Raw genomic sequence first — 121896 nt, forward strand, 5'->3', positions numbered from 1 at the left:
ATCAGTTCTTCCTGCGCAAATACCAGCTAAACTTCCAGTGGCTGAGCTCACCACACCCACCAGAGATCCAGACCAGCATGCACCAAAACTGTAAATGAAACTGCTGTCCCTGCAGGAGAATTCCCAGTGATGCATCCCCAGAGGCTCCTGCAGCCGCAATAAACTCCCTGGATCTGGGATTTTGCAGTTCAACCCAGTGAAGGAGTAGCGGAAACAGAGATTACCACACCCTCCAGAAATCAAGACCGTCGCTCAATAACACCATAAGAGAAGTCATGGTTCCACAGGAAATCACTCAGCCCAGCACCCCCAGGGATTGCTGCCATCCCGATAAACTCCCTGGGTCTGAGACTTTGTGTTAAAACCTAGGGAGGTGGGAGTAGAGTCTGCTGTTGGACATAACAGAGGCTTAGACAGTCTCGGGCTCTGATCAGTGATCAGTGAAAATGTGGGGGGAGACCTACGCTTAGCACTAGACCCAACTAGTCCCCAGGATCACTACAGACCTCCCAATCATGGTGAATAAGGAGAAGTCAGACCAGGCCAGCCCTAGTTGTGGAGAATAGGGACTCCTCTGCTTACCTGCTGAGTAAATTCCTGCTACTAAGATTGGATCATACATAATATCCACAAAATACAGGATGCCAAGACATTAGAAAAACAAGCCTGAGAACACTGAAAATGTGAGAACTAGGAAGAGTGAAGAAATAATGTAAATCACAAATCCTGACCTACAAGAAATTCAAGAAGGAGAATTCAGAATGCTGATCTTCAGTGTGATGAAAGGCCTCAAAGCAAGTGTACAGGAAATAAAAGAAGAAATGTAGACACTAAGAAAGAAATAGAAAGAGGTCTGGAATGAAATGAAAGAGTCAATAAATGAAACAAAGACAGTAATAGAAAGAAATTCTGGAAGATTAGATGAAATGCAAAATGGAATATCACTGTTAGAAGATAGTTCATTCAAAACAAAAAGCACAGTCAACAGCATACAGAAGTCATTACAGCAACAAAACCTAAACATCCAACAACTATGGGACAACACAAAATATCCTAACTTATGGATAAAAGGGACTGAAGAAGGGATAGAGGTCCAGACCAAGAGTATTCATAATATCTTCAGAGAAATAATTTCAGAGAATTTTCCAAACATGGAAAGAGACTTGGGCTTACATGTTCAGAAGACATACAAAACACTGTTAAGACAAGATCAAAGAAGGACCTCCTCATGCCATGTAATAATCAAAATGACCAACATAGAGGTCAAGGAAAGAATCTTGAAAGCAGTGAGAACAAAAGAATGGGTGAGGGCCTGCAAGGTCAGTGCCAGGGCCTGCGAGGCTGGTGCTGGGGCATGCTGCACAGCAAAGGGCCAGCAGGTTGCTGTAATTGTGAGGTCAGGAAGCACCTGAAGCTGCTGCTGCCTCACCCCATCTCTCAGCAGATTCCCAGATCCAAGTGACCTCTATTGAAAAATTGTGTATGAGTGGATCATCTCATCAAAGTCACTCACCTTCTGGTGGTAAGGATTTCAGCAAATGGGAATCAGTGTGGAAAATAAAAGAAGGACTTCCAAGGAAGAGAAAAACTGTAAGTTATCAGATGTGGAGAAGTGGACACTCTAATGCATTATTAAGGGGATTTCAAATTAATGCAACCACTTTGAAAACAGTATGGAAGATCCTCAGAACAATGAAAATGAACTTACCATATGACCCAGCAATACCACTGATGGGTATCTACCCAAAAGAATGAAAACCAAACTACCAAACCAATACACGAGTATCTATGTTCATAGCTGCACAGTTCATCATTCCCAAACTATGGAACTGGCTAAGATGTCCATCAACAGATGAGTGGATTACAAAACTATGGGATATGTACACAATGGAATTTTACGCAGTCATAAAGGAGAACAACATTATGGCATCTACAGGGAAATGTCACAAAAAATAAGAAATCAGATGCTTTCCTAATATGTGAAAACAAGGGAAAAATAGGTAATAGGGGAAACTCTAGATGAAGAAGAGACCCCATAGAGGTGCAATTAAGGTGACCTATCTGAGGAGATGGGAGAAGGGAAGATGGAAACTCTTCAAGGCACATGATGTACTTAAACAAATATATCAAAGTTAATCACTAAATCAAGCCTGGGAAGGAGGAAGGGGGAGGGAACAGAATGGGGACTGGATAAGGGCTAACTGGGTGATGTGTGCATGTATATCTCCACAAGTTTCTTTTTTATCCCATTAAGATGTATGACTACAATGCACCAATAAAAATATATTAAAAAATAACAGGTGACAATATAAAGGCAAAACAATAAAAATCACCCCGGACTATACAACCCAAGTCATGAATGCCAGGAGAGAACGGTATGTGATCCAGACACTGGAAGAAAATGACTTACAACCAAAACTGCTATATCCAGCAAAGTTATTATTCAAAACTGATGGAGAAACAAAAGTGTTTCAAGATAAGTAAAATCTCAAAAAATTCATGAATTCAAAGCCAACACTAGAGAAAATACTTAAACAAATAAACCATAAAGAAGAAAAAAGAAGTAGACTCCACAATCAGAGAAGAGATGAAGTTGATAAGCAGGGCATCTAAGTAAGAAGAAATAGCTGGGTGTGATGGCGCATGCTTGTAATACCAGCATTCTGGAGGTTGAGACCAGAGGGTCGTGGTTCATGGACAGCCTCAGCTACTTAGTGAGACCCTCTGCAACCCAGTGAGAGGCTGTTTCAAAATATATAAAATAGGGCTGGGGGTGTAACTTGGAGGTTGATTGCCCATGGGTTCCATTCCCAGACCTGCAGAAGAAGAAGAAGAAGAAGAAGAAGAAGAAGAAGAAGAAGAAGGAGGAGGAGGAGGAGGAGGAGGAGGAGGAGGAGGAGGAGGAGGAGGAGGAGGAGGAGGAGGAGGAAGAGGAGGGGGAGGGGGAGGGGGAGAGGGAGAGGGAGAGGGAGAGGGAGAAGGAGGAGAAGGAGAAGAGGAGGAAGAGGAAGAGAAAGAGGAAGAAGAAGAAATAACATTATACCAAACAAAAGATGGAACACAAAATGACAGAAAACAAAAATCATATTTCAATAATAACTCTAAATGTCAAAGGACTTCAACAAACCTCTCATGCCACTAGATCGATCTTCAGGGCAAAAGATGAGTAAAGAGTCTTCAGAACTAAAGAAAACTATAAACCAAATGAACCTAATAGACATATACAGAATATTTCAACCAGTCACAAAAGCTCTATGTTTCTGACTACATGACATTTCAAAAACTGTAGTGAATGGAAAACATACCTTTCTTTTTTTTGGAGTTGAAAGGGTAGAGAATGTGACTGCAAAGATGTAAGCTGGGTCTACCTCTTTGTAGGAATATCCATTTTGGGGGGAGAAGGGGTGTTATAAAACAGTCCTGTATCCATAAGGAAGCCTCCATTTTGAACTGCTGGCATTAAAGAACAAGTATTTTTTTTCTTTCAAAGTGAATGTTAAATGCTATATTTAAAAAAATATTTTAATCACCAGCTCTCAGAGTAGTTAATGGCATATATAAGAAAAATCAGGTCAAGTTGATGAAGCTAGTTCATCAAACAAAGTGTGATGGCTGATACCCATTTCACAACCTTGATGCTGGGGGGCTTCATTAAAGGTCCGATCATCAGGTCTGGCTTTCTTCTGAAGGAGCAGTGGGGTTTGTCCCAGTCCACCGTCAGATCTCTGGCACAAGGAGGCAACTGTTGTAGGAGGCAGGTGCAGAGGGGTACATCTACAATCCCCAGTTTTACCTTTTTTGTAACAGATTGTGGGCCCTTCCCTGATATCTAATGGCAACTTTTTGGCTTTGTATGGAAAATAGAGTGACATTTCATTTTATTTTTGGAGACAGAAGAACAAGTAAGCAAGAGCTCTAAACAAAAACATCTTGAGCATGAGGTCAGCAGATGTAGGTTTATTTGCTCTGTATAGATGTCCAGCATTGCTTTCCAGAAGAGATGGGAGACTTCTAGCCCCTTGCTTAAGAACAAAAGATGGCTGTCTCAGTTGTAGTGTTGCATTTGTTTTCTCTGAGAAGGGAGACTACAGGGCCGCCCACCCCCCAAATTGTCAGGCTGTGCTGTGGGCACCCCCTGGTGGTCATTTACATTGGCTGCCTCTCTCTTCTGGTATAGGAACTTCCTGGTTGGCCGAAACATTGTGTATAAAATAAACACAAACATTCTTCAGCATTTCTGTGGAGTGGCAATAAAGAAATGGCTGACCACAAAGAGGAGAAAGCAAAAAGTGAGCAAAGTATTTCTGATCAAGCGGTGTTAAAATGTGATCATCAGAGCTGGGAGTCCTTGCAGTGTTTTTCTTCAGCTGCATCAGCAAATCTGTCTGCCTCTCTGTGCTTTTTCTCATCTGGAAGATAAAGATAAAGACCTTAAACTAGATTATTTCTAAGGGTGCTTCTACTTTAAACTTATATAATAATATGCTTAGCTGTGTGTGTGTGTGTGTGTGTGTGTGTGTGTGTGTGTGTGTGTTGGCACTGGATGTTGTTTATACCATCAGACTCAAGTCAGGTGTCAACACCAAGTCTTGAGAAGGTTATGCATACATTTTCTGTTGCTATAACAAAATAGCTGAGGCTGGATAATGTATGAAGAAAATAAGTTAGCTTACAGTTCTGGAAGTTCAAGAGCATAGCACTGGAATCTGCTTGGCTCCGGTGAGGGCCTCTGTGACCACATCATGACATGCAGGATGGCACCACGGCTGGAGCAAGTGGAGAGATCACATGGAAAGAGAGGGGGAAGCCAGAGAGTGAGTAGGATGGGGCCAGACTTACTTGTTTTTGAACAATCCACTATCTGAGCAATTGACTTTGTTCTCACAATATTTTCATTAACTCCTGCTGTAGTTTGGATCTGGAACATTCCCCAAAAGCCCATGTGTAAAAGGCTCTGTCTCCAGCCAGTGGAGCATTGAGAAGTGGTGGAATCCCTAAGGGCTGGGACCTAGCACAAGGCCTTAGGTCAGTGTCTGCAGGCCCTTGAAGGGGATTGTGGGATCCTGGTGCTTCCTTTCTCTCTTCAATTTCCAGCTTTCATAAGATAAATGCACTTCCTCCTCCATGTGCCGCTACAAGGTCAAAGTAAAGATGCAAATCTGAACAAACCTTTCCTCTTTTAAAGTTGATTATCTCCGTGTTTTGTTATACTAATGGAAGCGGATTAGCACAATCCCTTCCAAAATCGAAGCCCACAATGACCTATCTACCTCACATTAGGACCCCCTTGTGAGGGATCCTCCAGCTCTACACCACCACGTGGGTGGCCTCCAGCACTGAGCCTGGGAGGGGCAAGCCACACCCACAGCATAGCCTGGAGAGGCTGGGCCTGGGAGGTGGAGAAAATGTGGACATCTTGTGGGCACCTCCTTGCCCTTTCTACCCTTACCAGTGTGAGTTTACTTAATATTTGAAATAAATAATCAGAGTTAGTGCACAGTTAAAGCCAAATGAAACTTAGTTTCTTCCAAAAGTGCATATTCAATCACATTAAAGACTTGCTAGTTTTCCATGAGACACGAGGACGTCAATTTAAACCTACCTTCCTGCACCTCAGGGCCCCGCCCATATTTTAAAATCCCCTAAATTTCCAGGTACAGTGGTGTACACGTATAATCCCAATACTTGGGAGGCTGACACAGGAGTATCAGGTTTGAGGCCAGCCTCAGCAACTTAGCAAGGCCCTCAGTAATTTGGGAAGACTCTGTTTCCAAGTAAATAAAATAGGACTGGGGACATAGTTTAGAGGTAGGATGTCCCTGAGATCAACCTGCAATACCATAAATAAATAAATAAATAAATAAATAAGCAAATAAATAAATAAAATAAAAATATTTCTAAGTCTCGGAGTGCTTCCCAACCATGTTCTCATTGAACTCTCATCCCCGCTCTCTTCGGACAGACCCCAGGCTTGTCCTTTGCTCAGCACGCTCTCTTGCTTTACTGAGCACCATGCCAGCCTGCCGGCCGGCTCACCCTAGTCAGAGTGTTTGCAGGTTGCTGTGGTGCTCTGGTCTCTGTTCTCTCAGAGGTGTTGGGCACTCTGGGGCTAAGACAGCGCCTATGGTGGCCTGGGATGTCCACAGAGAAACGCAAAGGGGGCCTTCCTCCCGAGCCTGCACACAGTCGCCCTGGAGAGGCAGAAGGACTGTGGCCCTTCTGTGTCCCTCTGCCCAGAGCTGTCTCTTCCTAAGGTGATCCTGGGACTCTTCATTCCAGGGCTTTATTCCAAGTGGAATGTTAAGAGGGTTCAGATGCTAAGAGAGACGGGCCAGGGCGGTGGCTGGGGAGAGCTCTGAGCTTGTCCAGATCTGTGGCTTTGCCGGACGGTTTTTAAGTTGACACAGCGCTAAATAAAAAGCCCCTTGCTTTGATCTCTGGGACTTCCCGGGTAGACTGTCTGATTAGATAAAGATCACATATCCCCCACCCCCATCCTTTAGCAAGTAATGTAAGCTTCACAGGCAGCCCCTGTCTCCTTAAAGACGGCTACCACTCTGTCTCCTAGGTCCCTTCCTAGGTCTTGGGTTTCCCTTTCTTTTTCAGCAGGGCAATCGAGCCTGAGAAAATAGGGCCCGTCTCCCCTTTGGATTTGGCTTCTTCTTGAGTTGTTTAGAAACAAAGCAAAAGCTTTGTCTGAGCGCCTCATATGGACCTCGCTCCTGGGCATCAAACGGATTTGATCTCTGCTGGCGGCATGGCCAGCGCCGGGCCGCGGGCGAGCGAGCTGGCAGGTGGAGGCTTTGGAGAAACACAGGCAGCGCCAGCACCGGTTCCTTGTCCAAGAAACACAGGGTGGGGGGGGGGGTTCCCTTTAAGAAGAACTCCTTAAGCTGGGTCCAGCACCCAAGAGATACACCCCATGCTGTCCTCACTCTCGTGAGTGGGGCAATTTTAAGAAATGCTGGAACCTAAGGAGTTGCCAAGTTGAAAACCATTCAAGTTAGGTTGCAACTTACAGCTCTGTTTAGGAGGAACATGGACTCATGACAATATGAAATGACTTTGCAAAACGATACTTAGACTTCCTTTCTCTTTGAGACAGGGTGTTGCTCTGCTGCCCCGTCTGGTCTTGAGCTCCTGGGCTCTAGTGACTTCCTGCTTCAGCTTCCCAGGAAGCTGGGTATCCAGGAACGTGCCACATTGCCTGCTGGTACTTGAACTATTTTCTGGTGCTGGGGATTGAATCCAGGGGCATTCTGCCTCTGAGCTGTCGCTCTAGTACCTTTCATTATTTATTTTGAAATAGGGTCTCACTGAGTTGCTAAGAGTCTCACTAAGTTGCCAAGGCTGGCCTCAAACTATAATCCTCCTGTTTCAATCTCTTGAGTACTAGGATTATGGTTATTCATTGCCACGCCCAGTTACTTGTACTTTTAATATTTCACGTAACACTTTGCCAATCACTGTACACATTCACATTAACATTTTGTAAATGTTAATACATTGACTCTTCAAGATAATCCTATGAGCAACAGTACCACTTAACTAACCCTATTTTACAAATGAGGGTACTAGGGTACGGAGAAGTTAAGTACCTTACTCAACGTCACACAGCCAGAGAATCTGACTTGCTTCTTTTCCCTCTCTCTCTACACACACACACACTTAGAAATTCACTAGGCAAACACACATGGAAAGAAAAGACGTGAATGTAATATTTTTAGAAAATATTTACATATATAAGAAAAATAGTCATGTAGTTATGTGTGAGGCAGCTGAATGGACTGACTCATTCGTCTGTTTCACAAACATCTCTTTTAGAGCCTGACCGTGTGTGCTGGCCCTGGGCAGGAGCTGGGGTTGGAAGGCACAGAAAACAGACTCAGTCCCTGTGCTCGGGTTGGGAGGCAGGCTCAGCCACGCTCAGACCTAGTGAAGGCTGTGGACGCTGTGGCCAGGGTTCTGGGACTTCCATTTTTCTCCAGGATTTTAGCAGCGACTGGCACCTCCCCAGAGAGCCAACGCCTGCGGACACAGGGATGAGCCAGGTGCTGGCCCGGCCACACCGGACACAAGGATTTCTACTCTGCACGTCACTCGGGATGCATATGTTTTAGGTCCCTATTGAAGAAACTGCTAATTTTTGCTCTCACATTTGCTTACTTATTTTTTACCCGGGACACATGACTACCCCATAACAATCCGCTGTCATCTCTTGCAACTAGTTCTGGCCATATGACTGTGTTCTGGTGAATGGGCTATGTATAAGGAGAAATGGTGTTAATTTTTGAGACATCTTTTCTACTCCCTCATCCTTTTGTTGGCTCAAATACAATAAGATGGCTGGAACTTGGGCAGCCATTTTAGGCCATGAAATATAAACTGCTTGAAGAAAAATGTGGATTAATGAGATGAAAGGAACGTGGATTTTTCTTCTTACCCTGGACTATCAATCTTTAGACTTATTTTCCATGAGACAGCAATAAAGGTCCATCTTATTTAAGCCACACTTACCTGATCTCTCCATCACTTAGTAAAGCCAAACCTGATCCTAACTGGTATGGCATCCCTCTTTTATATTTGTCCTGGCTTTATTAATCTGGGGCTTTCTAAAACTGTCTACTGACTGTCCGGGCACTTCCCTTCTCTCTAAAGTAGCAAGAGCTAAGTTCTCTTGTTTACAGCTTTGAGCCTTGCTGGTACTGTTCACCTCTAAGTTCTGTTCTTGGGTTTCAAATCACAGGATGAGGCTTTTGGTGGCAACAGAAACTCCTCAAGCACCTGGCTAGCACTGATACACCCTGAACTCAAAGAAGGAAATCTGAACTCTCGTGGGAATTTCGGACCTGTTTTTGTGTAACACATGTTCTCTCTTCATCCTATGTGTGCAAGTCTTCATCCCAGGAAAACAGACCCTGCGTTGCTCCAGGGTCCCTGGGTCCCAAGCCCCTCAGCTCTGTCCTAGAGGAGTGGGAGCGAGACTCTGTCATCCTGGTGGCCCACAGGTGGTGATGGCTAGTGGGCCAATGCCAGGGGCACTTCCCATAGGATGAGATCCTGGGACCCTGTCTCTGACTTTGGGGACTGGAGACACCTCCTGCAAGTATGCTTGGCAGACTCTTGCCCCCAACACAGTGAGGTTTTCAGAACCATCTTTCTTTGCTACACGTGGTGTCCCCAGGGCTGGGCGCCTCCCTGCTCAAGGAAGAGCCCACAGTGTCTGTGGACTCTTGCAGTTCAGAGAGCCGCCTTCCTTTAAAGGGATTCTAGCCAGGTCCCCTGCTGCTAAGGAGAAGGCCTCTGTGTCCTGGGTCTTTTACCCTGTAGAGCGTGTGTCAGGTTGTAGCATTGCACTGCAGTAACCTCTGAGTAGACCTTACACTTTCCCTTGTATCCAGCACTTAACCCCATGCATATCTTTAGGCATCACAGAAAACTTACAGTTCTGGAACTTAATCATATTTGTTTCCCTGACAAATGAATGACATAAAATGTGGGATAGATCTTTTTTTTTAAAATTTGCACTGAGAATTGAACCCACAGGCATCATACCTCTGAGCTATACCCTAGTCTCACTTTTTAAATTCTTTTTTTTGCAGTACTGGGGATGGAACCAGGGAACCAGAGGCATTCTACCTCTGAGCTACACTTCAGCCCTACTTCTTAGTTTTTTATTTTGAAACAGGGTTTCATTGAGTTGCAAAGGCCTCACTAAATAGCCGAGGCTGGCCAAGAACCACGATACTTCTGTCTCAGCCTCCCAAATGCTGGGATTACAAGCGTGCGCCACCACATATGACTCCCTTTTTAAAATTTTGCAACAGGGGCTTGCTAAGTTGCTGAGGGGCTCGCTATGTTGGTGAGGCTGGCTTTGAACCTGTCACCCTCGAAGGGCCTCGCTAAGTAGCTGAGGCTGTCTGCGAGCTGTGAATCTCCTGTCTCAGCCTCCCGAATGCTGGAATTATAAGCATGCGCCACCACACCCGGTGGGAAATATCTTTTTAAGCCACCATTTTGCCTCCTTTTTACCCTTTCTGTCTGTTTTCTCTAATATGTAACTTATCTGGCTCTCTTCTCTTGCTCTTTAGTGACTGTTCCTTGTTAAGATTAAACCAGGATCATTCCTTGACCCTTGGCCTCTGTGAAACTCGGGCATGATGTGGACCTGCAGCCCCCAGCCTGAGCTCTGTCTTCTGTAACTTCCAATTTCTGACAAGTAGAAACACCTGGGATGCCAGGCCCTGCAGCCAGAGGATGTGTGTCGAGTTCATCTAGTGGAGGCCTCCAGTGTTCAGAGCCCAGTTCTTCTTACCCTTTCAGGATTTCCATGATGGGCGGTGGGGGGGGGTCCCCTTCCCCCATGTATTATCCACTTTTAAAGAAATAGGCTTTTTTTTTTAAAAATCACAGTTAGCTTCACAATAAAACTGAGCAGAAGGTCTTAGGTATAAGTCTTTCATCCATTTTGAGTTGATTTCTGTATGTGGTGTGAGATAAGGGGTCAATTTCAATCTTCAGCAGATACCCACTTTTTCAACATCATTTATTGAAAAGATTGTTTTTCACCATTGTGTGTTCTGGGCAGCTTTGTCAAAGAGCAGTTAACTAAGAATGTCTAGATTCGTTTTAGCTTTCACATATGAGAGAAAACATACAACTTTTCACTTTCTGAGATTGACTAATCTCACTTAGCATAATATATTCTAGTTCTACTAATTGTCATGCAAATAATAAAATTCTGTTCTTTTTATGGCTGAATAAAATCTTATTGTGTGTATATATATCATATTTTCCAACTGAATAGATACTTCTCAAAAGAAGAAATACAAATGGCCAATAAATATATGAAAAAATGTTCAATCAAGGAGAATGTATGTCAAAGCTACACTAAAATTCCATCTAATGTCAGTTAGAATGTCAATCATCAGGAGTACAAGTAATAATAATAATAATAATAATAATAATAGTGAGAATGTGAGGAAATAGGAACTATTACACTATTGGTGGGATTGCAATTAGTATAGCCACTATAGAGATCAGTGTGGAGGTTCCTGGGAATCTGGGAATGGAGCTACACATGTGACTCCACTATTGCACTCCTGGGTATCTGATCAACGGAACTAAAGCCAGTGATATATACATCGTATATATACATATGTGATATATAGTGATATATGTGTATTATAGTGGTATATGTGTATCCATGTTCAGAGCAGCACAATTCAAATAGCCAAATTATGGAACCAACCCAGGTGTCCATCAGCAAACAAAGGGCTTTTGTCCTTTATTCTGTTAATTTATCTTTCTCTCTATCTTTATTATTCCTTCCTTTGCTCTCTCCTTCTTTTCTTTTTTCTTTTTAAATTTCTGAGTACAGTCGCACATACCTGTAGTCCCAGCATCAGGAGGCTGGGGTGGAAGTACTGCTTGAATCCACTAGTTCAAGACCAGACCATACAACATGGTGAGACTCTGAGTCAATGAAAGAAGAAAGAGTAGAAAGAAGAGGAGGTAGAAGAAGGAAAGAAAGAGGAGGAGGAGGAGGAAGAGGTGGAGGAGGAGGAGAATTAATAGAAAGAGAAAAATAAATAAATAATAAAATATTACTTTTAGAATCTTTCCTTTTATACTCACTGTCATCCATTCCCAGAGGTACTATCTAAGGTTGGTAGTTATCTTTCTCCTACCCAGTATTTTGCTATATGCATCAGAGATCAGATGTAACATAGTCTTATGAATTTTTAAATTATTGAGATTGTATGATACTTTATTCACTGTGGCTCATAAACACAGAAACTTATTTCTTACAGTCCTGGAAACTGCAAATCCCAGTATGGTGGGGCTCTGGTGAGGGCTTTGTTCTTGGTTGCAGATGGCTATTTTCTTATTTTGTCTCTATGACAGAAAGAGAGCAAGAGAGCTTTCCGGAATCACTTTTATAAGGTCCTATCCATGGGAGCCGGGCCCTCATGACCTAACTATCTTCCAAAGGCTGCACCTCCTAATAGCACAATCTTGGAGGTTCAGATTTTAGGATATCAATTCAGGGAGGACATAAACATTCAGTCTCTAACACATACTCATTTGCAATTTGCTTTTTTTACACATTATATTTTTAAGATACCTCTGTGAGAAAATGCATAACTCTAGAACATTTATTTCTAGAAGGCTGGAAATAGTCTATCTTAATAATACAATACGGTTTATTTGATCACTCCTCTGATTATGGACAATTTGTTTCCACTTTTAGATAATGCAAAAATAAAACAGATACCCCTCATACCCCTCAGGAGTAACGATGGTGACACTTTCTGCAGAGCAGTTCAACTTCACTACCTATAGTAAAATTATTCTCCAATTGTATCACCACAAGTAGCAGTGAGTTTCTGTGTCCTCACATCACAGCCTTGCAAAGACTTGGTTTTATCAGACTTCTTTCCTGATAATGTGTCAACTCTAGCTTATTAATTACAAAGTCACACTGTCATTTGGTCCCATAGCACCTGTCAACATGGTATTATAGGCATATGTCTCAGTCAACATTCTCACTGCTATAATCCCAAACCACTGACCACACAACTCAGAGGAAGGAAGATTTATTTACTCATAGTTTCTTGAAAATTCCAGAATTTCAGTCCATGTTAGGCCAGGTCAAGGCATGGCGGCAGGAAGCAGAGACAGAGGGAGAGCACAAGCTCTGCTATCACATCATGGAGGCCAGAAACAAGAGGGCAAACAAACAAGGGGGCTCAAAGACAAAGCACAGTCCCTAAGGCCACACCCCAGAGATCCACATTCTCCATTCACATCCCACCTGCCTCAGTTACCACTCAGTAAATCCACCACAATGGATTTACACACTGATGTAATCTCAACCCTTATGATTTAATTACATCAACTCTGAACATTAATACATGAATTCTTCAGGGGACATTCTATATAGAACCATAACAGCATCTAAGTTACATCTCATTACAGTCATCCCACTAGACTATTTATTGATGAAAATTTGCTGTTATTTTTTGTGTTCCCAGCAACCAGAGTGGATGGTGACAGACACACGGTCAGTGCTCCATACACAAGTGTTGGCTTAATGTCACAAAGAGAGCAGAGAACAGAGTGGTCAGAGGAGACTTCGTAAAGATTGGCCAAAGAACTGGTTTAGACAGAGCATCTACCAGTATAAGCACTTTGGAAAATTATGGTACACTATCTACTAAAGGTGTACCTGGGACCTACTAATTCTACTCACAATGGAAATATGTACCCCAGGACAGACCCCAGAGTCTTCACAGCAGCACTATTTATAGAAGCTCCAAACTGAAAACAACCTATGATAAAATTATTAAGTAAAAATCTGGTATACTAGACAGTGATGAAAACAAAGTGATTTCTTTTTGTGGTACTGGGGATTGAACTCAGAGGAATTTTGCCTTTAAGCCACAACCCCAGCCTGAATTTTTATTTCTTATTTGGAAACCAGTCTCAATAGGTCGATGAGTCCTACTACTTGCTGAGGCTATCCTTGAATCTGCAATCCTCCTGTCTCAGCCTCCCAAGTACTGGGATCACAAGCATGCGCCACTGCATCTGGCTAACCAAAGTGATTTATAACTGCAAACAGCAGTGTGAAAGTGGGGACTACATTATTTTTGTATTATGAAAAAGTAGAGCTGGGCATGTTGACACACGCCTGTAATTCCAGTACCTGAGAGTCTGAGACAAGAGTATTACAGGTTTGAGGACATCCCCAGCAAGTGATGTGACTCACATCAACCTAGTGAGACCCTGTTTCAAAATAAAAATAAAAAATAGGGATGGGCCTGTTGCACAAGGCCTAGAATCAACCCCTAGAATCCCACCTCAAACAGGAAATAATCTCACAATATCATGTTGAGTGAAAGATGTCAGGCCTCAAGAAGCATAAACTGTATGGTCACATTACCTGAAGTTCAAAATCAGGCAAAGCTAACCACATGGGTGGTCATGATGCTAGAAGGGGAATGAGTATGTTAGCAGTCTTATTTATTCACTTATTTCGTATTGAGGTAAAGTTTATACATGAAGAAATTCCACTCTTTTAAGTGTAGAGTTCAATGAGCTTTGACAGCTGAGCTCTACAAGGTTATAGCAGTTCTTTGCCTCAGGAGTTCTCCCATAAGCCTTATGTTCTGTTTTCTGGTTTTGGATATTGGTTACATGAGTTTGTGCTGAAAATTCATTGAGCCTTACTTTTACGTGTGCTTCTCTGAATGTAAGTCAAACTTCATTAAATTGTTGGGAGAGTATTTTGAAAATGATTGGCCCAAAGAATGGCCAGTCGGCTACAAGAAGGGCAATTGTGTAGCAGAGGGGCAGAAGGAGAGCTGTAGGGAAGGCAAGTGGAATGGTGTGCTGTGGAAAAGCAGACCAGAGTGGAACAGAAAGTGGGTAATAAAGTTTTATGTCAAGCTTTACCTTTCTATGTTTGCCACTGATCAGTGATGTAAGCCAGCCTCATCTTCCCCACACTCAGACCCTACTCTTTTCCTTCCTTCCTTTTTCCTTCCTTCCTTCCTTCCTTCCTTCCTTCCTTCCTTCCTTCCTCTTCTTTCTCTTTCTTCCTTTCTTTCTTCTTTTTCTTTCATTTTACAATAAAATAATAGCAGGAGGGGTATCAAGAGGAGCTCAATAGTGGGCTTTTTCCTGAGACCTGAGGCAAGTGAACTGGCCCCCATTTACCATGAGGCCTGGATGAGGACCTTGAAGTGACCTCCAGAGAAAGGCAGGCCCTCCAAACACCCAGGACAGAAACATGCTCTATTTGGAGTGCAGGAATCCCAGTTACGTGGCTCTGAGACTTCAAGCCTTTAGAAAACCTTTCCTGGTCTTCACTGCAGGACCTGGCCAATGCCACGAGGTTTTGGAGCCTCGGGGGAAGGTGAGTCAGCGCTGTGGCTTTCTCCTGTTTTCCCTTTCAAAGACGGTACTGTGCTTCTGTTGCCAACCGGGTTGGTGAGTCACTTCAGGGCTCCAAGGAGAATTCCATCCTGGAAGACCTTGGCTTTTTTCTTTGGTTAGCTGTCCCCTCTTTCTCCACCATTGGCTGAGTTCTTCAAAGATGGGAGGAAAAGAAGGAAAGAAAGGAAGAAGAAAAAGATCCAACAAAACACCAGAAAATCCGGGTGTAGAGGGACATAAAGGAGGGTACAAGTAGACACAGTGGAGCTGCATGTCTAGTGGTATAAAAATGTAAAGTGGTGCTTGTTAAGATCCACTAACATTCTCTTTGCTAAGGAATAAAAAGTGTACTTCGTTTATTTGGTTCTCTTCCATGACAAATGAACGTAAGATTTAGCCATGACCTTTCTGAAAAATAAACTTAATTGCATAGAAAAAATTATTATTTTTATATCCTTTGAGTCATATTCTTGAAGCATGTGGCTGATTAAGAAATGCTACTTTCCCAATTCAAACATGACATTTTGAAAACCATCCATGAATTACCAGCCTCCAGAATGAAAGACTTTTCTGTACCATGTAAGAGGTGTTGTTGCTTTTTTTCATTTTGAGGGCAATCATGAATATATAAGGGCACATTTATTACTCCCAAAACAGATAGAAAATTAGCAAAGTCATAAAATTCATACGCAGCTTTGCTATTGCAGCTGTGCCTTAGTCCAGGCCCTCGCCAAGTCCCCTGCCACCAAATGGTTAAGGATGATGTTATTTTTGCCATTACAGGCAAGGCACTGGTCCTTGTATGTTGACTTTCCAGATCTCTACAGAGATATCCAAAAACATTATCTGTAGCTAAGCTTTGTTCTTCTGATGGGCTTCAATGAAGAGTTGCTAGTGCCATAAATCTGTTCCAGGGAATCTTACCTTCTGATCCCAGAAAATGTCCCCCTCTTTCTAATGCCATATGCCAAAACAACTCTAAACCTCAGAAAAGCAGCTGCCTATAAACTTTCTGCCTTAATTTACACCACTGTATGCAGGGCCTGTACACATGGGTGTATGTTTCTGTATGTACCCACCCAGCAATTACTGAGGCAAGTCTCTAATTTGTCTGAAATTGTGCAGACATAATGGTGATGACCCACACATTTTTCCATTGGAAATGGTACATGGATGACTGGATCACAGAGTCAACTGCTCCCTAATCTTTTTCTCCTTTTTTATTGGTATCAGGGGTGGAACTTGGGGGCATTCTACCTCCAGCTACACCCCTGCTCTTTTTATTTTTTATTTATTTATTTTTTGGTGGTACTGGGGTTCCAGTACCCTTCTACCTCTGGGCTACACTCGCAGACCCATTTTTACATTTTTATTTGGAAACGGTCTCCTAAGCCAGCACGCGTGCCTGGCTTCGAACCTGTGCGATCCTCCTGTCTCTGCCTCCCAAGCGCGGGGATTACAAGCGTGCGCCACCACGCCCGGCAATCTTTTTATTTTTTAAAATTTGAAACAGGGGGCTGGGCGTGGTGGCACACCCTTGTCATCCCAGCATTAGGGAGTTGGAGACAGGAGGATCGCGGTTCGCGGACAGCCTTAGCTACTTAGCGAGGCCCTTCACAACTCAGTGAGACACTGTTTCAAAAATAAAAAGACTAAAAAATAGGGCTGGGTGTGTAGTTTGGAAGTAGAATGTCCCTGGGTTCCATCCCCAGTACTGCAAAAAAAAAAAAAAAAATATATATATATATATATATATATATATATATATATTCTATCATCTATCTATCTATCTATCTAATGAAATAGGGTCCAACTAAGTTGCCGAGGATCTCTAAGTTACTGAGTACCGAGGCTGGCCTTGAACCTGAACTCCTCCTGTCTCTGCCTCCCAAGTACTGGAATTACAGGTGCATGCCACCATGCCTGGCTTGGGAGGTTTTATTCATGACTCACATGTCAGGACAGAGGTGATGTTCCTGGGGGTTTGGTCGTGTCATCAGCTGACTTGAGCAGTGCTACCCAAGTTGAGTTCCTTGGAAGAATACCGGTCTATGTATAGTCAGTGAGAAACTGTTTAAAAGCTTTTAGAGGTATTTGTCAGAGGATTATCTAGCTTTTGATAGAAAAAAATGAGTTAATTTAAAAAAAAATTGTAAAAAGTGGTAATATTGCCGGGCATGGTGGCGCACGCTTGTAATCCCTGCGCTTGGGAGGCGGAGACAGGAAGATCACGCAGGTTCCAAGCCAGCCGCGCTGGCTTAAGAGACCCTGTTTCCAAATAAAAATATAAAATAGGCCCGGAAGTAGAAGGGTTCCCAGGAACCCCAGTACCACCAAAAAAAAAAAAAAAAAAAAAAAGTGGTAATATTGAAATCAAGTAGAGTTCCTATCTCTGGCCATAAAGGTTTGATTTTTCTCCTTTGGCACATCTGTTGCCCGAAGGAAAAGCTTATTTTCAGATGTGCGTGATGACCATGGTAATAAGCTTCTGTTTGGATTGCACTCAGTAATATTAAACCATGAAATGATGTCTTGGTTTGGGTTCCCTGAGAGAAGGATTTGAGCAGGTTGCTGACTGGGGAGATTATTCCAGCAAGTATCAGCGGGGGAGTGGGAAAGAGGCGGGGCAGGAAGCTACAAACCACATGTGGCTGAGCGGGTCATCACCACAGCGGCGGGTACTCAGTCCCACTGGGAGCTCCCTGGAACCCTAGGAAACACGCGGCACAATTATGCTTTTTCAGGTATGAGCAAGCCAGGTGCTCGCTCACTGTGCCTGCTCCGTGCTCCTGGTGCTCCCACTCCGCTTTTCTGCAAGCCAGGTGGGCTCCCATGGCTGGCGGGAGCTGCCAGGCAGACTTGCTGGGGCTCCCACTGAAAGCTGACGTGGCTGAATAGAGAAGAGAGCTGCTGAGTGGCATCAGATGCACCTGCCACATGTAGGTAGGACAGGTGATCTTGGCATCCCAACCTGCAGATCAGGAAGCTGAGGCCCAGCTGGGCACGGAAGGCCGCAGTACAGTGAAGGGCCTCTGACACCCTGCTTTGGGTCCACCCAGGCAACTGCTGCCTTCTTCCTGTCTTGTGTTATCAGGTGACTGGTTGGTACACAGACTGGCTGTCTGCTGTTTCCTGTACCCCAAAATGGACTCTGTTTCCTATTCCCTTGCAGAGGGGCAGGGCATGTTGAGAGCTGTGGTGCACAAGTAGTGGCTGCCTGACTCACTAAATCCTGCCCACATACTCTCCCGGCCCACTGTCCACCAGGCTGGCTGGAGAGAGAGGACCTCAGGGCCTCCGGGAGAGTCATGCCTTAAAGACGCAGAGCCACAGATATAGGGAGCTGGGGTCCCTGGGCCACTGGTTAGTGGAGGGCCACATAACCAGAAACATGCTCTTTACTCTTTATTTTTGGTTCTGGAGATTGAACCCAGGGCTGTTCTACTTCTGAGTTACATTCTTCAGGCCCTGTCTCAAAAGAAAAAAAAAAGTTCATAATGACCGCTTCTGGTCTGTTGCTTCCAACTTTTTTGTTTAACTGCTTAGTGTTATTTTCATTAATTCACTTAAAGTGTAAGTCTAAGATCTTTTCTAAAGTCTCATCTTACTTTATCTCTGTGACACATCTGACAAACACCTTTAAAATATATTGCTGGTCTCTCTGAAAATTAGATGTCAATTGCTTTTTTTACAGTCTTGAACTGGGCTTCTCATTCGTCGACTTCTCCCACATCCACTCATTCAGGTATTGAACACCTACTATATGCTAAAAATAAATTGTAACTCTCTTTGAGGCATTCGCCAATTTTATTATATTATTATTATTCTGGAGATTGAACCCAGGGGAATCCTACCTCTAAGCTATGCCCTCAGCCCTTTTTGTTTTTTATTTTGAAATATGATCTTATTAAGTTGCTGAGGCTCAAATCTGTGATCCTCCTGTCTGAGCCTCCCAAGTATTGGAATTACAGGCAAGCCCCACCATGCCAGGCTTAGAAACATATTCTGAGGATTACACATTACAACAACCAGCACTACCCCAGCATCATCCTGTGCAATCAAATGTTTATCTTTATATCACTTACTATTACCTCAGATTATGAGTTTTTATCAGCTGTCTAGCCTCTAACAGGAAGGACTTTAATTAGGGCACTGTTATCTCTGACACCTGGAAAAATGCTCAGGACCAAATAGACCAGATAAACATTTATCAAAAGAACAAACTGGAGAAATAGAGACATAAAGAAGATAGTAGTTGAAATAATGTTATGTATATATATTAAGTTAACAATGCCAATCTCGGATGGTGACGGAAAAAAGCGGGGCTTACAAGCCCTGCTAACAACCAATCTCTATTACCACAAAATCAGCGCCTTTCATAGGCAGAAAACACCATCAGCAGAGAAACAAAAAATGTAATTACAAGGGACAGAGAAAAAGAGGGCTGGAAAAACAAGACACCAGAAAGAAACCAGACCGCAGTGCTACGGCTGGAGCCGCGGCGCAGAACGGTGGGTGCATTCTTCCCTTGCAGCACCAGGCCCCAGAGAGGAGAGGGACTCAGAACGGAACTCAGAGCCAGAGAGGAGATTCGCCGGCCTCACGCCCGAGGATGCGGCAGCAGTGCTTTACTGCCAGCGGCAGCGGCGACTTTACTGATGGCACCAGACCAATGCACTCAACAGCCCACCAGGCTCCAGAGAGGAGTGGCAGACAGCGAGCCGAGGTGAGCCGCTGTGGATCAGCTGGGCGGAATTTGGCAGATTTTTCAGCGCAGGGAGCATCTAAAGCTCCTAGGGGCTGGGCTCAGCAGACCCTGCAGGGACTCAGAGTGGAGCTCAAAACCAGAGAAGAAATACGCCAGCCTCATGGCCAAGGGTGGGGCAGCAGCACCATATTGCCACCGGTGGCAGCAGCAGGGAATTCACCGAGTCCACTACAGCTCCATCACCGCACTCAACAACAGTGAGTCAAACTGCGGCTCCTAGAGGAGAAATCCCAGTACTGCTTTCCCAGGGACTTGACCCAGTGGGGGAGTGGCGGTGGCAGAGATATCACACCATAGGAGAATGCCTAACCTGGCACCCCCCATGGTCTAAAGCAGCCTCGATTGACTCCCTGGGTCTGAGACTCTGCGATACAACCCAGGAAAGGAGTAGTGGGGACTGAGACACCACAGACTCGAGATCTAGAGCACCTTAAGTGAAGTCGTAGTGACCCAAAAGAACCCAGAGAAGGCACAAACTTCCTAAATCATGGGAAAGAGGAATAACAATGGAGCAATGAATGCCCACAACCCCACAACATCAGAACCCGATAAAACAGAAATGCAGAGATTTCTAGAAGAACAAATAAGGAAAATAACTGTAGAAATAATAGAGGTGTTTTGAAAAGAATTCAGAAGCTAAAAAGAGATAAAGGATGCAATTAATGAAGTAAAGGCCTCAATTCAAAGCACGAACAACCGATTAGACCACATGGAGAATAAAATCTCGCTCTTAGAAGATGAGCACTCCAAAAATGAATGCATAGTTTCTAAACTAGAAAAAAAATCCGACAGCAGGAATCTGACATTGGAGAAATATGGGCCCATTTTAAGAGAGCTAACCTAAGAATCATTGGAATAGAGAAGGGAAAAGAAGGTGAAACCAAAGAGATCAACAATCTCTTCAAGGAAGTAATAGCAGAAAATTTTCCAAACATAGAGCAAGAGGTTGATACACAGGTCCAGGAAACTTATAGAACTCCCTTTAGACAGGATTAGAGAAGAGGATCCCCACACCACATAATTGTCAAAATGACCAATGTGGAAGCCAAGCAGAGAATCTTAAAGGCAACAAAAACAAAGGGCCAAGCGACATTCAGAGGCAAACCAATTAGAATCACTCCAGACTTCCCAAAGCAAGTCATGAGAGCCAGAAGGGCTTGGAGTAACATATTCCAAACTCTGAAAGAAAACAACTTCCAGCCAAAATTTCCTACCCAGCAAAACTTTCTATCAAATTAGATGGGGAAATAAGAAGCTTCCACGACAAACAGAAACTGAAGAAATTTATGTCTTCAAAACCAGCGCTAGAGAAAATACTCCAAGAGATTAACTACAAAGAAGAAATAGGTAACACACACCAGAACCAGAGAAACAAGAGTTTCCATCCAACAGACAACTAAGATTGGATATCTGTGGAGATTCATTATTTATGTTAGTCTTTTACCTATCTCTATATTGTATTGTTTGCTTTTATTGTTGCTAATTTTTAGGATTTCTAGTTGGACTATTAATATACCTTCAGATATAGCATTTGGAAATATTTTACCCCATTCTATCATTACCTTTTAACTCTGTTTACATTGTCTTTGGATATACAATATTTTTTTTATTTTTTAGGGAGTTTGTATATTCTTCTGTTGCCTGTGCCATTGAAATCATATCCAAGAAATCACTGCCAATTTCAATGTTGTGAGGTTTTATGACCCAGATTTTCTTCTAAAAGTTTATAGTCTTAAGATTTATATTTAGGTCTTTTATCTATTTTGAGTTAATATTTGCATATGGGGTTAGGTAAGGGTCCAATTTTATTTTTCATGTAATTATTATTTTTCAACAATATTTAGTTAAAAGATTATTATTTCCTCCACCAAATGTTCGTGGAAACCTTGTCAAAAATAACTTGACAATATATGGAAGAATTTATCTCTAGGCTTTTATTTAACTCCAATGGTTTATATATCTGCCTTTATAACAGTACTACACTGTTTCAATTATTGTAGCTTTATATGGTTTGAAATCAGAAAATATACATCTTCTAGCTTTGTTCTTTTTCGAGATCGTTTTGGGTATCTAGAGTCCATATTTCATATTAGGATAGATTTTTTTCTGAAAAATAAATAAATATATATATGATAGTTTCACTTAAAAAGAAAGAAAAAATATTCTCTGGTAAAAAAGAAAGCAAAAAGAAATATTGAAATGTTATCTTTAAGTCATCAAAAGCTTGGTATCAGACAAATGAAACTGTTATGTGAGATTATCATTTTTAATTTTGGATAAATTTCTATAATACTAGATGTCAACCACTAAGCCAAGCATGGGAAGGAGGGATGGGGAGGGAATGGGGTGGGGATTGTGTGGGGGCTGACTTGGCGATGTGTGCATGTATGTCTACAAAAGTTTTTTTTTTTAATCTCACTATGATGTATGAATACAGTGCACCAATAAAAATAAATAAATAAAAGAGGCTTCACTGGCAAAACAAAACAAAACAAAACAAAAAAAAACAATGCCAATCTCAAAGGCCTGCACAGAGAAGTGGAGGGAGAGGGTGGGACCTGGAGGGAAATGAACCAAGTTATGTGCACGTATGTTCCTATCACTGTATGCCTCAGTATGATGTACAATCACAATGCACCAATAAAAGTATATATATATATATATATATATATATATATATATATATATATATATAAAATTGAATGTGGTACATGTGGTTCACAACAAGTCCTATGCTTAGAACTTTAGGGACTTTGTCTCATTTAATTATAATAACAACCATAACAGGAAACCTAGACTTCGAAAGGCTGGTTTCCAGCAGGCAAGTTAGGAAGCCAGTATTGGAATCCAGGCAGACTGACTCAAGCCTCAGGCTCTTAAGCTCTCTGCACATTGCCTGTGTGCAGGTGCAGGACAGCCCAAGACACAGCACCTGCCCTGGAATTCTACCTTTCAAGTAACAGCACCAGGCTTGTGTGCAAAGGGAAAACAGACCAGTCTCTGTGAGAAGCAGGCTATCTTCTAGAAAGGCTGAGCTCTGCTTCTTACCTACCTGGAAGCACTTTTCTACATGATCAGCAAACCCTCTTATGGAATATAAGAAGAGAGTACAACACAGCGATAAAGCCAGGCCCTCTCTGACCTACTCCACTGAAGGCAGAGTGAGTCACAAAGAGCCAGTCCTGTAACTGTTAGGAAGAGTTAGGGGGAGTTAGGAGGAGAGCAGAGCACAGGGGCTAAGTTTAAGGGGGTGTGCTTGGTGATCAGACAGAACTGGCTTCCACTAACCCTGCCATTTACTAAGTGGTGCGCCATGGGCAAGTTAGCTCACGTTGGTGGACTTACTTCCTTATCTGAAAACTGAATATACTCATGCCTGTAAAGGGATTAGCAAATTCTGTGCCCTGAAAATGGTGGTTGATATAGCATCCTAAGATACCTGGTCTTAGGACAGGGAACTCCACCCCCTGGGTGGAAATGTAAAGACAGAAACACTCAGGAGAATACAATCATGGCAGACATGAGAATTGGGCTGCAGAGGAAGCTGTGTGCTCCCCCAGCCTCTCCTTTCCCATGTGCAGTCACTAGAGGGCGCTGGGCATCTCTACCACAGTTGGCGGTTGCAGTGGTCAGGATGCCCAGTGGATGGCTAAAAGGAGGGTTTTCCTTCCAGGGAGAGGCAAAGGAGTAAAATACTTGAAAGGAGACATGAGCCTCTGCCAAGGGGTCATATTTACAGTGCTGCTGGTGGGACTGTGAATACCTTCCTTTGCTGTTGGCAAAGTGGGCCTTTGATCCTAGGAACCACCACCTTCAAGAGAATTACCTAGGGTTGCCTGGGGGCCAGCTGAGGTCCCATGATGAGCAAGATGAGGGTCTTCTTGTCTTATTGGGTTTCTTGGGGATTTCTGAGAATTGCTTATTGGCCCTCTGGAGCTTTGGGCCTGGAAACTAGCTTATCTCCACATAGGCAGACTACAGTTTAGCAAATTTCCAGAAGTGTGGGATTGTCTGGTGATATATGGGAGACTAGAGTGTTCTCAGTAGGCTAAGAGCATAGGGGGTCTCTCCTGTTTCTCATTCACCCCACCTTCCCATGGTCAGCTTGTTAGGTCAGCAGGCCTGACATTAAAAGGCAAGTAGCTCATGGAAATCATTGCTGCTATCCAGTTGTTCTCATCGTAATATTAAAGTTCTCTACTCTCAGGTCCACGTTAAATCCTTAGACACTCATTAGGTATGGCTCCAGCTCAAACTACTCTCATCTCTGCTCATCACTCAAGCCATCCAAAGTCTCATAAAACACCAATACTTTCCTGGGTCCTTTTCTTACTATTAAAGGATCACATTCCCTTCCTTTTTGCTGTTTTATGAAAATACTACTTTTCCATTGGCCCCGACAGTCACTTCCATGATTCCTAGGGCTGTTTTCCCATAGTACTGTACGCTTGCTTTAAATAGAACATTTATCGGAGGGTCTTGCTGCACATTTTTGTCTGTCCTTATTACTCACCTGAGCTTCACATGTTTTTTTTTTTTTTTTTTATCACCAGCCTCTTATTGAATGTATGTCCTGACATGGAAATCATTACCTTAAAAGCAACGTGTTCCACTGCCTACAGATGCTCTTTGCAAAGCTTGGTCCGGTAGTATTAGAAACCAAAGCTACTTCCTGAAGCTTTCTTATGTGAATAATACCTTCTCATTCGATAATTAGATAATAGATTTTAAATGTAAGTATTCCAGTGAGCGATACATTCTAAAGCGTAAACATTTCATTCTAGAATGATAAGGCAGTACCTTAAGAACATGAATTAAACAGGAGAACTTAGGGGTGGGGTGGGGTGAAGATTACCAAAGACTCAGCCGGGCATGGTGGTGCACGCTTGTAATCCCAGTGTTTGGGAGGCTGAGAAAGGAGGATCACGATTCGAAGACAGCCTCAGCTAATACTTAGTAAGGCCCTTTGCAACTCAATGAGACCCTGTTTCAAAATAAAGAATAAAAAATAGGGCCGGAGGTGTAGCTTGGAGGTAGAATGTCCCTGGGTTCCATCCCCAGTACCGCAAAAAAAAAAAAAAAAAAAAAAAAAAAAAAAGATGACCACAGACATCAAGGACATAAGGACATAAAAAATGTGATCCAGTAGAAGGAGAACTGGGCTAGGAAATGGAAGTTATGTCTAATATAGTTTATGTTTTCTCTTCTGGGAAAAGAATAATTTTTATGATGAATAGTTCTATCTATTACTACAATTGTATAATTTAGTGTGGAAGTGGCCTCCCTCATCTGAGCTAAGACGTTGCTCTGGCTGGGCATTCTTAACTCTGGGTGGATCAAAAAGTCACATGTGTGTCAATGGGCTTCAGCCACTTGGGGGCTGGATAGCCCCTCGAGGTGGTGAAGATGTTGTGACTTATACCAGCTACCACTGTGGCAATCAGTGAGCCTTCTATTCCCACCTGGGTAGAGCTTTTCTCTCCTCTGCCTTAAAGCCTGTTTCATGAGGGCTATGAATTGTATTTGTATTATAAATCAGGAATGCAGATGACACATTTTATTATGATTTTATTATATATTCTCTTTTCCTGGAGTTTTGCAAGTAAAAGACTGCATAAGAACCAACTCTGTCCCAAGTTCTATCCTACAGAACTGGGTCATCTTACAATTGCTTGATGCACAAAATCCAATGACTCAATAAATACTTTACAAAAATAATGCAGTTTTTTTTCCTTCCTAAGACATAAAAAAATTAGGATTTCCCAGACTTCATTCCCTCCTTCCCCATTTTATATTTATTTACTGGAAAAACACTAGTGGAGAAAAAAATCATTGAGATAATATTAAAATAAGATAGGTGAAATGAGGTCCATATTCTTCCTCATTTATTTTGCTTGCTTGCTTTTTTTCTTTCTTTCTTCTTTTTTTGAAAAGTGCTATCCTTGTTTTTACATCTGAATTTCCTATAGTTTTCTGAACCTACAAGGATAAAAGCTGAAATTCGACTGTTTTGGGGCCTTTCAATAGAATCATAGCATTGTGCCAACACTGGTCTTTTATTTTAAAGCCTATTTAAAACTAGGCCACAGATTTGCTTCTTGGACTATCCATTTTCCTCCCCACCCCCTACCCAGTCTGAGGCATGAGAATTTTGGAATCTGAGACTCCAGCAAGGTACCTTATGACTTATTAAATACATTTGGCTTAAGATGGGCGTCCTCTCGTTTTGATACTTTTTTTTTACTGTGTTACTTATTTTTAAGAAACTCATTGCAAAATTCCTTATCTTTTCCACTTCTCTAAGCCCCTTTCTTTCTGAACTGTCTTAGAAGTTTTTAAGTCATTTCCCAACCACAACTCCAGAGAAAAGGTGACGCTTAACTCACATTCATATTAAATAAGTTATATATAAAAACTGCTTATAATGTTTACAACTTCAGTCTTCTTTCTTCCTTTGCATCTCTGGGGACTGGGGTGTGGGTGTGAGCTGAATCACACCCTGGCTTACGGGTTCCTCCTCTGGCCTTGCTGTTGCCTCCACCCTCCTGCCCACACGGCCCTTTAAAAGGACTTCCAAGAAGTCCTTGGAAGCTGGCAGGGGTGGCTTCATGGGGCAGTCACCCTGGCCAGGTGCATACCCCTAGTGTAATTTATAAAAAATACTCATATGGTATATACAAATATACACGTATGTGGATTAAAAGAATGGGTGCCAGTCGGCAGGTCAGTGCAGTGTGTCTGTGTCCCCACAGCAGAGGTGGCATCACTCCACCTCCTCCCGGGCTCTTCAGTACTCCCTGGCCTCCTGGAACTGTTTGCTGTAGTCCTCATCCGAAGGGCTTTCGGTGCACTTCTGTCCATTGTTGGGAGGCCGGGCCTCGTTGTACCTGCTCCAGTCCCCCTTGCAAATAATCCAGGGCAGCACGTCCACTTTGTAGTGGAGCTCGGCAGAGAACTCAGTGCTGATGAGGTTGGGCGTCCCTGCCCCTTTGCCCCTGGTGATGAGCTGCATGTTGTCGCCATAGCAACAGTGCTGGGCTGCCAGGGTGGTGCTCTCCAGAGACAGCATGGAGCGGATGCAGTACCTGGCCGTGGGCTTGTAGATCTCCAGCTTCTCCTTGGGCCCGCTGGCATCCTTCCAGCGGAAGTCCTTGCGCTTGATGTGGTCGAAGATGTCGGCTGTGCTGTAGGCCACCTCGGTGGGGTAGGAGCAGGGGCAGCTGGGCAGGTCATTGATCACCTTGTGCATGTACTTCTTTAGGAACTCACTTTTGCAGCTCATCCATCTCTCGCAGCTGTCTGTGTCTGGAAAAAGTTAGAGAGAAGCTCTCACCACGTACAAATCCAGCTGGCGTGATGACACCGAGGCCAACAACTCCCCTCTTAAGATTTCTGGAGCACCTGGAACCACCAAGCCATGGCAGGCCGCCCTCATCCCCCTTCAACCTGGGAGCATCTTTGTTTATAGGACCTCTTTCCAACCCCTTTTTACATTATGAAAACTTTTCAGACACACAGAAGAGTAAAGGGAATGGATTTGCCTGATGACTACCAACATGCTATCACCTATATTTGCTATATTCTATCATTATATTTGCTATTATATTATTATTATATTATATCATTATATTTGCTATTCTATCATTATATTTGCTCTACCTTTTAAAAATTTTGTAAAATGATATATCTTACTCTTGCATTTTAGTATACATCTATAAAATAGGCAAAAAACAAAAGCAAAAGAATACAAGAAAACAAAATAATAGGGTATTTTCCTACGTAGCCATAGCCGCCTTCTTCTTCTTCTTCTCCTTCTTCTTCTTCTTCTTCTTCTTCTTCTTCTTCTTCTTCTTCTTATTATTATTATTATTATTATTATTATTATTATTAATTCTTTGCAGTACCAGGGGTTAAGCCCAGAGGCATTCTATCACCAAGCAACACCCCTACTCCTATTTTTTATTCTTTATTTTGAAACAGGATCTCACTAAGTTGTGGAGTGCCTCACTAAGTAGCTGATGCTGGCTGTAAATCTGCGATCCTCCAGTCTCAGCCTCCCAGGTATTGGGATTATAAGTGTGAGCTGCCGTGCCTGGCGCCATAACCCCATTATTAATCTCAACAAAATTAACAATAACCCAGAGGGCTGTATTGAAATTCATCTCTAAATAAGTAGTGATGTCATAGAAAAGGCCCCAAGGGAACATTTGTAGGACTGAATTTTATTTCTACCATTCACTGACTGGTTTCCAGTAGAGCTAGTCTCTTGGCCTCTTAACCTGAGCCATGTAATTGTCATTGTATGCAGATTCTTCTAAGATGCCTCCAGGAAGGAAAGAAGCCGAATATATTCATATAAACTGAACACATACGCCAGAGGCCAGTGACCTGTAGGGTCAAGTCAGAACCTGCCTCCAGAGGTGTCATTTTTGGTTTTTACAGTACTAACAAAATATTGATTAGTTGCAAACATTTAAGAATTAGGTGATTTCAATTAAGACTGTAGATTCCTGGCTTCATTTGAAAAACTAAAAGCTGTATCTAAACTGGTCCTGCATCGCCCATGGGAACAACTGTCCCCAGGAACAGGGTGCTCTCTGGTCCCTTAGTCAGGAGTCTGGAATCTCTGGTTTAGTGAGTGTCTTCGTTTGGGGACTCCCAGACTCCGAGGCAAAGATTCCTGGGAAAATGGTTCTTTGGGGGATGATTCTGGGAGCTACCAGAAGGGAAGCCAGAAGTGAGACAGGAAAGGGAGGATGGCCCACAGGTGGCACAGCTCAAACTGGAGCAAGGAACGGGTGCTGAATCCCATCCTGAAGATTTCCCCTTTCAATGTCAAACTTTATCCACGTACTTTATCCTGGAAAACAGTTGTGGTTAAAACAGCCCCCCCCCCACCCGACCCTTTCATGTTCTAGACAAGCGCTTAACTCTCAAGAACCCATTTTCCCCATAGGACTTAGATGAAACGCACAGATACGCCCATCCCCCAGTGTTTACCTGGGCTTGGACACAGGCCCTCTAAATTCCCTTCTTTGCTTTATAAATGGTTAGCTGAACTGTTTGTCTCTATTGATCACTGCAAAATGCGTATTAACCACATTTTGACTGAGTCCCTCTCCTTTCTTCAAGCCCTGGACTTGGGCCTACTCTCAGCCTGAGGCAGCTTCTCCTTGGGGCCCCTCCTGGAATCCAGGCTGCCTCTGGGTAAAATGCTCTGATTTTCAAATGCCCACAGAGGCCCATGTGTCAAAGGCTTGGTGGCCAGGCTGCGGTCCCTTGGGAAGTGATGGGACCTTCGGGAGTTGGGTTCGAGAGGGAGGAAGTTAGGTCATTGGGGCGTGCCCTTGAAGGAGCGCTGGGATTCCATCCATGCCCTGCTTTCATGCAGTCGCTGCTCCTCAGAAAATCCAAACTGACACAGACGGCAACGGCAGAGGTGGAGGGAGGCAATGGTGGCACTGACTGGGATGGGACCTTCAGGAGTTGGGTTCGAGAGGGAGGAAGTTAGGTCATTGGGGTGTGCCCTTGAAGGAGCGCTGGGATTCCAGCCCCTGTGTCTCTTTTGTTTTTGCTTCCTGCTCACCGTGAAGTCAGCGGCCCCACCGGCAACGTGCTCCTGGGCCTGTTCTGCTTCTCCAAAGGCCCAAAGGCAACCATCCAACCGACCGTGGACTGAAACCTCTGAACCGTGAGCCAAGATAAATCTTTCCTCCTTTTAAATTGATTTTCTGAAGCATCTGCCAGTGCCGAAAAGCCAACTAACACATGCACCCTGGCTTCTTTCTCGCCTTATTTACTCCTTTTGCCCAACTCCTGCTGTTCTTGCAGACCTGACGGTGACAGTGTTCTTCCTACGGCGAGAATCAGGAGATAATATCTGCCCTCACGCCCTAGTAATGATCCTGTGAACAAAGTATCTCCTTGTTAGTTCTGGATTTTCTTTATTTAATGGGGATCTGGGTATGTGTCTATCAGTTCATATCCATCACTGGTGGGGGGGGCTACTTCTGACTTCTAGCTTGCCCTGTAGTCATGGGCAGGGGTTTTGGGGGAAAAATGAGAAAGTCCTTGATCAAATGAAACACAGGGCTGCCCTATGACCAGGCTGAGGACGTGGTGTGGCTGGTCACTGACTCAGGGGCCACAGTGGGTAAGATGAGGCACATCTAAGAAAGCCAACTGTGATGGAGTGTGTGTGTGTGTGTGTGTGTGTGTGAGGCAGAGGTAGAAAGCCAGTACTGAAAAATGCAATCTCATTTTGGTGAGAGAAAGAGACCTGGCGCTGCCTGAGGCTCCCTCCCACCCCTCTCCATCCTTCCCTGCTCCTTCCCAGGACTTGACCCTTCCTTCATCTCATCTTGAGAGCCCTGGTTGCCTAGCGCTGCTGCCTCCCACTTTACCCTTCCTGAGTGTCCCCCAATAAACCTCATCGTGTCTCATCTCATCTGCTATCTGTTTTTTTTTTCTTTCTGATATTGGGGAATTGAACTCAGCGATATTCTACCTTGGAGCTACACCCCCAAACCTTCTACATTTTTTTTTTTTTTTTTTTTTTTTGCAGTACTGGAAAATAGAATCTAGGGGCATTCTACTTCTGAGCTACACTCCCAGCCCTGTTTTTTATTCTTTATTTTTGAAACAGGATCTCACTGAGTTGCAGAGAGTATAAGAAGTTGAGGCTGGCCTCAAACCTGTGATCCTCTTATCTCAGCCTCCCAAGTACTGGGATTACAAGCATGCACCACCACCATGCCCTGCTTTCATGCAGTCGCTGCTCCTCAGAAAATCCAAACTGACACAGACGGCAACGGCAGAGGTGGAGGGAGGCAATGGTGGCACTCCAGGAAGTTAACTGTGCCAACAAAGGTGGAACAGGAGAAGTCTGGTGAAGAGCCTGGGGCTGGGGACACTTCCTTCCCACGGGGCTGGGGACACTTCCTTCCCATGGGGCTGGGGACACTTCCTTCCCACGGGGCTGGAGACACTTCCTTCCCACGGGGCTGGGGACACTTCCTTCCCACGGGGCTGGGGACACTTCCTTCCCATGGGGCTGGGGACACCTCCTTCCCACAGGGCTGGGGACACCTCCTTCCCAAGGGGCTGGGGACACTTCCTTTCCATGGGGCTGAGGGCACTTCCTTCCCACGGGGCTGGGGACACTTCCTTTCCCTGAGGCAGAAGGTACAGGGAATAAGATTGCTGTTATGAGATCTTGGAAATCTCTTTTTTCAGAGGGGACTAGGGAGCTACTGTAGGTCGTGAGTGATAGTATACCAGTATTGGGAAGAGGTTTCAAAATGTATTAATGTACCAGTATTGGGAAAGAGTTCCAATTTTAAAAATATATCTTTTGTAGTGAAGAAAGCCACAGGCTGTTGAAAGAAGGCCAGCAGATTTCTCCATGGATAATTAGCAAAAGAATAGAAGGAGCCTACGGTCTTTTTACATTTCTGAAGAGAGGCGGAGTTCCTCAAGGATGGGAGGAAATCCCAGATCAGGGATATGCAACTTAACACATCTTGGGAGTGTAACAAAAGGTGTGGAGGTCTGTGCTGGAAGACAGGGCTGCCCCCCTGCCTGAAGGGGGTAGATCTGGCTGGGATGGAGACAGAGCAGATACCTGGGCTAGGGCAGCATATCTGCATATCAAAGAACCTGCTGCAGATTTGGTCAGGATAAGAACACTCAGCATGCAGGGACTTTTGGTGAATTCCCTCGAATCACTCCCCCTGTGCCATTTCTGAATGGCAGGGGGCTTTAACTGTCTTCTGTATTTCTATCTTTTTAATAAACTTCTTTAAATCTTCAGCAAGAGTCCGGGCTGATGTGTATTTATCCTTAGCTCAGGACAAGAACCTGTGCTTTTTATCTTTATGTGGTTTTGTTGGGGGAATTATTTCTCCCCGCACACACACCCCAACATATTTTGCCGTAACAACAGTGAGCCATTATCAATTGATCTGTGCAGTGAGAAAAGAACACAGTGCTGAGATCAGTGGTCAGGGCTCAGGTGAGACTCTGAGAGGGAGGAGCAGAGTGAGGCAGAGTGAGAGCTGCCAGGCTTCGCTGATGCCGGGCTGGGGTGACAAGAGGAAGCCATGCGAAGTGGCCCAGCGCCAGCCCCGGAGCCTGGGAGGCTGCTGGTTTTCTGAGTGGGAACCCACTAGAAAGGACCAGTGGCAGCCTGGAGGGGCTCAGGGCCTCTCTCAGGAGCGGGTGGAAGGCCCGGAACTCCGACTCAGCTGCCAAGTGGCTCTGTGACCCGGAGCAAGGCACTTTACCTCACTGTGCTTCACTTTTCTCATTTTTAAACTGGGCAGAAAAACAGCATTTCTCTCCTAAAGCAGGGTGGGGGAGTGCAGAGCGCACAGAGCAGAGTCCAGACTCCTTTCAGCTCGTGGCCCCTGCCTGTGACCTCGCTGAGCAACTTCTGAGAGGAGCCCAGCGTGTCCACAAGGCCTGTACCATCTTCTTGGGAGGGCACAGGCTTCAGAAACGGCCCTCATGATGCCCAGAAAGCGCATTTGCATTTTCCCTCCAGGGTGCAGTGCTGTGCTAATTCATGCACCTACAGGGTGCATCAAACCCATGTAGGACATGCAGTGTGCTGCACACGTTCTAAGTGCTTTACCAATATTACCTCATTGAATTCTACAATAACTCTGGGAGCTGGGTGCTGTGACCTCAGGTTATTTTACTGAAAACTTGAGACAGTGCCAGGCAGGTGAGTTGACTGGGGACAAGCTTTTACCATCTTTGCATTCCTCACCTTTGGTTTGCCCTTCTGTAGACTCCTTTCACGCCACTCCTGGCTCTGGTGAGCTCATCTATGTGGACCTATCTACTGACCCTAAACTGCTGGCTTATTTTTAGTTGGGTTGAACAGATGGGAGGACCAGCAAGTGGCCAGTCAGAGCGAGCTGAGTGTTTATTTCTTTGGCCTCTATCTTTCCTTCCTTCCTCCCTTCCTTCCTTCTTTCCTTCCTTCCTTCCTTTCTTCCTTCCTTCCTTCCTTTCTTCCTTCCTCCCTCCTTCTCTCCCTCCCTTCCTCCCTCCTTTCCTTTCTTCCTTTCTTCTATACTGGGGATGGAACCCAGGGATATTCTACCTCTGAGCTACACCCTCAGCCCTAGTTTTTATTCTTTACTTTGAAACAGGGTCTCACTGAGTTGCAAGGGCCTCACTAAGTAGCTGAGGCTGTCCAAGAACTGTGATGCTCCTGTCTTGGCCTCCTGAATGCTGGGATCCTAAGCGTGTGCCACCACGCCTGGCTTTCTTTTTCTTTTTAATATACTTTTCGTGGTGCACTGCAGTTACATATCATGTTGAGGTTAGGTGTGACGGGAGCAGGCATGCACACGGCGCGGGGTGGGCTTTCCTCCAGCTCCGGCCCCGCGCCCTCCCACCCATGCTCATACTATTGAAATGTTATTGTTCACTTAACATATTCCTCCCCAAGCCCCCTTCCACAGATCCCTGCTCTCTCTCCTGGTTTATCTGAAGCCCCTTTTGTTTATTTTCTCTCTTGCTTCCACATATGAGAGAAGACATATGACCCTTGACTTTCTGAGACTGACTGATCTCACTTAGCAGAATACTTTCTACTTCATGCATTTTCTTACAAATGACATAATTCTGTTCTTCATGGCTGAGTAAAATGACGTTGTGTGTATACCACTGTTTCATAAGCCATTCAGCTGTTGATGTGCAGGTTGTCTGCGTGCTTCTGAGAGCCAGGACTGCTGTCAGTGGCCTTCTCTGTGAGCCCTTCCTGGTCCCCAAAGAAGGGTTCTGTGCAATCCCTTCTTGGTTTCCAATCACCCTGCTCAGACCTCTGCAAATAACCCCTCACCAAATGCTCCCAGTTTCTGGTGTGAGCTGTGCATTCTTTCCTGCTTGGACCCTGACTGAATCCCCAGGTCTACTCAGCCCTTGTGTGGCCTGTGACTCTGGGGCTCACCCTTGGCCCAAAGGAAAAAGGGTGCCTACCTGTGGAGTGTGATATTACGAGACATTTCTAAAAAAAATCAAATGCATTGCATTTGCAGAAGGCTCTCATTCAATGCAGCATGACTATGTGTACGTGAAGGGGAGGGGGTGAGGCCAAGGCACCAGGAATGGAGGATTTCCACTCTGTCTCTCTTCTGGCTCACAGATATATTTGATGAATTTGTTTTTAAAGTCAATTATTATCAAGCCTTGTAAAAAATCAGATAAATTCTAGGAAACCCAGACTTAGGGACTCTCCTGGACGCCAGAACACTGGAGGGCCTGGGCTGACGTTCACTGCAGGGTGGTCACGGCACAGAAGACCCCCGGGGACAAAGCAGGAATCCATTTTGTCACAGTCCCTGCCACTCTCTGCTGCCTCTACTGTAGCCATTTATGTTTATTTTCTCATCATGCTGGTACCATTGTTTTCATTTTTCTTATTAGTCTTGACTGGTTCTACTTAGATCCTGGCCTGATTCCCACAGTCCTTTGAGGAAAATATTTGTTCACCAAGTTCTACCCCAAATGCCTAGGCTGAGAAAGAAAGAGGCTTAGGATTGCTCAGTTCAGGCAGCAGGAAAGATATTAGGAAAGAATTTAGGTGGCAAAAGGAAATGGGCAAGCCAGGTGTGGTGGTGCATGCCTGTGAGCCCAGTACTTGGGAGGCTGAGACAGGAAGATCACAGGTTCAAGGCCAGCCTCAGCAACATAGCGAGACTGGCTTCAAGCCTTAGTACCAAAGGGAATGAAATGGTACAGAAAGCATCTTACCCCTGTACAGTATGGACTGATCTCCAGAAGAGAAGTGTGCACCTCAGCGGTTGCTTTCAGTGCAGTTCGCTCTTTGCATTTGTGACAGTGCATTCGAGCAGATGAGCAAGTAGCACGGAAGAGTCCACTAAAGGTTTATGAAAATTCTTGCGGGGGAGGGGAGCATATAATATTGAGAAAATGTCCTCTTTCCCTCCCGCTGCAGGAGAAGTGATTTTACTGGGAACCTTCGTAGGAGGCTGAGTGAGAGCAGGAGCTCCTTCTGTGGGCTCACCCGAGCTAGGAGAACGGCCAGCAGGGTGCTCACAGGACTGCTGTCTGGCCCAGGCACGCTGAGGATGGATGCGATTCTCTCCCTCGCTTAGAGTACATTCAGGAAGCAAGAACTATGCCGGAGGGATTGCATCCCAAAAGGCAAAAGGAATCTCTAAAGCACTAAATCAATATTTGATAAAAGAGGGAGAGTAAAGAATCATCTTACCGACTTCAAACAGCGTGGTGGCGTTAAACTCCTCGTTTCCCGCAAGCAGGCTTACTTCGGTGGCAGCTGTCCTGAAAGTGTCTTCAATTCCTAAGCAAAGACAAGAGCTCATTTTCTCCCTGGTTATATGGAAAAAGTCACCCCCTCCCAAATAAAAAAAAATCCACCTGAACAAAGCCTTTTTTGTATTCATTACTATTCTAGGCAGAAAGCTGCCAACAGAGGAAACAGTAAAACGCAGGTAGCAGCGCATAAAATATATTAAAACCCCAGATACCATTTGCAGCATGAAATCAGATCCAAATGTGCGGAGAGTCCTCGGGAACTTGCTTGCGAGACGCGGGGATGAGGTTTGGGCTGTGAGGGACACATCCTCGCGGCTCTCAGGTGGCACTGGGGTCTCAATTTGAACCATAGAGTATAGTGGTTGATACCTTGTCTTCAGTGCCCGGGTCTAAATCATTACTAGCTGTGTGCACCTGGGGCAACCACTTCCTCTTCATGTGCCTCGGTTTCCATTTCTCTAAAATGGGGAGTGCTAAAAGGCACCCTGCCCCCACAGAGTGGGGTCAATTCCATGAGTTACGTGTACAGAAAGCCTCCAGGGCAGTAGGGCAGGGGTGGTCGCTGGTGTTTCTCTGAGGAGGCTCAGTCTGTAGTCCAGGACCTGGAGAGCTTTCATGATCTAGGACTTTTAGCATCGCTGTTGATGGTGCAGAAGGAGTAAGCTGAGCTCTTCATTCCTTGCTCTGAGGAACTGAACCCAGCTTGTCATGAACTTCCAAGCTTCCTCTGCCTCCCTCAAAAGGGCCCCCTAACCTGCTTTCTTACAAACAGGAAGTCTGTGCAAGCTGAAGCAAGAGGAAAAGGAAGGGGCAGAGGCTTAGGAGACCTTGGTGGGTGAGCCCTAGTCTCCCTGGTGGGCAGGACCTGATTTCCTTTAAGTGGCTTCAAAGATCTTATGTGTGGACCCCCAGCCCTATTTGGAGGCTTGCCCTACAGGTGCTTTTACACTGTAATCACTGCCAGGCAGGGAGACCTTGCCCTCTCCATGATTCTGAGAATCAACAAACCAAATAAGGAAAGAGGTCCTGCAAAAGGAAAGCTCTCATGTTCCAAGGGAGCCCTGGAAGCTGGAACCACCAGGTACAGAGAGGCAGAAAGGACAAGGGAGGGCAAGGACAGATGGGAAAATGAAATGCATGAATGGGGGTGTTGGCTGCATTCAAGATGGAGGCAGAGGAGAGCTTTCCCCTGCCAAGAAATCTGGATCTGTGCCACCTTGGGTCTGGATGGCATTAAATGCTGTCCGTATCCGTGTGCAGCTGAGCATGATCTCCTCCTTCCTAGTGGAGGAAAGGTTAATGGCTGAGAACAGGGACTCTGAAATCACACTGCCTAGATTCAAACTCCGTATCTATCACTTGCTGCGGGTCCTGTGCCTCAGTTTCCATTGGTGCCAAATGAGTATGATAATAAATACCCACCCATTTCATTATGCTTTTGTGAAGATTAGATGAAATAATACACATAGAATCATGGAAACTTGCTTGATACTTAAGAACACAAAACTCTATTTTTTCCCTTCAACTCCCTCCTCCTTCCTCTACCTTCTTCCCTCCCTCCTTCCTTCCCTTCCTTTCTTTCCATGCTGGGAATCAAGCCCAGAACCCAGTGTCACTAGGTAAGCTGAGCCAACCACAGAGCCATCCTCCCCATCTTATTTTTTTTGCGTCATCTCCTTATCTCCATCTTCATCATCACCTTTATGTTTTTCTTCATCCTTTCCTTGTCTTCCCTCCTCACATTCTTCTTGTCCTTCTCTTGTTATTCTCACATGTCCAAATGCCACCCACCCACAGACCTTGACTCAGCTCATTCTCATGGGCAAGGGAAAGGCCAGGAAAGCCATCTTGACCGTGGCTCCGTTTTGAAACCTGTATGGCTGACATGGAGCCAGAACCACCACTTCTAACATTTCAGCCCCATTTTCTACGCCTGCCCTTTCGCTAATATGCAGCCTCATTCCAACCGACCCTCTCTCCCTTTGGAAACCCCTTTGTGTGTCCACTTCTGCTTCATTCCCAGTGTCTCTGGGTGTCTACGGGTAGAGGAAGGAAGCTGGGGGTGCAGAGACAGATTTTCTGTCTTTGAAATTTCTTCAGAAGAAACCATTTGGAATGTGTGGGTTTCTGATAGGACCTAAGATACTATTGTAGGCTGACTGTCTCCCTGGCAATAGGAATACAGAGTAAAACTACAGTCTAGGAGTTGGTAAACTTTTGTGTAAAAGGCCAGAAAGCATATTTTTTGGCCTTGTGGGTCGCTTAGGGTCTTGGTGGCTGCTGCCTCTTCCTCCTCCTTTTCAGCCCTTTAAAAATGTACAGGTCTGAGCCAGGCGTGGTGGCGCACGCTTGTAATCCCAGCATTTGGGAGGCTGAGACCGGAGGATCACGGTTTACGGACAGCCTCAGCTACTTAGTGAGGCCCTCTGCAACTCAGTGAGACCCAGTTTCAAAATAAAGAATAAAAAAGTAGGGCAGGAGGTGTAGCTCGGAGGTCGAATCCCCTTGGGTTCCACCCCCAGACCCGCAAAAAAAAAAAAAAAAAAGTACAGGTCTTCTTTATGGCCAAGTAGAATTTATTGTGGGTATAGACCACATTTTCTTTATCTACTCATCTGTTGACAGACACTTGGGTTGGTTCCATAATCTAGCTATTGTAAATTCTGCTGTTATAAGCATGAATATGCATGTATCACCATAGTATTTATAGTATAATGTCCCTATTGTTTTGAATTCTTTAGGGAAATTACCGAGGAGTGCTACAGCTAGGTCATAGGGTAGTTCCATTCCTAGTTTTGTAAGGAAGCTCCGTCATGAGCTCCATAGATGGAACTAGAGAATATTATGCTAAAGAGGTCAGCCAGTCTCAGCCAGTCTCAGAAAGTCAAGGGTGGCATGTTGGTATGTTTTTTTTTAAAATATATATATATGGAAACTACAAAGAAAACAGTAAACAAGAGACTTGAAGTAATGTGGAGAGATACAAGTAGACTAGTGGAAGGGGATTGGAGGAAGGCTGTGGAGGGGAAAAAACGGGACTGGGGAAGGAAACGGTTCAAATAATACTATGGCCATACATGAAGGTATTACTACCAATATCGCTAACAGTGTGTGGCAGGGAGGGGCAGGGTGCAATGAGGAAGGAAGTACATCAACATCTGTGTGCGTGTATGTCTGTATCACACTGAATCTCATTCTGATGCATGACTGCAATGCACTAATGAAAATATTAAAAATGTATGGGTCATACAAAAGGTCAAAGGCTGGTCTTGGCTCCACTGGTCAGTTTGATAACCACCATTAGAGTCACAATGACTGCTCACTCCCCATACGGTCCTTCACCACATCTGCACTTAGTTTAATTTCTAAAGCACTGACACTGCTATGGAAAGCCATGATTACATGCTAAGTTGCCCAGTCTGCTCCCCGGGGAGCCCTGGGGATCTCAGGTACCGCCGGCAGGGATGGCTGGGAGGATTTTCTACAGACGACTGTTGACCCTTCATCCCAGCTTCTTTATTATGTCATAAATGTCTGGTTTTATGTGTCTCTTCAAGTCATAATGAACCCACATCAAAGGCGCAGCGTTACCAGAGTCCTTCCTCTAAATTAAGGAAGTACGATGTGGCACTGTCCTTTAGATCATCAGCTGCTCTGCTTGTGTGTAAGACTCGAAAAATCCATCTTTTTGTGCATCACTTATCTCTGCTCACTTATTTTCTCGTCAAAAGTTTTTCTTTTTGGAGGTGCTGGGGCAAGTGTTCCACTACTGAGCTACAGCCCCACCCTTGGTCAGAAGTCTTAACCAGGGAAATGGCTATCTTTTAAAAAGACAATTGTGTGTGTGTGTGTGTGTGTGTGTGTGTGTGTGTGTGTGTGTTGCTAGGGATTGAAAGCAGAGTGTTCTATCTTTGAGATATACCCCAGCCCTACTTATTTTTATCTTGAACTAGGGTCTTGCTATTTGCTGAGGCTGTCCTTGAACCCATGGTCCTCCTGCCTTAGCCTCCTAGGTATTGAGATTGTAGGCATATGCCACCATGCCCTATTTAAAAAGACAATTTCTAAATGTTTTTAAACATAAATTGAAAGGCTTTCATCTGAACTTGCATCCACAGCTTATGGACTTGCCTGGGCAGTTTGGACGGTCACAGGTCCTGGATTCGGTTGCAGTGCACGCGTAGCCACAAGACCGGGTCCGTTTCTGGTTGCCATTCCCACAGGTGACGCTGCAGACAGACCAAAGACTCCAGTCACCCTCACCGTCTGTGGAATCTGGAAGGGAGCCAGGGAGACGGTCAGCAGCCTTGCCCAGAGAGCCCCTAACTCTCCCGTCCGGCCACCTGCCAACTGGCCACTTCCATTGTTCTCACTGTTGGAGGGACCAGATGCCAGTTGGAGCCAAAAGGCTTACAGCTCCAGGGCTTGATTTTCAGGCTCAGCTATGTGCAGACAGGGAGGTCTGGGTACTGTGGTGATCAGTACATGGCTGGGACCTGACCCCTGGAATGTGCACAGGAAGTGCTCACTGAGAAAGCGTACCTTCCGCAGAACATGGGGTGATATGGTGGGCAATTTCCAGAGGTGACTGTCATCTGTTTCTTCCCTATGTGTGTGGGGGGAGAGAGTGAGAGAGGAAGAAGAAGAGGAGGAAGAGGAGTAATAAGAAAAAGAGGAGGAAAAGGAGAAGGAGGAGGAAAGAGTGGAGTGGAGGGGAGGGGAGGGAAGGTAAGAGAGAGAAGAGGGGAGAAGGAATCTGGGCTGGCCTCGGCCATATGACCTGGCAGCTTTCATTTTTTGCTATGGGGAATCCAGTCACTATGAAAGCTCAGGCTAAACCTGCAAATTAGAAAATCACCTGTATATCTGGGCATGGTGGCACATGCTTGCAATCCCAGCATTCAGGAGGCTGAGACCGGAGGATCGCGGTTCACGGACAGTCTCTTAGTGAGACCCTCCATAACTCAGTGAAACCCTGTTTCAAATAAAGAATAAAAAATAGGGCAGGGGATGTAGCTCAGAGGTCGAATGCCCCTGGGTTCCATCCCCAGTACCACATACACACACACAGAAAGAAGATCACCTGGAAAACTACAGGGACACCAGACATGTGAGCAAGGCTTTTTTTGATCAGCAGACAGCTGAATGCAGCTGATGCTATCAAGACTGAAAAGACTGCCAGCCTCTTTACTGAACACTAAAATCCTGAGCTACTAAATTTTGACAAATAAACTACTGTTGCTTCTTTCGTGTGTGTGTGTGTGTGTGTGTGTGTGTGTGTGTGTGTGTGTGTACACTGGGGATTTAACACAGGAGCCTTCTACCTCTGAGTTAAACTCCTAGCCCAGTTTTATTCTTTATTTTGAAACAGGATCTCACTAAGTAGCTGCGGCCGGCTAAAAAACTGACATCCTCCTGTCTTAGCCTCCCAAGTACTGGGATTACAAGCATATGCTACCATGCCTGGCTATCTGCTCTTGTGTCAAGCCAGCAAGTCTGGCTGGTTTGTTATTCGGCAGTAGATAGCTGATACACTAATTATGAAACTAGAAATGTCCTTTGAGGTCATTACTAAACCTGCATTCAGTGAATATTAATTGATCCCTCACTATATAGCAGGCATGATTCTAGATATGTGGGATACAGCATTAAAATTTTTTTTTTAAAGATCCCTGTCCTGGTGGCACTAACATTTTAGTACAAAAAGGAAGTCAACAGTCAATAAACATAAATGTGAGTAATTTAGATACTATGTTAGAAGTCAATGAGTGGTGTGGAAAAAGAAAAGCAGAAAAGGTGTGTGTGTGTGTGTGTGTGTGTGTGTGTGTGTGTGTGTGTGTGTGTAGGGGGATGCCGGGAATGGGAGCCCTGTGGGAGAAGTCTGTTTATTAGCAATACTGACTTTCTCTCATCAGAAGTAAAGGAATGGCTTGGAGAGGTTGGGGACTTGTCCAGGGTTATCAGAAAGGAAAGCTTGGGCTCTCCTAGCACTAAGCCCTTGACTCTTTTTGCACCACCTCCACTCTGTGATCATTTTCCCTGGTTTATCCACATCCTCCAATAGCCATGGGGCATCTTTGGGTACCAAGCATGGGGCTGCAAGCATGCGCCTCGCAGGGAAGTTGTCCGCTTCATTCCTTCATAACAGGTCATGGTGATTGTGATGATGTGGGCCTAGCAAGCATGGGGTTCACACATGTCTCCCCATGAACTTGGGTTCCTAGCTTCCTCCCAGGCTGCCATTTACATGGCGCCCACTCTGAACACTCCTTGGGCAAACACTAAGCCCCTTCTGCTCCCTGAGCAGAGTCAGTACGAATGTGTGCATATGTGTATGTGTAGACATTTCACAGTTGCATCTTTCCATAACTCAATGGAGATTTTTCTGTTACCTCACCTGCTCCCAGAGACCTTGGCCATTTTCCTTCCTTCCCCCCAAATACTTTTTTTTCTGAACTTTTAATTTCTTTTAAAAATGGTTTTTGCTGGGCGTGGTGGTGCACGCTTGTAATCCCCGCGCTTGGGAGGTGGAGACAAGAGGATCATGCAGGTTCAAAGCCAGCTATGTTGGCTTAAGAGACCCTGTTTCCAAATAAAATAGGTCTGGGAGTGTATCCCGGAGGTAGAAGGGTTCCATCCCCAGTACCACCAACCCCCCAAAAAACAAACAAACAAACAAACAAACAAAAAATGGTTTTCCAACTACACAGCCTAGGAGATGTTTGAAACTGTGAAACTGCTACTTCCGTTTAGGGAACTGAGTCTCATTTCCCGGCATTAGCATCCTTCATGTCTACCCTCTCTTATTAGACATCCACCCAGTACAAATGGAGACACCAGGTTCTTCCAGGGGCAGCAATCACTTAGCAGGGCAGACGCTGCTCCTGCTGGGACTTTTGTAGTCTGGGATGTCTTGGCAATCTCCCAAAGGACACAAGAGATATGCCTGGAATGAAGACACAACGGTGTGCTTGTTGGGTGGTGCCCCCGGGTGCTGCGCTACAAGCTCATGTACGCATGTGCATCCCCTCCTGTCCCCCGCACACAGCAAGGCCAGGCTTTGCTATAAGGAACCCAAACCAGATACAAATAAGACTAGAATGTTATTATACTCATAAATAGAGAAGTTAGGTAAGTTTAAAGAAAGCTTATTAAGTCATACAGGTGGAATCCACAGCACCTGCAGAGTGGGTATCAGCCCAGGACAAAATCCAAAGATGGATGTCTGGGGAAGGGGAGGGAGGGTGGGGGGAGCGAGAGAGCTCACCAAGTACTGCGTGCATGTATGGCCCTCTCACTCAGAGCTATACCAAGACGTGAAATTACAATGTACCAATAAAAGTGTGTTCAAAATAAGCCGGGCGGTGGCGCATGCTTGCAATCCCCGTATTCGGGAGGCAGAGACCGGAGGATCTCGGTTTGAAGACAGCCTCAGATACTTAGTGAGGCCATTTGCAAACTAAGTGAGACCCTGTTTCAAAAATAAAAAAGACCAAAAAAAAAAAAATAGTGCTGGGGTGTAGCTCAGAGATACAATGCCCCTGGGTTCCATTCCCAGTACTGAAAAAAAAAAAAAAGTTAAAAATAAAATGGGAGCCAGGCGTGGTGGTGCATGCTTGTAATCCCCGCGCTTGGGAGGCTGAGACAGGAGGATCGCACAGGTTCGAAGCCAGCCTCAGCTACTTAGTGAGGCTCTCAGCAACTTAGTGAAACCCTGTTTCCAAATAAAAATATAAAATAGGTCTGGAAGTATAGCCTGGAGGTAGAAAGCCTCTGGGTTCCACCCCCAGTACCACCAAAAAAAAAAAAAAAAAAAAAAAAAAAAAAGGACTAATAGTAGTTACTTAAAAAAAATGCAAAGTGCTAAGGGGTGTTCTGCCTGGCTTCACAAAAGCAAAGTGGCCTCAACCATCCAGACATCTCTTGCACCCTTTCCTCTCCATTGAAGTAAAATAAAGAGCAATTTTGGGGAATTATCTCTAAATGTTGAGATGTTTAGCATTAGCCTTATGATGAAGCTTATGTTGGTATCTCTCAGTAAGGCTCGTTTCTTGCTTTCTTTTCTTGAATCTAAATGAGAAATGCTAATACTGTGTCAGATGATAAGAAAACTGATGCCCATAATTCCTCTCTCTATGTCCACTCCCTTGGTTACCTCTCAAGCATGCTAATCCCAGGCCGGGTCATGTGACATGCTTTGGCCAATGGGACAGTAGCAAATATGATGTAATCGAAAGCTTGCAAAATGCCCATGCAAAGACTTCCCATCCCCACATCAAGAGTTCAGGGCAGGCTCCTGAAGGCCAAGGGAGGAGGAGGAGAGACCCTGGCTATCTCGGCACGTCGTTGTGAACAGGCCACTGGAAACCGTCGAGCCAAGCCAGGCCTGCCCAATGAATAGCACAGACACCCCACACACTCGAAAGGGAGAACTGTTCTTTAAAGTTGCTAAATTTGGGGAGCAGTGCTGGGCATGGTGGTGTGTGTCTGTAATGCCAGTACTTGGGGGGCTGAGACAGGAGGATCACGGGGTCGAGGTCAGCTCAGTAACTTAGCAAGACCCTCAGTAACTGAGTGAGACTCTGTTTCAAAATTAAAAATAAAGGGCTGGGTGTGTAGCTCAGAGGTAGAATGTACGTGGGTGTGATCCTCAGTACCCTCTCCAAATTGGGGGTGTGGTTCCTTAAATAGTAAAACTATTACAAGTACACCACAAAAATCCCCCTAAATTGTGCTCTCTAGCCAGTTTTTAGACTCTGGAACCATCAAGGATTTATTCTTCCACTAAGCTCACAAAGCTGTAGTTTTTAGACATTTTTTATATGGATTCCTTAAAATTACACACAAAACTTACAGTCACATGATTAATCATTGCTATGGAGGCTAGCAGTGAATGAAACAACTCCTAGGAAAAGCATGCCTGCCAGCTGTACCCTGGAGCCTCCATCACACACGGTCCAGACCAGCATCCCAGCGAAGATCTTGGGAATTTCTGTACATTTCAAGCGGTCAAAGGACAGAAAAGGAATTTCTGATTGGGACCCAACTTTGAGGGTGACAGTCCTGTCTGCTGTAATAAAACAAACTTGTTCTTATTTGCTCACCGACCAGAGTATTGCCCAGAGCAGAAAATGAACTTCAGCTGCAATCATTGCAAAGATAACAGGAAAAACCAATTCCTTGGAACATTTATATGGTATTTTCACAGCCCCTATCTGTAACATCAAAGAGCAGTGCGGTGGGCTGAGAGCTGGCTTTCAGGGAAGCCATTTGGAACCATAAAGTAGTCCTTTCCCAGGGTCAGATCACTAGGGTTTTGTGGGCCGGCAGAGTGTCTGGTGGCTGAGCTGACCTGGGTCTTGACCTGGACACTGGCACATGGGTACCAGTTAGCCTGGATGGCAGTGACTACACTTAACTCCTGCAACACCCTTGAGAAGTAGCTGGGAACATCCTTCTTTTATGGGTGAGGAAACGGGCTCACAGAGGACAAGTATTTGTTAAGATCACACAGCCCAGGCTCAGCAGAGCTGGGATTAGATCTGTGTTCTGTTTGCTCATCCTGTTCTCCATCCTGGAGTCTAAAAGCCTTGATTCTGAGCCTTCTTTAAGGCACTCATTGATGAGGCTATAATTTAACATTATAAAGAAAAGCCCATTTAAAAAAATCATTGTGATTTTTTTTTAAGTACTGGGAATTGAACCCAGGGGCATTCTACCTCTGAACTACATGCCCAGCTGTTTTCAAAATTTGTTTTAGTTTGAAACAGGGTCTCTCTGAGTTACTGAGGCTGGCCTTGAACCTGCCATCTTCCTGTCTCAGCCTCTTGCTACACCTGGCTTGAAATCTTCTATTAAAAAAGGACATGGCCAGTTACGGAATTTCAATGAGCTGGGCTAGGACCTAGGTACCAATAAGCAGTGCCCACCTAATTTCATTAACAACGATTTTGAGAATGGCCTGCTACCATTAGATAGAGAAGTATATATTTAGATTCTCTTTGCCCTGAATACCTGGAGTATCTACACAGGACAGATTTCAAGCACACACTCTCCACAGTTGAGTGACGTATGACACAAACACATGTGTTTCCATTATACCAATGAGGTCTATTTTCTGCTATATATTTAATAACTCCTCCCCATCCTATAGCTACCATTTTGTTTTATTTATTTCGTCTGAAACTTGTAAACTCTCAGATGTAAAAATGTTCCTTTCTCACAAACATTTCAATTCTTATTTACAATCCAAACTTCAAAAATCTATCTCCTCACCAGGTGTAGTGGTGTATGCCTGTCCTTCCAGTACTTGGGAGGCTGAGACAGGAGGACCGCAGGTTTAAGGCCAATCTTAGCAACTTAGCAAGACTGTAGAAAGCTGCTGGGTTCAATTCAATCCCCAGTAACACACACACACCACACACACCACACACACCACAGAGAGAAAAAATAAATAGAAATAAATCTACCTCAGCTGCAGCAAGCACTGAGATACAGTGACTTGCGCTGCTTTGCTATTGCACAAACCTCATGTTCCAAGGTGGTGGGTTCTCTCCCTGTAAGCCCACCCCCAGCACCCACATAGGAATACATACTGAGAAATTGCTCCATAATTTCTTGTTGGTTAAACTAAAAACTGAATTCTCAGCTCGTCCGATGCTGTTGGGAGAAACCTGGAACTGTTGTGAGAAGTCGTGGCCACTGGCTAATCCTGCTCATACCACAGAGAGTCTGTGATCCCAGACCAGCTTCCCCTGGGCTCCTGAACTTTCCCTGTATCTACTGCATTCAAAGGTGCATTTTATAAGACTCCAGGCTATTTGTAAGTGCATTAACATCTGTGGAGCACTGCTTTAGAGGTGCAGAAGGGACAGGGTTTTCTTATAAAGTACAATCCTGATATCTTGTCTAACGTGGGGGAGTTACTAAGAGAAACTCCCAAATCCATGAAGACGGGAGCTTCCTGATGGCCCAGGACGCCTGAGACCCTGGCACAGGGACCTCCACGGGCACCCCAGGTTTGTAGCTGGGTGAGGAAGAAAGAATTTTCCCCAGAAGAAGCAAATCCTATCCTCAAGACTGAAAGCACAGTGATGTTTTACAGATTTCTAGCCAGGTGTGAGGGCACATGCCTATAATCGCAGTACGTGGGAGGCTGAGACAGGAGGACTTCAGGCCTAAGGCCAGCCTCAGCAACTTAGTTAGGTTCTCAGCACCTTGGTGAGAACTTGTTTTAAAAAAAAAGAAAAGAAAAAGAAAAAGGGCTAGGGGGGGAGCTTGGAGGCAGAGTGCCCCTGAGTACAATCCTCAATAGCAAAACAAAGCAGGAAGAAAACCTCTCAAAACCAAATAGATTTTCATTGCATCCCGGGTGCTGCTGGTGCAGGTGGTTTGGAGTCCACACCTGAAGACCACGGGTACAGAAGGAAGCAGCTGGCGCCCAGGGTTGACATTTTTTTTTTAATGTATTTTTTTTTTTTTTTTTTTGGTGGTACTGGGGTTCCTGGAAGCCTTTCTATCTCCGGGCTATGCTCCCAGACCTATTTTTACATTTTTTATTTGGAAACAGGGTCTCCTAAGCCAGCGCACGCGGCTACCTTCGAACCTGCGCGATCCTCCTGTCTCTGCCTCCCAAGCGCGGGGATTACAAGCGTGCGCCACCACGCCCGGCCGAGGGTTGACATTTTTTAAACATGCAACCAGGGGATTCTGAGGTCGTGTCTGAGCTCCCTCTTAGAAACAGTATTCTCTCCGGGCCGGGCAAACAGGTAAACCACAAGTCCCGTGTGATTCCCCAGAGGTATCCATAGAGTCTCTGCATTTCTCTCAATGACAAAGGTCTTTTCTTCCCATTCCTGCCTTCCAGTCTAGGCTTTCATATCCAGATCCACTCCACTATCCTAAGGAATGTGCTAGCCTTCCAAACCCCAAGAGAGGTAGAAAAGTATAAATTCTGGGTTCAGATCACCTGGTTGAATCTCTAGTTTTGATCCTCCGAGTCAGGTTAATTTCTCCTGCCTTTATTTTTTCCATCTGTGAAATAGAGTATCTGTCTTGGGAAGCTGCTTAAATAATCTAAATGTATGAGATGTTGTAAGGGGGCCTAGAGCTTGGTAAAAATTATAACTGCTGGCTACTGTCCCCAGTCCTTCCTCTTAGAAATAGACACATTAGACATCCTCCAGGCAAGGCAAAGGTTTTACAAGACTGTCGGCTGGAAGGGGTGTGGATTCTGCTCCCCTAGCATTTGACATGTATTTACATTTTGATATCTTTCCCTTACAGATAATTGTCTCCCTTTGTCCAGAGATGGATGAGAGATTCTCTTTAGGAAGGACTGAGTCTTGCTTGATTTTGGATTCCCAGCATCTAGCTCAGTGTCAAAACCAAGACATCCTCTTCATAAACACTGGTTAAAAAATTAAATGATGTGGCTGAAAGAAAAACTATCTTGCTTCTTTGGAAGTGCCGAGAATCATCGGTTAACGCTCAGAAAGAACTCTTCAGTCTATAACTTGTTTTTCTGTGGAAAAATGGGCCAACGGTACAAGGCATCCTCAGCATCTGCTGTCCACTCCCAAGTTGCTGATGGAGTCTCAGCATCACGGACATGGGTGCACGTGCAAAGCATCAATAATTCCTCCTTTTCCTCCTCTCCTCCTCCTCTCTTACTCCTCCTCCTCCTCCTCCTCCTCCTCCTCCTCCTCTTCCTCCTCCTCCTCCTCCTCTCTCCTCCTCCTCTTCCTCCTCCTCCTCCTCCTCTTCCTCCTCCTCCTCCTCTCTCCTCTTCCTCCTCCTCTTCCTCCTCCTCCTCTTCCTCCTCCTCCTCCTCTTCCTCCTCCTCCTCCTCTTCCTCCTCTTCCTCCTCCTCCTCCTCCTCCTCTTCCTCCTCTTCCTCCTCCTCTTCCTCCTCCTCTTCCTCCTCCTCCTCCTCCTCCTCTTCCTCCTCCTCCTCCTCCTCCTCCTCCTCCTCTTCCTCCTCCTCCTCTTCCTCCTCCTCCTCCTCCTCCTCCTCCTCCTCCTCCCTCTTCCTCTTCCTCCTCCTCCTCCTCCTCTTCCTCCTCCTCCTCCTCCTCTTCCTCCTCCTCCTCCTCTTCCTCCTCTTCCTCCTCCTCCTCCCTCCTCCTCCTCCTCTCCTTTCCTTTTATTCTTATTTTTCATACTGGCGACTGAACCCAGGGGCATGGCATTCTAACTCTGAACTACACTCCCAGCCCTTTTTATTTTATATTTTGAAACAGGGTCTTGCTAAGCTGCTAAGGCTGGCCTTCAACCTGTAATCCTCCTGTCTCCGCCTCTCAAGTACTGAAATTACAAGTACGTGCCACCATACCTGGAAACATCCAAATAGTCTTATAATACATGTGATTCTCCACCAAGGCTGGCTGGATGCTTGTTAAAACTGTGTCCTCTTTTTCTTGGACACACAGAATCCCCAGCATCCTTACATCTAAGTGGGGCCATGAGACCAGGTCTTGCTCCCAGAATTTGAGTAGATGCAGTGTACACCACCCAGTTCAAGGGAGTGCGCGTGCCCTCTCCTGCTCTGGTTAGCAGCTGGTTGCAGAGCATCCAGGGAGAAACTCTCTGGACCTCACCACTGGTAGAGGGAGGAGGTGGAGGGAGGAGGCTGGATCCTTGAGTGGAGCAGGGTCCCCTACCTCGTCTCCCATCTCAAGCGAGAAATTAACTTGTATTATTTTAGGTCCCTAAATTTGGAACTTCAACCCTCTTGCTCTAGAAACAGGGAAACAAGAAGTCTCAATTTAGGGTCTGAAATTTATTGGGGGGGGCTTACTTTGCCATGAACACATGCTACGTGTTCATGTGGATTCCCACGGCCCAATCTACTGTGAATATCAAAAATAGCACAGTTGTCTAGTCAAAGAAAACAGTCATAAGCATCTCTTTTATTAAATTGATTTCATTAAGAATGTTTATAGCAAAAAGTACAAGGAAGTTAATTTGATGACTTTTCTTTTTCTTTGTTTTCTTTTCTTTTCTTTTATGTACTGGGGAATCCTAGGGCATTCTACTTCTGAGTTTACATCCAAACCTTTTATTTTTATTTTGAAACAGGGTCTCACTAAGTTGCTGAGGCTGGCCTGAAACCTGCAATCCTCCTGTTTCAGCCTCCCAAGTACCAGGAGTATAGGCATGCACTTCCACGCCTATCTTGATTTCTTCATTTTTAGAAATTAAAAATAAAGTTTTTTGGTGGGGGGAAGAACAGACAAAAAGAACCCCAAAGACCCTAAAAATCCTCTCTTGGGATAACTGGTATGATTTTAAAATTATAGTCTTTCCGGAAAAATGTGGCTGATGGTGCCTCCTTGGGGCTTCTGCGGAGCAGAGCCTTTATGAGGTATGTCTCAGAGAACACCAAAGCCACATACTGTAAACTGGGTTTTGCTTGGCTCCACATCCTTCAGGCCTCATCTTCCTCATTTAGTCTTCCCTCAAACTATGTATTACTAGGCAGCAAACTCACCATATTCTGGCTGCTCTTTGGTTTCAAGAGTCCGGTGGCCTGGAGCCGGCCGGTCCCACCCCCTGGGGGCGTTGAGGAAGTTGCTGTCATCCGAGGTACTGTCGTACTTGTAGTCCTGGTCCCCGCTGTTTGCCCTCGCCAAAGACAATGACCTCTGCCACCAGGCTCGCCAGTCGGGGGATGGGACTGACCAGCTGGGCTTACTCTCCGGATGCTGGTCTTTATCTGCTTCAGAGTCAGGGCCATCCACCACCTCTATGGTGACCTGAAGAATTCAGAACAGGCCAGGGTCAGTGTGGAGTCAGCAGCCTCCAAGCCGTGTGACCCTTGGGAGAAAGTACTAGAGAGCCCAAAGAAATGGCGGCCGTATCATGAGAGAAGGCTGAGATTGCACGATGAGAGAGACTGGCTGACATCCAAGCAGGCCCACGTGAATTCCACGACTAGATGGAACATGGCCTTGGGCTGGGAGGAAACAGGGCATTACTAGGGTTCCTGATTTACTGATGACTCAGTTGTCGAGAAGCCTTTAATTCAAGGGGTAAACATGTACTTTGTGTGTTCTTGAAGTGATGCAATAATAATTGTAATAAAACCTGACACTGGGCATAACTAACAGGCGCTATTCTCAATGCTCTGCCTAATGAGTTTATTAATCCCCATAGCAACCTCCTATCCCTGTTTGTTTGCCATACCTCCCATCAACGGGTGGAATCCATTTCTCCTCCTTTTCCACCTAGGCTGGCCCGGTGAGTCACTCTGTCCAGTTACATAGGTAGGAGTGGCACGGTGATGGGTCTTAAGGGGTCAGCAGCTTCCATTTTCCTTTTCTTGTACTGGGGATTGAACCCAGAGGTGTTCTACCTCTGAGCTACACCCCTAGCCCTATTTTATTTTGTTTTGAAATAGGGTCTCTCTAGGTTGCTCGAAGTCTTGCTAAGTTGCTGAGGCTGGTCTTGAACCTGTGATCCTCCTGTCTCAGCCTCCAAAGTCCTGGGATTATAGGCGTGGCATGTGCCACCAGGCTCGGGGCAGCTTCCATTTTCCTTCTTCTGGAGTATCCCTACTGGTCTATAAGGGAGCTCAGCTTTAATCACAGAGTGTGTAGAAGCCAGGGACAGAGACAGCCCATGTGGAGGGTATCTGAGGCACCTCAGCTGATTTCCACCTCTGAGGTGCCAGTCACATGACCAGGACTATGGTGGATCCTCTAGCTCCAGCTGTGTCTCCCCCAGGGACTCAGCAAGCATTCTCTGATGATCCCTGAGCAAATTCCTGACCCATGAACAATCCAGTGGTCATTGCTTTAAGTTGTTAAGTTTGGGGGAGGTTGCTAGATAGCAATACGGAGCTTTTTAGTATATAAAAAGGGAAGACTGACACATAGACATTAATAATTTACACAAGGTCCCAGCACTAGTAAGTGGAAGAGATGGGGAGCCTGACTCCAGAGCCTGACTCTTACCAACTTTTGACATTGCCCCTCAAAAGCTAAGTGATAGCCGGGTGTGGTGGCACACACTTGTAATCCCAGTACTTGGGAGGGTAAGGTAGGAGAAATCACAGGTTTGAGGTGAGTCTCAGCAACTCAGTGAGGCCCTCAGCAGCCTAGTGAGACCCTGTTTCAGTATAAAAATAAAATAAGACTAGGGGTGTAGTTCAGAGGTAGAATGCTCCGGGTTCAATCCCTAGTACTGCAAAAATAAAACCTAACCTAAGGGATAGAAGTACAATCTCCTGTGAGGCTGAGGGAGCAGAGAGGTCGTGGGAGCTGGTGGTGGGAGAAATGTAACAGGGTATGCAGAGATATGAGCATGAGGGCCTCGAGACCAGGCTCCCCCAGCTATGAATTTTCACCCCTCCCATAGTCCAGCCCCAGCCCCAGGTCAGAGCAGGTAGTCCTGAAGCTACGGTTAGAACTTGTTCTTTGGATCGACGAAGTCTACTTTGGAGGTCAGTCACAGGTTTTGAAGAATGTAGATTCTTGGCTCTGAGAGAAAATCAATGTAGAGAAACTTGTTTTAAAAATATAATAAAAGACTCACTGGGTTCCTTTGGCCACCACATCGCTCTTGCAACACCCTTTGGATGAGTTATGTGCAAATGAATCAGAAACATGCGCTCCAAGCAATCAGTGCAAGATGTCCTGGGCAGATGTGTTCCCAGTTTTGCCCTGACCCGACATCTGAAGAGTTTCTGAGACCTCTGCCAAGTCACGTGGGGGTGTGCCCATCCCGGAGACAAAGCACTCGTTCCTTTTGTGGAGTAGGGGATTTGAATCCTGCTCATTTAGACATTCAAAGGAAGTTACCTAGCCAGTTGTGGTCCTGGGATGAATTCTTTTGAGGGGGATACTGGGGCCTGAACTCAGGGGCATCCTACCTCTGAGCTATTTTTTGTTGTTGTTGTTGCCATACTGAGGATTAAACACAGGGACAGTCTACCTCCAAGCTACACTCCCAGCCCTATTTTTTATTCTTTAGTTTGAAACAGGGCCTCACTAAGTTGTGGAGGGTCTCACTAAGTAGCTGAGGCTGGCCTTGAACCTGCCATCTTCCTGTCTTGGCCTCCCCAGTACTGGGATTACAAGTGTGCACCACTATACCTGGCTTTATTTCTTATTTTGAAACAGGGCCTAATTTGTTGAGGCTACTCTTAATCTTGCAATCTTCCTGTCTCAGCCTCCCAAGTATTGGGATTACAGTTGTGTGTCACCCAGCCTGGCTCCAGGCTGTGATTTGCCAAGGCCCAGGCACATGGTTAAGAGGTGACCTGTCAAGAGAGTATTACTTAGACTGCAGAAGGCCGATTGCAACTTTCTCCTCTGTTGTGTAGAAGGGCACATCCCATAGCACCACCATTTATCCCGGGCCATTTCCATTACCAGAACCACCATTTAATCTCATAGGTGTTCCTTGCTTATTTATAAATAGGGGGCTTTTAGAGTAATTGCTCAAAAAGAAAAAAAAAGAGAGGGGAAGAAAAGTAACAGGTTGCCTGTCTCGTGTCATTGCTATTTGCTGGGATGGATGGAAGCTGGAGAGTCAAGGTTTCTGGGACCCCCCTGGAGCCATGGAAAGACAGGTGGAGAAGGAAAGCATGGCTAGTGTGGCACAGAGCCAGCAGGGCAGGGACAAGCAGAGCCCAGCCCTGGAGACAGAGCCTTTCTCCTTAGTGCCAGCCCAGACTGCCTGCAGACAGAATGACTGAGGAGCAACAACCCTTCACAAGGCTATTAAGGGTCTTGGAGGGGAGAGGCTGCCAAGAGCCAGGAAAACCTGCAATTATGGTAATAAAATCAGTCTCTGGGTAGGAGATAAGGGGGAATGTGCCCAACGGTTTTGGTATTCCATTTGTATTCAGACTGGAGTCAAAAGGATTGCTTAAACAAAACGTGCTCTGCAATTTCTCCAAGCTGGGAATAAAAACAATTTCATGTTTCAAGCTATTACCGTCAATACGATTTTCCCCCCAAATTACTGCTCACATCCAAACAAAATGTATTTCTTGCCCGGCCAGGCAATGAGTAGCAAAATATGAATTTACTCCAAAGGCTATATCAATGACTAAATCTCAACAGCTTAAAGGTTTCTTTTTTCCCCCTTTAATTTCTTGCCACTGCCCAAAATGAATTACAAAACAAAACAAAAAACACATCTGAGGACCAGCCCTTCCCTACAGTTAACAACGTGGCAACCTCACACTGCTATCAAAAGAAGAAATCTAATCTTGAACCTGAAATTTCATAGGCATCCAATTAAGAAGACAATGAGCATGTTAAGTGACTTCTTGGATGGTAGGGACCAGTTTTATGTACTCCGTTGCTCTCATTCTATTTGCATGCTTTTTTAGTATGGGGAATACTTTTCTAAAATTGTCTTCAACGGTGATCAGTATGAAATAGCTTTTGATGTAGAATGAGCACAGATTTCCAAGCTGATAGAGACTCTAGATCTCCCCATCCCTTCTCATCCTTAATACACATTATTATATTATTTATTATTATATTAATAATAATAATAATAATAATAATAATTATTATTATTATTATTTGCGGTACTGAGGATGGAACCTGTGAGCATTCTACCTCCAAGCTACACCCCCGGCCCTATTTTTTATTCTTTATTTTAAAACAGGGTCTCACTGAGTTGCAAAGAGCCTAACTAAGTAGCTGAGGCTGGCCACGAACCAGATCCTCTGGTCTCAGCCTCCCAGATGCTGGGATTACAAGCGTGCGCCACCACACCCAGCTCTTAATACACATTATTGAAGTATATTGTATACTTGCTTCTTCTGGAAACAAATATGTAAAATACTTGTATATTAGTGGTCTACACCACTAATCAAGATGGTAAAAGAAAGGGAACTCTTTCAAAAGCACCACATTCAACTTTTGGTAGAAACTTCCCAGTTCCAAAAGAGAGAATCCAAAAATAGGTGCTGATTTAGAGAATTCTGTCCAAAGTCAGAAGATGAGAAGAAAATCATATATACCTTAATCAGCTTTCCTTCTTCTAACAGTTCAAACTTAGAAATAGCTGGGCGTGGTGACGCACACTTGTAATCCCCGCACTTGGGAGGAGGAGACAGGAGGAACATGCAGGTTTGAAGGTCAGCCTTGCTGGCTTAAGAGACCCTGTTTCCAAATAAAATATAAAATAGGTTTGGGAGTGTAGCCCAGAGGTAGAAGGGTTCCATCCCCAGTTCCACCATAAACAAAACAAAAAAACAACTTAGAAGTAAACTCTTCTTGCTCTGAAAAACTCTTCCCCTGGAGAAACTAAAATGGCTGAGTCTAATTAATTCCACTAAGGCTGTGGAAGCTAGGAGAACTATCCAGAAATGAGAAGAGTCCTCTTGCTCATTGGTTTCCTTAACCTTGTGAGCTGAGGGGACCAGGTGGGTGTGGGTCAATGTTTTCCACAGAGGGCAATGCTTTCCTCAGGGGTACAGAGAACTCAGGGACATATCTTCAGCAAAGTGTCACACTATCCCTCCTTTCTTGAACACAAGATGGTCTAGGAAGATATTTAATCCCCTTGTTTCAGACCCACTGATGCTTTAAAAACAATGGTGGCATCCCCAGATAACTGAGGAAAATGCTTTGAGATATGCAACAGCATGCTTGCCTGAACATCATTGCCTGTGCTACTCAATTTAGATTTGATTTTCAGGCATAGAAATTGGCTTGGAGAATTCAAATTCCCGAGGTAAACAGCAAGGAAGGGATAGAGCTGGTCTCAAAACTGTGTCTTCTGACACCCAGTTTTTATTTTGGGTGTGGCATTTGGGGTTCAACCCAGGGGGCATTTTATCTCTGAGCTGCACTCCCAGCCCTATTTTATTCTACATTTATTTTAAAACAGTACCTCACTAAGTTGTGGAAAATCTAAGTTGCTGAGGTTGATTGTGAACCTGAGATCTCCTGTCTCAGCCTTCCAAGTACTGGTATGACAAGGTACGTAAGGTATCATTCTAAGCAAGGCACAGAGAGGTTGAGGAAACTGCATGAGGCGATGGAGCCCAAGTCTGGTTCACTAAATGGTGCTACCCAGTTTCAAACACAGGTCAGTCAGTCTGACTCGGCACTTCCCGTCATCAATAGCAGTGCCCCACGCAGTCCAGGCTTGTCTCCATGCTTGTGTGGGTCTGTATCTTGGACACAGACATTTCTTGGCTCTTATTCAGCTGAATCTGCCATTGCAAACTTAATTTGAAGACAAAGGAGGAGGAGAAATCAGATGTAGGAGCACATATGACATTGGGAGCCTTGGGCCACTTTTCTGATTGTATCTTGTGGCACTCAAAGAGCCAGGTAAATGAATATGTGCAAAGAGAAGAAGATCTTTACGTGACTGTTGTTAAGCCCCTCTCTATAGAAGAAAAAAATAGTTTGGCCAAAATAAATACTAATCTCAGTCTGAACCAGAAAACAGAAATATTCGGCTGTGAATAGCTACTGTAATGAACTGATGCCATAAGCCTAATGATGAGTTTATTTTAGAAACTTTTGTCTTTGCTATCTGACCATTGGCTAAAGACCAAAAACTAAGCCAAAGGTACTAGAGTTCAAGTCTAACTTGTCTGGGGGATTCACTTTATTTCCTGAAAGATTTTTTTAAAAAATGCAATCCAGCTTCTTGTATTGTTTTAAATTTAACATGGAGATAAAGTTCATTTCAGGAATTTGAGGCTGTTTCTTTCTATTTTCTGCACAATTGTTTCCTCCGCTCACTTCCACAGCCTGAGGCTAGTCTTCAAGAGGACAGCCTGATTCACTTGGGACAGAGGCTGTGTGATTTATAGAAGTTGAAAATTCTTGACAGAAGCGCGTGCTGGGCTTTTGTTTTGGTACTGGGGATTAAAGGCAGGGATGTTCTATCTCCAAACTCCATCTCAGCCCTTTTTTTATTTTTCATTTTGAAACAGAGTCTCACTAAGTTCCTGAAGCTAGCCTCAAACCTGTGATCCTCTTTTTCTCAGCCTCCCAAGTACTGGGATTATAAGTGTGCACCACTACGCCTGCCATGTTGGGGCTTTTATAAGAATTTCCCACTGTAAAAGCCAAGAAGCCCAAGGGAGGTGGCCCTTTCCACAGGTGCAGCAAGGTCACTTTGGAGAGGTGCAGGCTGATTTTACAGGAGGGAAAAGAGACCCAGGCCCGGGATATGAGCAATACTTCCAGAGGCTACAGTGGTGCTGGGTGCAGAGAGCGGGTGTCAACTTCCTGTTCAGCTCCTTGGCTCCAGCTAGGGATAACGAGGTGGGGCATGATGCATGTTGCCAGGGGAGGAGTCAGATGAGGAAGCCCCTTCCTGGCAGAGGAAGCCCACCCGCTGATGTGCCCCTCACCTGTCTTCATTCTGCTACCCAGGGAGGGAAAATGCTTTGATGACAGTCAGACTGTCTGCTTGGCTGAACTGGCCCCGTGTCAAGCCAGTGGATAGCAACAAAAGAGCAGCGCTCTAAGAGAGGGGTGCGGGCTGCCAACATGGAAACGTCACCCCCTTTAGAAAGCACCTCATTTCTAAAGGACCACCAGGGAACTGGTTTACTCAAGTGCAGTGGGGCATGAGGTTGCAGCTGCTAGTGCTATGCACATGCACACACACACACACACTTATGTGAAGACACAGAACTGGTGCTTCTAGGGGTAGCAGCTGCTTCATTCTTTCTTTGAACATTTTTTTTTCTTTTTTTGGAATCCAGGGCCTTCTAATTCCGAGGTACATGCCCCACCCTATTTTTTTATTTTTTTGTTTTTTGTTTTGGTGGTACTGGGATTCCTGGAAGCCCTTCTACCTCCGGGCTACACTCCCAGACTCATTTCATACTATTTATTTGGAAACAGGGTCTCTTAAGCCAGCGAGGCTGGCTTTGAACCTGCGCGATCCTCCTGTCTCCGCCTCCCAAGCAAGGGGATTGCAAGGTACGCCACCACACCACGCCTGGTGCCCCACCCTATTTTTATCTTTTATTTCTAAACAAGGGTCTCACTGCACTGAAGAGGTCTTGCTAAGTTGCTGAGGCTGGCCTTGAACTGGCAATCCTCTTGTCTTAAGTCTCCCAAGCATTGGGATTACAAATTTGAGCCACCACGCCTGACTCTTTGAACATCTCTCTGAGTGACCAACACTTACGTTTTGCAGTATTTTAGAAATAGAAGCCAGAAACACAGCTTGGTTTTCTTTAGGGCTGAGTCGTTAGATCATTAAAACACCACGCCTGACTCTTTGAACATCTCTCTGAGTGACCAACACTTACGTTTTGCAGTATTTTAGAAATAGAAGCCAGAAACACAGCTTGGTTTTCTTTAGGGCTGAGTCGTTAGATCATTAAAACACTGGTCCCCCTACCCTTCATACTGCTGAAAAGTTAAGAGATGCAGGGATTGCTTAAAGCAGAAATGGTTTGCCCTGGCTGGGCAGTGGGCGAAAAGGCGTATTGGCCAAATTTTTGGAAGGGTTTTACACAGTATCTATAGAGGAACTGTATTAGTTTTGAATCCATTCTGCTAATGATTCTGATATTTGGAGCTGTGGGGAAGCCTTTACTCTTGAGAGGTTAGGGTGGTGTTGATATTGAAAGGTAACTTCAGAAGAAAATGGAGACATTCCATGCCGGGGACAGCAGCAGCCCTGTCCTCGTCCCAGTGTATCCTCAAAGCATCTCTTTCAGAAGCACCACTTATGGGTAAACTTCTTATTCCTGTGCTGGGGTCAGATAGGACGAAGCAGTAACAAAGCATTGATTTTGATTTTTCACTTGTTTTGCGCCTCCAGGGGCAGGTGGTCTGGGGTCTAAGAGGACACAGAGGCAAATGGCGTCCATTCATAGACACTTGTGTGACAGCTCTGGGGGAAGCTACATTTTGTAAAAGCCCATGAGCCCAATGATGTGAACACCCAGGCCCAGCATGGCCTTCTCCTAACTCATCCTCCATTTAGTCTCTACTCCTGTGCCCCACTCCAGTCCTTTCCATGCCCAACAAATCTGACGGCTCTCTCTTCCTTCAGGAAGCTGGATAGAACTGTTCCAAAGGGTTGTTTACTTCCCACCCAGATAAATGATGATGAGAAAATGCATTGTGATCTTGCTGTTTCACTGAGCTCACATACAAATCCATGACTTGGGTTCTAGAAGGGTCAGCACTTCATGGTTGCACACTTCTTTCTGGGGAGACCAATCTGTGATTCCAAGCTCTGTAGACCCCAATTTCCTCACATCACTGTTCTCCATACTCTTAGGTAATGTTTTAAAAAGGGCCAAGTGAGCCAGGCGTGGTGGCGCACACGTGTAATCCCAGTATTTGAGAGGCTGAGACCGGAGGATTGTGGTTCGCAGCCAGCCTCAGCTACTTAGTGAGGCCCTCTGCAACTCAGTGAGACTCTGTTTCAAAATATAGAATAAAAAAATAAACAAAACAAAAAATAAAGAACAAAATTATATCATTTGCAAGAAGATGGAAAGCCCTAGAGAACATTATGTTAAGTGAGATCAGCCAAGCACAGAAGGAGAAGATACATATGTTTCCTCTAATATGCCCAAACTAGGAAACACAAAGAATACCAGTGGGACTCCAGATAATGGAGGGGAAATACTAGCTAAGTTTGAATGGAAAGATAGGAGAGGAGGAAGGCTGATTTTGATTAATGAGGGTCTACACCTGAACATGTGTAAAATTATGAATAAGACATGGTTAATCTGGACAACCATTGGTGGGAGGGGGAAAGGGAAAACGGAGGCAGGGAGGAGAGGGCACCAAATATATTTTAAATGTATACTATTTATGTTCAATTAAAAAAAAATCATGTTTGGGGTGCAGCGTTGAGGTAGAATGCCCCTGGGTTCCATCCCCAGTACTGCAAAATAACTAACTAAATAAATAAATAAATAAGCCAGCCAAGTAGGGCCTGGGTAGGGGATAGGCATTTCCAGAGTGATAGATTTATCAAGAAGAAAGAAAAAGGGTAATGGATAATGAGAAGTTCTGCCCCAGACTCAGTTCATAGCTGAAGCACAGGCACCCAGATATGTGTGTGAAACTGGGGACTGAACCCATAGACACATGAGCTACACCCCTAGACCTATTTTATTTTTTTATTTTGAAATAGGGTCTCACTAAATTGCTGAGACCCTTGCTAAGTTGATGAGGCTCTCCTCAAACATGTGATCTTCCTGTCTCAGCCTCCCAAGTACTAGGATTACAGACATGCACCATTAAATCCTGCTACCTGGTCATTTTTCAATGAGGGAACAGCTGAAAATCCCGCAGCCTGTGATTTCCCAAACACAGGCATTGCATTAGTCTTTTTTTTTTTTTTTTGCATTAGTTTTTTTTTTTTTTTTTCGGTGGTACTGGGGTTCCTGGTAGCCCTTCTACCTCTGGGCTACACTCCCAGACCTATTTTATTTGGAAACAGGGTCTCTTAAGCCAGCAAGGCTGACTTCGAACCTGTGCAATCCTCCTGTCTCCGCCTCCCAAGCAGAGGGATTACAAGCATGTGCCACCACGCCCGTCATAGTTATTCTTTTTTTCCATTATACTTCTGTTGGTGCACTGTAATTATACATCACCATGAGGTTCAGAGTGATAGAAACATATATGCATGCAGCACTTGGAGTGCTTCCTTCTAGAACCGACCCCACTTCTCCTTCCCCATACATGTTATTGAGATCGATGTTGGCAATTTCATACATGTATATAGCATTATATTAAGTGTTTTCTTCACCAAGTCTCCTTCCTGCCCCAGGCCTCCCCCTTGGTCCCCTCCTACTGTCTTCCTGCTCTCTTTCCTCCTTTGTCTGAAGTTCCTTTTGCTCCCTCTTTTCTCCCTAGCTTGCATATATGAGAGAGAACATACAGCCCTTAACTTTCTGAGCCTGGCTAGTTTCACTTAGCATAAGAGTCTCTGGTTCCATCCATTTTCCTGCAAAAGACATAATTTTCTTTTTTATGGATGAGTAAAATTCCATTGTGTTTCTATGATAAAAGTGTTGTAATCCACTCATCTGTTAGTAATTCTTAAATCTATGACTCTTAATAGCTCAGTCCTCAGCGCTAAGCCCAACAGTGACATTTCCTACCTCTGGGCAAAAATGCTGGTCACAGTGAGCTTCAGATTGTTTGGGTGTGGCCTAAGCACCGTTGGGGTGAGGGCTGCCTGGTCTTGGAACCATAAAATCTATAAACAATGAAAAATCACTTCCCGTGTAGAGGGCGGGGATAGGAAGCCATGTTGAGCAACACACAGCACCGTCCTGGCCCTTTTTGCCAACCGATACCTCCCCTAGATGGGTGCACTGTTTTTAATCAGAGAGCCCTGTGGCCAGTTCCCAGAGAAGAACCACTGGAGCAAGAGCCCTAGTTTTGCAATTATTTGGTTACAGCAATACAAGACCCATCAGAAATATTAATTGAGGCATGCAGTACTACTTATGCATGAGTTGTCAAGGAGTGACTTTCCCAACATTTCTCACTTGTGCAGAACCCTCAGAGCCCTAGCCCTGCCCTAGTCCTCTTCTGTTGGCATCTGTCCACCTAGGAACACAATGCTTCGCCCGGCACTGTCTTACGGGGTACCTGGAATGTTGTCACCTATGTCATTTTCTGAAGGAACGGGCGCATTGTTCATATTCTATAACCTAATGCACTGTTTTATGTAGGAGTGGTTGATGTATTCTTTTTTTGTTTTGCAGAGTTAGGGATTAAACTCAGGGGGGCTCTCCCACTGAACTATACCCCGACCCTATTTACTTACTTATTTATTATTTATTTTTAAATTTTTATTTATTTTACAATATTGGGATAGAACCCAGGTATATTTTTACTTCTGAACTACACCCCCAGCCCTATTTTTTATTCTTTAATCTGAATCAAGGTCTCACTAAGTTGCAGAGGGCCTCACTAAGTAGCTGAGGCTGTCTGTGAACCTTGACCCTCCTGTCTCAGCCTTCCTAAGTACTGGAATTACAAGTATGTGCCACCATGCCAGGCCTTATTTATTTATTTATTTGTTTGTTTGTTTGTTTGTTTATTTATTTTGAGATAGGGTCCTGCTAAGCTTCCCAGGCTGTCTGGCCTGGACTTTGCAATCCTTTTGCCTCAGACTCTCCAGTTGCTGGGATTACAGGCATATGCCACTATACTCTGTGATATATTCTAACTAAATTGTGTTCTCAGTGACAGTCATTAGCCACTAGGACATTGGTGTTCATGAGCAAAACAACTTTGGTCAAAAGGAAGAGAGAGAGAGGGAGAGAAGGAGGGAGGAGGGAAAGAAGAAGAAGGAGAGGGAGAGGGAGAGGGGGAGGGGGAGGGAGAGAGAGAGAGAGAGAGAGAGAGAGAGAGAGAGAGAGAGAGAGAGGAGAGAGGAGAGAGGAGAGAGGAGAGAGGAGAGAGGAGAGAGGAGAGAGGAGAGAGGAGAGAGGAGAGAGGAGAGAAAACTTAATTAAAGCTCAACTGCTCTGAGAATAAGTTCAGGAATGGTGAGCCATATAAACTAACTGGCATTTGGTGCAGAGAAGAAGAATAAGGAAAGGCTGTCCTTACACAAATGAAGAGAACCAGGAGCAAAGATTAAAAGCATAGAAGCAGGCATTTGGGGACATGAGCTAAGTAGGGAAAGGTGAGCCTCCCCCGGCCATCAGGGGACCCCTGTGGGAATGAAGGAGGCAGGTACAAGCAGCATTCACAACGAAGTGTGTCTCTGACACATGAGTTTGTGGGGCTAGTATTCTTAGGGGCCCTAAGCCTGGATTTGAGCCTGATCGCTGCTGTTTACCTGCCCTGCCACCTTGGATAAACTGGAGTAGCCTCCTGAGGAGTCGGTGGTATTTGTAGTACTGGCACAATGGCATGCGCTTTGTGTCCTTCTGGAGGGTCACAGCCAATCACTGTCTGCTTTGTAAGGCTGTGAGGCCATTTCAGCATACATGAGTGCTGCTATTTTCCATCCCAGGCACTGTGTCCCTCACCTCCCACTTCTCTCTGCTTCCCCCACTCCGATTTTAGCGGAACATATTTATCTCTTTCTTAGGAACATCCATCCTCACCTTCCTTCCTCTCACCAATGTTTTGAATCAGTCATTTACAACTTAGAGCATCCAGAGGTCACACCCTCCTGAAGGAGTTCTAGTGTTGAGGGCAAGCCAGGCAAGCCAGTGAGGTGCTGGGAGGAGGTGGCTCCCTGAGTGCTTCAGAACCCTGCTAGCATGTGCCTGGTCTGCTCACAAGGCAGACTGGCCTTTTCCTATAGCTACCACATTTCATCAATATAGGCTGCACTATTTTGTTTTAATTATTTTACATTTCAATGTCTGTGAAATCATAATGTATCTTATACTATGTCTTATTTTGACAAATTTTTGAGTGATTTATAAATAACAGTGCATCTTTCAGTCAAGGGTGTTTTATAGGCAAAAGGCAGCACTGTTCTTATAGAGATAACATGATCATAAGCAGGAATTATCAAAGGGTTAAGAGGAGCCTGGGATGGTGGCATACATCTGTAAGCCTGGTACTTGAGAAGCTGAGACAGGAGGTTTGCAGGTTCAAGGCCAGTCTCAGCAACTTAACTGGACTCTCAGCAACCTGTTTCAAAATAAACTCAGAGGTAGAAAATCCCTGGATTCAATCCCCAGTACCACAAGAAAAGGGGAGGGGGTTAAGAGGAAAAGTGATGAATGGCTTATGAAACTGTGGTCTGTACACATAATGGAATTTTACTCAGCCATCAAGAAGAATAAAATTATGTCATTTGCAGGAAAATGGATGGACCTGGAGAACATTATGTTAAGTGAGATCAGCCATTCTCACAGAGTGGAGGGCCGTATGTTTCCCTCACATGTAGAAGCTAGGGAGAACTCGGGAAACAACAGGAACTTCAGATTAATACGAAAAGATATCAGTAGAAAGGAATCTGGGGAAGTGAAAGGGAAGATTTGATGAAGGAAACAGTTCAAATAATGCTATGTTCATGTAGGAAGTTATCAGTACCAATTTCAATTTTATGTACAAGGAAGAGGATCTGGAGAGAAATGAACCAAGTGCTGTGTGCAGGTGTCTCTGTCACCCTGAATCCCATTATTATGCATCATAAAAATGTACCAATTAAAACTAAAAGAGGAAAAGTGAGCTGAGGTAGAAGCTCACCTGAAAAGTGAGCTTTTCTCTCTCTCTCTAATGCCAGTGGAATAAGATCAGGAAACGAAAGACAGACCATTTCACTTTCTTTTTCCTTCCCCCTGCCGAGAATTACCTGGATATTTGGATTCTGTCCATTGATATCAGCCTTAGAAAGGTCTGGGAAGTTTGGCAGATCGAGGAGAAAGGATCTGGGGCCTTCTCTCTGCAAGGATGGGTGCCCGCTCTCCTGGGGGAGCTGCTCTCTGGGGAAGGGGCGGTGTGCAGCCTGGTGGTCCGGATGCGCCTCTGGCACTTCCTTGGAGAGAGGAAAGTGGGTTTCTGATGCAGAGTCACTTTCCAAATTGAGGTTATTCTGAAGCAAACAAATAAGCAAACAAACAACTCAGTAGGAGGCACATGATTAAAAATGGCACTCTTCACAGCCCGGTAAACTCAGGAGCTAGGACAGCTCCAGTGGCTGGAATTAAGTCAGCACAGTATTCCTAACGCATCCTGCTATCCTATGGTTTGTTTCCCCATATTTAAAATTCAATCATCAGAACTCCCAGGATGCTGCTTGGGAATTTTCTGAAGGTATATAAGTTATTGACAATTAATTAAGCACCCAAACACATCAAAATCAAAGCGTTATTTTGAAGGAGAATAGGTGATCATTTAAAGCTAGAACCAACTTAAAATTTCTTTCTCATACATTCAACTAATTAACTATCCTGGAATTAGTTAGAGAATACCTGACCAAACTGAACAAAAGGTTTTGAGAGGCTGAATTAGGAGGGGTACAGATTTGAGGTCAACCTTAGCAATTTAGTGAAACCCTCAGCAACGTGAGATTCTGTTTCAAAACAAATGGGGCTGGGGTTGTAGTACAGAGGTAGAATGTTCCTGAGTTCAATCCCCCATACAAAAAGAAAAAAAAAAAAAACAGCTTAAGCAAATTTACTGATTATAAACATTCATTTCATCCATCCATCTCTCCCTCCTTGCTCTGTCCATCTATTGATGTATCTGTCCACTCATCCATCTATCCACCCATCTATCTCTTTTTCTTCATTTGTTTATGTCCATCCAACTATCATCTGTTTATCCATCTATCCATCTATCCAATCAACAAATGCCAACCACACGCTAGGCATAGGAGATACTGTAACGGATAATAAGGACACGGGACCTCCTTTTTAGACTATACTTTTTTTGTGTGTGTGGTACAGGGGCTTTTCTACCTCCGGGCTATACTCCCAGACCCATTTTATATTTTATTTGGAAACAGGGTCTCACTAAGTTGCTGAGAGCCTTACTACGTAGCTGAGGCTGGCTTCAAACCTGTGCGATCCTCCTGTCTCAGCCTCCCAAGCATGGGGATTACAAGTGTGAGCCACCATGCCCGGCCTAAGACTGTACTTTGAGTTGGGGAAATAATAAATACTTAGGTAAATAAGTATAACTAAATCAGAGACTAGTGACCATTAAGAATAAAAGAAAGACAATATGATAGAAAAAATATTAGACAGGTGGTCAGGAAAAACCTCCCCAAGGTGATATTTGAGGCAAGATTTGAACAAGAGAAGGAGGCCCCCACAGTGATCTGGGAATGACATTTTGGTAGAAGGGAACCCAATAAGGCAAGTCCTTGTAGAGCAGACGCTCACTGGCTGTTTTGAGGAGCAGAGGCCAGTGAGGCTGGTAGAGAGTGAAATTGTTGGAAGAACCACATGAGATGAGGATAAGGGGATCAGGATGGCTGCTAAAAAGGTGACTCCAGGTGTTCTGAGGTCTAATGCCTTTATTCTGAAAAGTGCAAGCCTGTTGTTTTTGTGCAGCTAGTGAAAAATGTCCCTATTTCCTTGTCATCATGGGAAACCTTTCCTAGTGATATAAGAGGATAGAAGTTGCTGGTCTCCTCTCTCGAACCGGCCTGTGTCCTCCTCTTATTCTCTCTGTCCTCTTCGGAGGCTCCCTCTATCCCTTTGGGAGACAGCAATTTCATGTTACTGGTGCAAGGAGAAACAGAGATAGAATTTCGCCAGCCTTTGGGTCAGTGGTTAACGTTCTTGTTATTCTTGGGCATGTTGTGGGGTTTAGGAGTTGTATTCCAGCACCCTGTCTCCACACGCAGTCCTCCTGCCCCCAACCGCAGTGACTTTGACCCAACCAAAGGGTTATATGTGGTGTCAAAACACTCAGGACTCTCAGTACCCAAGGAACACAGGAATGAAACATGCACAGAGCACCATCATGAAGGTGTGAAGAGGCTAAGAGGAGTCAGCGAGCTTGTCTGTTTCTTCTTTAAAAAACGCAGTGACAGTGGGGGGAAGCTGGCTGCCCACCACATTTTTGCTCTGGAGGTGTGGCTGGGGGTAGTGGCTTTGTTCACCTTCCCAGATACCTCTGTGCCATGGTTTTTCTCTTGGCATATCCTGGGAGAGGGCATACCCTGGCATTCTGAGGAACTGTGCAATGCAACGGAGGCCAGATGAATTATTCTCTGATTGATTCCAGCATGAAAGAAAGAAATAGAGAAAGAAAGAGAAAGAAAGAAGACCATGTGTGTGAAGTCTTTTGTGCCCAAAGGGAAGACAAATTGAATGCAATTTTCCCGTTGCTTTTATCATTGAAACTTCCCTAGTAGTGTTAGGGAGGACAGCTAGCTTCTCTCAGAAAAGTTTCATTCAGGACTCAGGAATAATGAATCTCAGTGGGCCTAGTATTTTTTTCCCAGTTGCTTTATGGGTCCCTGCAAATCAAGCCCCAACTTCATTATAGCAACTGAGACATAGTCTTCATTGGATTAAAAATGGAAGTCTTCTTTGCCCCTCTCCCTTTTGTGGTACTGGGAATTGAACCCAGAGGCATTCTACTTCTAAGCTACACTCCAGTCTTTAAACAAACAAACAAACAAACAAACAAACAAACACTTGTTTTGAACTGGGTGTGGTGGCACATGCATGTAATGCCAGTACTTGGGAGGCTGAGACAGGAAGTCACAGATTCGTGGCCAGCATCAACAACTTAGCAAGACCGTATTTCAAAAATAAACAAGGCTGGGGGTACAGCTCAGAGGTATAATGCCCCTGTGTTAAATCCCCAGTACCCTAAATGTGTGTGTGTGTGTGTGTGTGTGTGTGTGTGTGTGTGTGTATTGTTTTAAAATAGGGTTTATGAGCTGAGTGTGGCTATAAATGCCTGTAGTCCCAGTACTTGGAATCTTCCTGAGACAGGAAGATTGCAGGCTCATAGAGAGTCTTAGCAACTTAGTGAGAGACATGATTCCAAATAAAACATAAAATAGGCTGGGAGTGTAGTTCAAAGGTAGAATGCCCCTGGGTTCTACCCTGCACTACTAAATAAATAAATAAATAGATAAATTAATAAGTTTAAAAAGACAGGGTTTGCTAGGTTTCTGAGTCTGTCAGGTTGCCGAGGTTGTTCTCGAACCTGAAATTCTTCTGTCTCAGTTTCCTAAATACTGGGATTTCAGGCATGAGCTACCATGTTGGCTGCTTTCTGCTTTAATGAAGCATTCTTTTTACTACTAAAATGACAACAATAATTATGATGATGTCTACTACTACTAAAGCTTACTCTTTTTGTTGTTGTTGCTGGTGGTGGTACTGGGATTCCTGGAAACCCTTCTACCTCGGGGCTACACTTCAAGACCTATTTTATACTTTTTATTTGGAAACAGGGTCTCTTAAGTCAGTGCGGCTGGCTTCAAACCTGCACGATCCTCCTGTCTCCGCCTCCGAAGTGCAGGGATTACAAGCGTGCGCCACCACGCCCAGCACTAAAGCTTACATTTTAAGAGGTAGGAAATATATTGTTGCTATTTTACATTTTTGCTGTTTTTTTACAGACATCTGTTAAAGGGCCAGAGGACCTGCAAGTTTGAGACCAGACTAGGTTAACACAGGAAGACCCTGTCTCAAAAAATAAAATAAGTGCTGCAGATGTAGCCCAGTGGAAGAGCACTTGCTTAGCATGTGAGAGTCCCTGGTCCAATCTCCAGTACTGAAAAAACAAAAAGACCAAGTCTGATTACTTGATCTGACTTTTGAATTTTTCCAGATAGAAAATCCACCACTACAGAGTGATCCCAGCTTAGCCAAAGACTAAACAAACCTCTTAAACTCTCTATAGCTCAAAGACCCTCCATGTAAAGCAGAGCAGATAATGACTGTTCTTACTGTACCAGCAGGGGTTCAATGTAACGGGGTCGAGTTGGGTTGGACTGTGTCTACACAATAAAAGAGAAGTGCAGAATTGGGGCCGCTGGCTGGGCAACTCAGGCCACAAGTGGCTCTGCTGGGAATAGTCCGAGGCCTGGGGCTCCAAGTATGCTTTGGCTTGAGATGCCACAGCTGTGGCATTGCTCCACCTCTCCCAACCACTCTGCCTCCAGACACCAGCTCAGAGCTTGTAAAGTATTTGAAAGATGAGAAGTAATAAAGCAATGTTAATAATGACCTCTGAAAATCTGAGTTCCTCTTGCACCTCCTCCAAAACATTGTTAAGTGGAAACTTTGGCTCCTTAAATTGCCATGATCCCGGGAAAGGGCGTCTAAGAATGGCCTCAATAAGAAGAGACTCCATTTTATGTAATCAATAACAAGATTGAGGAGGAGCCATTATTTTGGTAATCTGGGGTTTAAATCTAGGTTAGGTGACGACAGGATCTGCTAACAATCTGGGAAGAGTCCTTTTTTCACTTTTTCCCAAAGGCACAAGCTACAATCTTCCTTGGTTTCCCCTCTGAGGTCCTGTTTGGGGATGCCACTCCTCTCTTGCTATCACACTTCAACTATTCTAGCCAAGTAGAGATTCTCAGGAAGAGTGCATCTCAACATAAATGCTGAGGTAGTGTGTGTTTTATTTGAACAAACTCTTCCCTGAAGATGGTAGCGTAGGAGCACTTGGGAAGTTACGAAGAGAAACATTACCATTTTTTTTCTGAGCTGCGGTAGGATTTGGTTTCCCGGAATTAAAGTGGAACAAAAGTGAAAATTCTTTCCCCACAATGTCTTTGAGTTGATCTTTCGCCCATGCATTAATCTTGGCAGTGTTTCCTTTTGTGACGCTAGTTTCAGAACTGTGATTCAAAATGCAAAGGGACCTAGAAGAACTAAAGCCAGACGTGGCTTACCTCTACTCAACTACTGAGACAGGTGAGCCATGCTGGTCAAATTATCCAGATACTGCTCGATGTCCACCTCTTTGCGCATAGCCCCTTTATCACTTTACAGCCAATTCTCATCTGTAACAGAAATAGTCACTAAAATGCCATGCTCTGGCGGCCTCGTGGTTTGCCTTGGGTGGCAGTACTGTGGCAAATGACACTGCAATTGACTCCCAGTATCTACATCCCTCTTTTTCCTATTCTCACTTTGTTTCAGGTGGGAAAAGGGCTGGTTAAAGCATTTCCCAGCATTCAATGCAGCTGAGATGACCATGGGACACAGAGTCTAAGTAGTAGGGTTAAGTAAAATGAGCCTGCTCAAACTAACTGCTGAAAGGAGGCAGTTTTGCATCCCCCCTTTCCCCCAGTCCCTCTCTTTCTCTCTCTCCCTCTCCTCTGCCTTCTACCTGAATTGAGGACACAGAGCTTGAAGGGAAATGGGGCAGCTGGCAGACACAAGAATGAATGTTGTATCTAAGCACAGCTGATTGGGAAGGCAGAAGGGCCTGGGCCTGATAGCAAGGTGGAGCTACAGTGTCCTCCTGGAGTAGTGACCTCAGAATGTCTTTAGCCTTATCACTCATATCAGTGCTAACGTTCAGTGTGCTGCAGCACCAGTAGCAATGCTTTATTTTGCAATTCTAACTTTAGAAACTGCGACGATCCTTTAAAAAGCGAAGCTCTCTATTCGATTTTACTGGTTTATTCATCTGTTAACTATGCCGTTTCGGTTACTATAGTGAATATTCAGCAATTTAAAAAAAATAAAATCCTGTCATTTGTGGCAATGTGGTTGAAACTTGAGGACACTGTTAAGTAAAATAAGCCAAGCACAGAAAAACAAATATACTACATGTCCTCATTCTCACCTGAAACAAAGTGGAATTAAGAAAAAGAGGGATGTAGATATCTGGGAGTCAATTGGATGACACAGTACTGGCAACCAAGGAAAGCATGGCATTTTAGTGACTATTTCTGTTACAGATGAGAATTGGCTGTAAAGTGATAAAGGGGCTATGCGCAAAGAGGTGGACATCGAGCAGTATCTGGATAATTTGACCAGCATGGTTCACCTGTCTCAGTAGTTGAATAGAGGTAGGCCATGTCATAGCTTTAGTTCTTCTAGGTCCCTCTGCATTTTGAATCGCAGTTCTAAAACTAGTGTCACAAAAGGAAACACTGCCAAGATTAATGCATGGGTAAAAGATCAACTCAAAGACATTATTTGTGGCCTTTAAACAAATCACTCAATGAAGAACAGCATGAATGGTGGTGACTAGAGACTGAGAGGGGGAAACGGAAGGAGGGGCAGAGAGAGGTTAGATAAGGAGCACCAAAACAGAATTAGATACGAGAAATGAGTTCTGGTGTCTGATGCCCTGTAGGGTGACTAGAGTCTACAACAATTTATCATACATTTCAAAATAAACAGAAGATCCCAGAATTTCCTAAACCAGAAAAATTACAAATGTTTGAGGAGATGGAAATGTGAATTATCCTGATTTGGTCATTACACATTGTATACATGTATTGATTATCATACCATATCCCTAAATATGCACAGATAAGGTGTCAATAGAAAGTAATAATTAAAAATGTGAAATCCTTGTTTAGCTAATTGACTACATATTGAATTTTCTGACTTTTGCAGAGTCTGCAGCTCACAGCAGCACTGGCAGGGCATTTGAAGAAGGTGACAGTGAACATCACTGAGGTAGCTGGGGCCCACGCTGGACCTGTGCTCTGCTCACTGTCCTGCTACCCTATTCTGAAACAGGGTCTATGCCCTGTGCATCTAGTTACAGCATCTTTCCACTATTTTGGCATCTACACAGTACATTCTTCAAATCTATTGCTCGATGGGCAACATAGCATTTCCTTTACAATTGTCTTAAGACATTATCAGTCAGTTTCAAGGGCTTGACCTTTCTCAAAGACACCAAAGCTCCATGGACAAGTGTCTGAGCCCAGAGCTTTTGCAGGAGTCAGGGAGTAGGAACCTTTTAGTGATTGACAGGGTCCTCTAGAGAGAACACAGGAACCAACTTAAAGCTGCCCTCCCCCATTGCTCAAGGTAATATTAAATAATTTGGGCATTAGATTAATATTAGATGAGATTTAGGCATTATTTTAAATAGTACATTATTTACTGTACTTTACTGATGCACACTGAATCTGTAAATAGCCACTAGCTCATAACAAGGCTAGAAAAGAAAAAAAAAAGGTCTTCGATTTATTTTTTCATTGTTTCATAATTTTCTTTGTAGAGGTCTTTTACCTCCTTGGTTAAGTTCATTCCTAAGTATTTTATTTTTGGGTGGGAAATCCTGAGTGGAAGTGTTTTCTGAATTTCTTTTTCAGTGAATTTACGGTTGGTATACAGAAAAGCTTCTGATTTTTTAAGATTGATTTTGTATCCAGACACTTTGCTGAATTTGTTGATAAGTTCTCTAAGTCTTTTGGTTGAGTTTGTTGAGTCTTCTAAGTATAATATCATGTCATTTGCAAATAGTGAAAGTTTGAGTTCTTCTTTTCCTATTTGTACTTCTTTGATTTCCTTTTCTTGCCTTGTTGCTCCGTCTAGAATCTCAAGTATTATATTGAAAAGAAGTGGTGATAATGGACATACTCGTCTTGCTCCTGTTTTTAGGGGAAATCCTTTCAGTTTTTCTTCACTTAATATTATGTTGGCTGTGGATCTATTGTAGATTGCCTTTATGATGTTGAGGTATGTGCTTTCTATTCTAGTTCTCTGCAGTGATTTTAGCATAAATTGATGCTGGATTTTGCCAAATCCTTTTTCAGCATTGATTGAAATGATCATGTGATTTTTGTCTTTGGTTCTGTTTATATGATGAATTACATGGACTGATTTTTGTATGTTGAACCAGCCTTGCATCCCTGGGATGAACCCTACCTGGTCGTGGTGTATGAAATACTTTTGAATGTGTGTTGCTAGTATTTTGTTTAGCAGTTTTGCTTCTAAGTTTATCAAAGATATAGGTCTGTAGTTTAGAAGATGGAAAGATCTTCCATGTTCATGGATAGGCAGAATAAATATCATCAAAATGGCCAAAAGTGATCTACAGATTCAATGCAATACCCATTAAATTACCATGATCATTCCTCACAGACATAGAAAAATTAGTCCTTAAATTTATTTAGAACAACAAAAATCTCAGAATAGCCAAAGTAGTTCTCAGCAACAAAAAACATGCAGGAGGAATCACAAGACCTGACTTTATACTACAAAGCCATAGTAATAAAAATAGCACGGTACTGGCACAAAAACAGATACATTGACCAATGGAGCAGAACAGAAGACTCAGAAACAAATCTACACACTTACAACCAATAGATTTTTTTACAAAGGGGCCCAAAAAATACATTGGAAAAAAGATAGCCTGTTTAACAAATGATGTTGGCAAAACTGGATAACCATATGCTTTGGAAATAAACCCCACTTTCTTACCCTGCACAAGAGTCAATTCAAGATCGATCAAAGACTTGGAAATTAGATCAGAGACCTTTCAGTTCCTTGAAGAGGGCATAGGTCCAGCACTGAAACACACAGGCACAGGTAAAAACTTTCTCAACGAGACCCCAAAGGCACAATAAATTAAAGATGAATTAATACATGGGATTACATTAAACTGAAGAGCTTTTGTACTGCAAAGGAAACTATCAAGAACCTCAACTAAGAGCCAACAGAATGGGAGAAGGTTTTTGTAAAATACTCCTTTGATAGAGGACTAATATCTAGAATATACAGAGAATTCAAGAAACCCAGCACTAAGAAAACAAATAACCCAATCAAAAAATGAGTGAGTGAACTAAATACACTTCACAAAGGAAGAAATTCAAATGGCCAATAAATGCATGAAAAAATGCTCAACATCATCAGCAATCAGAGAGATACAAATCAAATCAAAATTACCCTGAGATTTCACCTAACTCCAACTAGAATGACAATCATTCAAAACACAAACAACAACAAATGCTGGTGAGGATGTGGAGAAGTTAGAACTCTAATCCATTGTTGGTTAGATTGCAAATTAGTGCAACAACTTTGGAAAACAGTATGGAGGATCCTCAGAAGAATGGGAATGAACTTACCATATGACCCAGCAATACCACTTCTGGGTATCTACCCAAAAGAATGGAAACCAAATTACCAAATTAATGCATGTGTATCTATGTTCATAGCTGCACAATTTACAATTGCCAAACTATGGAACCAGCCAAGATGTCTATCAACAGATGAATGGATTACAAAACTTGTGGGATATGTACACAATGGAATTTTACTCAGCCATAAAGAAAAACACAATTATGTCATTTACAGGGAAGTGGATGGAACTGGAGGATATTTTGCTAGGTGAGATTAGTCAGCCAGAAAAAATAAGAAATTGAATGTTCTCCCTAATAAGTAAAAACTACTGAGAAAATAGGAAGAACTCTAGACAAAGAAGGAGATTCTATAGATGAGCAAATAAAGTGACCTAACTGAGGGGATGGGAGGGGGAAGAGGGAAGCTCTCTAATGCTCATGATGTACTTTACCAATCATATCATTATCAATCACTAAGCCAAACATGAGGAGGGAGGGGGAGGGAATGGGGTGGGCATTAAGTTAGGGCTATTGGGTGTTATGTGCATGTATGTCTCCACCATCTTGTATCCCATTAAGACTACAATGCATCAATAAAAAAATTTTACAAAGTAAAGTCAAACCTTTGGTTAAAAAAGGGGGGAAAATCAGAAAAACTGTTGTCACCATCTGAGGTAAGTATTACAACACCCCCTAACTTTGAAAATTGGTTCTAAAAAATAAGGAAATCCAGGTGTGGTGACCCATACCTATGATCCCAGAACTTGACAGGTGGAGACAGGAGGAGAACAGGTTCAAGACCAGCCTCAACAACTGAGCAAGACTTTCAGCAATGAAGCAAGACTCTGTTTAAAATAAAAAAATTTAGCCGGGCGTGGTGGCGCACGCTTGTAATCCCCGCACTTGGGAGGCGGAGACAGGAGGATCATGCAGGTTCAAAGCCAGCCGCGCGCTGGCTTAGGAGACCCTGTTTCCAAATAAAAATATAAAATAGGTCTGGGAGTGTAGTCCGGAGGTAGAAGGGCTTCCAGGAACCCCAGTACCACCAAAAATAAATAAATAAATAAACAAATAAAAACAAATTTAAAAGGCTGAGGGTGTAGTTTGAAGGTAGAATGCCCCTGGGTTTAATACCCAAAACCCCCGCCCTTTCTCCCCCCAAAAAAGAAGAAGTAGAAAGAAAAGATTTTCATGAGGAAATAATGTTTGAGCTGTGATCAAAAGGCAAGTGAAAGTTAAGCAGCTAGAGCAGGTGAAGGGCAGGAGGTGGGCCAGGGAGATGCAGTCCTATCAAAGATTCCCGAGGCCTGGCGGAGGCAAGTAGAGAACCACAAGGCCCAAGAGCTGCAGCGGAGTGGGCCGACCCAGCGCCACGTACAGCCTTAGTATGAGCAAGCAGGTGAGTGACAGAAGTGGCAGGTCTACCACTCACCCGTTTCTGCCCACCCTGCCCGCTGGACCACAGGGTCCCTGTTGGCACCGCACAGGTCATGTGGAGGCTTTCCAATCTCTGTCCTTCCTGGCTCTCGTCCCCTGGTCCCCAGTGCCCCAAGAGAGCTCTGCTGAGAGCCAAGAGGGCACCTCTCCTCTGTGGGCGACACACAGTCTTGCTTTCTCATCTGTGTCCTTCATGACCAGCGCATTCCTGGCCCAGGACCAAGGATGTCTGACCACTGCCTGGCTGCTGCTGCTCATTTTACTGGTCCATGTGGCCCAGGTGAATTACCACGGCCATGGCAGGGCTCTGAGTGGTCAGAATCACCAGCGTCCCCCAGCTGGACAGGTTGGCACAGGCAGAAGAACGTGAAGAAGGAAAGCGCCTCTCATTCCTTCCTGTCCTCAGCCATAGCACAAGTTAGAATGCTCACCAGAGGAAGAAGGTCAAGGAACAGAAATGGGCAAAAGATCCACTTTTGGGGAAAAAAATGTGCTGCTGGTCTAGCCTGTGAATATCACTTAATCGTCTGCAAACACCAGCCAAAGACTGGCATGTGAAAAACATAGCTGATTTGACCTTTTTCAGCACGTCCAGAAGAGACCCAAATAGGGCCGTGGCTGTCTAGGACAGTTGCAGAGCCTTTTCTCTTTAAGGCTGTAGTAAGTATTCCTACATAACACAACCAAGCAGACTTATTGGAGGCAAATTCCTGGAGGGCAAAGAACAGGCCATATCTGCAATCTCTGAATCCCACACACCCCAATTCCACAAGCTCAGGGGACACCCAATAAGTACTAGTTGATGATAATGATGGCTATGAGCCTTGTTAGATTTTGTTTTAATTAGGCTCAGGCTACAGGCCTCATTACCCCTAATGTGGCTTTTATGTGGGATGCTAAAGAAAAAAAAAAGCCCAGGAATCTTCTATTGAAGATATTAAAGAAGATATTATTAGCAATGCATTTGGTCTCATATACTTTGAACAACAAACAACAGAGATTATAATTAACGTCACTGCAGTCTCCCTCCTTAAACACACTAACAATATAGCTAATTAGCAATATGTCCTCATTTGGAGCTGGACATCTGCATATTATTATCGACAATGCTTATTTCCTTTTTCCAGATTAAAGGAAGCCATACTGCACCCAGGCATATGGCTGTACTCCTTCCACATTAAACCACTCGATTTTTTTCTACCCACCATAAACATGCTGGAAGTTTTTATCTCTGCTGGGCATCGATTTTGTCTGGAAAACTCACACATCTAAAAATAAATTCCAGAATGTCACTGATGAGATTTCAAAGGGAAGAGCAAAAGTTCTCCCATTTGGAAAGATACAGGCATAAAGGGCACAGCAGTTATCTTTCCACATGACTGAGGAGCAAGCAGTCCTAGGAAGAGGAGGGCAAGGGGATGAGTGGATGGGTTTCAGGTCTTAACATCTGTTTTCTCAAGCGGGCACACTTGTTTTTGGCTCAGGAAGCTGGGATGGCAGCAGGGGTTGGTGGAAGCTTTTCTGTGATGTGTTAGAAGGAGGTAACTGGGATCCATCTGTGATAAAACGCAGGAGTGCGCGAACGGCAAAGCTGACCACCGCCCGCATTTGCTCGGAGTGTGAAAGTACTAGCTTTCCTTCAGGCAGCAGACACAGAGCAAGTGGCCCTATTTTATAGTAAGTGCAAAAATGCAATGGCCCTGTAGGAACACTTCCTGACAGAGGGGAAATGGCCAGACATGTGCTTCAGTCTTTGTTGGAAGATGCTGAAGACAGCTCCGGGAGCTAGAGACACAGGCTCATTGCATTTCAAGAATGCAGGAGTGTCACAGTCCTGGTTGGGAACCAAGGAGTTTTCTATTGAAAGTGTGACTAATAGCTGGGGAGCCTCTCGTTATGGTGGCAGAATATATCACGAGGATGTTTACTTTAGGGCATGGGAGTGACCTTGCTTAGGATCTCAGGCAATGCACACTGCGCTAGGGCAGGGAGCTGGCTCTGTGGAGGAAGGGGCAGCCCGCCCCTGTGCATCCTTCCTAATGAAGGCTCTTGGGACCCGCTGACAGAATGGCAGTCAACACTTCACTGGTTCATCTTAAATACTTCTGTGAATTGCTTTGATCTTGAAACCATGTGGATTGTGGGTGACTTTTCAAGTTGTGCTTTCTCCATTGCTAGCAAAGAAAATAGGGGTAACTTTCCAAGACTCATTTCCTTTATGTCCTGTTAGCTAAAGAATAAACTAAAAGAAAGCTTGGATTATTCTTTCAAGTCTAAGATAACATAAGAAGTTGGGTACAAAGGATAGAGAGCCAACTTGGCCCCCAAACTTCCATCCATCGTTTAAAATATCCCTGCAAGCTGGGTGTGGTGTGCAGGCTTGTAATCCTAATATGTGGGAGGGTGAGATCAGAGGATTGAATGTTTGTGGCCACCCTCGGCTATTTAGGTCCTTTGCAACTTAGTAAGACCCTGTTGCAAAATAAAGGATAAAAATAGGGCCGGGGTGTAGCTTAGAGGTAGAATGTCCCGGTTCAATCCCCAGTTCATTAACACACACACACACACACACACACACACACACACACACACACACACCTACAGATAGGAGGATATGGACAAATTCTGTTTTCCAGCACCTTTTCAGAAGAAAGATGGACTAATCTAAAGCAAATTTTGACAAATCCTTCGGGGTGTGAGGCCAGCTCTCCTCAGGATGAAGTTAAGGGCAAAACTTGGGTCTCCTGGTAAAAGAATGCAAGGCTAGAGCGAACTTGCCAAGAATGGTAACAGACAAGCCAAGGGTGGCCAGCAGGGCGCTTCTGTCCCTGTTCTGCTTCATTAGAGCTCAGCATCCCCAGGAAGTCAAACTGAGCAAATGCTTAATGAGGATGAACTGCTGTGTTTTTTCCAAGTTGTGTTTTCCCATTGTTAATAAAGAACACAGTGTTGATTATTTAGCACCCATTTTCCAGGACCCACTCTGAAGAAACAAGATAGGAAGCCCTGGAGGTGGACATCGCCTGCAGTGATTCTGTGCTCCCCCCAACCCATGGAATGAGGGGACCTGGCTGGTGTTGAGTTGGGAGAGAGACCCCAGAAGGCAAGCCATAGAGCCTGAAAGGGCAGAGTCCAGAGGCTTAGGCCTGGGCCAGGGGTGCCCTGGGGAACCTTGCCCAACTATCATTCAAAGTAGGGAGATGGAGTCTTCTCTCAACGCCTAAAGTCAAGACTCCTTAGTGAAACCTTACCCAAAGCTCGTTGTGTTCCAAGTACCTCTAGAATAGGTTTGAAAGAGAACTGGACCCTAACTTTGGGATCCTAGAAAAGTACTCATGGTGGAGGGGTTGGGGTCAGGGGCTATGAGGCCTGGGTCTGGGCCTCAACATTGCCTCTTCCTAGTTCTGTAAGTTTTGGTAATTTGCTACACCTTTGTAGCTGTAACAGAATGTTTTGTTAAAATGTCCAGAGTCTTCCTCCATAACTATGCCTCAGGCATATTACTTACTGTGGCCAATGGGACAAGGATGAGCAGGCTTGACAAGTGCTTATGACTGGGGACTGCTGATTTTTTGTGGCTGTTTGGAGTCCTGTGGATAATCCTGAGCTAGCCTGTGATGGTGATAGATGTGGGAACAGAGCACATTTATCCCAGACCAACCAGCCTGTCAATGGTCAAATGGAGACCATCCTCGACCACCCATCCCCAGCTGGACTACCCCAGACTAGAAGAGCCACTCAGTTGACTAGAGAATCATGAAGAATAATAAACATTTGTGTTTTTAAGCTAATATATTCAGAGTGCTTTGGTATGCAGTCAAAGTTAATCGATATAGGAGCTTAGTTGTTTCTTCTATAAAGCCTTGGTCATGGTAAGGTAGTATGGGACTGTAGAAAACCTCTCTTGTCTATTCAGTTTTGGTACCCTTGCAATGGAATTCTCAAGAGACACTTGTTCAAAAGAAACCATGTAACAACAATGTTTTTTGTTTTCTTTTAAAAATATCTTTAAAAATGTCAATATTCACTTCTGAATACTGACGACATCAAATTAGGGGCTAAACAAAAATTAGGGGTTAAACAAAAATGTAATGGTTCTAAATCTAAAAAATATAGATATTATCTTCAATGACTAGGACACCTTCTCCTTTCCCCTATCCTACCTGCTAACTTGAAATGGAGCAAAATCTATTGGAAAATTCCAACCTTCTGCCTATTACTTTCTTAATTTACATGTGCTTCTTAGTTAATAGCTCCATTGCCAGTTTTTCAAAGATTCAGAGCTGAGACTTAACAATTCTCCCTCACATTTTCATGATGAACCTGGACAACTCTGTGGATTGGCAGAAACTAGAAGTGCTCATTTATTAGGAAGCCCCCACTGACACTATAAAATATTACAAAACTATCACAGACCAAATAAAGCCTTAGGCAAAGAAAGAGCTGCAAGCCACCAGGACTGGTCCTTTTCATTGGCCTATCCAGATTGTTCTTATTTGGACTGCTGTTCTAGACTCCCCCAGGGAAATGGTTTGATCCTTGCTTGAAGAATTGGCAGCCAGTGCAATTGTGGGTCCTTGACTTAGCTTGGCTAGCCTTTCTCTATACAGGGCAGGGAGGTTTGTTCTATTTGTGGATTCACTCAACAAACACTTCTTTGGTATCTATTATGTTCCAGGTGCTGGGTTGAGATGGTACTAGCAACAACAGGCTTGTTAAATTATTTCAAACTAAGAAGTGAAGCCAAAGGATCACCTCAGGCTTATTAGTTGACACCAGGCCACAGTGGGATAGGCCTGTCCATGTGATGTAATTCTCTAGGAGAAGCACCTTTGCTTAGTTTATTATATACCATTGATTAGGGCCAAGATAAAAAGTCATATTCTAGGCAAGCATGGTGGTGTACACCTGTAATCCCAGTACATGGGAGGCTGAGAGTGGAGGATCATAGGTTTGAGGCCAGCCCTGGAAATTTGGTGAGACCCTGTTTCAAAATGAAGAACAAAAAGGGGAGGGGGCATTACTCAGAGGTAGACTGCCCCAGGGTTCAATTCCCAGCACCAAAAAGAAAAGGTAAAGTCACATGCTAGCTTATAGATTTTGACCCTGTAGAATGTGATATATTTGGCCTGGTATAAATAACTCAGTTTTATGTCCTAGAGGACATAAATTTACCTCATCATGATTTTCCCAATTCATTTTATAAATACATATTCCTGAAATGCTCTGAACTGGCATTGGCCAATAATTTTTGTAATCTCTGTAATTTCTTCATTAATTAGTTAGGTAAATCTTTGACATGTGTTTATTCTATTTTGGCATAAGACTCATATTTGTAATACTCTGAAAATTGTATTTGGACATGTTTTTGTCATTAAGAAGTTTGGATTCCAGAGGAAAAGCTAAGAAATGTTTATATATTACATATAAATGCAAGGCGGAAAGTGGGAAATTAAGGAGTAAGTATTCAAGGTGAGGAAGTAAAATTACAGTGATCCCACAATCACCATCTGCTCCCTCTTTTGTTTTGTTTGTGGTGGTTGAAGCCAGGGGCATTCTACTGCTGAGTCATACCTCTAGCCTTACTTTTTAAATTTTTGGTTTGAAACAAGGTCTTGCTAAGTTACCAGGCTGGCCTGCTAGCTCTCTAACATCACCATATGATGCTCCTCCCTCTTCTTTAAATGGCTCCTTTCTGGATCTTGATCCAAGGCACCAAAGACCTGAAATAAAAGTGGCAAGTCATGCCTGGTGAGCAAGACTTGCCTTGTTTCTCTTCTCTCATAAGGAGCCTTAGGGGTAAACGGAGAGCCAACCACCAGGGGCATCCAACCTGCTTTCGACTCTCATAGTTTTCCGCTCTAAGCCCAGAGAAGCAAAGCACCTCCCAGCCTGTCCTTACTGAAGGCGACTCTCCCAGGAGAGCTTCTGCAGTTAGCCATGGTTTAAGGAAAGAGAACGTGAGCTTCTCAGAGGCTGTCAGGGGTGGACTGTGCAATGAAGAACATGTTTACCTGCTTGCTCTTTTCCCCACTATAAACATCCACATTGGGATGTATCCATCTGAGAATGAACAGGAAATAAACTTGGTAACTGAGAAAGCTTAATAAGGGAACAATTTACACATTTCTAGGCAAAGTGGCTGGAAACTACCAAAAATATCCTAGTACCTAGAGACAGTGGGGTCAAAGAAATCTTATGTCCCCAGACCTGAAGCTGTAAGGAAAGAAGTTACTGATACCCAAAGGGAAAGAGGTGTGTGTGTGTGTGTGGTGGGGAACAGATGTAGGGGTTTATCAACTCCTGCGACCCCACTCTTCTCTTCCTCTCATCCTCTGCCATGTTTACCATTGACCAAACCCAATCAAAAGTCAGGGAGTATGACGACATAAAACAGACAATGATGAACCCACATGAGAAGCAGGCGGCAGCAAAATGTCACACTGCACTTCATGCATATATGAATAGAGCTATTTGGTGGGAAGAAGGAGACAGAAGGCACAGAATGCAGGTCACAAAGAGCCGGGCCCCAAACACAGCTTGCTTTGTATATTAGCAATTGGGTTTATCATACACTACCTGAGGCCTGCTAAACACGGGTGAATTTCCAAAGTAATAGACCCAAATGGCCATTGATAGTAGAATGTATAAGTGAAAGGTGCATATGGAATAAATATTCATAGAGTGAATTGCTGCACATCTGGGCAAATGTACACACTATAACCATACCAAACAACGTTGAACCCCACATAGGTAATATTGAATGAAGGAAGTCAAACACAAAAGAACATATAACTTAAGACTGTATTTGCATAAAGTTCAAAAGCAGGTAAAACTAACCAGTGTTGTTAGAAGTCAGGACAGTTGTGACCTGGGGGTGCTGGTGAGTCCATGGGGAGGAATGGACCTGGCACACCAGCCATATTTTGGTTTTTAGTCTGGAAGCAGGGAGCACAGACATGTTTGCTGTGTGAAAATTCATTGGACTTCATACATATGACATTGTGCTCCCCTCTGTATGTCAATTACCTACGCACAGAACTTACACAACTACCCAATACACACAAGACAAAAGATGAATTTCCGGCCTTGTCCAAAACCTTTTCTGCACCATTCTAGTCAATTACCTCCCAAGCTCCCCCCAATCCAGACAGGAATGATTATCATCTCTTCCATTGTATAGATGAGAAAGCTGAAGTTTAGAATCCTACCAATGCCATCCATCTCATAAAGAGTCCAGCAAGAACAGTATCAAGTCTGGCCAACTCCATGGAGCTGTAGGCATGGACCCTGGGCTGACATAGACCCCAGAGGCAGCTTGTGTTGGCAGAAGCTATGGGGACACCCATCCCTCATAAAAAAGTGGTCAGAGTACTGAGGAAGGGCTAGAGCACCGGTTGTCAGCCTCTCCTAAAGGCCTACTTTCAGGGTGCAGCAGGTGCTCTAGCCTTAGTGATCATCATTCTAAATCCATTTCCCATCTGCATGATCTCTCATTAAAATGCAACTAGTCCTGACAGTAGTCACACCAGACCTGTGTGGCAGGAGCAGAGTAAATTGGGTTTGAGGTCCAATTCCCCGTTTTTACAGACTACAATCCAGAAGATCAATGGGGAGAAGCAAAGTTCATGACAAAGACAGAGGATTGAGGGTTTCTAGCTCCCACCTGGTGCCCTACTCCTGGCTGCCTTGAGGCACTGTTTGGTTATATGCCATGGTTTTTTGTGACTGAATCACAAGTTAGTCTTTCCTTCTTAGTAACTGCAGTCTCACCAAAAAAATTTGAACCTCACCATCCTTTGAATGGATGGGTGGATGGATGGATAGATCAGTGGATGGAGGGATGAGCAGGATTTCAAAGCCTGAGAGGTATGTGTATAATCGACTCTCCAGTTTCATTGTTCCCTATACTTTGTACAATTCATGCTTAGTTCAGGGTTCCATGTACTTTGTACCATTCGTGCATGGCAGAAATGAGTGCAGGAAAGGGTTGCCTAGAAGTTGAAGTTCAGGCAGAAGGGAAGGCCATCATCTTCCTAGAGAAAGTGTCTTGGCATTCAGAGGCTAATAGGTGCTAATAGATGCTCTAGTGTCCCATTTATCTCTGTCTTCACTACCTGCATAGCCATTCCTTCTCTTATCCATGTAGAAAGCTCCTATGCATCCTTTATTTTTATTGGCATATTGCAATTCTACATCATAATGAGATTCGAAGTGATGCATGAATACATGCACACAGCACCTGGTGTTCAGAAACTTGTTAGATATTGTCTTCTATGCAAAGTCCTCCTTGAACTTCAATGGAATCAATCTCTTCTTGCTCCGAATTACTTCTGCATTTTATATCTGCTTCTTTTATTGTATTTACTCACATTATTAAAACTTCTATTAATTTTGGTCCATTTTTTAGCTAAAAATGCACATAAAGAGTGATTGAACTGTACTAAGGGGTAAAGTATATTAGCCTGTTAAATGCTTAAATTCTGTTATATCTGCTAACAACAAAAAGAACATTTTAGCCACTTCCAAAATTCCTCTGCCACCATCCTGGTCCAGATCACTATCTTGCCCTTCTCTTTGAGTCTTGGCCTAAAGATAACCTACAGAAAGGGAGATTTTCCTTGATCACCTTATGTAAGTAGTATCCCTGTCCATGTTGTATCACTCTGCTTATTTCATTTATAGCATTTATCACAAGCCAAAATTATTCTATATATGTATTTTCTTATTTGTGGCAGGCCTCTACCAAAACATCAGTTCCTTGAAGCAGAAACTATGTTCGGTGTCATCTATACTTTTGGCACTTGACCTAAAGCATGATAAATATTAGGACCTATTGAATAGACCAATGAATAGGTGGACGAATGAATGAATGAACAAACAAACAGGATTTCAACACCAAATAGATATGGGCATGCTTGACTCTCCCTGCATCTCTGGAGTCATGTTTGGGTCCTGGGGTTTGGGAGAATGAGGAGAGGCTCTGGCAGACACAGAACAAGGCCTTAGTCCCTGGCTGGGCTTTCAGTGGAGTGGTGATCCCTAAGTCCTAGCATGACATGATATAATCCTCTCCGAGTGACACATAGCAGTGCCTGGCCCTTCCCTTTGCTCAGAGAGGATGTAGTGACTGCGTTGGAGGGACCAGTGTCCATCGCCAGCTGTCTGTGACACATTCAACACCCACAGTGCACAGGGAGCATCCCTGAGGATGTTTTAAAATGGCTATTCTCAGCACCTGTGCAGAATGAGAGGGAAGAAGAAAGGGAAGGTAGGGGGGAGGGAGGGAGGGAGAGAAAGAGAATGTGTGTGTGTGTGTGTGTGTGTGTGTGCTCTGACCTCTGACAAGTCCTCCTGGCGATTCTGTTGTGGCTCACACTTCTTAAACCAGGAGAAGATGGGGGTGGGGGCAGAAGCAGTTAAGGTACTGTTCATTCAAAGATCGCTTCAGCAAAGGGAAATGACCTACAGGAAATGAAGGGCTCTCAAACAGCTACTGTTCTTTATCTTGGGACCAGGTATTCAGACAAACAGCAAACAAATTCCAAGGCATCCAGTGCAGCCTGGGGAAGCCCTCTGAGCAGTTACCTACTGTAGCTCAGGGATCCCTGTAGGATGAGAACACCACAAGGGGGAAAGGGTGAGCTCCTTACCTCTCTAGGTCCCTGGAGGAAAGAGGCTGCCCCCTGGGTCAAGGGACAGTAGGGAATGACAGGCAAGATGGAGAGATAAGAAGGTATGCAGATAGAGGGTAAGCTGCTAGACTGGTCTCACACCCTGCCTCCCCCTGGCATCAATCTATTCTAGCCTCCCAGGCTTACCCAGGCAGCAAGTGCTCCAGATGGGACATCCGACTGAATTCTCCCTCACTGTGCCTCTGTCTCTAAGCCAGATAGATATGGATAAGAACAAGATTGGGTCCACATTCCTTACTATATAGGATACATTTTCTGGCTCAGAGGCAATAGATTAAGTAAAACCTGAGGGGTTCTGGGGTCCTTGGACAGGCCTAAGAAAGAGGAAAAACTATCTATCAGTAAATGAGTGAAAGAGAAAGAAAGCAGGTAAGAGACAGGAAAATGAGCTAGAGAAAGAAAAAGCTTCCTTCAGATGCTCCCAATGCCAAACAATGGTTCTTTAAACTTGAGAGCTTCCTGATACTCAGAACCCCCCCCCCCCCTACAACAAAGCCATCAGTAAGGATAAATCTGCTATTATGCAACATTAACTGTAGGTGTCCAAGAGATTAAAGCAAGATTCAAGGATAAGAGTGAAAAAGAGAAAACTATGTTTCCAGAATAAGCACAGCAGCTATCAACAAAGCCAACTATCCCTTACTCCAAAGACAAAAAAATAAAACCACGAGCAGCATTCATTCCAAGCTCCTCTGAATTCTCATTCCTTATTCTTCCAGAAGACAGGCTGATGGCGCCATGGACAGGGCCAAATTCTGCCAAGAGTCCAACATCAGCTGGTGTTCTTGTCAAGCCAATGACAAAAGGCCCCAACTGGAAGTTCCTGGCTTTGCTTTCTTCCAGCAAATCTGTACATCAAAGCTGGGTATGGTGGTGCACACCTGCAACTACAGTACTTTGAGAGGCTGAGACAGGAAGAAAGCAGGTTTGAAGCCCACCTCAGCAACTTAGAGAGACCCTATTTTAAAACATAAAAAGGGCTGGGACTGTAGCTCAGAGGCAGAACACCCACTGGCTCATTCCCACTAACACTTCCCACACTTTTTTGGGTACACCACTCTACCATTTTCTGGCTTCAGCTTAGATTCTCCCTCTTAACTCCAAGTCTGCCTGGCTTTTTAGATTGAGCTAAACTCATTTTTTAAAACCAAAGCCCTGGGTATTCAGTTACTAAAGGCTGGACTCCTGCTCCAAACCCTTACCCTCCCTAGTGACCTAAGGAGAAGTCACACAGGAAGCAGATAGCTCTCCAATATGGCAGGCGATACCCACTTATGAATGGCTTCTTTTTCAAAAGCATCTTGAGAAGCTCAGTAGACAGAGTTTGTTCACTTGCTCTCTGACCAAAGGAAATATGTTCCTAGCTTTTCAAAGGAGAAGGAACGTCTTGTTATCCTGGCTCCAGAGTCCCAGGCTGGTCTCCTCGCACTCCACGCCTTTCTCTCTCTCCTGCCAGGTCATGATCTCAGGCCTGGAGCTCAACTACTAGAGGATCCTGCTCCCCAGAAATCTCCACCCCTCCCCAGCATGGAATTTCTCCCATTCCAGGTCTTGAACAAAGATCCCACGATGCACGTTTGATCTCTTCACGCTCCGTTTTCATTAGTCCTTCACACTCTCCATCACTTGGAAAAATACAAACAGCACGGTTCAGTTTCAAGGTTAAGAACTGACAGTCTCCATAAACATTTTTACAATAAAGGCTGACTTATCCACTGCCAGAATTTGGTGTCTGTGGAAGGGTGGTGAGATGGGAAGAGGCAGGGAGTGGAAACCTTCAACATCAGGAAAAGGGAAAAAGGCTGCCCATTGAACTGCCTCCAGGGCTGCACTGGCAAAGAATTGCTGTGTTAATCTACCAACAGATAATTCAAGTAGTAGCTGGAGGGATAAAGAAGCCCCAGGAACAGAGGGGCTCAGGTATGAGTCCTGACGAAGCCACAAGTTATGAAATTGCCAGATCATGAATCTTATAAGTGGTCCAGTCCAGAAAGAGGTTGTAAAATCATTCTCTGGATATTTTAAGTAGAAAGAAACAGAGAATAAGATAGAGGGGCAGGGAAGACCTGAAAATGAAGCCACACCTACCTTAAATTACCCACAATATTTAGGAGCTGAAATAGCCATCTTGGATTCATTTTGATGGTGTGCAGGCAGATGAGCTATGGGACTTTAATTCACTTATTCATTCAACACATAATTACTAGGAGGCAGTTACTGTGTTGCAAGGGCTGGAAATTAAATGGGGAACAAGACAGACATGACCCTTATCCTCAGGGGGCTGAGGCTGCAGTAGGAATACTCAAATTTTGCTATATAGTTAATACTCTGGTTATATCCCAGACCATTTAAATCAGGGTGTCTGGGATGGGACGCAGAAACCAGTAGTTCTAAAAGATCTCAGCCAGGTGTGGTGGCGCATGGCTGTAATCTCAGTACTTGAGAGGCTGAGATAGGAGGATCTCAGGTTTGAGAAAAGCCTTAGCAACCAAGTGAGACTCTCAATGACCTAGCAAGACCCTATTACAAAAACAAAAAAATAAAAAGTGCTGGGAGTGTAGCTCAGAGGTAGAATGCCCTTGGGTTCACTCTCCAGTTTCTCTGTCCCTGTTTCTGTCTCTGTCTCTGTCTCTCACACACACACATACACACCACATACATACACACACACACACACACACACACACACACACACACACACACACACAGGAAGGAAGGAGGAGGAGATCTTCAGAGGGTTCCAAAGTGCAGCAAAGTTTGGGAACTGCTTAGGGTTCTTAGTTGGGTTGCTATGATTTGCCCCATCGATTAGCACTAGAGCTTTGCTCATTACTCACATCGATTAGTTCTTCTCTTGCTTTGCTTTCTAAAACTCCATACACCCACCAGGACCTTGACCCATATCTTAAGTACAAGTGTGAAATTCTCTGCAAGCTTAATCTGCCCTGAGGCCCCCTGAGGGTTTTTCCTAACTGAAAGTTCCTACTCATATCCTTGAAAGCTGGTAGAGGGACCTTTATATTCCAAACCTTAAATCTGGACATAGTACCCAATATCTCATCTGATAATGGTATAAAATATTTGAAATCTAGGCCACCCCAGAACCAGAAACTTTAAGCCTCTTAGCTACTGTATCTATAGGTCATTTCATGGCATGAATCTTGGGAGCAGTCTCTCAGCAGATTAAATATTCAGATTTCCTTAAGGCAGAAAAAGAGAACACATTTGATAGCCCTTCCCCTCTTCTCTCTGAGCTTTTATATCCAGTCCCCCTTCAAGCAATAAATGGAAATTCATTATAAACTTTCTTAGGCCTACTACAGGATTTTCATCCACTTAGGAAGGACACGTTACATTAATCCCCTTTCTGGAAGGCCCCAGGAATTTTCAAAAAACTGGGAAAGGAAAAGAAAAAGAAAAGGAAAGAAAAAGAAGAAAGGAGCCTGCTTTGAAGTTGCAATGAACATGCCAGAAAAAGACTGAAAACAAAACACCCAATGGATTCTGAGAAGAATGTTCCAGAAGTACTCCCCTTTGCTTCCCATTGTGTACTCCTCAGGGTGAAGTGGTCCCACTCAAACCACCGGAGCCTGCCAGTTGGCCAACCCAACGGCATTCCACTGCAGAGATTAAAACCAACTTTATGATTGTGGTGCAAATAATAAAAAACCTGGCAGGGTTTCCTTCCAAAATGAAAGCTCATTTATTTTCCGAGGTGTATAATTTGGTTGTAAATGTTTCCTTTGGGCCAAAACATCCCCTATTGGGTTTTTGCCTGGAACACATCACTACTTTGCTGGAGAAGAACGGACTCCGTGTGGTCCCACTGTGTCCGTCTACCCAGAGCAGGAAGGGGTTTGAGTTGGCGGGCCCTTGGTTTGCATCTGGCGGCAGAAGCCCGCTGGGTAGAGGAAAGGGTGCAGAGGAGTGGGGTGCTGAGGCTGGACTGGATGCAGGGGCTCCTAAGCCCTGAGCCTCTATGGAATGGGCAGGCACACTCTCACCTGCTCCTGGCATCTCTCAGTAGAGGGGAGAGGGGACTCACAGGAACCACGCTCCTTGTGAGATTTGGCTTTTCTTCCAGGTCTTTGTGTCCTTATTTTGTTTATCTTTTAAAAAAATCATTCTTAAAAATCCATCCAGCAATGACTAATACTTGGCTAAATATGAGGCCAGATTCTTTTCAGAGCTCCTGAGCTGACCACATGGACTTGGGGCCAGAATTTGGCCCATGATGTTTAGCCTGTCTTGCTCAAACATAAACAGCTCTTTCTCTTATTAAATCAGCTTAAGAAATCACCGCAGTTTCTGCTATTTTCCATGCTTATCAGCTCTCTGACATCATATACTTTTACTCTGTCTTCCATTTGTTTCTTTAGGTTAATTCAAAGCCAGTTCTAAAGTTTGCAGATAAAAGTTATTCCACTGCTCTGTCCCCTTGTTTTTGTTCAAGTCATGCCAAACAAAGATTTGGTGGGATCAAGAGAAAGGCATCAAAAGACACCACGAACCATTCCTCAGGACACTTGGGGTTCTCAATCTGACAATGGGATGGGGGTGAAGGATAGGAAAAGAAGTGGATGGAAAGGGGAGCACAACTTTGAAGAAACCTACTAGAAAGTAATGTTATGGGGACTGGTTCAAGAGGTTGAATGGTCTTATTTACTATAAAGTCATCTGCTGAGAAATGATGGAGCATAATTTTGTTAAATCCCAGGATCTCCTGAGATTAACTCTGTAACAGTATGTCAAACAAGATACTGCATTAAAAAAAACAACAACCCTCATATAGGGAAAAGACATCTCATGGCTAAGGTGAATAATTCATCAACGTGTGAAAATTACATCAAACTTTCCTGTTGATCGTGGTTCCCTGAAATGTTCACAGTCTTGCTGCACAGTATGTGCTCAGCTTTTTTGAATAATTATCTGTGGCTGGCCATCAAATGCCTAATTCAAGAGAAACAACAAGAAGTGTCCTTCAACGAGAACCCAGTAAAGAAATGCTTAAGAATAAAGGATTTGATAATTCATGCACAAAGAAATACACAAAACAGGCAGCCACAGCCTCAGTTACCAAGGAACCTACTGGCTGTAGCTAATTCCTTCAGTATTTTTGGCAGCTGCTTCTGCCCACATAGCTCACCTGGAACTTAGAAAATCGGGTTTACACCGCATTTGGAAACCATATCGAAATGTGCAATGAATAAGTCATATAAGAAAGTCTGACTTTTCTCTGTATCAGACCCAAAAAGCAAGGGACTCGGAGTCCTGTTTGCACTGTGGTAAGAGGATTTTCTTCAAGGACACACATGTCATACTGAGACAAAAGAGAAACCAAGATCTGATTTCTCTTTGAAAACCATAATTTCCTACTTCACTACTTTGTGTCAATACATCTGTGCCTGTGGGGTTGTAGGTCACTTCCTGTCGTAGTCAAGTTTCATCTCCTTTATGAAGCTTTCAATACTTCTCAGAGTTCCCAGGTGCAAAACACGACTTGGCTGAAAGTTATTTCAAATTCAGAATATTGCCTGCAGAAGTGAGGACAATGGGTTTTGAGAAATAATTATTCCTCTAGCCCTAAGTCTCTCTTTTAAATTCATACACCCATAGGCACCTACACACAGATCACTTTACTGACAAAAATGCCTTCAGTTCCAGCTAGGGCATCCAGCCAAGTGTCCTGAGTCACTAGAACCCTTTTGATTTGTGCAAGGCTACAGGTTGCATGATAATATCATCACATGGTAAGAAGTGAATCAGAGGCAGTGAGAGACACACTGACATTTTAAAACATGAGATTTCCTGCTGCTGCTCTTTTAATAATTTGAAAATACACAGAGGAACCAGAAATGGCAGATGGAGGCCCTCCTCCTACCTCTGAAGTTGTTTTTGTATTTATTCTTCTAATCTGTATCCTCTTCCCTTCTTTCCCATAGAATGGTTAAAAATAGAAAAAAAGCAAAGAGGACATTTATTATTTATTATAATGTAGGAGTTGTTGAGTGACTATGAGTTGTAATAACAAAAATCAAGTCGAGTGTGTGGCTTTACATTTAAAAATGTGAAGAAAAAGCCGGGCGTGGTGGCATGCACTTATAATTCCCGTGCTTGGGAGGCTGAGACAGGAGGATCGCGCAGGTTCGAAGCCAGCCTCAGCTACTTAGTGAGGCTCTCAGCAACTTAGTGAGACCCTGTTTCCAAATAAAATATAAAATAGGTCTGGGAGTACAGCCTGGAGGTAGAAAGCCTCTGGGTTCCACCCCCAGTACCAACAAAAAACCTCCAAAAGTTAAGAAAAAAAACCCCAGATATGAATAGAGAACTCTAAATCAATCACTTTCTTCTTATAGGCTGGGAGCTGAAGGATTGGTTGAGGCTTTGGACATGGTAATTTAATCAGGGGTCTGCCATTGTCTGATGTTAGGCAAGTAGTCAAACTATCTGGGCCTCAGCTTTTGCATTGATAAAATGAAAACAGTAACAACTTCCTGCTTTTCTAAGTGTGGCAAAGGCATCCTGGAAAGTACAACATTCCTCAAGCTCTTGCCTGGTGCTAAGGGCTCCTCTGCATGCTGTGGGGGTGACAGAAAAGTAAGCTACCAATAGACCTTCCAGCCGACTGGTGGGTAGGAGGGGTGTCACACCCACAGATAGGATACAGGATAAAGAATGTGACAGTCACTAAATATATGTGCAATACTAAGAGGGTTCAGAAACAGGCCCATTCCCGCTGTGACAGTTCGCAGGAAAGCTTGTGTGGCTTGCCTAGACTTTTCACAATTGCAAAGAGGGAGGAAGGCATTATTAACCAGGGAATGCATAAGATGAGGGGCAAGAATGCAAAGGTCACAAGGTTTGAGTTCAACCTGGCTGCAAATGCAGCCTATAAACTGAAGGGAAGAGAGAGCTACTTAGTCCCAGATACAGATGCCTCAATGCCTGTATTGAGGCAAGGAGTAGGGAGACACTGGAAGTTCTTGAGCAGGAAAGAGCACCGATTTAGAAGAGGATGAAACTGGGTATTTATATTTAGGGTGGACATGAGAGGAAACTAGAAATGAAATGAAGGAAATCTGGAAAAGTAAGGACTCAGTGTGTCAGTCAACTCTTCATCACTATGACCAAAATAGCTGACAAGAACAGCAGAGAGGATAAAGTTTTTTTGGCTCATGGGTTTAGAGGATTCAGTTAATGGTCAGCTGACTCCATTATCTTGGGCCTGAGGTGAGGAAGAACTTCTGGTGAAAGGGTGTGTGTGGGGAGGAAAGCTGCTCTGCTCATGAGAGCAGAAAGCAGAGAGGGAGTGGGGAAGGGCTAGACAGAGATAACCATTCCAGTGCACACTCCAGGGACCTACTTCCTCCAGCTAGGTCCTGCTTCCCAGTAGTTCATTCAGATATAAATCCATTTGATAGATTAACCCACAGATGAGGTCAGAGTCCTCCTAAACCAATCCCTGCCTGAGAGCCCCACCTCTGCTGCATTGAGTGCCATGCTTTCAACACATGAATTTTAGGGAGACATTCTAAATCTGAATCATAACACCAGGTAACAGCAGGGGAAGTGCCAGTATTGGAACAATCAGGAATAGCAAGTATGTACGTATGTGTGCAGGAGAGACTGGTAGGCAGCTTCTGAAATGGCCCTCAAATATCCTGTCTTCTGAAATGCATAGCTTGCCCTTCCCTTTGAGAAAGCAACTTGCTTTTGTTGTTGTTGAATTAATGCCAATTTTTAAATTTTTATGTGGATCATACTGAAAATGGCATACATTCAGCCTGTGTTTGGTACCCTCTCCCACCTCCCACTTTCCCTTCCCCCCTCCCCCAAATGAGTGTCCATGTTGACCATATTATATTCATACTTTTACACATATTCCAATGTAGCTCTTCCATTAATCAACCTCAGCCTTCTTCCTCTCCTACCCTTCCATCCTAGCTTTGCTGAGGTTTCCCCTCCATTATCTGGAGTCCCTCTGGTATTCCTAATACTCCCTAATTTGGGGATATTAGAGAAAACATATGTCCCTTCTCTTTCTGTGCTTGGCAGATATTGCTTAAAAACGTTCTCCAAGTATTTCCATCTTCTTGTGAATGCCATGATTTTGTTCTTTTTTATAGCTGAGTAAAATTCCACTGCGTGTATTTCCCATAATTTTGCAATCTAGTCATCTGTTGATGGAGACCTAGATTCATTCCATATTTTGGCTATTACAAATTGTGCTGCTATGAACATGAGTATGCATATGTTACTATAGTTCTCTGATTTCAACCCCTTTGGAAAGATTCCCAGGAGTGGTATAGCCAGATCCTATGGTGGATCCATTCCCGGTTTTCTAAGGAATCTCCACACTGATTTCCACAGTGGTTGAACTAGTTTGCACTCCTAAAAACAGTGTAAAAGAGTTCCTCTTTCCCTGCCCCCTCACCAGAATTTGTTATTTGATTTATGATTGCCACTCTGATTGGGGTTAGATGGGATCTCAGTGTAGTTTTGATTTGCACCTCCCTGATGGCTAATGATGTTGAACATCTTTTCATGTATCTATTTCCCATTTGTATCTCTTCTTTTGTGAAGTCTCTATTCAGTTGAGTTGCCCATTTCTTGATTGGGTTATTTGTTTTGCTACTGTAGTCTTTTGAGCTCTTTGTATATTCTGGATATTAGCCCTCTATCTGAGTGGTGGCTGGAAAAGATCTTCTCCCATTCTTTAGGCTTCCTATTTAGGTTCTTGATGGCTTCCTTTGATGAGAAGAAGCTTTTTAGTTTGATGCCATCCCACTTGTTAATTCTTGCTTTAATTTCCTGAGCTTTGGAGGTCTTGTTGAGAAACTTACTGCCTGTGTTTATATGTTAGAGTGTTGAGTCTAATCCCTCCTCTAATAACTTTACAGTCTCTGGTCTAATTTCTAAGTCTTTGATCCATCTCGAGTTGATTCTTGTGCACAGTGAGAGGTAAGGATTTAGTTCCATCTTTCTACAAATGTATAGCCAGTTCTCCAGCACCATTTGTTGAAAGGCTGTCTTTTCTCCAGTGTGTGAGTTTGGCCCCTTGGTCAAAGATCAATTTACTATAGGTGTGTGGGTTTGTTTCTGTATCTTCTATTCTGTTTTACTGGTGAGTATGCCTGTTCTTGTGCCAATACCATGCTGTTTTTGCTACTATTGCTCTATAGTATAATTTGAAGTCCGGGATTGTGATGTGTCCTGCATGGTTCTTATTGCTGAGGATTGCTTTGGCTACTCTGGGTCTTTTCTTTCTTCATATGAAATTCATGACTGATTTTTCTAGGTCTATAAAGAATGTCATTGATATTTTGATAGGAATTCCATTGACTCTGTAGATCACTTTTGGCAGAATGTCCATTTTGATGATATTTGTTCTGCCCATCCATGAGCAATGGAGATCTTTGCATCTTCCAAGGTCTTCTTCAATTTCTTTCATTAATGTTTTATAGTTTTTAGTATAGAGGTCTTTTAAGTCTTTGGTTAGGTTTATTCCAAGTATTTTATTGGTTTTGAGGGTATAGTGAATGGAATTGTTTTATTTCTTTCATGTGGATTCATTGTTGGCATATAGAAAAGCAACTGATTTCTTTAGATTGATTTTGTATCCTGCAACTTTGCAGAATTGGTTAATCAGCTCCAGTAGTCTTTTGGTTGAGTTTTTCATCTTCTAGATAAAGGATAATGTCACCTGCAAATAAGGATAGTTTTAATTTTTCTCTTCCTATTTGAATTTCATTGATTTCCTTTTCTTGTCTTACTGCAGTGGCAAGAGTTTCGAGGACTATATCGAAAAGGAGTGGTGATAGTGGTTATCCTTGTCTTGTTCCTGATTTTAGAGTAAATTCTTGCAGTTTTTCCCACTCAATATAATGTTGGCTTTATGTTTACTGTATACTGCCTAAATGATGTTGAAATACGTTTCTTCTATCCCAATTTTCTGCAGTGTTTGTTTTTTTTTTACCATAAATGGGTGTTGGATTTTGTAAAATCTTTTTCAGCATCTATTGATATGATCATGTGGTTTTTGTTCTCAGTTCTATTTATGTGGTAAATAGTGTGTATTGATTTGCATATGTTGAACCAGCCTTGTTTTTCCAGATGAAACTAACTTGGTCATACTGTATAATTCTCTTGATATGGTTTTGAATGCATATAGCTAGAATTTTGTTTAAAATTTATGCATCTATGTTTATCAAGGATATTGGTCTGTAATTTTCTTGAGGTATCTTTATTTGGTTTGGGGATTATGTGATTCTGGCCTCATAGAAGGAATTAGGAAGAATTCCATCACTTTCAATTTCCTGGAACAAGTTGTGAAGTAGTGGGATTAGTTCTTTACTGAAGGTTTTGTAGAATTCAGCTAGAAACTTGTCAGGGCCTGGGCTTTTCTTTGATAGCAGAATTTTTATTACTTTTTCTATTTCTTTGCTTACTATTGGTTGGTTTAGGCTTGCTATGTCCTTTTGGTTCAATTTAGGTAAGTTATATGTGCTTAGAAATTTATCAATTTCTTTCATGTTTTCCAGTCTATTGGAGTATAAATTTTCAAAATAGTTTCTGATAATCCTTTGAATTTCCCCACTGTCTGTGGTGATGTCTCCTTTTTCATTTCTGATTTTAATAATTTGAGTTTATTCTCTCTTTCTTTTGGTTATGTTGGCCAGGGGGTTGTCAATCTTAATGTTTTCAAAGAACCAGCTTTTTGTTTTGTTGATTCTGTGAATTGTCGTTTTTACTCTATTTCATTTATTTCTGCTCTGATTTTAATAATTTTCTGCCTTCTGCTGGCTTTGGGATTAGACTGTTGCAGGCTTTCTACATCTTTGAGATGTGTCATCAGGTTGTATACTTGGCAACTCTCTGTTCTTATGTGGGTACTCAATGCTATAAACTTTCTTCTTACCGCCGCCTTTATAGCGTCCATAGATTTTTGGTTAGTTGTGTCTGAAAAGATGCAGGGAATTATATTAGATCTTTTTTTGTGTGTGTGTGGCACTGGGGGTGGAACCCAGGGGATTTTCTACCTCCAAGCTATACTCCCAGACCTATTTTATATTTTATTTGGAAACAGGGTCTCAATAAGTTGCTGGGAGCCTCACTAAGGAGCTAAGGCTGGCTTCTAGCCTGTGTGATCCTCCTGTCTCAGCCTCCCACATGCTGGGATTACAAGCGTGTGCTATCACACCCAACTACATTACATCTTTTAATTTGCTGGTACTTGCTTTGTGGCCGAGAATGTGATCTATTTTGGAGAAGTTCAATGGGCTGCTGAGAAGAATGTGCATTCTGCTGTTCCTAGTTGAAATGTTCTGTATATGTCTTAGGTCCATTTGGTTTATATATTTTTTTTAGTTCTGAAGTCTTTACTCATTTTTTGCCTTGAAGATAGATCTAATGAAATAAGAGGTGTGTTGAAGTTTCCCAATATTATTGTATTTGGGTCATTTGAGATCTGATGTCCTGGAGGGTTTGTTTTACAATTGTGCCTGCACCTACATTTAGGGCATAAACATTTACTATCATTATATATCCTTGGTGAATTGTTCCTCTTATTAAAAGGAAGTGCCCTGCTTTGTCTCTTCTGATGTGTTTTAGCTTAAAATCTGTTTTGTTGGATATCAGCATTGCTACCCTGTTTTTGGTCTCTGTTAGCATGATATGTCTTTGTCCATCCTTTCCGTTTCAGTCTGTGAATGTCTTTGGCTGTAAGGTGAGTTTCTTGCAAACAGCATATATTTGGATCATGTTTTTTAATCCACATTGCCAGTCTGTGTTTTGATTGGTGAGTTAAGTCCTTTGACATTTAGAGCTATTATTAAAATATGATTTTTGTTTCCTGTAATTTTGTGTTCTATCTTCTGTTTGGTATAATGCTATTTCTTCTTTACTTAAATGCACTGCTATCAACTTCATCTATTTTCTGGTTCTGGAGTTTTCTTTTTTCTTCTTTATGGTACATTTAAAAAAGTATTTTCTCTAATGTTGGCTTTGGGCTATACTCCCAGACCTATTTTATACTTTTTTAAATTTTGAAAACAGGGTCTCTTAAGCCAGCGTGGCTGGCTTCAAACCTACGCGATCCTCCTGTCTCTGCCTCCCAAGCACGGGGATTACAAGCATGTGCCACCATGCCTGCCTGTTTTCACTGCTTTTAAGATTCTTTCCTTGGCATCTGTGTTGGTCATTTTAATTATTACATGATGTGGGGAGGTCCCTCTTTGATCTTGTCTTAATGGTGTTCTGTATGTCTCCTGATTGTGTAAGCCCAAGTCTCTTTCCATGGTTGGAAAATTCTCTGAAATTATTTCTCTGAAAAGATTACAAATACGCTTGGTTTATACCGCCATCCCTTCTTCAATGCCTTTTTATCCTTAAGTTAGGATGTTTTGTGTTATCCCATAGTTGTTGGTTGTTTAGGTTTTGTTGCTGCAATAACTTCTGTATGCTGTTGACTGTGCTTTCAGTTTTGAATGAACTGCCTTTTAACATTGATATTGTTTTCCATTCCATCTAATCTTCCAGAATTTCTTTCTATTGTTGTCTTCATTTAATGTGATTCTTTCATTTCATTCCAGACCTCTTTCAGATTCTTTCTTAGTGTCTCCATTTCCTCTTTCATTTTCTGTATACTTACTTTCGGGCCTTTCATCATAGTGAATGAAGATCAGGATTTGGAATTCTCCTTCTTGTATTTCTTGTAGGCCAGTATTAATGATTTCTGTTACTTCTTTACTGTTCCTAGTTCTCATATTTTCAAGGTTCTCAGACTTGTTCTTTTGATATTTTGGCATTTTGCCTTTTGTGAGTATTATGTCTGATCCAATTTTAGTAGTAGAAATTTGGAGGTATTAGCAGGTAAGCAGTGCTCTTTTCAATAATGAGGGTTGGATAAGGGGGTAGGAGCTGGGGTGACAGGTACAGGAATCGGGTAAGGTAAAGGATATGATTAGGTTGAGTAAGAATTTAAGTATAATAAGGTAGTATCTGGTTGAGAATGACAGAGGTTAGATAGTAAGACTCTTATAGTTAGTAGAGAATTTATGTGTGGAGATATGAATTACCTTGAATACAAAACAAGGAGATACAGTAAGGGAAAAAAGAGAAAAGCTTTGAAAGAAGAGCATAGATCAGCTAGAGGGAGGAAGTTTGTAAAAGGAATGGGGGAAGGAGCAAACAAACATGAATAAAGTAATAAAACAAGTTACAAAAACTAACAATTTTAAATCAAAGACATAAAAACAACCACCAAATGAAAAAAAGAAATAAAAAGAAAAAAGAAAGAAAATAAAGGATAAAAATAAAATAAAAAGAACTAGTGACAGTGTGAGAGAAAAACAAAGCAAAACAAACAAAACCCCCCAAATAAAACAGAAAAAAAACAATAGTCCTACTAATTTATGAATATAGGGCCAGGCCCGTATAATATCTGCATGTCTGTTCATGTGGTAGATTCTGGAGTATATATTCCAATGTCTCTTATATGCTCTATATCCTACTGTCAGCTTTTGATCCCACTCTCTGAGTGTTTGTACCCCTCTCTCACCTCTGACAGTTTTGTGTTTAGGTGTCAGGTTGTCTGGTGTCACTGTTAATGAGTTCCCTGTAGGTCCAGGATTCTGCATTTTTCCACCCTGTGTTCTGTGCACACACTCTGGCTTCTTCGCTCTTTGCCCAGGGTCAGCCCTCTGCTCTGTACCTATGCTTCCTTACCTGCACTGGTGGGAGGAGGCATCCAGTATAGTCTTGAAGCAATCCCCTGGGACACTGTGCAGGTATCCCACCATAAGCACCTTTCTTGTGTCGCTGAAGGTTTTAATTAGACTAGCCCCCTGGGTCCTGTGGCTTCTCTGGGTGATCTTCTGCCAAGTCCTGAATAATGTTGGAGCTCTGTGGCTGCTTTCAAGTTCTTGGATTATTTTTCTGGATTTCTTGGGGCTGTTGCATTGGGCAGAGCCAGGACTTGCAGTTTGGGCCAGTGGCCCCCATTCTGCGATGGCGCCAGCAGTTGGGCTTCATCTGCAGCAGGTCAGTCGCATGCTCAGGGTTTTTGCAATGGATCTCGCAGTTAAGCGTACTGGATTATTTCCACAATGGTTCCTGATTCTGTTTTGTTTTGTGAGTTTTGTTTATTTTGTTTGTCAAGATGTTGCCTTCTTGGTAGTTGAACTTTCTTTGTTTCAGCTACTGAGATGTGCTGTATCCCACAGTCACCATTTTCTTCTCCCCCAAGCAACTTGCTTTTTTTTTTTTTTTTTTTTTTTTTTTGTGGGACTGGGGATGGAACCCAGGGGCATTTGACCTCTGAGCTATACCCCCTGCCCTATTTTTTATTCTTTATTTTGAAACTGGGTCTCACTGAGTTGCAGAGGGCCTCACTAAGTAGCTGAGGCTGTCCGCAAACCACGATCCTCAGGTCTTAGCATGCGCCACCACACCCAGCTGAAACTTGCTTTTAACAAACAGAATTTGACTAAAGTGATAGATATCATAGTGACTTGGTTACAAAAGACCATATATTTCTTCTTGTTCAGGCTCTTTTTGGCTATATTTACTTGTTTTCTTTGAAAAAATAAACTGCCATTTTGCAAGCTGCTCTATGGAGAGGCCCACGTGGCAAGGAACGGAGGACTTTCTCCACAAGCAGACCGTGAGAAATTGTATCCTAGCAGTACCCAAGTGAATGGAGGTGGTCCCCCTCTAGCTACTCCTTGAGATAGCTGCCGTCTATTTGATACCTTAATTGTAGACTGTAGACTGAGAGACTGTGGGCTAAAGGTGCCTAGCTAATCTGTGTCTGATTTACTGATCCAAGGAAATTCTGAGTTACTAGATATAGGTTCTTTCAAGCTGCTAACTTATAGGGGTAATTTGTTACACAGCAATAGATAACTAATACAGAAAAGAAAATATTGAACTGACAAGGAGATGGCAGAGGAAAATATTCTTTGAGATTCATATCCCAGAATCATAGTCTAAAGTTGGGTACTCTTTTTTCTTTAGGCCTTATGGATGTGAGAAACTCTTTATAAAAAGAAACCTTTTCACTATTTCCTAATGCTTATTAAAGAAAAATGCCTTGATTTTCAATTTCAAATGACGCAGGGTATTCCAGTAGAAAATGGACAGGAAAATAATGCCCTATACCAGAGCCACAGCAGATGCTTCTGAATCTGGCACTCAGGAAGATACACCTTTCCTTTTACACTTCCTCATGCATGACCTGTGCATTAGCAATTTGTTTCTAGGGGAATTGTCCTCTCAATATAATACAGCTTATCCCACAAAAGTACTGGCAGCACTAAAAACCTGAATGACGGTTAGCAAAAAGCCTCAACCAAGGGATTCTTAAGAAACCACATTATCTCTTCAGTTATATTTGATTTATAGAGTTGTAGAGCAAAGCTGATACTGTGCCTGTGAACTGTGCAAAAAAAACTCAGTGCCAAATCTCTTTAACATGTTTTCATATGCAATGTGACCACTTGAAATTAAGTTCTTTTTGCTGTGCAAGTCTTCTTGCTGTGCAAAGAAACAATTACAAAACTGCCTTACCACATAACTTGTAGAGCATCAGGACATGTTGTGTTCAAATAAGTAGGCACAAGCTATTCCCATTTGCTTAGGCTTTTTGTTGTTGTTTAGTTTTTGTAATCACCTTCCACAATAGTGCCAAGCAGATCCTTAAACCTTGAGCTTGACACCTGTTGAGAACTGTGGTCATCATGGTGGTGAGAGACTTCCCCTCCACACAAAACCCAACCAGTCAGAGGAGAGCTGTTTTGGATCAGGACTCCTGTTGTGCTTGATTTGCAAGTTAACCTTTGAAAGTGCAAACAGACATCTGCATTTTATCCAGGATGGAGGCAATTCTTCCTGCCTGGATTTTCTTTGACTTTATTAGTGTTAAAGAGAAGATTAGCAAAGTACACTCTGCCTCATGGCACCTTTTTGATGTGGCTGTGATACTTTTTAACAGTGGCTCTTTCTCTGACCGGCAAATGAAGCAGCAATTTCCACATTGCAGATGTGGGAATTGTAGATGAACAGTCCTTCCAACTACCATAAGCATAAAGCAAAAACAGTTTTTGAAAAATTGAGAAATAAACCCGTGCTCCTTTCACATACCAAGTTATTTCATGGAATCTGTGCCTGCTAATAATCACTACCTTATAGCCTGTGTGTGTGTGTGTGTGTGTGTGTGTGTGTGTGTGTGTGTGTGTGTGTGTTGGGGATTGATCCCAGGGGAGTTCTATCTCTGAGCTATGCCACAGCTCTGTTTTTTTTTTTTTTTAAATAGCATTTCTCTAATTGCTGAGATGCAATCTTCCTGTCTCTGCCTTCCAAGTACTAGGATTTCAGACATAGGCCATATTTGTCTTTAATCCCCTTCTTATTCAGGACATTTTCCTTAAAAGAATAGTCCTACTGCCTCTGTTCTCAACTCTCCTTGCCCCCTTTTCTCTCTCTTTCTGATCTATGTGAATGGCCAAAGCACAGTATTGGTTGAACTCAATGATCCTACCTCTCTAGGTTAAAAGCCAGGCAGATGGTTGATAAAAAAAATAAAACTGCCCAACATAACAAACTTGCTTCATTTTAGATAATGTTCTTGAACTTTAAGAGTGAGTACGCAGCGCTATTCCAAAATATGACTACTCTTCCCTCACACCTTTGCCATCCAAGATGACTAGTTTTGTCTTCTCAAGTCCGTGCGCCTCAACCTCACTTCATCTTTCATTGAGGGAATGGAAGCCACTCGTTGCTAACTCTTATATTTCCACTGCATTTACATGCTTGTCTGCATAGATGATCATTTTCTCCTTCACAGCCATCACATGGAATGAGGTTTCTTGCTTCTATCAAAGGCCGATTCTCACACTTAAGGCTCTTGCCTTCTGGAAGAATTTGCTCCTCAGCCCTTCTCTCTTAACATTGCATCCTTCATCAATCTCTTCTACTGAATTTGTCTCATCAGCATCCAAGGTGCCTTGGTATCTCTGATGTTAAATGAGCCGAAAACTCTCTGAGAACCTCATAGTCATATGTCTTCCTTTCAGAGTAAACCTTTCCTGAGACTTATATATACATTCTGTGTCTACTTCTTCACCTCCCATTCACTCCTTTACCCAACAGACACAAGCTTCTGTTCCCATAATGCCTCTGAAACTATTCTCAATAAGGCCACTAGCAACCAATATATTGCTAAGTTAAATAGGACTTTTATGTCCTCATAATCTTTGATCTTATAGCAGCATTTAACAGGGGTCCTGGCTCCTTTAGGCACTCTCCCACCATGGTTTTGGAGACACCCAAACTTTTGGTTCTCTACCTGCTACTTCGATCATGACACCTTAGTCTCAGCTTCTGGTCCATTTGACCAACACCTTGCATATTATCTTCACCTAGATGTCCTACATAAATCCACTGACATGTACTTCCCCTCCTAAAACTGGAATTCATCTTTGATTCCTTACGTTTTTTTCTTTGTGGTACTGGGGGTAGATTCCAGGAGTATTCTACCTCTGAGCTACACCCCCCAGTCCTATTTTTTATTCTTTATTTTGAAACAATATCTCACTAAGTTGCAGAAGGCTTCACTAAGTAGCTAAGGCTGTCCATGAACCAGCAGAAAGCCTCATTAAGCAGCTGAGGCTGGCTGCGAACATGTGATCCTCCTGTCTCAGCCTCCTAAGTACTGGAATTGCAAGCATGCACCACCATGCCCGGCTGATTCCTCACTTCTTAATTTTGAAATTCAATCTTCAGCATACTTTTTGTGCCTGTCTTTTAACTATGTCTTGTACCCATCTATACTTCACCTTGGTCCATATCCTAGCTGTTCTTTCCTAGATTATTATGAAGCCTTCCTTCCTTCTTTCAATTAAACTCAAGGGCATTCTACTTTGAGATACAACCTCAGCCCATTTTAAACATTTTTTAATTTAATTTTAAACAGGGTCTTGCTAAGTTGCTGAGGCTAGTCTCAAATCCATAATACTCATGTCTCAGAGCTCCATGTACTAGAATTACTGGGTAGCATGTACCACTGTGCCCAGCTTATTATGAAAATTTTTTTAACATGTCTGTGTCCTTACCTCCCATTCTCTGCAAATGAGAGAGATCATCATTCAAGATCTCTTAATTGGCTCTCTCCTCATTCATCTCAGAAGAGCAAGATTCTTCATCATGACCTACAAAGCCTCAGCCTTTGCCTACGAGACCACATACCACATTCTCTCTCAGTTAGTCTCTTTTCTGCCTCTCAGCCAAGCCCAAGTACTTTCCACCTTCAGGCTTTGGTGTTTTCTTATTCTTCAGCTCAGGATTCAAGTGTCACTCTTCTAGAAAACCCTTCCTTGACCGCCCTCTTTTTGTAAGTGCCCCAGGTTTTCGCTATCTTTGTTCTCTATTTATGTCCTGCTAAACATCATCTATTCCCACATACAATAAAGCCTATTTGAACTATTCAATCTCCCCTTTTAGAATAAGTTTGTTCTTTCTATAGTCTAGCATCATGCTTGATCATAATGGCCACTTGATATTTAAGTGATGCATGAATGAAGGGAACTGTGAGATGCCAACTGTGATTGGGCAATGCTCTATAGTCTCATAGATATGACTTCATTTACCTGACTGGTTGTCTCTGAAATAAGAGACACAATTCATTTAATTGCAGTTACATTGAATTCAAACAATTTAGAATTTTGTTTGCTCCAATTTTCCTTAGCTAAGTAGGACCATAAAAATGCTTTAAGAGCTTAGAAATACAGCTTTGTGAGAGAGGATTTGCCTGAGATTCAATAAATTTGAATAATGAATGAGTGATATGGTCTTGGGAAAATCTCTTTATTTCTCCAGATTTTGGATTTTTCATCAATGAAGTACAAAGTTGGGGCTTTATTGCCAACAACATAATTCAAAGATTTGGCGAGTATCTGCAACCTGCTGAATTAGTTAGCCTTTTAATATTTATTTATTTATTTATTTATTGCTTGGACAAAAATACCTGACAAGAACAACTTAGTTCATTTTGGTGCCCAGTTTCAGCAGATTCCATCTGTAGTCAGCTGACTCATTTGCTTTGGGTCTGAGGTGAAGCATGGCAGAGAAAAGGTATTCAGCTTATGGTAGCCAAGAAGCAAAGGAAGAGAAACAGGAGGAGATGAGGGACATAGATAGTCCAAAGCATGCACTTTCCCCACCGGGGGGCTTACTTCTCCCAATTATACCCTACCTGCCTACCATTACCACCTGTTAGTCCAAATGATTAATACACTAAGTGGATTAATTCACTGAAGAGGTCAGAACCGGCATGATTGAGTTATTTCATCTCTAAACATTACTGTGTTCAATACATGAGCTTTTCCAGGGGGTATTTCATATCCAAACTATGACACCTGCCTTCTAAACACTGTCTTATCATGGTGGTGGTGGTGGGTTGAACAGATGAAGGCCTGGTTCAGCCGAGTGAGCAGAACATGGCCATGCCTGTAGCCACGTGCACAGAAGCCCCTGTTTTGTGCCCACATATCCAGGTGACACAAAAGCACTACATGTAGATGGTTAGGACCAAGACACAGAGTCTTCTGGGGGCATGGCCATCACCGTTCATTCTCCTGCCAGCACCCGCCCATGACTTACCGTACAAGGGAATGCTTCCTTTGCATCTCAAGGGGAGCCTGCAGCTGGCCTCCTGATGTCATTCTGGGCTGAACGCTTGGGGTTTTGTGGGCACTGAGTTTTTCTTTTAAAGACAGCCGGTGCAGCCTACAGACAGCTTCTTCTGTCCAGGCAGGCTCCATCTCACTGGCAAGTTTCCACAGCACTTCTATTTACACCACATTTTAAGTGGTATGAAAACATGCCAACCCAAAGGAACAACAGACACATACAGGAGCTCTGAGTAAAGCAAATTGAGTTAATGGCTTGAGCAATCCCACAGCAACATTCAGAGGCCCAGAGTCAAGATGCAGCCTGATCATTAGAGGGCAGCTCTTTGAAGCTGTGATTCGTCCTTTGTTGTCCCTTCTGTTCACATTAGGAAGGTGGATTTCTGCTTTCCTTGGCTCCACAGCACATAGCCCTTTCCTTATTTAGGGGCGCATCATTCTGTAAGCGAGTTAGCAGGGTCTTGTGTGGTCCACTGCTTGTCTTCCTGTATTTCCCATGTATGAGAAAATTTAAGGCCAAGAAAATTGATGCTCATTTTAGGATTATCCCAGACCTTGGCAGATGGCCTGCACTTGGAGAATAAAAGAACTATGGAGGGGCTTGGGAACTATACCACAGTGAGTTTCAACTGGGCTGATGGGAAGCATCCGGAGCAGAAAATCTGTCTCCTGCAGGTAACTTACTAAGAGCCTGACTCAGCATTCCCATCTGCTGTTTAGTGGGCAGTCACTCTCCTTGAGAGTCTGCAGTTCTCTAAGTATTTCCATGTTTTTCCAGTTGATAAGCATTCCCAGATTTATCATATTTCCCAAGTATCTTTTTTTAAATTGTGGTGCTGGGGATTGAATTCAGGGGCATTCTACCTTTCAGGCATACCCCAGCCCTATATTACTTGTAAAGAGAATTGTTGAGAGCCTCTCTAAGTCACCAAGGCTATCTTCACATGTGTGATCCTCCTGTCTCAGCCTCTCAGGTACTAGGATTACAGCCGTGCACTACTAAGCCCAGCTGGCTCCCAAGTGGCTTTTGAATTGAGTGTCTTGCCACCATCAGACCTTAAGCAGGGAGTTCTCAGTCATTGGGTATTTTTCCTAATGGACCAATAGGGAGAGCACAAAGGAAAGACACTTCTCAATAGCTGGCCTTTTTCCAGCAAAGTGTAGAGAGCTGAACCTTTTCAGGAATAATAGATTACAGGAAAGTTGATTACTTGGTAGCTTGAAAACAGTCTTTAAGATGGTTTATCTCCCATGGGAAGATTAACTGGGGCCACAGTTGATTATATATCAAAGGTTCATTCTAGATTGTTCAGTTTTGAGCAGGCTGGTAGTTTTGATTGTAGATAACTCTTTTCTCCACCATCTGGGTCAGATGGTGAAGAAAACGTGAAGACATCCTTAATGTTGTAAGTAATTTTACTTTTTTCCTCATGGAAAGTTAACAGCATTATTCATTTTCTGGTTGGCATAAAACAAGTCTGTTCTTTCTCAACCCAGTTCCAGTGTTTGCAAATGATAGTAACTTTATAAGAATTCCACCACAGGATTACATGGACATCAAGGGTGAACATATAATTGAAATAGTACTCAACCTTTAATAAAGGCTTACTTCACTGAAAGGAGGCTCCAAATAAGTCAATGAGTAATTGGATATGAGCTTCGCATTTGCAGAATTTCAGTAAGGTGGCCCTCTGATTTGAAGTAGGTAGGTTCTCTGTAATGACTTTTCCCAAGCCCTCGCAGAGACAAGGAAAAGAGTTGGGACATAAATATTTAACTCCATTAGTTCAAAACAGCCACTATGTCAAGTAGAAAGCTCTTGGGCCAATGACTGAACTTCTGGCAAAGTTTGGGCATATGTAACCACAGTGATATTTATTAAATGGAATGTCCATCTCACAGCACTCTCAAAGGTATTCTTTTTTATCTCAAGTTACTGCTTCTCTTTATTGTACACAATGTCCTATAAAGAAGATATATGTCTACAACTGAGCTTTGAGAGAGGATCATGGGGCCAGTTCCATTTAAAGCGAATGAAGTCAAGCAGTAAATTTGCTGGTCACTCTTTTCATATGGAGTGTACCGGAGCCAGCAGTTGGTCTTTGATGTCCTAACAATAGCCCTGGGCCCCAGAGGCAGGGGAGCACCTCCATAGCACCAAAACTAGGCCACAGTCATTAAAATTTGGAGATCAGTTTGCAGAGTAGCGTACATCAGGGAGTTCAGAGAGTAGGCTATGGGGCTACAAGTTGCCTTTGCTAGTGAAAAACTCTTCTACACATTTTCATTGCCTGCTGCATTCTTTACTAGTTTTGAATGTGATATCCATAAGAAATATGCACATATATAGATATACAGCTGGTGAGACTTTACAAACTGAGGACACCCACGTAACCAACAAACCTAGATCAAGAGACAGAACATGACCTGCTCCTCAGATGCCCTCTCCCTGTAACTCCTTCCAGTCACTTCCTGGACAAGAGTGACCCGTGCCCTCTCTTCCAATAGCACAGATCTATTTTTTCCTGGTTTTGGTGTTTGTGTAAATGGGACTGTGCAGCAAGGACTCTTGGGGGCCTGACTTCTTTTGCTCAGCATTTTATTTGCTAGCTGCATTGGTTGCACATGGTTATAATTTGCCCATTCTCAGTATATGCTCTTACTACTGTATGTAGCATCCACCGTGGATGGGCACCTGGGCCCAATCCAGGTCAGGAATATTTTAAATAATGCTGCTATGACCATTCCTTTCTCAAGTCTTTGAGTGCACAGATAAATGCATTTCTGTAGGGTATATAATGGGGTGGGTCAGTGGCATGTATATATTTGCTTTTAGCAGCAACTTTGGAAAAGTGTTTATATGAATCTACTCTCCTGCTAGATTGCTCAATGTTCTCATCAATGCTTGGTGTCTCCAGGTCTGGTTTTGTGTTTTTTGTTTTACCATTCTGGTGGCCTAACATGGTGGTTTCACATTTTCAGTGGTCATAATTGTATTTAAAAGAGCTGTTTTTCTTTCTGTTTCAGCTCTATCTACTTATTCTGTGCTCATTTCTGTAACTACCACCAAGTAAGTAAATTATTTAGACAGCTGGATTGAGATTGGTCCCAACTCAATATTTGGGGTGTAAAGAGAGAAAAGAAAACTATTATAGAACACAACTAATGTGTGATGGTGCTCAAGAGGTTGGGCCCAATAAATAAGAGACACCGTCTATTAAAAACAAATAAACCAAAAACATAAAGGACAAACTTCTTTGGCGAAACAAGAAATATAGAAAATATAATGGAAAAATATCTAAACTTAGACTAGCTCACACTGATTAGATATTAGCAAGGTAATGCTATAACTAAATAATAAAATATGGCACTAGCTACACTATCAAGTAGTGGAAACATGTAAAAACCCTGACCTCTTGCTCCCCCAAAACCATGAGAAGATGAACTTTGCAACACAATGAGAAAAAAGAAAATCTGATTAGTCATAAGGAAGAAATTTTTTCTGGTCAGCAATCCTAATTGCTAAGTAGAATATACAGCTCACAGAGCTTGTGGAACTCCTGTCCCTAGGCATGTTCTGTTTCTCTTTTTATGTCTGGGAAAGGAAGGTAAGAAAGGGCAGCACCTTTATCAGGGAAAGTGGCTGTTGGCTTGAACTGTTAAGGCCTCTGAGTGGTGGAGAATGTGTTCACGGGCACAGGTCCATTCCTATCATGTAGCACATGGTTTTTAAGTAGTGAAAGAGTAGTGATTTAACTTTTTTTTTTTTTTTTTTTTTGGTGGTACTGGGGGAGGAACCTAGAGGCTTTCTACTTCCGGGCTATACTCCCAGACCTATTTTCTATTTTATTTGGAAACAGGGTCTCACTAAGTTGGCTGAGAGCCTCACTAAGTAGCTGAGGCTGGCTTTGAACCTGTGTGATCCTCCTGTCTCAGCCTCCCAAGCGCTGGGATTACAAGTGTGCACCACCATGCCAGGCTAAGAGTAGTGATTTAAAAGATAAAAAGAGGTGGATATGTATAGCTTGACTCAGAAAGAGCAGTTAGTAGGTGGGATCTCATGCTGACAGCGCAACCTGCAGGACATGGGATGGCCTATTCCAGCTTTAACTTCCCAGATCCAATTACCCTGGGGCCTCACCCAGTCCCTGGGACTGACTCAGGCCCCACAGCCAGGCCCAGCAGCTCTACAATACAGCCTTAGTAGAAAGTGGGGCTCGCTGGAAATAACATCCCCCACCAGGCATAAAGGTGCACACTTGTAAACCTCAGTAATTAGGATGCTGAGACAGGAGGATTGCAGGTTCAAGGCCAGCCTCGGCAATGTAGTGAGACTCTTAGTGAGAGTCTGTTTCCAAACAAAATAAAAAGGGCTGGAGGTGTATCTTGGAGGTAGAATGTTCCTGGGTTCAATCTCTAGTATGAAGGAAAGGAAAGAAGGAAGGAGGGAAGGAAAGAAAAAGGAAAGAAGGAAAGAAGGAAGGAAGGAAGGAAGGAGTACTACTAGCACCTACTTCTGTGGACACTGCCATGTGAAGGGCAGGGAGAGGTGGGGATTCTGTTGAACCAGGAGGCCTGCTGCTTGTCACATCTCTTTGGCAGAGCCCCCCTGCTCCTTCCCTCCCTTCTCCCACATGGGAAAAGAAAACAAAAAGTGCCTTTTGGAAGTAGCAGAGATTGGCAGAGGCAGGTCGTGAGCACTGTCAGTGGGGGCAGCCACACGGAACCAACCTGGCCACAGCAGTTCTGTGATATATTTCCCTCCACGGGATGCGCTCAAAACCTTGATTTTCTGACATTGTTCTGCCTCAGTTTCTCTCGGTTAAAAATGGGGATGAAAATTAAATGAGCAGACACATGTGTTAGTCAGCTTTTCAGTACTGTGACCAAAGCACTTGATATCGACAGTTTAGAGCAGGAAAGACTGACTTTGGTTCATGGTTTCAGAGGTTACAGTTCATGGTCAGCTAGCTCAAATGCCTTGGGCCCGTGGTGAGGAAGAAAATCATGGCAGAGGGTGTGGAAAAGGAAAGTGGCTTAGCTCATGGCAGCCAGGAACCAAACAGGGCAAGGAAGGGGCTAGGGACAAGATGTCATGAGAAGGGCATGCTCCCAGTGACCTCCTTCCTCCACCCATGCCCCATCTGCCTGCAGTTTGTACCATCTCCCAGTAGTCTGTTCAGATTATTAATTCACTGAATGGCTTAACCCACTGATGAGGCTGTAGCTTCATGACCCAATCACTCCCCAGGTGCCCCGCTTTTGGACATTGCTGTCTTGGGGACCAAGACTTCCACATGTGAGCCTTTAGGGGCATCCTAGAACCAAACCATAGCAACACATCTAGAGCCTTAATAGCAGAGCACAGTATCCGTGCTCAGCATTAGCTTTTTTTTTTTTTAACTGTCTCCACTATCATTTTCATCATCATCATCATCATCATCATCATCATCACCAGTTTTGAAGATTAAGTCCAAAAATAAATAAAACTTCTCTCCTGGGATGTCTATTCTTAGATAAAGAAAATGAAGTTTAGAGAGTGGAAGTAGCTTGCCCAAAGTTACACCATGAATGAAGGGCACGGTAGGGCCTGCTGGGGTCACAGAAGAATGGGAGACACCGTGAGCAAATCCTGACCCAGCCCATGGCTCAAAGCCTCACTTTGTCCAGATCCCCAAAACTCTGGCTGACCTTCTGAGTCATGACAGTGTGAGCATGTGCCTGCCATTGCAGGCCCCTGAGCTGCAGGGATAGCTGGTCCTGTGATGTTATTAGACAAGAGTTGAATAATATACGACCTGTAGTATGTGCTTTGTGGCACTTGCAACTTGCAAGAAAAGCATGCATCCAGACTAGTTTGTCTTACACTGTGACCTGTATGGGGACCTAGTCAAAATGCAAATTCTGATTTGGTAGTTCTAGGTAGGACCCAAGATTTATTTTATAACAAGTTCCCAGGAGATGCTAATGGTGCTGGTCCATAGATACATCCTGGGTATAAGGGCTGAGAAGCTTTTCTGGGTTTTTCACCTGTACTTCCGGGCCACAGCTGTACCTGGTGAACATTTGAGTAGGGGAAAGGCCTTCTTATGTGTAAGGGAAGGACAGTTCTTGTCCTGGTAATGAGAATCCTCTGTGGGCTGCTAACAAGGTGGTCAGAAGGTCAGCCTGTGTTAACAATTATTCAGCCCATTTCAGGGCTAAGAATTAGTGGAAGTGTCGTACCTGAAGACACCTCATGGAATGATCCATCTCTACATTTTAGTTCAATTCCTTGCATTTGAAGGTGCTCAGAAATAATTCTGGGTTCCAGTTAATCCTGGGCTCATGACCCACACTAGACTTGGTTACAGGGTAACTGAGAGGCCTCAGGCAGGAAATACAAAATCTACCTCTGGTTTTCTTAATTTTCAGTCAGGCAGGGAATGGGGATGAGATAATGATGGGACCCTGGGCAGCACAAGAAGAGAGGAAACCAGGACACTTTCTCATCTGCTTTTGTCTAGCACTCAATTTTCATTCCCCATGCTCACCCATGACCACTGCCATCACTGTCACCACCATCACTTGAAGAATTCTGAAAAGAAAGGATAATTCTTCCCCAGGAGACAGATCTCTCCCCTTACTTAGTTTTTAATAATATACTGTAAGTCACATACTGGTATTTTAATTGTAGAAAAACACCACCCTGAAACTCAAACTTAGAATTCTGTGAAGCTAACCAAGGGTGCCCCAGATTACTGTATATTCTAAATTCATTCTGTAAAGTACATTAAAAATATCACCATAGTTTCTTAATAAGCTAAACATACAACTGCCATATGACCCAACCATTCTTCTTCTAAATATGCATCCAAGAGGAATGAAAGCACATGCTCACATACAGACTTAAAACCAAATGCTCAAAGCATCTTCATTTTAATAGTTCCCAAATTGGAAACAACTCAGATGTTCTCAGCGAGTCAACAGATTAGCATATTGTAGATCTGGCCATACAATGGAATACTAATTGACAATAAAAAGAACAAATTCTCTATGCACAAAGCAACACATAGATAAATCTCAGAATCACGATGAACGGGAAGCACATCGTGCAATCCTGTGCATTCTGAACAATCCCTCTTACGCGAAACTAGGAGACACAAAACAAATCTATGGCGACAGCAAGTGGGTCAGGGGTTGCCTGGAGACCACAAAGGGCACAAGGGAAACTTTAGGAGATTAATTTGTCATCTTCACTGTGAGGATGATTTTTACAGTTGTCAATATCATTGTATTATTCATTTTAAGTATATACAGTTCATCATTTGTCAGTTACACTTCAAAAAAAAAGCTGTATTTAAATAAATAGTAAGATGGCTATCCTTTACCTCCTCCTCTTCTCATTACCATCTCCAAGGGGCACCTGTGAGCCAAGGCTTGTTTTTTTTTGTGTGTGTGTGTGTTTGTCATTGGCATGAGCATTTTATCTGGATGTCGTGGAAGTTAAGTTAACACCTGAGAGGGCTATAATACCATTTCCAGCTCCTCCTCCATCCTTCATTTAGATTCTAGCCATAGCTTGTTATTTCTGAAAATAGATACATGGTGTCCAGCAGGAAATGCCCTGGCATTCCAAGTTTGCTCATCTTTTTCCAGGTCACCGGTGTTGAATATCTGGGAACCAGGGTGCCTCAAACTGCCCCTCTGGTCGCTAGAAACCCGAACTAGAAGCCGCAGCCTCCCCTTCCAAGGCCCTGCCTCACTCACTTCTCGGGAGGATGGGTTGTTGCTCTCTCCTGGGGCACTTGAGCCACAGAGAGCCCTCTGTGCAAGATGACCTGGTGGACCGGAACGGGCAAAGGTCAAGGCCAACAGGAAGAAGGGGTAGTTAACCTACTGTTTTTACTTCTGCTCAGTTTACAGAAATAACTCTCCAGTGGCACACACTGGTCTGTGCCTGGAGAGCTGATGGAAAGCTATTTATCCAAGCACCTTGGCCTCTGAGTTTTGTAGGCATTAGATGAAAATCCACACCCCACTGAGGGTTACCCATTGTTGCTCTAAAACAGTAAATGACCATAGCTCAGCTTCATAGGAGAAGATGCATTTCTAAACACAAGGAATTTGTAGTCCATGCCTAAGCCTGACCTTTCTGATCCTGGCAATTTTGAAATTCCCCTCTTCTCAGTGGCTCTGGGAAGGCCCAGGGTAGTGGATCCTGTTGCTGCCCACAACACATCCCATTTTGAGGCTAAAGGGGGTTATTAGTGATGGCGACAGACAGCATGCACCTCCTGCAAACATCCCTGTACCCTTCTGAAGACTTCCTACATCGTGGTAACCTAGAAAAATAGTTACTATCCCAGCGACTAATCTGTGGCTAGTATATCATTGAGTTTGGCCTCTCCCAGAAGTGGACCCAAGAGATCTCCCACAGATGACCCCCATAATTCCTGATAGGGGAAAGGGAAGAAGGCAGCGAAGGGGAAGAGACATAAGAGCACATTGTCAAGCCAGTGACCAAGATGGTCAGTAAGTGCTTCAACCCCAGGGGAACCCTGAACTGGTCCGATCAGCACACAGCACGATCTTACCTCTTGGCTGATATGCTACGGAAGGCAATAAAATTACATTTTATGTTTCATATTCTTGCTTCTTATGAAGGTCTTAGGGAAGAGGATTATATAGGGGTTAATACAAAGCAAAATGAGACCTTTTCTACTAATAATATGCTCCCTTGCAATTTCTTTGGACCTACAAGATATAACCCAGGCATTAAAATTTATACCACTATCCCACCCCATAAATAATCTGTAATTTGGGGATGAGTAGATAGAAGAACACCCTTAGCTGTCATGTAAGGAAGGAACTGTATCATCATCTCTTTATTTACAAGTTATAAAATCCTGAGCCAGGGTTGCAAAAGAAAGACACATAAGAGGGGGAAAAACAGAACTAACGAATGTCCTAAAATGTTATCAAACAAGACCAAAAATGGCTGGGTGTGGTACTACACATCCATATTCCTAGGGCTTGGGAGGTTCAGACAGGAGGATCAAAATTCAGGCCAGCCTTGGAAATTCAGTGAGACTCTCTTTCAAAATGAAAAAAATAAAAAATAAAAGGGCTGGGGTGCGTAACTTGGAGGTAGAATGCCCCTGAGCTCAATCCTCAGTATAAAAAGCAGGAAAAAAAAAAGAAGAAAGAGAAGGAGGGAGAGGAAGGAGGGGAAGAGATGGAGGGGGAAGAGGAGGAGAATAGGGTGGCTGGGGGTGTAGCTTGGAGGTAGAATGCCTCCAAGATTGTACTGGGTCAATCCTCAGTACAAAAATCAAATAAAAATAAGTTAAACTGAGATAACTAAATTTGAAGAAGGCAGAGAATATATATAATGATTGTTAAACTTGCGTGAGACATTTCTTGAAAAGAGAATAGTCCACCTGCTTGTGGTCAGTAGGAAGAAAAAAAGTAAACCTGAAACTGAGATGTAGTGTAAAGGGTTCTTAGCAAGGCCTGGCACACAGAGGAGCATCGGCAGATAAGTGCATCTCAGCACAGTCAGAATGGCAAGAGTTGATTGCTAAAAATAATAAAAAGGAAAGAGAGTAAGAAATAAAAAAAGAATGTATTCTAACATTAAAAGCTCAGGAAATATGATTAAAGTTTTAGAGATAGCAAAAAGACAAGGCTGAGAAAAGATATGCCCAAATTTTGGGTTTGGGGGATTTAAGTTATACTGATTTACTTTCAACATTGATAGAAAATTATATGTAAAATATGCTTGTTAGAATGCAAAAAGTAATAGAAATAGAACACATAACTTCCAAAACTTGAGTAAAAATGAACAAAGCAAATACGATTTAAGTATTAAACATTTAAGTGCCGATCTCTGATAAATCATTTACTGTACGTTCAATATTTTTTGTGGGGGTCTGAGGATGGAACTCAGGGGCAGTGGACCTACAAACTACATCCCCTGCTCTATTTTTTATTGTTTATTTTGAAACAGCGTCTAAGTTGTGGAGGGCCTCACTGAGTAGCTGAGGCTGTCCGCGAACCGTGATCCTCCTGTCTCAGCCTCCCAAATACTGGGATTACAAGCATATGCCACCATGCCTGTATAACACAAGGAAATGGTTATTATGTATCAATTTATAGATAAAGAAATCTAGACATAAAGAGGTTAACTCTCTTGCCAAAGTTACATAGATGAGTCAGGGGAGCAGGTAGCAAAAGAGAAAAAAAATTGGAAGTTTGAGAACAACAAATAAAATTAGAAAAGTATCATCAAATTTGTCAGTAGAGCTGGGCATGGTGGCGTATGCTTGAAATCCCAGCGCTTGGGAGGCTGAGACAGGAGGATCGCACAGGTTCGAAGCCAGCCTCATATACTTAGTGAGTCTCTTAGCAACTTAGTGAGACCCTGTTTCCAAATAAAATATAAAATAGGACTGAGAGTAGAGTCCAGAGGTAGAAGAGCCCCTGGGTTCCATCCCCAGTACCACACACACACACACACACACACACACACACACACACACACACACTTGTCAGTAATCACAGAACAGAATGTATTTAAAGATTTTTACCATTTTTAACCAAAAGCCACAAGGGGAAAGATTCAGAATATATGACATTTAAGACAGGAAGTGGATGTAAGGCTAAAGCAGCATAAACTGTGTTAAAAGGCAGGTATGAGTTTGGCCAAAACATTCACAAAGCAAATAAAACATCAGATGGATATAGTAGGTGTTTTAAAAAGACGGCCACAGCAATTCCTTCCCTTTCACATGACATCTGTAATATGACTTTGCTGCCCCTCCCATCTAGAGGCAGACCTGTTAGCTGTCCCTGAGAATCAAATCTGATCCTGTGCTAACAGAATGTGACTACAGAGTAGGCTTTTGTCAAGTGGACCTGCAACTTCTGCTTCTATTTCCTTGCTGCCCTGAATCTACCATGTAAAGACATGTGAGCCACTCTCCTTCAGGATGAGTGATTGTTTGGGGAGAGGACTTAGGTAACAGTAGCATTAACCATCAGACCTATGAGCGAGGTCATCTGGAATACACATTCACGTCAAACCAAGAGACCATAGCTCCATAAATGATTTTGGAGGAAACTAACCAAAAAGCCACCCAGCTGAGCCCACAGCAAGCTACGGACACACACACCCATGGGAAAATAAAATGGTGGTGTATCAGCCACTAAATTTCAGCCTGGTTTGTTACACAGTCGTAGGTAAGTAGGACAATTATCCATCGCTTACAAATAATTCCAATGTCAAGAGTAAGTAGCCTGACTGGAAAATGAACAGCAGGTCAGGAAACAAGAAATATAAATGGTTGTTGACTTGAATCAGAGCTGGAGATAATCTTGCCGGATGGAAACAAGAACTCCAGTCAGACTGCCTGTGTGGAGTCCTGGCTCTACCCCACCACGGTTGTGTAGCACTGGACGAGTTACTGATATCTCTCCAGTTTCCAATTTCCTCATCTGTGAAATGGGTACAGTAGTTCCTACTTATCTGTAGTTTCACTTTCTGTGGTTTTTAGTTACCAGCAGTTTATGTGGTCTGAAAATATTACATGGAAAATTCTAGAAATAAATAGTTGGTAAGTCTTAAATGATACCCTATTTTCAGTAGTGTTATAAAATTTCTTTTATTATAGTATATTGTTATAATTGTTCTATTTCATTACGTATTTTCACTTACTGTGGCTAAACCTTATCATGGGTATCTATGAATAGGAATTAAATCTTATCATAGGTATGTACAGGAAAAAACAACAACCATAGTATGTATAAGGTTGGGTATTATTTGAATTTTCAAGCATCCACTGAGGTCTAGAAATATACCTCCTGAGGATAAGGGGGACTACTACATACAAGTACTATCTACCCTTTCAGGTCATTGTGAGGAATCTTGTACAAATAAATATTACTTTAGGCTGGGCATGGTGTTGCATACTTGTAATCCTAGTACTTGAGAGGCTGAGACAGGAGGATTGCAGGTTGGAGGCCAATCTCAGCTACTTAGTGAGACCCTGTTTCAAAAAAGAAAGAATAGGAAATGGGGCTGGGGGTGGAGCTTGAAAGTAGAATGTTCTTGGGTCCAATCCCCAGTATTGCAAAAATAAATAAATAAACATATAAACGAACGAATGACTAAATATCACTTTTGCTTCTCTTGTTATAGGGCCTAGAAGAAGCTGTGAATACAAGAAGCTAAGCTGTTTTACTAGAGGCACTGGATAGACTGAGAGGGGAAGTGCTCAGAAAGATGGCGGTCAGAAGATTCAGGACAAAGTTGCTTTATTATATTTCAGAGTTTGATTTGCTTTAATATGTAAAAACATTCAACTTGGTATTTTATAAAACTTGCTTAAATCTCACTGCCCTAATGAGTTCTAGGTTTACTACTAAAAATCATAATTCAAAATCTGACTGACATTTATTAGAAAGGTACCCATTTGGATTTCACACAAAGGAGGTACCATTATTCTGATGATTATAATTATTATTGCCTGTGGATTCTATATTTTGAGGTATTCTATCTTCCAGACTGCTTTTATTATATGTAATTGTTTTCTCATTGTTATTGATTAAAGACATGAAATTACTGGTCTGAGTAAACATGAGATAAAATTATTCTGAAGAGATAGAATTTAACTCAAAACTCAAAAAAGTTAACAAAAAATGTGTCTATGCATTTTTATTTAGTTATTGCAGACAACTGTACAATTTCTTGTTAGATTTTTAAATTTATTTTATTTTATTTTTGGTGGTACTGGGGATGGAACCCAGGGGCCTTCTACCTCTGGGCTACACTCCCAGACCTATTTTATATTTTATTTGGAAACAGAGTCTCTTTTTTTTTTTGTTTGTTTGTTTGGTTTTTTTTGGTGGTACTGGGGTTCCTGGAAGCCCTTCTATCTCCGGACTACACTCCCAGACCTATTTTTATATTTTTATTTGGAAACAGGGTCTCCTAAGCCAGCGCGCGCGCGGCTGGCTTCAAACCTGCGCGATCCTCCTGTCTCTGCCTCCCAAGGGCGGGGATTACAAGCGTGTGTGCCACCACGCCCGGCATGAAACAGAGTGTCTTAAGCCAGCTGACGCCGGTTTCAAACCTGCGCGATCCTCCTGTCTCAGCCTCCCAAGTGCAGGGATTACAAGCGTGCGCCACCACACCCGGCATCATCATCATCATCATCATCATTATTATTATTATTATTAGTGGTATTGGAGATGGAACCCAGAGGCTTTCTACCCCAGGGCTATACTCCCAGACCTATTTTTAAATATTTTATTTGGAAACAGGGTTTACTAAGTTGCTGAGAGCCTAACTAAGTACCTGAGGCTGGCTTCAAACCTGTGCAATCCTCCTGTCTCAGCCTCCCAAGTGCTCGGATTACATGCACACGCACTCTTGTTAGGTTTTTTAAAAACACTGAAAACAGTACAAAGGCCAACATAATTGTTTTCATGAGCCATTAACCAGCAGAGATAATGTGCTCAAAATATTATTCTGCCACCTCATAACAGTATACCTAGAGCACAGGTTGGTCATCTATAATAAAAAAAATTCTCTAGAAAGGTGAAATTCTTTTAAAAAAATTTTTAGATAATATTTATATATACATATATGTATTGTATATGCTTATATGTGCATATATACTGACACAGTAAGACTGTCAATATACATATACACATATAACTTGTTAAAAGGCTTTTTCTTAATCAGTTGTGGTGCCACAAACTTGTAATCTTAGTACTTGGGAGATGGAAGGTTCATAGCCAGCCTCAGCCATCTAGTGAGGCCTTCTGCAATTTAGTGAGATACCGTTTCAAAATAAAAAATAGAAGACTGGCATGGTGGTGTGCACCTATAATCTCAGTACTTGAGAGGCTGAGAGACAGGAGGATGGCAGATTGAAGAACAGCCTCAGCAAGTGGTAAGACTCTCAACCATCTATCAAGACTGTGTTTCCAAATAAGAAATAAAATTGGGGTCTATCCTGGAGGTAGAAGGCCCCTGCGTTTCACTCCTAGTAACACACACACACACACACACACACACACACACACACACACACACACACAGGCTTTTTTCTTATCTATGGTGGCTCAGTCTTGTAATCTCAGTACTTGGAAGACTGAGATAGAAGGATTGCAAGTTTACAGCCAGCTACTTAGTTGAGGCCCTCTGCAACTTAGTGAGTCTCTATTTCAAAATAGAGAATAAAAAATAAGGCTGGGGGTGTAGCTCACAGGTGTAATTCCTTTGGGTTCAATCCCCAGTAGCACAAAAATAAATAAATAAATAAATAAATAAATAAATAAATGCTTTTTCTCTCTTGATACCAGTATTATAAATTTGGCCAGAATTTTGAAAACAGGTATGGAATTTCCAATGTGCTAAAACAAACATATGGTATACATTTTTGCACTAAAAAAAAAGCAAATTAGTAAGTTTCTAGTTCTGCAGTCTTAGGGTAAGTTACCTAATCTCAGTTTTTCCATTTGAAGCAGGGATAATGATAGTACCTCATTTATGAGATTTTTTTTGTTTGTTTGCTTTTAGGGTTGAGACATTAATATATGTCAAGCACCAAAAATAGTGTTTGCCACATAAAAGGCATTCAGTGACTCTTAGCTATTATTTTTGTTATTATCCCTACTGTTTTATTGAGTGTACTTGATATGTCCAAACCACCAAATTCTTAAATAAAGCCATCTCCATTTTAAAATGATTCCAAATATACTACAATTTCGGTAAAGTCACCACTGCATATTTCTGACTACGCCAAACTCATATTTTAGAATGTTTTAAGCAGATACAAACAATAGAAATAACGTGTAAGGACTGATTAACTTTGTGGTTATGAGGAATGATTTTAGCAGCTTAGAAACAACGGAGCCAACACATCAAGTTGGGTTTAAGACTTCGGCTTAAAATGTCTGGTAAACAGAACAGCTCAGCATCTGTCTTCAGGTACACCTGCTATGCCCAACTTCACTCTCAGGCCTGAAAACAGCAGGCTGGCAAATGTCTTTTGCAGACCGTCTCACTTGGCAGAACACATTCTGTCCATTTGAGTTGTAATGCTTGTGGAGAATCAGTGGGCCAAAGAAATAACTTTGTTCAGGAAGAATATAAAACTTTTATAATAACAAATTACAAAAAAAGAGTCGGGTAATGAACTAACCTGCTAAACTCATCACGCTGCTTGGGGAAGTGTATGCTTTGAATGGGCTGGATAACTGACCACCGCTGCTAAAATGCTAAGGCTGGTGGAGGAGATGCCACTTGGGTCCCAAGATACTCCTAGGAGCATCCATCCATTTAAATACCCCAATGCACATCTAAGGATTCTGAGGAAGCCGAGGCCTCCACCCCTGTTGGATGTCCCTACCCACCCCTCACGGGGGTCTCCTATAAAACAACTGCAAGACCCCAAAACCTGAGTTCTCCCTTGAACATGTATTCCCTACTTTCCTAAATCAACCTTAGTCTCTGAGAAAATAAAATAAAACCAATCCCTCCACTTCTCTCACCCCTGGGGCAGTTCTTCAGCCAGAGCCCTTTTGAGCCTTTGATTCACTTCCCTTGTGGGACGACCACTTCCACCAGCTGCTTCTCTCATTACCTTGCGCTCTGGCGGGAAAGGCCAACCCCAGGTTATTCTAATGATAGCGAACACCTCATAAAGAAATCTGCCAAATTGACTTTTCCATTGAACATCATTTTTTATGGCATTTCGTGAGTCCACGAGGAAAGAAAACATCATGTATAAAAAATGATGTCCAGAAATCTTGAAGATATTAAGAATGGTTCCTACTGCCTTAGGCTGGTGGGTGTACCCCATTCTGTAGGACAGCGACATCTTTCATCCCTCCACCACGATTCCATCAGTCTGTCATTTTATCCACAGGATGAGACGCCCCCAAAAAGTTGGGATATTCTTGTAAATGTCACCAATTTCAAAGAGCTTCAAGCTTTGAGGTGTAAACTCACTCCCAGGTTGGTATTCCAGGGTCCCTGGCTTTTTAGTCTATCATACCCCTCACCCCCCCCCCCAGCAGACACAAAGTTTGGAGTAACTCATCAAAGCTGGGAATGTGTAAACACTTTGGCCAGTTTCTAAACTCAGGTTTTGAATCTTTAAAGGGGGGTTATTAATAAGATCATAATAAAATTAAAAGACTCAAATTCTCTAAGGCACTTTGAACAGCACATAGCAAATAATGGAGACACGTTTGACGGAATTCTCTCTTTAACAGTTTTTTTTTTCCCCCCAACAACTTGCATAAAAATGTAAAAAACGAAATTAGCAGAGGCGGTGACTATAAAGCCCTTTTGGGAACGAAGAGAGTAAAGCTTATCTCAATCTCAAAGAGTTTTAGAAAGGCTGCTTGGAGGAAGAGATTTTAGGAGCCACTGCCCTCTGGGACAGTGCCCCAGGCTCACAGCAGCCAGGCTTCAAGACCTGGGGGAGCTTCCTAAGGTGGCGCAGGCCATCCCCATGGGGGCAACCTTTACTCAGACACGCAAACTCACCTTGCTCTGCCCGCCCACCAAGCCCTCCCGAGGCGATTTCTCCCACGCCTTGGAGCTGAAATAGATCATCAGAATCCCCTTCCTAAAACGACCTTCAAAAGCAGCAGATCGCTGGCAAGAAGTCTTTACAAGTGTAAAGGCCTCACGCAGCTAGTGGGGGTACCTGGCTGTTCTCCTCTGGAGATCGTGTTCTACTCTTTGGCATTACTTTATAAGGGCACAGAATCACCGGGGTTCTTTCTCGCAAGTAGTTTGAGAACCGTATCCTATAAGGTCTCTTGGCGTCGCCCCTCTCCTCGCTTCCATCCCTCCTCACTTTATTTAGCCTCTAAAGGGCAACCCAAGGCTGGCAGCACCTCCGAGCAAGCACGTATTCTCCACTTCCCCGCGCACCCACGCCCCGCTCGGGGCACCTAACCTGAGACGGATGGAGGAGCTGGTCCAGCAGACCTCCCGGCGGCCGAGACCTCGCTCTGCCGCCAGCCGGGGTCGCCGGGTGGGCTCTGCCCAGCCGCCAGGTGGAGCGGCGGGGCACCTCCTCGGCGCACCTGGGGGCGCCGGCTCTCGGCGCGCACGCCCTCCCCGGCGGCGCACTCACCTGCAGCGGGGCCCGGCTGGCGTTGCCGGAGGCGGCGTCGGGCCCGTCGGCGGCTCCGGAGCCGCGCAGCACCGTGATGTGCAGCGTGAGCAGCAGCAGCCCCAGCAGCAGCAGCAGCTCGGCCGCCAGGCGCAGCATCCTCTTGAGACGCGCGGCCTTAGGACCCGGCGCGGCGGGCGGCGGCGGCGGCGCCGGGGGAGGAGCCGGAGCCCCCGAGCCCGGCTGCGCCGCTCCCGCCTCGGCCCCCGCCGGGCCCGCGGGGCTGGCGCTGGGCGCGGGGGCGCCGGAGTCGCCGCCGCCGCCGCCGCACCTCGGCGGAGCCACCGCGGGGCCGGGGGCGTCCACGCCGGCGCTGCCCGGGACCCAGGCCGGGCCAGGGGCCGCCCGGCGGGCAGGGGGCTGCGGGGCCGGCGGCGGGGCGGGCGCAGCCGAGCCCCCGAGCGCACATGGGCGCCCCAGATGTGGCCGCGGCGCCGCAGCTGGAGCGGGAGCGGCCGCCAGAGGAGCGCGGGGAGGAGGAGGAGGAGGCTGCGGAGGGGGAGGCGGGCCTCGCGGCCGCCCCGAGTCAGCCCCGCGCCGGGCTCCGCCGCCCCGGCCGGTGGGCGAGCCACCTCGCTCTGCCCGCGCCCCGCGCCCTGGCCGGCGGCTCGGAGGGTCTCTGGGGCGCCGAGGGGGCTGCGGGGCGCCCGGACGCCGCGCTCGCCGGGCCGGAGCCCTCCGGGGCGCACCGAGGCTCGGGGAAGTTTGGAGACCTGTATTGGCAACGTGGAGCTGTCGTGATGGAGACGCGGGAGCCCGGGCGCGCGGGCGTCAGCCTGGAGTGAGGGGCAGGACGGGGCCGCCGGGGGTCGTTCCGGGGGTCGTTCCGGAGGGAGGGCCGGGCGCAGGCTGCGGTGGGAGCCCGGGGCGGCCCCCGGCGCGAGCAGGTGTCAGGGCAGGACGCTGCGGGCGCGGGGTCTGGGGCGGGACGGCGGGGGCGACGCTCGGCTCTGCAGGCGCGGGGCTGGGGGCTCCTCATCCGGGGGGCGCCGCGCCCGGAGGGGCTCCGCTGGCTGCCGGGGCGCAGCCGCCGATCGCCGCCCGCCGCCTCATGACCGCGCTGCAGCCGCGGGCTCCGGCGCGCGGCTCATGCCTCGCAGGGCGGCGGATGCTCGGGGCGACCGGGCGCAGGGTCCTGGCTCCGGGCGCAGGGTCCTGGCTCCGGGCGGGTCCGGTCTGGCTCCCGCCTTCCCCGAGAGGCTCGCAGTGGCGGGCGTCCGGGCACCCCAGCCTTTTATACCGGGTTCCCTCCGCCTTCCCCGCGGCCGCCTCCCTCCTCCGCCCAGCTCAGCGCAGCCCTGCCCTCCCCGGGAGCCGGCCCCGCTCCAGGCGTCGCACCCCTCGCTCTCACAAATCTCCGAGCCCCTCGGCATCCCAGACCCAGCACTACCCACCCGGACGAAGCCCCCGGGTCCTCTTTTAGCGAGTGCAATTAAACAAATACACAAAACTTT

At 43.9% G+C, this 121896-nt stretch overlaps 1 protein-coding gene across 1 annotated transcript; it reads right to left on the reverse strand.

The window, feature by feature from the left end:
- Positions 1 to 26498: 26498 nt before the first annotated feature.
- Positions 26499 to 120541, reverse strand: ISM1 (isthmin 1; the record flags this gene model as incomplete). Its single annotated transcript, XM_080716778.1, has 6 exons — positions 26499 to 27016; positions 34959 to 35048; positions 39155 to 39298; positions 49515 to 49779; positions 63275 to 63514; positions 120404 to 120541. The coding sequence occupies 6 exons, from the start codon at positions 120539 to 120541 to the stop codon at positions 26499 to 26501; spliced, it is 1395 nt and encodes a 464-aa protein (XP_080572904.1).
- Positions 120542 to 121896: the final 1355 nt, after the last annotated feature.

The sequence above is a fragment of the Muscardinus avellanarius genome, assembly GCF_963383645.1.
Source record: "Muscardinus avellanarius genome assembly, chromosome: 19".
Taxonomy (NCBI): domain Eukaryota; kingdom Metazoa; phylum Chordata; class Mammalia; order Rodentia; family Gliridae; genus Muscardinus; species Muscardinus avellanarius.